The sequence below is a fragment of the Marmota flaviventris genome, chromosome X (assembly GCF_047511675.1).
Source record: "Marmota flaviventris isolate mMarFla1 chromosome X, mMarFla1.hap1, whole genome shotgun sequence".
Lineage (NCBI taxonomy): Eukaryota > Metazoa > Chordata > Mammalia > Rodentia > Sciuridae > Marmota > Marmota flaviventris.
In genome coordinates, this window is record NC_092518.1 from 87683738 (window position 1) to 87827916 (window position 144179).

The 144179-nt window shown below is 32.8% G+C and overlaps 1 protein-coding gene across 2 annotated transcripts; it reads right to left on the reverse strand.

Annotated features, from left to right (window-relative positions):
- Positions 1-12775: 12775 nt before the first annotated feature.
- Positions 12776-104339, reverse strand: Klhl4 (kelch like family member 4). 2 transcript variants are annotated; one of them, XM_027934628.2, is made up of 11 exons: positions 103715-104339; positions 48219-48386; positions 47694-47830; positions 45214-45410; positions 40880-41092; positions 38548-38734; positions 27700-27924; positions 26095-26257; positions 23857-24069; positions 15912-16083; positions 12776-14235 (listed from the first exon to the last, which is right to left on the reverse strand). In XM_027934628.2, the coding sequence occupies exons 1-11, from the start codon at positions 104134-104136 to the stop codon at positions 14176-14178; spliced, it is 2157 nt and encodes a 718-aa protein (XP_027790429.2). In that variant the 5' UTR covers positions 104137-104339; the 3' UTR covers positions 12776-14175. The 2 variants fall into 2 exon arrangements, with proteins under 2 accessions (XP_027790429.2, XP_071462483.1); XM_071606382.1 differs by lacking the exon at positions 103715-104339 and adding an exon at positions 78421-78475.
- Between the last annotated feature and the right edge of the window lie 39840 nt (positions 104340-144179).

The window sequence follows — 144179 nt, forward strand, 5'->3', positions numbered from 1 at the left end:
ATCCATTCATCCACTGAAGAGCATCTAGGTTGCCTCCACAGTTTAGCTATTGTGAATTGTGCTGCTATAAACATTGATGTGGCTGTGTCCCTGTAGTATTGGAAAGTTTTAGGGATGTCTACATATAAGATAACCTTTTTTTCACACAAAGACAATTTTACTTCTTTCATTACAATTTGGGTAGCTTTTATTTTATTTATTTATTATTTTTGTTTTGCATAATTATTCTGGTTAGGACTTTTAGTGCTACGTTTTTGTTCATTTGATTTGTTTTTTCTCTGATGGAGTTTAAACTCTGGGCCTTGCACATATAGGGAAACACTTCCCCACTGAATTGTAGTCCAGTTTTCCAGTATATATTTTGAATAGAATCATGCATTTGTATCTTGGTTTTGAACTCAGACCATAGAAAGCTTTTAGTATTTCACTATTGAGTATAATATTTTATGTGGGTTATTCACATATGGCCATCTATTTCTATCTTATTGATTTTTTTAGCCTCTCAACTATCATTTCCAGATAATAAATCTCTAAGGTACTTAATATCATTTTCATGTTCTTAAGAGCCAAACAGGGCTCTGATGCTTAGTAGTTCTCTAGTCATTTAATATCCAAATTTCAGTTATCTCATCTGTAAGATGTGACTAAAATCAATCTCTCTAGTGATGTAATGGGATTAAAATGAAGTAATGCATGGAGATTATTTAATGTAATATCTAGAAAATAGTATGCATTTACTACAATTTAGCTGTCAGCTCAGTGTAGAAGACGATATCCTGTACCACTTTCTGTACCCAGTGTATTTGATGATTTTGACCTTGGTCCCTACTCTGCCTTATTCTAACATAATGATAGAAAAATCGCTATTCTAAGAAGCATCTGATGCAGATGAATCCATCCAAAGTCTATTTTGTATGGAAGGCAGCTCAAATGAAAGATAGACACCATACTTAGAAAAAAAAAAGTTCAACGAAGGATCCAAGAACTGGTAATGGTAGGTAATCTGAAGTATCCCTAAACGTGAAAGATAAGAGGAAGAAATAGTTACTGAAATTCAAATAAATACACAGTTATGAGAAAGGGATGCTTATCAAAAGCTTTAGTTTTCTATAAAACACTCCAATGCCAAAATGTATCATGGCAGGAAGAGAGCCATGAAAATAAATATCCCAACTTTGTATCTATTGATTTACTTTAAAAAAAAAAAACGAACATGCCTTCTGACTTTATGAATGCAAAGTCATAACTATAACACATATGTAATTACTTATTTCAGATCTTGCAACTCATAACAAAACATATTATTTGATTCCTGCAAAAATTAAAGGGTTAGCCCCACTCCTCTTTCTGAATGAAACACTACAAGATATTGAATTCTGATATCAGCATAATTCTGATAATTTTGCCATACTTATTCCAGACCTTTGTGTGTGGTTGGAGGAGTGTGTGTGTGTGTGTATGAATCAGCCATTATTATGAGGTTCATGTATATCCTTGCAGTTCATTGTTTTGTATTTTCACATATACATATAATGATTTTTTAAAGTTTACAGAAATGAATCATATGATCTCAATCATTTTGAGAAACTCTCTGTCCATCTGGGCTTCTCTGTGTTACTATTCTGTCATATGTACATAAATATAAAGTCCTCTTTTTCTAATTGTCATTTTTTGTTGTTCCATTCCATATACTCTGTATCAGGAAAACTATTGTTCCAGCTACAAGACCACCCTGCAGGTCTATAGATATATTTACATCTATTTAGGGGGCCAGGTAAATTCCTGGACTTTCCTCTACCCCACTTATTATCACAAGAAAATAAGAGGTGATTTTCAGTCCTTTTTCACCTATACATGCTACACAATTATTTTTATTTTACATCTACTTCTACATAGTGCTAAAGCTTGCTGTCACCCTAGTTTTGATCTTAAAAAATAAGGCTTGCTGTCACCCTAGTTTTGATGTTAGAAAATTTCTGGGAAATTTACCAGGAGATTTATTTGCATCTAGCACTTAGTCAACGATGATGGGGATATGACAAGTTCTTCCTATGCCCCACATACATTCTTGTCTATCTTGCTTTGTCATCAATCTTCTTCCCAAGGCACATTCCCTCCAAGCCCATGGTATCTTTATGTATTTTTAGTAGGGAAGCATAAATACCTGCTTTTAACTTAATATACATTTTCATTAAAATATTTTATTGAAACTTTTTTATGCTTACAACCTTCAAAATTTTTAAGATTTTAGTTTTAGAACTTTTGAATGGAACTATAATGGCCTAAAGTGGAAATGGTTACAGGATAAGAGTAAACCAAAAGTAAGGAAAACCAGAGATCCAACATGGCAGCGGGCGCGGAGAGATCAAGTCTCTGACCTTTTCAGCTGTGTGGGCATAGGGAGTCTTAAACCGTCTAAATGCTGTTGCTCAGAATCACTAGGCAATGCTGAGCTGACGTGAATCTGGGGCGAACAGTCTGGCCCTCTCCAAACACACACCGAGCCCAGATCAGCTGAATTCAAGCTCCCGTTCGCCTGTGTCTCACAGACAGACCGCTATGACTCAGCACTAAACGATCCCGCTGAAACAACTGGTCAGCCCTTCTGAACCTGCGGAAGTTAATACCAACCTAGCCTTCATAGGCAGTGGCCACAGGATTGAGACGGGGCTTGGGAGAGACAGTCAGGACCCACCCGTTGCATTGGACACCCGGCAAAGGGAACAAATTGTCGCCATTTGCATGGGATACCACCATGGCAGAGAACTGATATCACCAGAATGCAGCAGAGGAGATAACTTCTTTGAAACCGGCGGCGACAGGTGTGTAAACCCCTAGCCCTCCCTCTCCACACAACGGGGAAACCTTAAGGGCCCCTCCCAGCTCTCCCATGAGCGCGATAGTCAGACAGAGGGAATCAGGAGTGGTGCAGGACCCGCAGTGCGGAACCCCCGGCTACCACTCCCACCAGTGCTGACAACTGAGGTCTCTTGCACCAGCTACTGGGGGCGTGGCTACCGGAGGGCAAGCAAAATACACTGAGGGTTCTCAGCCCCAAGCTCCACAAACTTAGGGTCTGAGGGAATGGCAAACAGGGAGAGTGTGCCCAGTCGTTCAAGAAAACAGGGCTCCAGGGTGCAGCAAACCTGGCGTGTAGCCAGCATTGTAGTGAGCATCACAGGTGAGCGGGGCCTGGCTGGAGGAAAAGTGGGGAAGTGACTAGACACAAGAAAAGGCCCTAGGCACTCAGGATTGGAGACCCTCCCAGTCTGGGAGGAGGAGCTACTGCACAGTGATTGGTTCCCGCGTATTGAGAGGAGAAGCATGGCCCGGTGGGCACAGCTCCACCTACTGGAAGAGAAGTTAATCAAACTCTAAGACTGCATTTATTAATTTTTTATTATTATTTGGGTTTTTTTATTTTCATTTTTTTAAATATTTTTTATTTTTATTTTTTTGATTATTTTTTAAATTTTTTTCTTTTTTTATTTTCTATTTTTTTTCTTTTGTCTTTTCATTTCTTTACAATTTCCTTATTCCCCCTTCCTTGAATTCTACCTGCTTACTCTCATTCTCTTTAGTGACTTCTTCCCTTCTATGACCTTTCCTCCCAAGTATCAAATAAATTTATAGGAGTAAACAGTAACTCAGCAGTCAAACAGAACAAGAAGTAACATGAGCAGCATGAAGAAGCAAGGAAGAAAAGGAATACAAACAATGCAGGACAGCCTAAATATTCAGGAGGACCTAGAGGCATCAGAAAAATGGTCAAATAAAGAACTCAAGGAATACCTTAGACAGATGGAATGGAATCTTAAAGAGGATATGAGACAGCAAATTCAAACAATGAAAGAACACATTGAAAATGAATTACATAAACAGATAAAAGAAGCAAATAAGAATCTTTATCAGGAAATAGAGATTATAAAATAAATCAAACAATAATTCTAGAAATGAAGGAAAATATAAACCAAATTAAAAACTCAAATGAGAGTATCACTAACACAGTGGAACAAGTAGAAGCCAGAACGTCAGATAATGAAGACAAAATATATCATCTTGAAAAGAGTCTAGCCAACTCAGAAAGGCTGGTAAAAAATCACGAGAAAAACATCCAAGAGATATGGGATAACATAAAAAAACCAAACATAAGAGTCATCGGGATAGAGGAAGGTATACAGGTTCAAACCAAGGGAATGAGCAACCTGCTGAATGAAATAATTATAGAAAACTTTCCAGAAATAAAAAACGAAACGGATGTACAAATTGTAGATGCATACAGAACACTGAGCATACAAAATCACAGTAGACCAACGCCAAGACACATTGTCATGAAGATATCCAATATAGAGAACAAAGAGAAAATATTAAAAGCTACAAGAGAAAGGAGGCAGATTACATTCAGGGGTAAACCAATAAGGTTAACAACAGATTTTTCATCACAGATGCTGAAAGCGAGAAGATCCTGGAACAACATATTTCAAACACTGAAAGACAATGGATGCCAACCAAGAATTTCGTATCCATCAAAATTAAGCTTCAGGTATGACAACGAAATAAAAATATTTCACGGTAAACAAAAGTTAAAAGAATTTGCAGCCAGAAAACCAGTATTGCAAAGCATCTTGAACAAAACACTACACGAGGAAGAAATGAAAAACAATAACCAAAACCAACAGTAGGAAGTTCCTCAGTAAAGACAGACGGCGGGGGGAAAGCTAATCATGGAGAAACAAACCAAATTTAAAAAAAAAGATAAATAATCAAACATGGCTGGAAGTACAAACCATATATCAATAGTAACTCTAAACGTTAATGGCTTAAACTCTCCAATAAAGCGACATAGGCTGGCAACATGGATTAAAAAAAACAAATCCAACAATATGCTGCCTCCAGGAGACACATGTGATTGGAAAAGACATACACAGGCTGAAGGTGAAAGGTTGGGAAAAAATATACCACGCACACGGTCCTCATAAGCAAGCAGGGGTGGCCATCCTCATATCAAATAAAATCGACTTCAAGACTAAATTAATCAAAAGGGATAAGGAAGGACATTATATACTGTTAAAAGGAACCATTCACCAACAAGACATAACAATTATCAATATTATGCACCAAATAAGGGTGCTGCGACTTTCATAAAACAAACTCTCCTCAAGTTCAAGAATCAAATAGACCACAACACAATAATTATGGGTGACTTTAACACACCTCTCTCACCATTGGATAGATACTCCAAACAAAAGTTGAATAAAGAAACTATAGAACTCAATATCACAATCAATAACCTAGACTTAACTGACATATATAGAATATATCAACCATCATCAAGAGGATATACTTTTTTCTCAGTAGCACATGGATCCTTCTCAAAAATAGACCATATATTATGCCATAGGGCAACCCTCAGTAAATATAAAGGGGTGGAGATAATACCATGCAACTTATCTGGTCATAATGGAATGAAACTGGAAATCAATGATAAAAGGAGGAAGGAAAAATCCTACATCACATGGAAAATGAACAATATGTTACTGAATGATCATTGGGTTACAGAAGACATAAAGGAGGAAATCAAAAAATTCTTAGAGATAAATGAAAATACAGACACAACATATCGGAATCTATGGGACACAGTGAAAGCAGTTTTAAGAGGGAAATTCATCACCTGGAGGTCATTCCTCAAAAAAAGAAAAAAACCAACAAATAAATGAGCTCAAACTTCATCTCAAAGCCCTAGAAAAGGAAGAGCAAAACAACAGCAAATGTAGCAGAAGGCAAGAAATAATTAAAATCAGAGCGGAAATCAACGAAATTGAAACAAAAGAAACTATTGAAAAAATTGACAAAACTAAAAGTTGGTTCTTTGAAAAAATATTTAAGATCGATAGACCCTTAGCCATGCAAACGAAGAGAAGAAGAGAGAGAACTCAAATTACTAACATACGGGATGAAAAAGGAAATATCACAACAGATGCTACAGAAATACAGAAGACAATTAGAAATTATTTTGAAAACCTATATTCCAATAAAATAGAAGATAGTGAAGACATCGATAAATTTCTTAAGTCATATGATTTGCCCAGACTGAGTCAGGAGGATACACATAATTTGAACAGACCAATATCAATGGATGAAATAGAAGAAGCAATCAAAAGACTACCAACCAAGAAAAGCCCAGGACCGAATGGGTATACAGTGGAGTTTTACAAAACCTTAAAAGAAGAATTAATACCAATACTTTTCAAGTTATTTCAGGAAATAGAAAAAGAGGGAGCTCTTCCAGATTCATTCTATGAGGCCAACATCACCCTGATTCCGAAACCAGACAAAGACACTTCAAAGAAAGAAAACTACAGACCAATATCTCTAATGAACCTAGATGCAAAAATCCTCAATAAAATTCTGGCGAATCGGATACAAAATCACATCAAAAAAATTGTGCACCATGATCAAGTAGGATTCATCCCTGGGATGCAAGGATGGTTCAATATACGGAAATCAATAAATGTTATTCACCACATCAATAGACTTAAAGGTAAGAACCATATGATTATCTCAATAGATGCAGAAAAAGCATTTGAGAAAGTACAGCATCCCTTTATGTTCAAAACATTAGAAAAACTAGGGATAACAGGAACTTACCTCAACATTGTAAAACCTATCTATGCTAAGCCTCAGGCTAGCATCATTCTGAATGGAGAAAAATTGAAGGCATTCCCTCTAAAATCTGGAACAACACAGGGATGCCCTCTATCACCACTTCTATTCAATATAGTTCTCGAAACACTGGCCAGAGCAATTAGACAGACAAAAGAAATTAAAGGCATAAAAATAGGAAAAGAAGAACTTAAATTATCACTATTTGCAGATGACATGATTCTATACCTAGAAGACCCAAAAGGGTCTACAAAGAAACTACTAGAACTAATAAATGAATTCAGCAAAGTGGCAGGATATAAAATGAACATGCATAAATCAAAGGCATTTCTGTATATCAGCGACAAAACTTCTGAAACGGAAATGAGGAAAAACACCCCATTCACAATATCCTCAAAAAAAATAAAATACTTGGAAATCAACCTAACAAAAGAGGTGAAAGATTTATACAATGAAAACTACAGAACCCTAAAGAGAGAAATAGAAGACGATCTTAGAAGATGGAAATTATACCCTGTTCATGGATAGGCAGAACTAACATCATCAAAATGGCGATATTACCCAAAGTTCTCTATAGGTTTAATGCAATGCCAATCAAAATCCCAATGGCATTTCTTGTAGAAATAGATAAAGCAATCATGAAATTCATTTGGAAAAATAAAAGACCCAGAATAGCAAAAGCAACTCTAAGCAGGAACTGTGAATCAGGCGGCATAGCGATACCAGATTTCAAACTATACTACAGAGCAATAGTAACAAAAGCAGCATGGTACTGGTACCAAAACAGGCGGGTGGACCAATGGTACAGAATAGAGGACACAGAGATTAATCCACAAAGTTACAACTATCTCATATTTGATAAAGGGGCTAAAAGCATGCAATAAAGGAAGGATAGCATCTTCAACAAATGGTGCTGGGAAAACTGGAAATCCATATGCAACAAAATGAAACTGAATCCCCTTCTCTCACCATGCACAAAAGTTAACTCAAAATAGATCAAGGAGCTTGATATCAAATCAGAGTCTCTGCATCTGATAGAAGAAAAAGTTGGCTCTGATCTACATACTGTGGGGTCGGGCTCCAAATTCCTTAATAGGACACCCATAGCATAAGAGTTAATAACAAGAATCAACAAATGGGACTTACGTAAACTAAAAAGTTTTTTCTCAGCAAGAGAAACAATAAGAGAGGTAAATAGGGAGCCTACATCATGGGAACAAATTTTTACTCCTCACACTTCAGATAGAGCCCTCATTTCCAGAGTATACAAAGAACTCAAAAAATTAAACAATAAGATAACAAATAACCCAATCAACAAATGGGCCAAGGACCTGAACAGACACTTCTCAGAGGAGGACATACAATCAATCAACAAGTACATGAAAAAATGCTCACCATCTCTAGCAGTCAGAGAAATGCAAATCAAAACCACCCTAAGATACCATCTCACTCCAGTAAGATTGGGAGCCATTATGAAGTCAAACAACAACAAGTGCTGGCGAGGATGTGGGGAAAAGTGTACACTTGTACATTGCTGGTGGGACTGCAAATTGGTGCGGCCAATTTGGAAAGCAGTATGGAGATTCCTGGGAAAGCTGGGAATGGAACCACCATTTGACCCAGCTATTGCCCTTCTCAGACTATTCCCTGAAGACCTTAGAAGAGTGTACTATAGGGATACTGCTACATCAATATTCATAGCAGCACAATTCACAATAGCTAGACTGTGGAACCAACCCAGATGCCCTTCAATAGATGAATGGATAAAAAAAAAATGTGGCATTTATACACAATGGAGTATTACTCTGCACTAAAAAATCACAAAATCATGGAATTTGCAGGGAAATGGATGGCACTAGAGCAGATTATGCTAAGTGAAGCTAGCCAATCCCTAAAAAACAAATGCCAAATGTCATCTTTGATATAAGGAGAGCAACTAAGAACAGAATAGGGAGGAAGAGCATGAGAAGAAGATCACCATTAAACAGGGTCAAGAGGGGGGAGGGAAAAGAGAGAGAAGGGAAATTGCATGGTAAAGGAAGGATACCCTCATTGTTATACAAAATTACATATAAGAGGAAGTGAGGGGAAAGGGGAAAAAACAAGAGAGAGAAATGAATTACAGTAGATGGGGTAGAGAGAGAAGATGGGAGGGGAGGGGAGGGGGATAGTAGAGGATAGGAAAGGCAGCCAAATACAACATACACTAGTATGGCAGTATCTAAAAAAGTGGATGTGGAATTGATGTGAATCTGCAATATGTATACAGGGTAAAAATGGGAGTTCATAATCTGCTTGAATCAAATGTATGAAATATGATATGTCAAGAGCTTTGTAATGTTTTTAACAACTAATAATAAAAAAGAATCAAAAAATAAATAAAAGAAGGAAAACCCCAGCTCAAATGTCAGTTCATTACACTGGCACACAAGTAGCAGTAAAGGTGTTTCCCTTCTAACAAAATTAGTGAGTGGAATAGATTTCTGAGTTAACAAGTCAGGTTAGTGAGAAAGGGCATCAGCATTTAGGGATTTTGGCTAATATTTCCAAAACAATAAGAAAGAGAACATTTCTAGGTTTTTCAATGTAAGCATTGTACAGGTTTTACTTTTTTACATTCTTATTTTGGTATCAATTCATATACCACAATATTAATTAGTGATAACAGAAAATCTAGTCATCAGAGCACACTTCACATTATTTTAAAACAGGCCTGGAGGGATAAAATCAGACAGAGCTCTTTGAAATATATACCTTCATAAATTCACTTAGACTTATGTCAGTTTTGTCAAATCTGAAAGAGGCTAAAAAAAGAGTCAATTAGGCTTGGAAATCCATCTGAGTTCATATGAGAGTCCTGGCCAGTGCAAAGCCAATTAACTTTCCCTAGTGAGAGAAGGTGTGATTCAGTAGACACACATAATTTTCTTCATTTTAAGTATAATCTTTCCAGTTGTTGGTGGTGGCACATGCCTGAAATCTGTTGAGAGGCTTAGTGTCTCCAGCAACGGGGATATGATGTAAAGAAAATTGGTAACCAAGAGGAAAATTAATTAGAAAACCTGTCCCTTTCACCTCAGATGAATGTGGCAAGAAAAAGTGGACAAATAATGGTGACTGCTGAGAAAACATGTTTCATAGTCTTTTTCTTTCCCTGGAATAAGACCATAGGGTCCAAATCTTATTTGAGAACTCAAGAAATGTTATGGTTTGGACGTGGGGTGTTCCTCAAAAGCTCACGTGTGATACAATGCAAGAAGGTTCAGAGGAGAAATGATTGGTTGTAAGAGTCTTAGCCAGTGCATTAATCAGTGCATTAATCCCCCTGATAGGGATTAACTGGTAACTGAAGTGGGAAGACTAAATTGGAGGACGTGGGAATTGAGGCATGGCTTTGGATACATATTTGTATCTGGCAAATGGAGTCTCTCTCTGCTTTCTGATCATGATGTCAGCCACTTCACTTCTCTCTGTTGCTTCCCTCTGCTGTGATGTTCTGCCTCACCTTGGGCTCTGAGGAATGGAGGCTGCTGTCTATGGATTGAGACCTCTGAAACTGTGAGCCCTCAAATAAACTTTTCCTCTTATGTAATTGTTCTGATTGGGTCCTCTTAGTCATAGCACAGAAAAAAGAAATGACTAAAACAAGAGCAAATCTAAAATCCATGGGTTTTTGTTCTATATCACTCTGTGGATATAGAAAGAAAAAAAAACTTAGTTTCTCCCCACTGTACTCTCACAACACAAAATGCTGTTGCTATCAAATGTGGAGGGTTTCCCCCCAAAGAAACCAAGCAAGTGATCAGATCTGCAGTGGACACACCAACTCTGTGTCCTCTAATTCAATTCAACTTTGACAGCATCTCACAGTTGACAGCATCAACTCTCACAGTTGGAGGTCTATGTTCTCAGTACTCTGACCCCACTTTTAGAAATCAATTACAAGCCCTAAGTTGTTTCACTCACGTTTCTGAGCCACTGGATATAAATTAGTCATGTGACCAGCATTTTCTTGATTGGTTGAGGCCCTGTTGGTCACTTCCAGTGGTCTGGCCACTTTCAAGTGGCTATAGATGGTGGCTCCAATCTTGAGAGTAGTAAAAATGCAGACAAATGTGTCTTCATGTGTGGGCGTGCCTTCCTACATCCCCAGGGATCGAGTTACCTTACCTATCCTTGTAACCCTGCCCCTCTTGACCTTTTCTGGATGGAAATTTCTAAGAACCAGAGTCCCCCCAATAAAAGACCACTCCAAAACGTGCTAGCTCTCTCTCACCAGCCTCTTGTGACATTCCTCGCTCTCCCATTTGGGGAGCTTGAGGCCGAGTGCAGAGAAGCCATCCTGGGGCTTGATTTTAAAGGTAAATTGTGTGTCTGTGTTTTATTTGATACCTTAGGAAATTCACTGGAATGACCTCTAGTTTAGCTGCCTGCGCTGGCTGCGGGCAGTAAATTAGAATTCCTATTAGAGTCTCCTCAAGTTCCATTAATTTTCTATATGACTCTCGGAACTCAGGGAAATTGTTACTTACATTCACTAGGTTATTATAAAAGATATGACAAAGGATACTGATGAATAACAGATGAAGAGATAGGTAGGGTAAGATATGGAAGAAGTATGGAACTCCTAGGCCCTCTCTGAGCAAGCACCATCCAGGAACCTCCATGTGATCAGAAGTCAACAAGTATCCTCAAACCCGTCTTGGGTGGTGTGTGTGTGTGTGTGTGTGTGTGTGTGTGTATAATTGATTAAATCATTGACCATTAGTGATAAACTTTAGACCCTCCACTACTTGTTGGAGATGGGGCTGAAAATTCTCAACCTTCTGATGCTTTGGTCTTTGTGAGAGGATCCATCCCGAAGTTTCCTAGAGGCTTCCAGCCATCAGTTACCTTATTATCACACACACAAAAAAAAACAGTCATCCATCATCACTGTGGAGATTCAAAGGATTTTAGGATTGGTATGTAAGGAAATGGAGACAAACACAACATATATTTTACAATATTACAACTGCATTTGTGACTTCAGAAGAAATTGTCTTTTAGTGTTCCCTCCACATCAAAACGAGGAAGCAGCCACATTTGAGCCACATCTATCCACTTGATGGATGGCATAGTTATGCAAGGTATGACTAGAGTTTAGTGCCACAGCTGTATGGTATATAAGGTATTTAGAAGTTCCTGTATACTCTGTAGAAATAGAGATATTAATTATGGTGTTGATCAGATGATGCCCAGGGGATTCTGAACATGGTCATAGTGATTAAATCAATAAACAGCATTTTCTAATCATAGTTTCTAAATGTGTCAACCCCTATACTTGTTGAAAAATATATAAATTAATAACTCCATTTCCTATATTTGTGTGATTAAACTATCAACTAAGGCATGGCAGCAAGTGCCTTGTCCCTATTCCTCCTTTTACCACTTAACCTTGACTAACACAAGTACAGTTATGCTTTGGTGCCCTGGGCCTCTGCAGCTCTCCATTCCTTTTGCTCAAAAATCTCAGATTTTGGAATCTCACTGTAGACCTCAGTAGCCTGAATGTGACTTTCAAATGCAGCTGTTTAGTGGTAGCCCTGGGTAACATATGTTTGTCTCCTACAAGTCAATATGCTTAAACTGAAGCAAGCCCATCTGGACCATCAAGAAGATGATATTCAATCTCAGTTTGCTTAACCAGGCATGGCACAGTATGCATATTGGTGCCACATAACTGTTTCTGGACGTATTACAACCAGGCTGTAATAGGTCTTTTGTTCTGTCCCTTACTTACTGAACTCATTTAACTTGATAGGCCAACTAGTGTGCTATGTATAAATGTTTAACTTTACTTTAGCATTGGTTTGGATAAAATGTTAATTCAGAAGATCCAATGGGCTGCATGTGTGCTTTAAGGCTTCTTTATGTCTCCATCTTCCCCTCTAGAACTGGAAAAGTCTACAATCCTGTATTTAGATTAGAGACAACGGTAATTGTGAGAAGCAAAGGAAGGGGATTTTATTTTTGTATTTAAATATTTCAGCTACTGTGGCAATATAACTTCAAAGGAATATTTAGGACACATTGACATATTCTAAAGGCACACTCTTTATAACCAGAGGAAATTTGTTTTATTTAAATTCAACTTGTCAAAGTACAAATATCTTTGTACAACTTATGTTGTTGTTTTTAAAAATTTAATAGGTAGTAGTACATTTTATAAGTATTTCTCTGGATTTTTATTTTCTGCTTTCATAATCTACAATACAAAGCCATTTTAAAAGAACATATTGTAGAAATTCTAAAATTGAACATTTACCTGAAAAGTTGCTTTCATAAAGAGTTTTTCCAAAATTTCCCTTAATAGCTTTATATTTAAATGGAATAATTGGAAATAAAAATTTAGATCTAAAATACTATTCAAATAGCTATTTTTGTTACTCTATATTAATTTGAAAAAAAGTGTTTTACTACAATTATCCTTTTTTCAGTTGGATAAATATAATGTTAACAGAAAAGCATGTGTTGGTGCATAAAAGATAGCTACAAAATGGACCATGGACTATGCATATAAAACATTTTGATGTTTCCATGTGTGAATATTGTGTAACATTTTCTCAATTTTAATGCACTTAAAATTGTTGGTTTTGAAACCCATTTAACTTAATGGTATGTGTTTACTGAGTTTACATAAATATTTGAGGAGAATAATACTTTTCTTGTAAGGGAGGACCTGATATACTGAAGCTGAAGTCACAATTGGTATCAATATGATAAACATTCACTGTTTTATGATGTCAATTATATATGTAACATCACAATAATATTTTACTGGTAACTAAATTAATATCACAGTATGGTAAGAACTATCAAATCTGAATGCATTTTCTGGTAAATAGTTACTGAAAAGAGTAATGAAGCTTGTGAAAATTTTGACATACTGTGATCAGCATAACAAATTATAACAGTGCACCATTTTTTAGACTTGACACAGGAAATATTTTCATCTTGAGAAATGTAAGATATAATATCATTATTTCAGTGTGGTTTGAATAAGACTAGTGTCTTGATGAAAATCATATTCTGTATTTTAAGCTTCAGGCATTATTTTATATTGTTATATTTTGGATAATAGAGTACCTTTTTAAAAAATAAAGTGTTTTTCACTTGTCAGGCTCTTAATTTGAAAATTCTTAATGCTTATATTATCTTCACACTTTGATCACTAACAATTTTCATTAAGTATTTTACCATTTTATACTAATGAAGTTAAACCTAGCCTATTGGATTTCTCTATATTATTAACTATGACAAAATATGCACTTAATATTTGTCTACAATTCATATTTAAAACTTATGTCGGCTTCAAAAATGAGAGCAATTCTAAGTATATATTAGAATGACAAAACAAATTTCGAGTTTGCTTATTAATTTTAGAAAAAAAAACATATTACTTCTTTCTCCCTTTTTTTCTACTATGCTTCTTGCAGTTATCCAGTTTCATTCTATTTGATAAAGGTAGCTTTAGGGCAGCTTCACCACCACAACACATGCACCAGCTCTTCCAATATTAACAGGCACCTCCTAAAACAAAAACATGAAAAGAAATAAGGTTTGAATTCTGTCTATAGCATAACATAGAATGTTGGGACTGAGAAAAGCGATTATTTTGATCTAACTTTCACCTTACAGAAAGATAAGAGAAACTATAGACCAGATAACAGTGTAGCGTAGGGAAAATAAAATAGATTTTAGAATGGCATAAACCTGAGTTTGTGGATTAAGTTATCTTGGGTAAGTTTCACCTCTCTGATAATTTTCATACTTGAAAACTTGCTGAGAATAACACTAACACTTCAATATTTTTGAAGGGTTAATAAAATTATTAATGAAAATAATGTATCATATATATTTGTAAATCTACTCCCTGGTATTTATTTCCCTATTTTCATTATCACACAATATAACAGTGACAACCAGAAACAGAATGGGGTTCTCTTAGCAACTGGTCTATTATCTTCAGGAAATTCAATTCCATAAGTTTAGTCAAACATTGTGATTATTGTATTTGAACTAAAACCTTATTTGCTACTTTTTTTCCATCTCTGATTGGTACCAAGCTTTGCTAAAATAAGAAGTTACCTACATGGTAGGGTGTGAGACTCTTCAAATTTTTGGAGGAAGGAGAAGAAAACCCATTATCACTTGTCATTATATCAACAAATATTTATTTAAAGCACAACAAAATGCAATGTGGCATGAAGTCAGTTTCATGCAAGGTAAAGTTGAGTTCTAAATAGGAGATTTGCCAGTTTGCATTGATGGTAAAGAGTTAATCCTATATAATTTTTATCAACCCACAATTTACTTGGCAGAATATAAAAATATATTTTGGGATCAATTTAGGGCTAGTCACTGGCAAAATGGTCAAAAGAGTCACATTTTTCTTTACAATCTCCAAGATGTACTTTCAGTTTTCTTTTTTTGCATCCGTGGAATTTGTTCTATTAGATCCTCAGCTCTTTTGAGGAGTTTAATTCTGGTCTCTTGCTGTGTACTAAATTCCTTGAATGACTGAAGTTAGGAGTATTGCCATTTACACAGTCTCTATGAGGAGAAGATTGAAAGCTTTTCTTCTAGTCACCAACTGTCTTATTAGGGCAGGCATTGTGGAATAAGATATTGATCATTGTTTCTCAACTTAAAATACAAACATAATATGTTAACCAGAGTGAAGCTCTTGAATTATTCAATCTGATTCACTGCCTTATTTTCTTTTTTCCCCCAGTACCAGGGACTGAAGCCAGGGATGCTTAGCCACTGAGCCACATCCCTAGTCCTTTTTCATATCTTATTTAGAGACAGAGTCGAAGTTGCTTAGGGCCTTGCTAAATTGCTGATGCTGTCTTTGAACTTGTGATCCTCTTGTCTCAGCCTCCAGAGCCACTGGAATTACAGGCATGTACCACCATGCCCAGCTGATTCACTTCCTATCTGTGAGAGTAATGCTTCCGTTGAGTCAAGCCTTTTCTCTTTCATATAAGTGTGCTGTATCCTAGTAATGATCTGCTAAAGCAACTAGCAATTCTCTAAATCAACTATAAGTTCTCTAAGACATAGATAAAACACATACTATCAATCTCAACAAAAGGCCAGGTTAGGTCTTAGAAAGGAAAAGAATGAAATTAATTCCAAAAACAAATTTTAAATTAATTTACTAAAATTGAAACATACTAATTTGAATATTTTTATGAGAGTACCTCTGTCCATTCATTTTTCTGAGCATCATATGACTCAACAGTGTTCAAATAAGTGTGTCCATCATATCCTCCAACCACATACAGTTTGTCTCCAAGGGGACAGACAGCAACAGCATCTCGAGGAACACTCAGAGGTGCCACTGTAGACCATGAATCATGTTTTGGATCATATCTTAAGAGATTTAGGAAGACAATTCAGAGAGAAAATGCAATATTGTTAAAATATAAAATAATGGGCATTAATAAAATGCACATTTATCTAAAACACAAAATTAAAAACACATTATAAATATCAAGTGTTAGTTTGCTATTAGTGTTAAGGATACATACATAACAGAATTCTCAGCAGCCACCAGAGGTCTCTCAAAGCATATCAGAGAAGTGTTTCCTAAATACCATGAATTTCTTTATTCTGTACTCAGATTATCTTTGAAGAAAATTCACATGTTGGAACCATAGCATATACAAAAATTGCCCACTCTCTCATTTAGTGTTTTGGTTGGGGAGATATTTAATTTCATATTCTTTGTTCATGAAAATTATTCTTGAGAAGCTAATCCTGATTACATGAAAGCTCACATTTCAAAGTAAACCTAAAGACAATTGTTGTTTTTTAAAAATTTTACTTTTGCTGAATAAAATGTAGTATCTTGCTTTTAATATTATTTACACTTAGAATGAGTATAATTTTAATCCTGTTTTTTTTTTTTTTTTTCTTCTGAGGGTACTTAGTCAACTATACAGGATTCTAGGAGCTTTTTTGTTTGTTTGTTTGCTTCCATTTTAGTCTAACCCCTATATCAAGACATTTTCAGTATGCAAACGAGAATTCAGTAAGTAATATTAATTAAAATACTTTCTAGGAATTGTTTCTTAAACTTTAAAGCCTGTTTAAAACACACATAACACTAAGACTTAAAAGGGATAAAAATTAAGAAAATTCACAAAACTATACTTGGGAATTCTCTAATTTTATGTTGACCTAGTTATAAAGGCCCAGTGAAAGATTTATTTATGGTTTATTTTATAAACTAAACTTTCATTTATCATCTATTAATGTATTTATATATTCATATTGTCTCCTCTTTTAATATTGTATATATATATATACAGAGAGAGAGAGAGAGAGAGAGAGAGAGAGAGAGAGAGATACCATGCCCTTTTTATTTATATTTTTATGTTTGTTTTAATTTTTATTTGTTATTTTTAGTTATACATGACAGAATGCATTTTGACAGATTGTACATATACAGTTTATAATTTATTCTATTTAGGATCAGACTCTTGTGGTTGCACATGATGTGGAGTTACCCTGGTCATGTATTCAAATACAAGGCTAGGAAAGTATGACCTATTAATTCAGTGTTTCCTAATCCCCTTTCCCACCCTTATATACATTTTCTTTTGTCTAATCCAATGTTTTACTCTTATCCTTCTCCCCAACCTCCCCTGTTTGGGGTTAGTATCCACAAATTAGAGAACATTTGGCCTTTGTTTAGAATTAGAATATTTCACTTAGCATGATAGTTTCCAGTTCCATCCTTTCACTGGCAAATACCATAATTTCATTCTTCTTTATGGCTGAGCAATATTACATTGTGGACATATACCACATTTTCTTCATCCATTCATCCATTGATGTTTGTTGTTTCCATTGCTTGGTTATTGTGAGTTGAGCTGTTATAAACATTGATGTGGCTGAATCACTGTAGTATTCTGTTTTTAAGTCCTTTGGGTATAGAAGGAGGAGTTGGATAACTGGGTCAAATCGTGTTCCATTCCAAGTTTTCTAAGGAATCTCTATACTGCTTTCCAGATTGGTTGCACCAATTTGCAGTCCCACCAGCAATATATGAGTGAACCTTTTTCCCCCACATCCTCACCAATATTTATTGTTACTTGTATTCTTAATAATTGCCATTCTGAGAGGATTGCTGAGCTATATCCATAGCTATTTTTATTTATTTTATTTTATTTTTTATGTTTTGAGACAGGGTTTCACTAAGTTGTCTAGGGCCTCACTAATTTACTGAGTCTAGCTTTGAACTTAAATCCCCCTGCCTAGTCTCTGGAGTCACTGGGATGTGCACTACCATGCCCTGCACCTTTAATTATATTCTTTTTTTAAGAGAGAGAGAGAGAGAGAGAGAGAGAGAGAGAGAGAGAGAGAGAATTTTAATATTTATTTTTTTAGTTTTTCGGCAGACACAACATCTTTGTTTGTATGTGGTGCTGAGGATCGAACCCGGGCCGCACGCATGCCAGGCGAGCGCGCTACCGCTTGAGCCACATCCCCAGCCCTTTAATTATATTCTAAATCATCTGATATCAGCTTCTATCTGAAGTTGACCTCATATCCAAGAATATAATTAATACCATTAGAAAACAGTAAGTAACTAAGACAATTTCAATGCCCATTAAAATTTATTGTTATGTAGTATATCAACTTGATTTCTGATATAATATGACCCACAACCAGAATATCCATAGTTATTTGCTTTAGCTACGTGGATCTTCGAAACACCAGCTATTATTAACTGAGGCTGCATTCAGTAACACTCAATTTAAAAACATGTAGGAATGGTGAACCAGAACTCACCAAAGGAATTCCTTACAGATTTGCATCCAACAGCCTAAGACTTTTCTGCATGTTTATAACTAATAACCCAAATCTTGCTCATGTTATTATTACCTGGATATTGCTAATAAACATTTCACCATAGTTTTTAAGCACTAATAAAATTTTAAAATAACAATCATTTTCCATGGATTCGTTTGTACTTTGGATCAATGTTTTCCCTAATATTATATTAATATTATGATTATATTATAGATGTTTTAGTGTTGTCTACAATGTCATAAAAAGACTATAGAGGGCTAGAGTTGTGCCTCAGTGATAGAGTGCTTGCCTAGCACATGTGAGGCACTGGATTTAGATTCTCAGCACCACATAAAAATAAATAAATAAAATATAGGTATTGTATCCATCTACAACTAAAAACTACTTTAAAAATTTGCAGACACGTGGTTCTTAGGTACAGAATCATAAATATTTTACATAAAAATATAATCCAATTCCTCAGTACAGCTAAAATAAAAAACTAGAGATATATATTTTATGACAAGTTTGTATATGTATTTTTCATATATACATATATTACATATATGTATATGTAAATTTTCTGACAGGCAGAAATTATGAATTGTAGATGTATTTAACTTTTTGAGGTTTACAAAACGAATCCATAAATTATCCAGGTAATTTAAAATTTCTACACTTATTTTAATTTATTTCAATATTCCTTTAACAACTGTATCTACTACATATTTTGGGTCTTTCTAAAAGGAGACCATGATTCCTTCTAGCCACACACACACACAATGCATACACACAATTCCTAAAATTTGATAATTTTATCATGAAATTCTGTATGAATAAAAGAAGAAATTATTGACTTGAATTCTGTCAAATGTCCTAATGCAATATAACAAATTTGATTTTACACCAAAATGGAAAGTCAAATATGATTAGTTTCATACATTTACAAACTCCACATGTATGAAAAATCCTTCTGCTACTGTTTCTTATTTAACAAGAGAAGGCCTCAGCTTCTACATCTATAAAGTGATAGGGATACACTAGATCTTAAAGGTCTTTTCCACTTTAAACTATAATAATTCCAGTGTTGTTGCTGATGGATTTAAACAATGAACACAGACATAAGCCTCATCCTTAAATATAAAGAAAATTCAATGTGACATTTTTGTAATTTTTTATCTTGATATGTATTATCATTAAAAATTGATGTCAGTAATTTGGTAGGAAATCTATCTATCTATCATCTATGTACCACTCCAGCCAACAATAGCAGGACATGTAAGTGACTATGGAATATCATACAGAACAGAGTATGTTTTAGGAGACGAAGTAGATATTAATAAGTCGAAAACATTAAAAATTTCCAAGATATTCTTTTCTGGTCACAAAGAAAATAAACTGCAAATTAAAAAATAAAACTGAAAAATCCATGAACCTGTGGAACAAATGAGTCAAACCAAAAGTCACAAAGAGCCAGGTGTGGTGGTGCACACCTGTAATACCTGTGGTTTGGGAGATTGAGGCAGGAAGATCACAAGTTCAAAGCCAGCTCAGCTTCAGCAATTTAGCAAGGCCCTAAGCAACCATGTCTCAAAATAAACAACAAAAAGTATGGGAAATGTTACTCAGTGATAAAGCACCACTGGATTCAATCCCCAGTGCCATAAACCAAAGTAATCACAAGAAGAACTATAAAATACTTTAATAGAAATAAAAAGGAAAACATGATATACAAATCCTATGTGATACAATGAAAACAGTGCTATGTGGAAAATTTATAACTAAAAATGCTGTATTTAAACCAAAGTTTGCAAATCAACAAACTTTACATTTAAAAACTAGAAAAAAAGTAAGCAAACTAAACCCAAAGCACAGAAGTAAGGAAATAATATAGAGCAGAAATAAATAATATAGCCAACAGAAAAACTAAAGAATATTAATAATGAATGAAACAAAAAGTTGTTTCTTTTTTTATTATTTTTCCTTTTGGCACTAAGGATCCAACTTAGGGGTGTGTTATCACTGGTCTCCATCCGCAGTCCTTTTTATTTTGAGTCAGGGTCTCACTAAGTTGCTAAATCTGGCCTCAAACTTGAAATCCTCCTGCCTCTGCCTCCTGAGTAAGTGGGATTACAGATGTATGCTACCATGCTTGGCAAGTGTTGGTTCATTGAAATGATAAAAATGTTAATCAATTTTAATTCTTTTATAATAAGCAAATAGAGAAAATATTCACTAGAATCAGTGAAATAAGTGACATCAATACTAATTTTACAGAAAAATGAAATAATAAAAAATTACTAGGAGGGGCTGGGGTTATGGCTCAGTAATAGAGTGCTTGCTTAGCATGTGTGAGGCACTGCGTTCTATTCTCAGCACCACATATAAATAAATAAAATAAAGGTCCATTGATAAATACAAAAATACATTAATAAATGAAATTAGTATGAATGATTTTACTCCAATAATTTGGATAAATTAGATGAAATGGGAAAATTCCTAGAAATATACAACCCACTGAAATTGCATCATGCAGAAGTAGAAAATATGAATAGATTAACAACAAAATGAGACTCAGCAAATAATCAAAAATTTTTCAACAAAGAAATCTCTAGGATTATATTGCTTTCTGAAAATTTAAAGGAATTTAACATTAATCCTCAAATGCCCAAAAAACTGAATAAAAAGTAATAATTCTAATATCTATCAGTTCTACATAAGTTTTATGAAATCAAAAATACCCTACAAGGAAAGAAAACTACAGAACAATATCTCTAATAAATATTGATGTAAAATTTTCAACATGATACTAGGAAACCAACTTATACAACCTATTGAATAACTGTAACCAAGTGAAATTTATTTCTGGACTTCAAGATGTTTTAATATACAAAAAACTCCCAGTATAACAAAAATGAAGGAAAATATATACATGATCATCTCAATTGATGTAGAAAAAAGTATGGGTCAAAATTAATCACATTTTCATGATAACATACTCATAAAACCAGAAGAAATACACCACAATATAATAAAGACTATATATGGAAAACCCAGAGCTAATATTGTATTTAATTATAAAATGAATTTCTTATATGGTCAGGAACAAGAAAAGGTGCTCATTTTCAACAGTTCTGCTCACTGCATTTCTGGAAATTCTAGCCAGAGCATGAGAAGGAGAAGAAGAAGGAGAAGGAGGAGGAGGAGGGGGAGGGGAGGGGGAGGGGGAGGAGAAGGAGAAAAGGCATCCAAACTGGAAAATAAGAAATTACAAATGAATAAAAAGATACCTCATGCTTCTGGATTGGAGGAGTTAATATTGTTTATGACGCCAAAGTACACAGTTTGAACAACAGATCAATTACAATCCCTTACAAATCATGAATCACATTTTTTTGCAGAAATATAATAATGCATTATAACTCCACATGATATAACAAGGGATGATTCATAATACTGAAAAACAAAGTTGGAAATCTCACACATTATGATTTCAAAATTCTCTGTAAAGTTACACTAATGCAGTCAGTGTGGTGTTGCTATAAATACATAAAAGACCAGTGGAACAGAATGGAGATCTCAGAAAACAATCCCCACATTCATAGTCAAATAATTTTGGGCAATAGAGTCAAGACCATCTAATGAGGAAGGGGAGATTTTTCAGCAAATTCTGATGGGAAAACAGGATATAAGAATGCAAAAATAAAGTTGGATTTCTATTCTGCACATGAAAATTAGCTTAAATGGATCAAAGAGCCAAAAACTATAAAATTCTAAGAGGAAAACATAGATGAAAAGCTTACTGACATTGTATTTGGCAAGCAATTCTTAGATATGGCACCAAAAATATAGTTTAAAAGAATACAAATAGATAAATAGGATTCCATCAAAATTTAAAATGTTTTGCATCACAAACATTATCAATATGGTGAAAAGGAAATACAATGGAGAAATTATTTGAAAATCACATATCAGACACGCAATTAATTTCAACAATATGTAAAGAATTCTTTTACCTGAATAACAAAAATAAACATCCTTATTTTTAAAATTGCAAAGCACTTCAACAGACATTACTCTAAAAAAAAATACCCCAAAGTCTAATAGCATCTGATAAGATGCTCAAAATCAATAATCCTTAGGAAAATAGAAATTACAACCACAATGAGACGATACTTCACAACCATTGGGATGGCTATTGTTTAATAAATAATATGTAAGTAAGAAACTATTAGATATAATTACTTATTATGATTCAATATTAATGCTTCCCACAAGTAAAATATTAGTTTTCTTCCTTAAGTCTTTTCTTACTACAGTTTATGCTTCAATACCATAGTTGGATAAATTTCATCCAAACTGCTTTCTTTATGATATTTCAATTCCCTCATATTTAAATATTCCTTTGTCTACAAGATCAAGTCCCAAAATGTCTACTTTGTTATTTTAGGTCATATGACAATCTGCTATTCACAAATTGCCTTTTCAAATTATATTTCAACCCAAACTTTTTGCTCTCATTTACAAAACTTTCTCCTTTTACCTCCTTGGCCTTTTCCTAGACCAGAAATTCCCACCTACTTTGGTAGAACTACAAAGTACAGGTTATTTTCAGCAACATACCACACTATTCACCCAATGAATGTCTCCCATTCAAAGAACTTACCTATGGGAAAGGAAATACTTATTGCAATAGAATCAACATTCTGAAAACTATTAACACCTTTCTATTGGAGTTTTCCCTGTATATTTTGAGGAAGTAAAGTCTTTATACTTTTGATGACTGATCTGATTTTAGAAATTATAAACTTAATTTCATTTGATTCTGGTAAATGAATTGACTGATGTAGCTTAGGATACAATTTCCTTATTCTTTCATCACTTTTGTCTCTATTTGTGTGATTATCACACAGTAAGATATCATACTTTTAAGTTTTTATGCTGACTACAAAATGCATGAGGAGGATTTTTTCCAAAATATTTTGAGTGTAAGAGCAAGTAGAAGCCAGCCAGAGTGGCACATGCCTGTAATCCCAGTGTCTCGGGACACTGAGTCAGAAGGATGGTGAGTTTAAAGCTAGCCTCAGCAATTTAGCAAGACCCTAGTAACACAGTGAGACCCTGTCTCTAAATAAAATATAAAAAAAGGGCTGGGGATGTGTCTTAGTAGTTAAGTGCCCCTGGGTTCAATCCCCAGTGCTGAAAAAGGACTAATCCACTGGGAAAAAAAAAAAAAGATTAACAATTATTTGGAAGATTACTTTCTTATAGTTTAAAAATCTTTTTATTTCTGAAACAATGAAATAACCAAATGATCCCACACAAAAATAAATAGAAACAATTTACCTTTCCACACAGTCAGAAAGCCTGGAGCAATGGTTAGAAGCAGGGGCATCATGACCCCCTACAACATATAAGAATCCATTGTATGTTGCAACTCCCACACCTCCTCGTCTTTTGGACATTGGAGAACACAGACTCCACTTGTTAGTATGTGGGTCAAAATATTCCATTGATTTGAGGCAGGAACTTCCATCACGTCCACCAATAGCATATAACCTAGAAAAAATATAATTGTACATACGTGTGTGTGTATAAACAAAGCGCATGCATAGAAATGAAAGCAAAATAACCTCATATAAAGTAATTCGATTTTCTGACATTTCTGCTTTCATATTCTAAAGTCCCTAAATATTTTGTAACAGAATTTGTGAATGGATAGTTATCTGGAGGCAACTATAAAGGTCTATCCTACCCTAATCCTCTCTCCTTCACCATTTTCATCAAAATAACTTTAACAAATAGATAAAAGAACCCATGGGAAATTAACAGAAAAGGGAGGGAGATACCAAAAGTTTTGGGAAAATGGTTCCAAAGACCAAACTTAGTAAACTTGCAATTTTAGTTAGGTCCAATTGCTCAGTATCAGAATCCCTGTCATGAAGCATTTTATTTATTATGAAAATATCTATCACTAAGAAGCTATTAACTTAATAAATAATTAAAAGGATAGGAGAGAACACATAAGCTGGATTTTTCTAGCTTGGAAAATAACTACTGTATTTCTCCCATTAACTTTAAAATGTCAATTCTTTTGATGAACAGTATTTTTAATCTAATGTATTCTTGTAACAATAAAGATGATAAACATTTATAGAACCATATGCGTATAAATACCCTTCATAATGAGTTTTAAATAACAACAACTAATCAAAACAAAATTAAATGAATCAAAGTTGATAATTTCAACCTGTTCTCTATAGAAGATTGTATTACTGAATCACCTGACATCATTTGGGTCATGCCAGAGATAGATTTAAATGTAATTTAAGCTCTAAAACATTGTAAATATGGATCTCCTTTAACATATAAAACTTTCCTGTATCTTTTTGTGCAATATTTTAAAATCCATTTGTGTTGAAATTTCATTGAAATCATTTATATGTTGAGGTATTGGCTTTATGAATAATTAGTGCAGAGAGACAAGGCTGTCTCCTGCCACTGATCCACCCTATTGTTTGAAATTCTTTTTTTTATTTTAATATTTTCAATTTCTTTTTTTTTAATTTAATTGATTTCATTTTTAAAAATACACAACAGCGGAATGATTATAATTCTTATTATACATATAGAACACAATTTTTCATATCTTTGTATATAAAGTATGTTCACGCCAATTCATGTCTTTATACATGTACTTTTTTTTGCATTACAATTCTTATTACACATTATCATGCAAACCCTTTCTATATGCTTATCATTTGTCTCCAAAGGTTCCATCTCAAAAAGCCTGTAACTATCTGGTAACAATTCAATCACTTGAAAACCTTTAACATTATCAGTTTTAAGTATATTGGCTTGCTCTCTTGGGGAAGTGATCAAGAAAAGGCAAATATTGAGGAAGAGTGAAACTAGGTGGGCTTCCATTGTTGGAAATGCTGAACACTCAGGAAAGCAACTGTAGAACCAAAAAACCCCCAAAGAAACAAAACAACTACAAAAATACTTTTGTACAAACAGAGGCAGACAAAATTTTGATAAATCAAGATTAAATATTAGGGCTGGAATTGTAGCCCATTGGTAGAGCTCTTGCCTAGCACATCTGAGGAACTGGATTTGATTCTCTGCACCACATAAAAAAAGGTATTGGTTGTGTCCATCTACAAATAAAAATATTTTTAAAAGAGTAAATATTAATATAAAACTGTTAGCTTCTTAAGAGTAAAAATAGACCTGATTGCTGCAAAAGTGTCAGATATATGTTCCTATACCTCTACTGAGGATCTGGGTTACATATAGATTCTGACGCAAAGATTCAGCACTACTGAATGGACCTCAAGAAATGCTGATGTTGCCTGTCCTAGGACCACACTCTGAATATCAAGGGTCTACAGAATATTTTATCACATATCTATTTTAAACAAATACTTTCATTTTAATGACTGGAAAGTTACAACAAAATGTTTTTATGATAGATAACAAACATGTTCTGAACACTTAAAAGGCTTATTTATTGATGGATCATGTTTATGAAGTTCTGTATTACATGACTTGGGAACAAAGAATATGTATGTCTGGACTTACTTATTGTTTAATGCAACAACACCAACTGTGCTTCTAGGAGTAGACATACTGGCCACATAATTCCACTGGCGTCCCTCAGGATCCCATCTTTCTACAGTATTTAGATAACTCCACCCATCATGACCACCTACAGCATACATTGGTCCTTCAAGTGTGGCTACACCTATAAGATAAATATAGTGTTAGAATTCAACTAAGTGTCATTCACAATATGCACTGTTTCATTTCACAAGCAACCTACTACTCAAAAATTGCTATACTTCTCAAATGGTTTTGCCTTCATAGAAATAATTTACTCAATTTGATCCCAGGCTAAATATAGTCTTCTAAACCTAGAAAACTTTTAGTTATAGCTACTTTACCATAGAAAGGTATCGTTGCTACTGAAGTCAAATAAGACACAGAATGCACCATTTCTAGGTATTCAATAAAAAAATGGGAAACTGTTTTCTTTCTGGCATAAAGTCAATGTGTTATTTTAATGCAAGAGGTAGATAAAATATTCAATCTTAGAAAAACCTGGAATTCTAGACTGAATGTACCATATCGTTTTAACTCTTGTTATTTAATATATAGATAAAAAAGAGTACTGTGAGATAATTAACCAGACATTGAGTTTTAAGATTTAATTAGTAGTTTGTTCTCTGCTTCCTATCTGTTCTGAGAAATCATATAATTGAGTTTTTCTACACTTTATTCATCATCTCAATCCCCCTTTCAGTGATGTATCTTCATCTTCTTTCCTACCTCTTTAATAACATTAATTATATTGAAAACAAACTTGCTCTGATTTTTTTTTCTACAGGACATGATTTCTTATCTGTAAGAACTATACTGACATAACCAATCTTAATAATCACATAGTGCATATGTGACAGAAACAATTTATCTGGATAATTGGTAGAGGTGATACCAGTCCTGGATCTGCCATACTTCAGCTATAAAAAGTTCATTATTAAAAAAGCCAATTCTCATGGTGTTTTTTAATCAACACTATGACATCTCAAACATATGGAATCTAGTATGAAGAAAGATGTATCCTGACAGATATTCAGGAGAATAAATATGTCCCACTATTCCATAAGTCCTTACTTCATTTATCTTAAACTTCTTGGAAACTGCTGGGCAATGTATAAGTTAAAATTGTTTTCAACCAAAGTGTTTCTCTGAAACAACTTTACCTTGGACCTGCATCCTAAGAGTTTTGAAGAAATATAGATTTGATTCTTGTGGGAAGATACATAATTCATCTAACTAGAAACATAATATCTCTCTATCATCAAATGGTCTCCTCTCTATAGTGACCTTAGGAGAAAACTTCCTGTTGTAATTTTAGGTTCCTCAATAATATAACCTACCTAAAGTTGCTATCTTTGTTAAAATATAATCCTCTTTTAAAAATGGTATAAAGGAAGCAGGATTAACAAGTATGTAATCTATTACATTTAAAGAGTTTCATGGGTTTTTAATATTTGCTTAAGCTTTTCAGCATTTAGAATCATTTTGACCTAGAGTTTGACTAAAGTCCAAAAATGTAAAACTATGGTTCATTTAAAAAAATATTTACTATACATTCTTAATGAATTATATAGCATTAATTCTTACCTAAGCCATGCCTGTGTGTTGACATGGGAGGCATGACAATCCAGATTTTGGCAACAGGATTAAAACATTCGACAGTATTCAAAGTTTTTAGACCATCTCTTCCTCCCACAACATAAAGCTTATTATCAATAACTGCAACACCAAACTGAAGCCTACGGCCACTCATGGTGCCAATATGCAGCCAATTGTTGGTTCTGAGGTCATATTTTTCAATTGTAGTGGTACCTGTTAAAGGGATATTTGACAATGGTAAAAATCATTTATATTAAAAATTTTAAGTTGACATAATTCACATTATATTTTTATATCCACAACTTACAGTAAATTATCAAGGATTGCAGCTCATACTGCACTAAGTAGCCCAGATGACACTACAACATGACAGATAAAGCAAAGGGTAAAATATTTACTTACCACTTTTGGGTCAAAATGGAAAAGTCAGAATAAAATAATACATATGGCATATATATTATATATTTATACCTCATTTGGCAATATTGTGCTATTGGTAGTACTAATACATGTGTGAAATATTATATTTTATAAAACATACCTTGGATTCTGTTATTCAATATTTACACGTCTTTTACAATTTTAGTTACGTATGAGCATTGGGTATGTTGATTTCTGCTCCACTGTTCAGGTTGTAAGGTGTGTGCATGTGTGTTTTAAAAGACAAATGACTAAAGAACAAGGAACTGATACACACAATGTTTCATGGTAGTATCACAAATCATGGTTAAGACTATAGAAATCTGAGGTATTACTTTAGATTTTAATAAAATTTCATTTTCTACCCTATTACTAAAAAATTTTTATGGCCATGGGAAATTATCACTACCATCATTATAAGTAATAATAAATTGTAACTTCTGCAGACAATTCTTGATTATCATTCAGTCATAATTGCTGCTGATACAGTAAAAGAAGATTTTGCACAAAATAGAGCCTTCTTTCAGTACTAACTATGATGGAAAATGCTAAAATTATTATTCAAACCAATAGTGTTCCTAATATACTATGTGGAAAGTTTAGGAATCTTCATACCAATTGCACAAAGCCAAGAACAGAGATATGAAAATTACATTTTCTAATTGTCCCTTTACTGAGAGATTTGTGGAGAAAAAAATCCATCAGTTATTATGGAAAAAAATTAATATCTGAAGTTTATTCTATGGCAGTTATAAGGCTATGGTATGGGGTAACATCAAGTCAAAGTTTGATCATAGTACATTTTAGATATTTTGTTAAATCTGAATATTTTTGTTGGGTTACATTTTTTATTAGATTATCATTTCTGCACTAAACATATTCAGATGACACTGTTCAAACTTGAATATCTACAAACACATCTAGTTTCACTCCTGTTTCTTTCAACTAGTTTTCTCTGAATGTTTTCATATTTCCTTATTCCAATTTTCCAAAATCTTTCTCCATATATGTATATGTACATATATGCATACATATACATACATACATATACATGAATACATTTGTATATGTTAACTTCTTCTAACTCTTTCCATTAGTGGACTTTACAAGCTAGCCAATTTAGATTAGGACACAAAAGCTAGGCTGTATTAATTATTGATATCATGGTGATATTCATGTTGAAGTAATTAGGTAGGAAACTGTACAAAGCTACATTAATTAACTGTATACAGAAGGTTTACACTGAAAGTTGCAGACATTTGCCTTATGCCAGGTTAATATTTCCAGGAATTATATTAACTGTTAAATAAGTTTATTTCTCACTTCTCTGTTACCATCATGAATGTTTATGAACCAGTAGTTTGGTATCTTGAATTCAGGAGAATTCCCTATCCCATTTGCCCATACCCACTAATGTGCCAACTAATTAAGATGTAAATTCTCTAGCTAGTTTATTATGATAGCTCCACATTTCATGGAAAAAATCATAAATTATATTTTGGCTTTTTTGTATTTTTTCTGTGGAGATCACTCTTTTGCTGAGAATGTTACAAATACTGTTTCTCAAGGCATTTTGAAGCTCAATTTGTTAATTATAATCTTAGCAAGAATGAACAAATCCCATTAAACTTTGTAATACTGCTGGGAACACAATATTTCCTGCAGTTGTGAATATATATGAATTAATGATTTCCTTTATTTATTTTTAAAATGAACTAAAAGGGACTATAATCACATTTCCTTTATCATATGTGGTATTGTCTCTCAGAATTCATTGCTTTTAATGAATAAATCATTACTAAATAGTTTATATGTACAAAGTTTATCATTGGACTATTGTAAAATTTCAACCTTGTTCACACATAGAACTTTTCTGATTATTCTTTCAGATACATTCTAAAAGTTATTATTAATTTGTGTGGTATCTATATTTAGCAATTAATTCTGAGTTTATTGCATGAGTCAGAGAGGAAATTAAAAACAGAGGAAGTACTATATTTAATAGACATCAAAAGGTGAAAGCTGAAAATATTATATCTTTTAAAAATAACTGAAATAACACACAATAAGAGCTCTAATTATAGACAATATTTTTATAGTTTTATGAAAGAATGGTAATTGACATTTTTTCAATATAATATTGGTTTATATAAATATATGTTACATTTTAATGTTCTTTGTTATATTTCTTTCTTTATCCCACTTTTTATTTTTCAAGAGATTCTAAGGCATATAAGAAAGAGAGTGTTTTGCTATTGTTCTTCCTTTTAGAATAGTGGTAGTATAAAAAGACACACACAGAATTTGAGTCAGAATTCAATTTCTAGACTTTCTCCATGTTTGTCCTTGGGTTGGCTAACTAATATTAATATGTGCAAATTAGAAGTAATAAAACTTCTTTTGCAGTATGGTTGTAAGGATTAGAAATGATGTTTGAAAATGACAATCAAGGATTGGGTACTCAAAAATTGGAACTTTAAGTATTCTTCTAGCAATCTGCAACATCCCATAGAGACATTTATAGTGTCTCCACCTAGTAGGAACTCAAAGGGTCTCAAAATAATGGTCTCTACTTTCCATAACAAACTGTGGTAACAGAGACTAGGGATTATAGGCTCCCATTTTACTCATTTTATGAAATTGAGTTGATAATTAAAATGATAAATGAACTAAAAAATAATCTAAGGAATGAACTAAGAAAATACAGAAAGGGAAAAAACACTGCAATAAACAGATGGAGGTTATGGAGAAGAACTAAGTAGAAATACTGAAAATGAAATATTCAATAAATCAAATTAAAAATTTTGTTTGAAACTATAGCCAAGAGATTAGACTATGTATAACACAGATTTTCAGGCATCAAATGAAGAATATAATCTTGAAACCCAGTAAACAAAAACGAAAACATGATAAGTGACTATGGCCAGAGTGTTCAAGAAAAATAAGATAGTATTAAGAAACCAAATCTTAGAATATTAGCTTGGAAAAAGATATTGAGATACAAACTAAGGGAATTTACCATACTTTCAGTGAAATAATATCAAAATATTTTTCAAAGCTTGGGAACGAAAGGGAAATCCAAATATGTGAACCCTTTAGAATCCCAAATAAATAAGATCAGAAATGATTCTCTTCATGACAAATTAAAATACCTATTACACAGAAAAAGGACAACATTTTAAAATCCACAAGAGAAAAATAGCAGGTCATATTTAGAGGCAAATACAAAATACTCCTCATCTTCAGTTCAATCTCTAAAAGCCAGGAGGAATTAGAACAGTACATACCAAGTCCTGAGAGGTAATGCTTGACAACCAGGATATCTATATCAAGCAAAGCTATCCTTCAGAATTCAAAATGAGAAAAAAACCCTCTAATATAGGCAGAAACTAAAAGAATTTTGACTACAAATTAAGTACTATTCAAAATATTCAATAAAATATTACATGTAGATATAATGAAAAACAAATGTTAGAGCCAGCAAATGGATGAATATTACAAGTATAGCCAAATAAAAGAATTAGATATTAGAAGTAAATTAAAATAGCATAATATGGTAATCATCTCTCTATAATAACACTGAATGAAAACTGGTCTCAAATCTCAAATTACAAGATATAGACTGGCAGAATGAACTAGAAAACAAGATGTACCCATGTATTGTTTACAGAAGACTCACCTTACAGGCAAAGAGAGCCATAGACTAAAGATGAAAGGATAATAAAAGATATATAATGCAAACATAGTACAAAGACAAACCAGGGTAGCTATTCTCATAACTGACAAAGCTGACTTAGAGTAAAAATTAATAATAAAAGACAGATAATTCATTATTTTAATAAATAAAACATTAATGAGTAGCTTGTATGTACAAGATAAACAAAGTTTATCATTTTACCATTTTTAAATTTCAACCTTGATCCTGCTTAGAACATTCTATTCATTGTCATCATTCTTTTATATACATTATAAAAAGTCTTTACAATATTATACTGGTGAAGGAACTATTCAGCAAGAATAATGATTGTGAATATTTCTGCCTCAAATATTAGCACACTTACTAACATAAAGCAAACCCTACTCAATATATGATGACTTAGTTATCCCCAAATACAATACTACTGGGTTGTTTCAACAGACTTCTTTCACCAATAGATAGCTCATCCACATAAAAAAATCAAGTTTCTTCAGACCTACAAAATAATATTAAATAAACAGACCTATCAGTCATTTATATAATATTTCATTCATCTCCAACAGAGGTCACCTTCTTTTCAGATACATATGGAATCTCCTCCAAAATATACCATATTTTAGGACACAAAGCAAGACTTAACATATAAAAAACAGAGATAATTTTTCATATTGTGAGAAAATAATGAAATAAAATTAGAAATCAATTACAAAATAAAAAGAAATAATTTTAATATATGGAATTTGAATATTGTACTTTTGAAGGAGAAATGGTTCATAGTAGAAATCAGGAGGGAAACCAAACCAATTATTAGAAACAAGAATAGAGATAAAACATAATCTCCAGGACATTATGAAGCAGTTTTAAGAGGAAAGTTTATAATACTGAGTGTCTACATAAAAAAGAGAAAGACCTCAAAGCCCTAGAAAAGCAAGAACAAACTAATTCTGAGACCAACAGAAGACAGGATATAATTAAGAGTCAAAAGTAATGAAATTGAGAATAAAAAATACAAAGGATCAATGAAAGAAAGTATTGGTTCTTTGAAAAGATGAACAAAATTGATAAATACTTAGCCAAACTAGCCAAAAGAAAAAGAGAGAACCCAATCAATAAATGTAGAAATGTAAAAGAAGATATCACAAACATTTGTGAAATCAAGAGGATTATTAGGGACAATTTTGAAAATTTATACTCCAATAAAGACTGGAAAATCTAGAGGGTATTGCTAGCTACATATGTCTTACCCAGACTGAACCAGGAGGATATAGAAAACCTAAGCACACCAATATCAAGAAATGAGATTGACTCAATAATTAGAAGCCTTCCAGTTAAGAAAACTCCATAACCAGGTGGATTCTCAGCTGAGTTCTAGCAGATCTGTAAAGAAGAACTAATACCAATAACCCTCAAATTATTCCATGCAATAGAAAGGGAAGGGACACTCCCAAATTTATTCTAAGAAGTGTGTAACACACTTGATACCAAAACCATATTAAGAAATGTAAAGAAAAAAAAAACTACAGACAAATATCCCTGATGAACTTAGATATAAAAATTCTTAATAAAATATTAGCATTCCACATTAAAAAACATATTAATGGGGCTGGGGATGTGGCTCAAGCGGTAGTGTGCTTGCCTGGCATGCGCGGGGCACTGGGTTTGATCCTCAGCACCACATAAAAGTAAAATAAAGATGCTGTGTCCACCGAAAACTAAAAAATAAATATTAAAAAAATTCTCTCTCTCTCTCTCTCTCTCTCTCTCTTAAAAAACATATTAATGATTGTACATAATAATGAGGCTCATTTCACTGAAGAGATGCATAGTTGGTCAAACATATACAAATCAATAAATGTGATTCACCACATAAATAGAATTAGACAAAAAACACATGGTCTTATCAATAGATGCAGAAAACATTCTTGCTAAAAACACTGAAGAAACTAGGAATACAAAGGGAAGGGACAATCCCAAATTTATTCTAAGAAGTGTATAACACACTTGATACCAAATCTAACCAAGGATGTGAAGTACCTCTACAATAAGAACTATGGAACAACAGGAAAAAGAAATTGTAGGTCTCAGAAGATGGAAATACCTCCCATATTTTTGTATAGGCAGAATTAATATTGTTACAGTGGCAATATTACCAAAAGTGATCTATGGATTCAATGTGATTGCCATAAAAATACCAATGACATTTAGCACAGAACTAGAAGAAACAATTCTAAAATTCATTTGGAAAAATAAAAGACCCAGAATAATCAAAGCAATACTAAGCCATAAGAGTGATGCTGGAGGCATGACAATATCAAATCTCAAATTTTACTACAGAGATAAAATAACAAAAGAGCACGGTATTGGCATAAAAACAGGCATGGAGATCAGTGGAATTGAATGAAAGACATAGAAAAACTCACATATTAACAGTCATCTTAACCTTGACAAAGGTGCCAAAAACATACATTGGAGAAAAGGTAGACTTTTTAACAAATACTGCTGGAAAAATTGGCTATCTATATGTAGAATGATGAAACTAGATATTTAGACCTCACCCTGCACAAAAATCAATACAAAGTAGACCTAAGACCTAGGAATTAGACAAGAAAAAAGCAACTGCTAAAAGAAAACATAGGTCAACACTCCAACATACTGGCACAGGGACCAACTTCCTAAAGACTAAGAATCCTGGAAATTCAAGAAATAAGACCTAGAATCAATAAGTGGAATGGCATCAAATTAAAAAGCTTCTGCACAATAAAGGAAATAAATGTGTGAAGACAGAGCCTACAGAATGGAAGAAAATCTTTGGCAGATACTATTTCATTGGGGAATTAATAACCTGGATATATAGAAATTCAAAAACTTAAAGCAAAAAAAATAACCGAATCAATAAATGTGCAAATGAACTAAATAGACACTTCTCAAAAAATAAATAAATGCATGTGATCTACAAATATTTGAAAACATTTTGACATCCATGAGGGAAATACAACTAAAAATAACACTAAAATTTTACCTCACTACAGTTAGAACAGCAATCATCAAGAATAAAATAATTGCTGGTGAAGATATGGGGGAAAAAGTACACTCATGCATTTTTGGTGGGACTGCAAATTAGTACAACCACTTTGGAAAGCAATATGGAGAGTCTTCAAAACACTAGGAATATCATTACCAAATGATCCAAGTATTGCACTCCTTGGTATTTATCCACAATAACTAGAATAAGCATTTATAATGATACATGCATAGCAATATTAATAGCAGTGTAATTCAGAATAGCCAAGTCATGGAACCAGAATAGGTACCCATAAATAGATAAATGTATAAAGTGATTGTGATATATACATACAATCAATGGAGTTTTACTCAGCAATAAAGAAAAATAAATTATGTCATTTGCTGATAAAATGGGTGAATCTGGAGAGGATCATGCTAAGTGAAATAAGCCAGACTTAGAATGTCAAGAATTTAATGTTTTCTCTCATCTGCTGAAGCTAGATAGACATAAGGAAAAAAATGAGGAAGGTCATGAAAATAGAAGGGAGAACAGTGGGGTAGAGGAAAGAGATTGAAGAGGAAGGAGGACAAATGTGAAAAGGGAGTAACTATGGTGTTAAAGTGAATACATGTTATGTGCATGTATGAATACATTATAATGAATGAATTCCACTTTATGTATAACTATAATGCACCAAGTATAAAAACAACAAATAAATGGAAAAATAGTAGGGCAAGTGAATCAGTAGGAGGGAAGAGAGGTAGGAAAGGGGAAGTACTGGGGATTAAATTGGTGCAAGTTATGTTCTATGCGTTTATGAGTAGGTCAAAATACCCACAATATTATTCATGACTATAATGAACTAATTTTAAAAAGAAGCTGCTGGGCACTGGGGTGCACAACTGTAATCCCAGCGGCAGAGGAGCCTGAGAGAGAATGATCGTGAGTTCAAAGCCAGTCTCAGCAAAAGTGAGGTGCTAAGCAACTCAGTGAGACCCTGTCTCTAAATAAAATACAAAATAGGACTGAGGATGTGACTCAGTGGTCAAGTGCTCATGAGTTCAATCCCTGCCATCCTTCAAAAAAAAAAAAAACTAAGCCCAGCTGAAATGCTTATTGAGGAGAAAGAAAACAAAGAATGGGTAGTAGAAGAAGATCATTAAAAACACCAGCTACAAACACAAGATGAGTTACATAAATGAGCACTGTAATTTTCTTTTTTCTTCTATTATCCCTTTTTCCTGTTATAGGATTAATTGATTTTATATCACAATATTATAACATTGTTTACTTTACATTTTATATTTAAGTCATCAATTAGACATCAAAGGATATCAAGAAAAAGAGTAAATACCACCCAATGATTCCATATTATCTTCTAGTGCATTGTCTGCAGCACATAGTTGTATCATGTTAGGTGGAAGTATGACCTTGGTAATTTGGAAATTAAACATGGTTTTAGGAGATGTGTATGGGTGCCAAACTGACAGGGCCTGAAGTTGTGATGTCTATTTTATGTTTCAAATTGGCTAATCCAAAGCAACCAGATGTTTGATCAAACATTCATTCTTCCAGATACTTTTGTGAAGGTATTTTAAAAAATGAGATTAACAGAACAGTAGACTCAGTAAATATGATTACCCTAAATAATATATGGAGGCCTCGTTCAATTAGTTGAAGACATCAATGGAAATAAAAGTTCGATCTCCCCAAGAAGAAAGAGTTTTGCCTGCATGCTGCCCTTGGACTCAAACTAACTGAAACTCTTCCTGCTAGCCTGTTTGACATACTTTGGATGTGCCAAACATCCACAATACATAACTCAATTCCACATGAACCAAATCCATTTGGTTTTGTTTCTCTGGGGAATCCTGATGATTACAGAAAGTTCCCCATATTTTTGTGTGATAAAAATTCTTAGGCTCATTCTACCCAAACCACAATTAATGAAGTTATTTTACTACCCTTATTCCTTAATCTGATATATCAGACAACTATTTTATTAGGCTTCCCAAAATGTTGTATTTCTTTAATTGTATAAGTGTACTGATTTTTAATTTGTGCTCTATTTCATTAAATTTTCCTTATATAAAGTAGAGAAACTGAAAAGGAGTTATAGATACTTATAACTATTATCTAAAAACATTCATTTATATAAGAATAATGTAAGAAGAACCTGAAAAATAAGAAAAACAAACAAAAATAAACATAAAAGTTTCCATTCTCATATTAAATATGACTCCATTAATAATATCAGAAACTAAAGATAACCACATTTGAATTTTGTATTTATTACCTTTCAATTTAAATAACAAAAAAACTTCTAACATGCTAATAAATTCATTCTATTCAACAAAATGCAAGAAAATACACAGTTGCCAGGCTTAAAACTTATGATAGGATCCCATTGTAATTTGGTAAATTCTGAAGCACAAACACCTGTAAAATAATCATTTAACATTGAAAATAATTGTGTTTTCAGCCTCCTGTTTTTAAATAGATTCTGAGATTTTAACATATTCTCTGAAATATATTTGTTGAGAAATTAGTCCCCAGGGTGGTAATATTGAGAGGTAGTTGGACATCAAAAAGGAGTCAGGGCCATGAGTCACTTTCTTATGAATAGATTAATGCTGTTCTTACTTGACTGGCATAGTTACCATGATAGCACTTCATTACAAAGTTTCTATTGTGTTTTTCTCTTCTACATGTACATGTTTTACCCTTTTACCTTTCTAACAGGTTGGGCTTCCAGTCTCCAACTAAATAAACTTTGTTTTTTAAAAATTACCTAACTTATTCCCATACATAAAACAGGAAACTAAACAACAAGGTTACAATTAATCAGAATATTTCCTGTGTACTGTTCCAATTTCCAGTTACACTTATCAGAGGAAAAAAATATGTTTCCAGTAGTATAAAACTTTTAGTTTTGTATTATTTTCTACAACGTAGCCATTCTATGTATGATTTACTAATAAATTTTATCTTTAAGTAGATTGATGGTTTTATTTTATATGCAACCAACTCAATTAAAAATATTTTTTCTATTATAGTAATATGGATTGAAAGACTGAGAAATCAAGTGTAAAGAGGCAGAACTATAGAAAACAAGTTCTACAAAGGGTTTTGGTAGATATAATGGCTTCAGGAACTGTCCCCTATAACATTTGATGAAATTCTTATAAAAAATCATTATTTTCAGTTTTGAATTCCAGCATTTCATGATTATTTATAACTAGTCTTTGAGTATCTATCTAAGAAGAATTTTAGAACAGGATCTAGAAACTACTCTTTCTCTCAAAAAGTAAATCTGAAGGTCCTTGTCCTTTTCCTTTATGACCAACATCAAATAAGTGGTCCTTGAAAACATTTCATATAGCAATATGAATATTCAAATTGAAAATTCGTTGCATACATTGAAAGTGTCTATTAGGAGTTTAGTCAACATCAATGAAAGCATTATATCTCATATGAAAAGGAAAAAAATAGGTCACAGAATTACATTAAATAACTTATTTATGAAAATTTATATATATATATATATATATATATATATATATATATATATATATATACACACACACACACACACACACACACATAAATACATACACTCATTTAACATGGCTTTAGTACCACCTTCCTGATTTGGAGAATGTTTACTATATCTTTTCTTTCTGGAATGAAGGCACTTTCTATTTCTCTCTTTTACCTTTCATAGCATCCATGCCTCCCACAGCATAAAGAGACCCCACAGTTGATTTTCTAGGCTTTGTTCTAGGGCTTTGCATCATGGGTCTTCTTTCAGGTAAGAGATGATACTTCATAGCTTCCATGAGTAACTTCTGACACTCAAGATCACCAGCAAACATGGAACTATTTTCTAGATCTGCCAGTAACTGAAAAGAAATGATGCATGGCATATAAGTGAAGAGTCCACCATTACAAAGAAAATATTTAAGTTTATATAAATTTGAAGATAACTGAAGCTAATTCAAGTGTATAATTTTTGTTATTTTTAGTTTAAGTTTCTTATTAGTAAGATATTTTTATTTTCACTTATCATGTAATTGACTAGAAGTTTCATAGTAGTATCAATGATCTATTGCAACTTTGTTCCATTTGAATTTGTACATATATCATCTGAAGGAATATAAAAAAGGACTTATAAAATTATTATTGTTACTATTATTATTTAAATAATCCATATTATAGGTACAGAACACACTCAGAGATAAGAGTACAAAAGACTACTGGTTGTATGTTTGAGCTGGAAATTTCCCTTCATGCCAATAAAATAACTTCAAACAAAATTACTTTGCTAAAAAAGTCAAACAGACTTAAAGGAATGTAAAATTAAAGACTTCTGATATATTATACCCACCAGTGCATCTTAAAATTCCATGTCTAAAATTCATCTGGTGAGATTTTAAAAATATGAATTTCTCAACATGACCCCCAAATATTGCTTAAATGGGCCTGAGAAATTGTTTCTAATAAGCACCAAGGTAATGCCATATTGCTAGGACAGGAACATATTTTTCTTCCATATTTTTATTAGTATAAAATAGATGTAAATAATCCTAGGCTTCATTGTTATATATTGGTACATGCACATAATATAACAATATAATTTGGCCAGTATCATTCCCAGTATTTCTCCTTTCACTTCCCTCCTCCCTCCTCTGGGACAATAACATTTTAAATGGTGCCGTTTAAGAGAACCTAATAAATCACTTGAGAATAACACACATAAGCATACATATATTCACATAAACATAACATTTCTATAGTTTATGAAGTTAATCTATCAATTCTAGATTTATAACTGTGGGTCTAAAATTACATATATATGTTAATGTTTCTTTTTTAGGTGTTACCATTGCCTTGCCCTTTGGATAAATTTGCTATAGTTAGAAGGGTGATCAATGTTATTGTATTGCACATGTATGGAGTCTTAAAAGCAAGTATGTAGTTTCATGGGATTTAATTAACAGCTAAAAGTAATATATGGAGAAACTATCAGTGGATTAACAATCTTTATCAATATTAACATTCAGTTAACAATTTTGTTAAAAAGTGGATTAATTTTAATATTTATGAAACTATCACAAGCTATCTAAGTCTAGACAAGACTCCTCTTTCTGATGTGGATGCTGTTTGAGGACTTTAACAGAACCAATAAATATGAAATGCATATGGGTAATATACTTTTATATATAGTATAAATAATATCTATTTTGATAAATTTTTAAAGAAAAAAATTGTGCTTACCATCAATGATGGAATTATGCAGTGGCACTGCACTGCAGTCTCACTAAAATGCAAATATTAAGATTCAGTAAGAGATAAGTCAACCTTGGGCCTAAATCAATGTTGTTTGCTTAGAAGCATCCTTGCTATATTCCTTCAGTTTGGCAAGCATGATGAGGATGCCATTATAATGATGCTCTAGTGCATCTGAAAATATGCTTTCAATCATAGCAGATAATTACTCATGGTGGTAGATATTATCCAGAATCAGATTCTTTTCTAGACCTTCCTGTGGGAGGCTCTTATACTTATTATAAACACCTTGCCTAGAAGGTGAGCAGTAAAAGAAAAAGTGTCAGACTAGTTATTTTCTCTGCTTGGTACAAGTGCTATTTAGCAAGAGAGGAAACTGAAACTAATTAATATAATGATGTGTAGGGATTATCTGTATTTTTATCCATGTTTCCTCTCTTTCCATATTAATATTTCTAATTAAAGGTTGAATATGACTTTCTGTGAAATAAATACTGAGTGCACTAAATTGAATATTCCCTGAATAAATAGACAATCAAAGAATGGATTGGTGGCCTGGGATTGTGGCTAAATGGTAGAGTGCTCACCTAGCATGGGTGAGGCACTGGGTTCAATCCTCAGCACCACATAAAAATAAATAAATAAATAAAGGCAATATGTCACATACAACTAAAAAAACTAATTTAAAAAAGAATGGATTGGTGCCTAGAGGTAGTTTAGAACTCTAATATACATTATACCTGGGGAAATTTCCATACCTGTGCTGGAAGTAATGGCAGTCGGATGTAAGAAAGCAGGGTTGCCAGGTCTTGTTGCCTAGTCTGAACATCATGACCTACCCACTGCATTAGAGCATGGAAAATGGTTTCTTCATCAGGCACATTAATATCATCACTGCACAGAAGTTTTGAAATTTCATTAGCTGGAAGCAGGAGGAATTCTTGGTTTTTTATTACCTCAATGAAGTGTTCCTAGAAAAGAAAGGTCATCTACTGAAATTTTGTATTTTAGAATTTTCTTAAGGAAACAAGCATATCAAAGGATTTCACTTTTTAATCTTTAAAAATGTCAGATAGATATATATCCATTTATAGCAATAGGTGCTATTGCTATCTGACAGGAGTATTGGAGCCTTCTGAAACTTAGGGTCCAAGTGCTTCCACTAGGAATTATTTAATGAACACAAGGAAAGTCTTTTACTTCACAGATCACATGGGAAGAATGAAGAATATCAGAGCTGATAATACTGCTTTTTCTTCCAGCTGTTTACATGACAAAAAGAGTTTTTGACTCCAGAACTGACTGCCTAGTTGATCTTTAGTAAAAAGACCCAAAGAAAGGCTGAAAAGTTTTGAGGTGGAAGCAATCCTGAAGGTCTGGGAGAGTTAACTCTAGCTATGTATTTGAGGCAGCAACTGATTGTACTTTTTTGAGATGATAAAAGGAGATAAATGAAAAAGTCTTTCCTCTTATGGAAGAGAATGATCTACTATTGACCAAGGGAAATGTATCCTTCTCTAATGCATCACAGTCAACAGATTCGACAATCTGAAACGGGTTAGGAAATGTTCCTTCAGACAAGAGTAGGGCTATATTTCAATTTCTGTTATATCTCCAATGTCCCTTCTATAAATGTTTTCTCATGTATTTTAGCAAGTATCAAATTTTAAACAGCTGTTTCCATTTTTTAATCAAAATACCACCATATTTTCTAGTTTATAAACATTACATATTTTTGAAATATTTTAATCTACAATATTTTTCACAATGAAGATATGAAGTTTTGAATGCTATAAAATATGCTTCTGAAATGGACATAAACATGTGCACCTGGTAATTTATGTTACACAGCAAACAGATATTCTGAGAGTAGAGTAAGACAGACTCTGAATAACTGGGGACTCTGGATGAATCAAATCAATCCCTCAAATCTACTCGTACATTAGTCATTATAGAACTGAGTTAGCCTAATAACAAAATTATCCATACAGCATTCTCAAGGCTGATAGACCCCTAAGGAAGCTCTGATGTCATAAAGTTTCAAATTAACTCATCTATTAAAAAGAAACATTGAAAATCCTCTCACTCATAGAAAATGATGACAATAGTGTTACTAATATATCTCATTCATACAGCATTTCACACTTTAATAAAATATTTCACAAGCATTAAACCATCCAAAATATGTTCTTACGAGGAAGTGAAATTACTCTGATGAGAAAGCCAGCAATACATATTATTTGATCTATTAAGCTGCAAAATCTGGACTTAGATGTAACCCTCTAACATAACGTCTATTGCATTTTTTAAATGCTAAAACTTTTTGGTAAGTGATAAAATATTTTTATTAAAGACTTAATAAAACATAAAACACTGTAAAACTTAAGGGTACCAATAGCCAACATTTACATAAGCTCTGAAACTATGGTAAATAATGGAAAACACTGTTTCATTCTCCTTTGTGTCTATTTTACAATGACACAAAAGGAACAAAGAAAGGAAAGAGATGCCTACTCAATGGAAAAGGTCTATTAAATTTGATTATACATTTGAGGGAGTAAAGAAAGTAGTAGAAATGGTTTACTTGGTGTTCATACTACATACAATTAGAAATTTGATTTTCTGATAGAATTTTGTATGACTTCGAGTTGCTGTCTTATAAGACTATTGAAAATTGCTGGGCAATCTGGATAAGTCTAAATAACAAATATATGTATTATTTTAAATTATCAACATATGACCCTGAAGTATTCAGTACATGTAGACAAATAATTAGTAATGCATAAAGTCTGATTTTTAAAAAATATTTTTTAGTGTTGATGGACCTTTATTTTATTCATTTATTTATATGTGGTGCTGAGAATTGAACCCAGTGACTCACACATATAAGGCAAGCACTCTACCACTGAGCCACAACCCCAGCCCTAAAGTCTGATTTTAAATTTTTGATTTTGAAATTATTTTGCTCCTTGTTTAAGGTAAATAATTTTTTCTTCTATGTACCTTCCCAAGAATCTTCTTTTGTGTCTTGTATTCACTATGAAACTCTTTTCCACATCTACATTTAAATTGCTATAAAATTTAACAAAAGAATATAGCATGCTTGCTGAATGATTCATTGGTACAGACAACTATTTACATGATTGAAATGGTTAATTTTATGTGTGAAACTTGTTTATGTCACAGAGTGCCCAGACATTTGACCAAATATTTTTCTGGGTGTCACCCTAAGGGTATTTCTGGATGAAGCCCACCCACATTATAGAGGACAATCTGCTTATTCAATCTAGCAGTTCACCTGATTGTAATTGTATCTCTAAATTGTTTAACATTATTCTTAGATATCAAAAGCATTTGGGTTGGGGCTGGGGCTCAGTAGCAGTGCACTTGCCTGTCATGTGTGAGGCACTTATTTTGATCCTCAGCACCGCATATAAATAAATAAAAAAATAAAGGTACATCAAGTAAAAACAAATATTAAAAAAAATTATTTGCATTATTATATGGTCTAAAATTATTTGCAGTATTACAAAAGCACTATTATAGCAAGCCCTTTACCTATTTTATTGTACTCACAATAGATACTAACATAATACTAAAGGAGGATTAAGGGAGACAACACCATTGTATTTTTATACACATCCTGCTTTAACACTCAGTTTGGGACACATAATAGGAAAAGGAAGACAAGTTCATTTTGTGTAACAAAAATAATTCATGCTGTTTATCAGAACTTATTTTGTCTGCAAGAGTAAGATACCAGGCAGGAAACTGTTAATACTTAGTTCAAGAATTTAAGTAATTTAACAGGAAGTTTTCATGTTTGGCTTTTGTGGGTAAGATTAACCTTTGAACTACATAACTGCTGTTCCTTTAGATTCTGTGGCATGTGTATTTAGGACACATGAATACAAATAGCATAATTAAATGACACATTTTAAAATGCAAATCCATTATAATGTGATTACCACACAATGGTACTGTTTAAGGAATATATTTGCAATTTCAAATGTTTAGGAATGATATGGAGTGGGAAGAAGGAAGAAGAAAAATTTACAAGAAATTTTAAGAGAATGCAAATTTTAGAAATTTGAAAATTTTATGATTGGTGTAAAACTGTAGAAAATATATATATGGTCTTTACACTAAAATAATGTTACATTTACTAATCAATTTTACATGCTATTCTCTTTTTTCACTTGTAAGCACATGCCTTTCATTTTTTTAAAACTTAAATAACTGGAATCATTTCTTGTTTAAAATATTCTTTATTAGGTTTCATAGAAAGATCCATCTCTTATGTCAGTCAGTACTCTCAGAGGTTAAAAAAGTTCATTTTCTTCTTTGCATCAGGATAGTATTAACATTAATGCTAAGGCTTATTTTATATTCTCTGTCCAGTTTTCCTTGCCTCTTTACAACTCATATTTCATGTGATTGTCACCTGACTAAATAAAGATCATTTCATTCTATGGAAATTTTAAATAATTACCACAAACTGACAGGGCTGGGGACAGAGCTCAGTGATAGAGCACTTGTTTAGCATTCTGACACTTTCATTTAATTCAATATAATTAATAGTAGAATTGTAGAGGGTTTTGGTTTGCTTTTCTGTGGTGCTGAGTATAAACCCAGTGCCTAGCACATTTTAAGTAAGAGCTCTAAAAAATTGTCTGAGTTATTAATTTTGGTAATGATTAAGCTCTTTCAATTAATCTATTAATATTAGCATTTTCTTATTGAGTGATATTTATCTTTCATTATAAATCATAACATGTCAATGTTAGAAATTAAATAATTAGGCAAAAGCATCAGCGAATTAATATTTTTTCTTAATAATATAGATCTGATTTGCAATATATGCGTGCACAATTCAATTTTGGCATTATTTTCATTTCTTCAAGTTTTGAGATTTAATAAAACTTTTTGGTTCCAAAGATTAACAAAATTTAACTGAGTATTGCTCAACTAGACAAATATTTTTATCTATTATGTGCAAGTCACCTGTAAATTATGTTTATATATTGCTTTTAATTTTATTCCAGTATTTACATAGTACTTGTACAAGTTATTTTGAAACAATTGGCTTTACCATGGTGTACTTATGTGCCACGTTGAGGAGCTCTGTACAGCCCTGGACATCTCCAAATGATCGAATTCCTAAGCAATTTGAAGGATGGAGCTGCTTTATGAGGAAACTGGAGCAGACTTCAACGACCTGCGTCAGTTGCAGGAGACAAGCTGCAGCCAGCAGACTTTCAATGGTATCTTCTTTTAATAGAAGGACACCTAAATTGTTTGAAAAAGTAAACAATGATTATGTTTCCTATAAAGAATGGCAAAAAATGTGCTAGTTAGTTGAATTTTCCATTTCCCTCCAAATTAAGGCTATGTTTTTTTTTCCTATACTGTAGTTATACTCTAGGAATATGTTTTGAGCCTGATATACATAAGGGAGACTGAGTGTAAACACTAATAGGACTGAAGGGAGCCAAAGTATAATATCAAAAGGACTATGGTGAATGAACAGTGAATATTAACATTACAAAAACAACAAATTGTTTTTTCTTAAGTCTGAATTTAAATCTTATCTCAGTCATTTATTATTAATGTATTCATAAGAACATCACCCTAAATATATTATTTTTAATTGTCAATCATACCTAAATAAAGCTGGAAAAACTGTCTACATTATGAGTTAAGGCACATTATGTCATTTTGTACAGAGATTATACCACTGACCATACACAATAACTGTCATTTGTGAGAAGCTAAAGATCTTGGTAAATGAGAAGAGCCCTTTATATCCAAATTTTTGTATATGCATCTATTATTTGGTAAAGATATCTTTGCCCAAATATTATTCATGGACTTGAGTACTACAAGTGACTCAAAAGGAAGAGAATGTTGCACAGGGTCTACATATAAATAACTGCTTATATAAGTATTTGCTTTTATAAAAAATAGACTTTGTTTAAAAATATCTGTAATGATTTTTAAAAATGGGATCAGAAGTAATTTATATCATTTCCTTTATCATGATATATCTACAATTTTTAGAGCAAGCATTATTGATAATTTATTGCAAACATTGTTATTTTTAAGATATACCCCCACTTTTAATGTTTTAGCCAAAGTGACTATTTCTTTAAGTTTTTCTTTCTAAACATAACTTAATATGTATCCAATATGACTGCACAACCATAAGAATTTTGTGACATGTTCTATATTTAATTCAGTCTGTGAAATATGTTGTAAAGTAATCTGGTCCATTTGTACATTTTCTTATGTTATTTCTTTTCTTGAAGTTTGAAAAGAAAACCCAGACAATATCTCATGAAATGCAAAAAAGTATTAACTATATCTGCAAATGGTCACTCCCAATTTTGCCTATACTCTGGCAAACACTATGCATTTTCTCTATGACTTTCCCTATTCTGGACACCTAAGACAGATGGAATAATACAATAAGTGGTCTTTTGTGTGGTATGATGTTTTCAAAGTTACATTCTTGTTGTACCATCTATCAGAACATCATTCCTTTTGTATTGCCTATTAATATACATGTTATGCATTTACAAAGTTTGATGTACAAATTCAGATTTTATAAACAGTTTGGTTGTTTCTACTTTTTCATTATTGTGAATAATGCTGTTATAAACATTTGTGTGCACATTTTGGGGTGCATATATTTTCATTTCTCTTGGACATATATTTAAAAGTGAAATCTCTGAGTTGTAAGTAAAATATGTTTAATTTTTGAGAAATTTCCCTACACATATACTTTCAAATGAATGGTTACTGGTACTAAATTGATAAAGTGTGGAGATATCACCAGATACATTTAATATGCAAGTGTAATAGTTACTTTTGAAAAATATCAATATTTACAACATATTATGAATGTTGCACCTTACAACTATTTAAAATTACATAAACTTTTAGTCATTAATGAAAAATTTAAGGGTATTTTTTTTGTTTTGTTTTTCAAATTTATTTTAGGCACAATGTAAACAAAATTGTTTGAAAACAATTCTCCTGGAGAAAGCCAAGATGCACACTTGTAGCCTTTAGAAGAGTCTATGAATATATAATTACATAAAGGTAATTAAATAGTAGGAGATCCTAAAGATGAAAAAATCATTATGGAGAAAAGATCAAAATACTTTGTTGGCCCACAGAGTCATGTTTTAGAATTTGAGTAAATATGAATTTATAATCCCAAAGGAAGAGACTAATTCTCTACTATAAAATTAGAACATAATTTTATAGTAGAGAATTAGTCAAAATTTACTTCCACTTTTCTTTTGAAAACAAGAATTTGTTAACTTTATTCAAGAGGGACATCTTCTTATATTGGGGGCTAAAATAATTCTCTACTATCATGGTAAAATACTTTACTGCATGTTATTTACCTTTCGTTGTTTTCTGTTATGATTCAATACTCATAGGCTCCCTTCTTACTACCTTAGAAAGGTTACTTAACTCATCTATCCTCAGTAGATTGAAAATAATAATAATACAGTTTATATAATGCAGAATTATAATGAGTTAATTCATGTCAGAACTTACCTGTATAAGCGTATTGCACCAAGGAGTTAAGTGCGTTTGGATCTACTCCTTCCATTCTGACCTCTTCTTGTTTGGCTTCAAGCACGTCATTAGTGAACATGGCAGCAAAATAATCAGACACTGCACTGAGAACCAACCTATAAATAGTAATGTTTCATAAGAACTGAAATCAAATTGATAATCTCACCAAAAAGATGAAATTCATTCTTCAATAAGTTTGTAAATCTGGTCAGTTTGGAATTTGCATAGATCTTTCATAATTCTATAAAATGTAATGAAGTTAGAAAGGTCAGATAAGTAAACTGGTCTTCTTTCAGAGAGTTTGTGTTGTTTCCTTCAATAATCTCTCTGAACTTTGGTTCTTCTAAACATTGCATGAAGAAATGGATCATATAATGTTTTTTTTTTCAATGTGGGAAAATAAATCTATTTGTCCAGTGTTCCAATTTATGAGCAATTTGCTTATTCTCCCTCATTCATGTTGGCCCTACTGACCATATGTTCTGTCTGCATAAGTATACTTACCGATGTGCTGGAATTCTGAGGTGTCCAGCAATGAGTAGTACATCACACAGTTGTTTCTCTTTCAAGTAGTTCTCCATTTTACAGAGAGTTTGCTCCGCATGGTTTTTAGCGTGGTATTGCTCCTCAGACCTGGAGGTATTCATTTCTTCAGTATACTGTGAATACAGTCTGAAAGGTAAGAAAGAATGAAAATATAGTTTATCATAACATTTTATAAGAATTGCATTTTTTTTCTCCTAGAGAGATTCACATATCTAGTGTGGTAAGGGCTCTCTCAGAACAAAGAGAAAGCATCTTGACACACTCAGTAGCTATGTGCATATACTCCAAAAACAAAGAGAAAGCAACATGGTATATTCAATGTACATGTGCAACTCTGCTCTAACTCTATGGTAACACTGCCACAACTCTGTTGCAACTCTGTTATGGGGTGACACTGTCCAATTCTGTTCTAACTCTATAGTATAGAATACTTAATCAGAATGTGCGTTGCCATATAGGGAAGAAAAAGCAGCTAACATGTAATGGGAGTATGTAAGGCAATCCCTGGCTGTGCATAGTGTTCAGCCTCTGGATATGAATCCACTGTGCCAGTGCTGGGACTAATAAACCAGTTTCCTATCTCTCTGTGGAGAATCCTGCAACACTAGTAGAAATTTAGGCATGTAATCTTCAGAAAACAATATTTTGGATTAAAGTAAAATTAAAATTAGCTCTATAATCTTAAATATGTTCATATGATTACTGTCTCACTCTCCATTAAAGTGAAGAGTTATGGTTAGTATTTATATTTGGAATGTAATCATAATCATGAATGCTTTACCCTAGTAAAAACTATTATATGCACAAATATAATCATGAAAATACCACTGTTCTTTGAATCTAAATGGGTATCAAATTTATGTCACAGGACACATAACCTTTAGACATTATTCAAAATAATTAAATTTTTTTCATTCCACTTTTGTCTATGAGCTACTCATTAACCTTCAGAAACATTTCTTGAAGATTTTTTATCCCTGAAAGTCCTTGTAACTTTCTTTACAATATGTCAATCTTATGAGAAAACTTGATGTATTTCCACTATTTATTGCTTAATATTTAGGAAAATGTGATCATTGTGGTATTTATAATAATGTAAGCTGTACTAGTGTATTTTGAATTTCACACAGTGGAGGAATCTAAATGCCTATAGAAACACACACAGTCTTATAATTGGTAGAGTTTTACAAATTTGATTGTTGAATGAACAGAATTAAATATATTGCTCATTACCTTTCTTGTTTCCAGGCATCATATTCCAACCAACAATTAGGATTAGCTTTAAATTTCCCAACTCTAACACAGCCTATGTTGTTTTACAGAAAACTGATCCACGGTGATATTACTCTCTCTATATATAACTCAAATAAATGATTCCTCTCTGAATCTTCTGGACTTTAAAGAATTTTTAAGTTACTATAATGTATTAACAACCAGGGTACCATGTGTTAAATTAAGATTGGATTAAACCGATCTCCATACTTTGATGATAAATTTTGTCCCAACAGTGGCCTCCATTCATAGAGAACTGAACCATAGCTTGCTATGCAAATAAATAGTAACCTTGAAATCAAGTGACTGAGACCTATCCAAATATATCAGGATGGACCTTCAGGCAATCTCAGGAAAAAAAGGCAGGAAAATTATGATCAAATGAGGAATGGGCTGAACTACACCAATCAGATAACATCTCTATGCTCTTTCCTGGTTTTCTGCCTATAAATATAGCTTACCACATTGGAGGTAAGACATTCTAAATCATCTTCATATAGAATTTAATCTGTTCTACAACCTTTTTTTTCTCAAATAAACATTGCTAAATTTAACTCTTTTTCTTTAACGTATGATATGGATAGCCTAATAATTTCCTATATTTTCCCATTAGAGGCAATCTTCTTTACTAATTCTAGAAAGGAAAATCCCTTGGAACCACTGAAAGGAAAACATTCAGGTTATATTTAACTCACATTATTTTAATATTTCCTCTGCAACTGTAATGGTTAAATTCACATTAATTTTTTCAATCAAGCATTCAGTGTTTTGTTATCTTAGTTACCATCATGTATACAGCAATTATGTGAAACTTTCTAAAGAAGAGGTATGTTTGGCAAGTTTTGGTGACGGAACAATTTTATTTTCTTATTTTTCTTTAATCAGCCTAACTTGGACAAGGATTAAAGCTAGTTTAGGATGCTCTTATTTGGACACAATGAAATTATTCTATATCTGAAATTTATTTCATAATCAAAATGCAGGTTTTTAAGAATCTAAAAATCCAATAAATATGAACCACAAATAAGTTCCTTATGCTTCAAAATACAGACACAACTCTTTTGTCAAATCAAGAAATAAGAAATCAAGGCTAAGAATGTAGCTCAGTGGTAGAGCACTTGCTTAGCATTTGTGAAAAACTGGGTTCAATCCTCAGCAACTACATAAAAATAAATAAAGGAAATAAAGGTACTGTGTCCATCTACAATTAAAAATATTTTAAAAATAAGAAATCAGTGCTCAGAGATATGAGTAAATCAAAATACTAGCATTCAAAATACAGCAAATATATTAATCTAAAGATACAAAATAAAGCAAAAAATTATAATATACTCTTGGTTATTATATAAGGAGAATGTAATGATCACCACCAGGAAAGCTAGTACATTGATACTTGCCTACCTAATCATAGTAATTACCTAGAGCTCATAAAGTATGATTCTCATGTCTCCAGTTTAGATACCATAATGTCAAATCAGAGGTTATAATGGAAACCACTGCATTAGAGAATATTTGTCCCATTGTCTTATTGTATAGTAACTACAGGATATAACATGGGAGGCAGATGATGGAATGAAAAGATCCTATGATCTGGAGGCGGAATACTTAAATTTAAATTTAAGTCCAGTATTTGCTATATACTTGATGAGTGATCTTAGCCAAGTCACATTATCTTTGTTAATTATTAACTTTATCCTACAAAATGGGGATGAAAATAATATTAAGACTACCAGCAATTATGTTTATGGTACAAGACTCTTCTAAGAACCAAATGAAATAATGGAAATGAAAGATTTCTGTACAAAGTTAAGTCTTAAGTTAACTGACAAGATTTACTTACATAAATATATAATGTTTTAAAAATTCTTACATTGAATTTTTATAAGTTAATATACATTTTTCTCTGGAAGAGTAATAAAATTACATAATATAAACATATTTATGTACATATATATAAATGTATGATGTATTTATATAAATATCAGCTTATGGACTTTTCCTGTATAATTTGGTTTAAAAACTAATACTGCTTCATTCATTCTGTTGCTTAAATCATTCAAGGTTTAAACATTAGCAGCTCTTACAACTGGCTCATCTGTCCCTTTGACATATTTTATTATCACAGAATTATTGTTAGATTTCCCTTACTGCCTGACACTAGAAGTTGCCATAATCTTACTTTTTTAAAGTATAATCAGACATTTCAGCAAGGATCCTAAGTTCTTTTCATTGGTTAATTATATTAGAAATCAACATCTGGGTACTAGGTGTGCTTAATTTATTAGGTATGACTGCTTCTAGGGTCTCATCAGAGTAAGAGAATACATGTATATACACTAACCTAATAACTTGAGTTTTAATATTAAAATTCAATTATTACTTTAGTGCACTAGGTATTTATAATGTTTGTTCTTAGGCAGCACTTAACAAGATCATCACCAACTTAAATAAAAACTATTTTCCCCTTGGAGTCTAAACTCAGGATGGTACTATAAGTGAACTGCAATGAGATTTTTAAAACAAGTAAAAATTGAAATATGGCAAAAATTGATGGCCAAAATACAATTATTCTATAGTGTTCTTGGCATAGATGTCAATGAAAAATAAAATAACATATCCTTAAAAAATTCACAGTGTACCGGAGGTTGTGGTGCATGCCTGTAATCAGAGCAATTAGGAAAATTGAGGCAGGAGGATCACAAATTCAAAGCCAGCCTCAGCAACTTAGTGAGGCCCTAAACAACTTATTGAGACCTCCTCTAAAGATAAAAAGTAAAAATGGATGTGTCTCCATGGTTAAGAGGCTCTAGATTCAATTCCCAGTACCAAACAAAAAATGTGTTGTAAAATTTAAAAACCACATTCCTCTAAGGAAATGCTCTGTATTTAAATGGGCTTGTGAGAGACTGAGAGTCCAAAGATCATTGCTAGAAATATTGCTTTAAGCACTTTCAGATACAATTAAAAGCTTACTATAAACATGTTTATGTAATAGTCCCACACATTAAAATTAAGGCTAATGAAAATCTTTGGAAAAATGTTAAAACCATATATCTGAGTGAGTACATGTTGAAATCCCAGTTAAAATTCTATATGAAAATGTGTATTAGAGTCCCTCTTCCTGTAATCAGATCCCATTGTCTTAATATTATTTTCAATGCCCTCTTATTTGAATCTGTCTCCTCTCTGGTTTCTATGACATGCATATATTATATATATATATATATATATATATATATATATATATATATATATATATATATATATATATGTATATATTCTACCAGCCTCTCTTTCTCTCCCAATTTCCAAAATGTCCAGATCCTGAAGATTGTATTTTTAGCTCTCTCTTTCCTCTTTGAATTTAATCCACTGTCATGACCAACTATTAATCAAATGCCTATGAATTCTAATCTTTATAAAAATCCTCTCTGTTAAGCTAAAGACATTTCCAATGGCCAGTCTGACACTTCTACCAGAAGATTTAACTTAGTATGTCAAACTTAGTATGTCAAAGAGTAGCTCCATCTTTTCCTTCCAAAGTTAAGAGTTATATGATACACCTCATTCTCCTATTTGACCCATAATATATTATTCAAATCTTTCTATACTGTGGTTCATGAAGTATGGTATGGTGAAAAGATTATGCATTTTATAACAAAATATTAGGCTTGTACATACCTCTGCTACTACTAGGTCTGTGAGTTTAAGCAAATTAATTAATCCTGTGGAATCTTTCTTTCTTTCTTTCTTTCTTTTTTTATGGTGCTGGGGATTGAACCCAGGGCTTTGTGCATGTGAACAAAGCACTCTACCAACTTCTACCAACTGAGCCATATCCCCAGCCACCAAATATTTTTCTTTATACAACTAACAATAATTAATTTACTTTCCAGATTTGTTCTAAATATTTATGAAAGTATATAAAAGTAAATGACAACCAAAAATTTTAGTTTACTTTCTCTAATTTCTTTTTTCTATGAATTGTTGTAAGCCTGATGTAAGCTCTGATTCCTTTCTACAGCTTTTCAATTAATATTCATACTTATGACTTTCTGTTCTCTAAATGATCTGTAAGATATTGCTGGATTACTGTTAGTAAAACATACCTCCATGAATCCATTTGATTTTCAAAACAATTAAACAGTTCACAATTATTAACCAGGTTAAATACAAACTTCTTACCTTACAACTGCAACATAGCCTCAATTTATACTCCCTATCACATCTTCCTTTACATAGTGTATGCTATTTTCTACTAATTATTTGACTATCCCTTGTACTTTATCTCATTACATTGCTGATTCAATTTTTGTCTCTGTGCAATTTCTCACTCCATATTTATTTACTGAGGCAGTTTCTTCTGCCTTAAATCGTTCAAATATGTAATATTCCCCTTCATTTGAAAATTTATAATGATTTGTATTACTCTTTTTACATTTACCTTCTATAGAAATAACTAAAAGATTCAAAGTTGGGCTGGGGATGTGGCTCAAGCAGTAGCGCGCTTGCCTGGCATGCGTGCGGCCCGGGTTCGATCCTCAGCACCACATACAAACAAAGATGTTGTGTCCGCTGAAAACTAAAAAATAAATATTAAAATTCTCTCTCTCTCTCTCTCTCTCTCTCTCTCTCTCTCTCTCTCTCTCTCTAAAAAAAAAAAGAGTCAAAGTATCTGTCCTCAATCAACTAACACTAAAATTTAGGAACATAAAGAAATATACAAGTGAATAGTAATATAAAAGTTAATTTGCGGGGCTGAGGTCATGGCTCAGTGGTAGAGTGCTCGCCTAGCACATGCGAGACACTGGGTTCAATCCTAAGCACTACATAAAAATAAGTAAATAAAATAAAGGTATTGTGTCCAACTACAACTAAAAAAATAATTTAAAAAGGTAATTTGGATTTATCCATGCATTTATCCAAGAAACATACTAAATAACAATGAAATATCAGATTCTATAAAATTAATGTGGAAAACTTTTGTGCTTTATTCACTGTCACAGCCCAGAATGCTGTGACAGTGAATAAAGCCAGTTATTTGGTTTCTTCTTTAATAATCTCAGAATGCAGGTAAGAATCTTCAAACTCCTAACCATTTTAAAAACACAATCAGTTCAGTTTCCTGACATAGATTGTAAGTATTACTTGAGAATGGATTTGTATTATGTTATTCCTGATTTTTTAAATGTGTAGCAAAATGTACATAACCTAATATTTACCATATTCACCATTGTAAGTATATGGTTCAGTGGCATTAATTACATTCATATTGTTTTGCAACCAATACTAACGTCCATGTCCATAATATATATTTTTTTATTATTCAAAACTCTGTACTCATTTAATAATAACTCACCATTCCCTTCTCCCCCCAGCTTCTGGCAACCTCCATTCTATTTTCTGTCTCTATGAATGTGACCACTATAGGTATCTCATTTAAGTGTACAATATAATATTTACCAATTTGTGATGGTTTTAGTTCATAAAACATATATTTTTAAATTTCATTCATGGTCTTCCTTTTTATGGCCAAGTAAGAGTTATTTGTGTGAATATACCAAAATTTGTTTACCCATGAATATGTCAATGGTCATTTTGGTTCTTTCTACATGTAGATTTTTTAACTAACAATGTTACAAATTTCGATGCACAATTATCTGTTCAGATTTTGGCTTTTAATTATTTTTAAATATACCTAAAACTTGATCTCTTGATCTGCAGGCTAATAGAGTAGTTCTATGTTTAGTCTTTTTGTTGTTGTTGTTTATTTAGCTTAAAATAACTCAAACTTGTTATAGTTCTTGGAAGACAAAAGTCTGAAAATGCATTTCACTGATTTAAACCAAAGGTGTTGGCAGAGCTACATTACTTTCAGAAGGATCTAGAGCTAGATGCTTATGTTCCCCTCCTGTATTCAAACCTAGCAATTTTGTGAGACTTTCATATCATATTACTCTGACACCTAGTCTTCTTCAACTTAAAAAATTGTAAAATACTTATAAAACATTTTAATTATTTTGAGTGAACAGTCAGTGGTATTATGTACACATTACTTTGCAACAAATCTCTAGAGATTTTTTCTTCTTGTGAAACTGAAACTCTATAATCATTAAACAGCCAACTCTCATTTTCCATTCCTCTAGCAAACACAATTCTACTTTCTGCCTCTGTGAATTTGAATACTCTAAGTGCCTCATATAAGTGAAATCATTCAGTATTTGTGTTTGTGATTGGATACTTTTCCTACCATAATGGCTACATGGTCAATCCTCATTGTAGCATGTGTCAAAATTCCTTCTTTTTAAGACTGAATATCAGATTTTTTTTATCCATTCATCAATTGTTGGACCCTTCAGATGTTTCCATATTTTGGCTATTATGAATAATGCCACTATGACCATGCATTTTCAAGTATCTGTTCACATCCTTGCTTTCAATTCTATAAATATACCTGGAATTGAAATTGCTGGATCATAGAGTAAATGTACTGTTCTATTTTTTAAGACTTGCCATATTGTTTTCCACTGTGGCTACACAATTTTTTATTCCCACCAACTTAAAAAAATTACATTTCTAGACCTGCTCAATAAAAATGTTATTTTTTAGGCTTTTTCCCTTTTGTTAATAATAGCCATCCTAGTGTATGCAAACTGCTACATTAGTTTTTTGGATTTGCATTTCCTAAATGGTTTTAAATAGACTTCTGTTTAAGTTTGTTAGTAAATATATCTTTCTTCTTCTTCAATTAGATGAAACATGTTTGATTATTTATTGGTCTAACTACTATGGAAAGACTTCCAGGAAAATTTTTAAAAAGAACAGGAGTGTTATGTTTTAGATTTAGGTGTCCCCGAAAAGCTCATGTGTGAGACAATTAAATAAAATTTAGAGATGAAATGATTGGGTTATGAGAAGCTGAACCTTATTAGTGCATTAATCAATCACCTGATACGGGTTAAGTAGGTGGTAACTATATAGGCAGATGGTATGGCTAAAGGAGGTGGGTCCCTGGGGAATTGCCTCTGGAGTATACATTTTGTGCTTGTTGATTGGATCTCTCTCTCTCTCTCTCTCTCTCTCTCTCTCTCTCTCTCTATCTCTCTCTCTTCCCCCCCCCCCCCTTTTTGGTGTGATGTCCTGTGTTGCTTTCCTCTGTCATGCCCTTCTTCCATGATGTTCTACATCCTCTCAGGCACAGATCAATGGAGCCAGCCATCTATGAACTAGGACTTCTGAAACTGTGAGGCCCCAAATAAACTTGTCCTCCTCTAAAATGTGTCTTGTCAGGTCTTATAGTTACAGTAGCAAAAAAGCTTACTAGGACAGAAATTGGTACCAAGAAGTGGGGTCATTGCTGTGACTAACCTAACCATGTGATTCAAAAGCTTTTTGATCTTTTTGGAATCTGTGGGAGGAATTTTGGAAAATTTAGAAATACAAGCTACAAAAGCTTTAGAATGTCATAGGTTGACCTGAGTGGATGATTCTCATGAGAGTTCATAATAGCAGAATGCTGATATGACTCTAGGTCGTAAAAAGTGGGCTCATGGGGTTTCAACAGAGAAGGAAGACTCTATTGCAATTGAAATTAGAATAAACACTACTCATGTTATGGTTTGGCAAAATTGTCCACATTTTGCTCATGTCCTGAGACTTTCTGTAAGCCTGAATTTAAACTTGACAGACTTCTTAAACTTGTAGAAGAAATTTCAAGACAGCAGAGCCTTCAGGGGTGGCATGAGTATTGCTGGCAGTTTGTAGCCAAGATTATTGTGATAATCAGGAGCAGAAAGCAAAGAAAATAGATTTGAAAAACTTGAAATTTTCCCAGTAAATTGTGAGTAAAACTGGAACTAAGGAAGTTGTTGTAATTAAAGATAAAACAACCGCTAAAGATATGCTGCTAGTACTTTACACAGAAACAATAGGAAAGATGGCTGTGGGCATCTCTGAAATTGGCAAGGACACACATATCTCAGGCTCAAGGGTGCCAAAAATTTTTTTTTGAGAAGAAAGGAGTAGAACATGCTATGTGGGCAGGGGGTGCTAGGAAGTTGTTTCACCATACTCAGCCACCCAGGCACTCATAGGATGCTTCAGTCACCATCTATAGAGGCTTAGCTAGTGCTCAAAGTGGTGGCAGACCTTAGCACCAACTATGTAGTACCAGTACTGCATGTAGAAATGAAGGATGCTGGAGTTACGTGGTCATGGAGGTGTCTCCTGAGATTTCAAAGGAAGGCCTGGGAGGTCAGGCAAAGGACAGTAAGGTTCTATTTCCTGTGGGCAGCCCCTGAGCAGGCCATTAAGCACAAAGATGTGAGAAGGAAACAGAAACTGCAGTGGAGATTCCCTGAAATCAAAAATTCCAATACCATGAAATTTCTGCTGAGTAAAGCTGCAAGAATTGAGCAGGGACAAGCCAAGAGAGGAGTCATGTGGGCTGCAATCAGGAAAACCATAAGTGTGGAGATACAAGCCCTTTGGAGAGACTGTCATGATGGTATGTGCCCTGGAACCTGGACCCAGAACTACAGTATTTGCTTGCCCAGCTAGGTTTTAGTCTTACATTGGTCCCACCCCTTCTTTCTATGCCCTTATTCCTCCATTTTGGAATGGAAATGTTACTATGTGCTTTTATATACTGGATACATGAACCTTGCTTTTGAGTTTTACAAAGGCTCACACTGAGATTTTGCCTTCAGTCTCAGAGGAGACTTTGAACTTGGACTTTTGAGCAATGCTTGGACTTTTGATAATATGGGAACTCTTGAAAACAGACTAAATAAATGTATTTTGCATTGTGAGATAAGCATGAGCTTTTTGGAGGCCAGGATTGAATGCTATGATTTAGATATTACGTGTCCCCAAAATGTTCATGTTTGAGATAATAAGAGAAATTTTAAAGGTGAAATGATTAGTTTATGAGAAGCTGAACCTTATTAGTACATTAATCTCTTGTTGGGAATTAAGTGGTGGTAACTATATAGGCAGATAATGTGGCTAGAGGAGGAGGGTCCCTTGGGAATTGGCTCTGGAGTATACATTTTGTGCTTGTTGAGTGGAGCGCGCGCTCTCTCTCTCTCCTTTCTGGTGTGATGTCCTGTGTTGCTTTCCTCTGTCATGTCCATCTTCCATGATGTTCTGCATCACCTCAGGCCCAGAGTAATGGAGCCGGCCGTCTACAAATTAAGACTGCTGAAACCATGAGTCCCCAAATAAACTTATTCTCCTCTAAAATTGTTTTTGTTGGGTCTTTTAGTCATAGTAGCCAAAAAGCTGACTAAAATATGGTGAAAGTAGGCATCCTTGTCTTGTTCCTAATAGCATAAGAAAAACCTTCAATATGATGTTAGTTGAGATATTTTCATATAGTCCCTCATTATGCTGGCAAAGTTTCAGGGTATATGGTTCTGTATTTATCTTTTAGGTCCACTAGATTATAATATTGTCTAAGGCTGTAATTAAATTATTGATCTTATAACTGATTTTCCTGTAGATTATGTGTATTGGGATATTTAAATCTTCTGAAAGTAGAGTAAAGCCATCTAAGTCTCCTTAAATTCTGTCAATAATTGTTTACTTTCTTTAGGAGCTGTGGTGTTGTGCATATTTCTTTCATAATTGTTTTATTTGTGAAATGACCCTTTAATCAGTATATCCCTCCCTGTCTCTTGTGGGTGTCTTTTCATTAAAATGTATCTTGTCCCATTGGTTTGGGAGGCTGAGGCAGGAAGATCACAAGTTCAAGGCAACTTAGTAAGACTTTGTATTAAAATAAAAAAAAATGGTCTGGGGATGTGGTTCAGTGGTTAAGTGCTCCTGGGTTCAATCCTTGGTACAAAAAAACAAACAAACAAAAAAATATCTTGTTTGATTAAAGTATAGGAGTATATTAACCCAGGTCACTATGTCACTATTTGTTAATATATGCCATGTATTTACATAGAAATTATACTGAATAGACTTTATTTTAGCAAAGATATATTTGGATTTTTTTTCCCTAAAGAACCTGGCCAATGCATGTCTTTGGGATTGAAGAGATTAACTCATTTATACTTACACTTATTAGTATTTGTCATTTTCATTGTATTATTTCCTGAATGTCATATATATATATATATATATATATATATATATATATATATATATATATATATGGATAGATAGATAGATTTGTCTTTCATTTACTTCATCAGTCTTCTTTTTTCAAATCTTTATTAGGCAGTATATAGAATCTCATCTCATTTTCATTTGTGAGTACTATGTATATATTTTCTTTTTTATATTTTTAGGTATAGATAGACACAATACTTTTATTTGTTTATTTAGTTTTCTATGTGGTGCTGGGTATTGAACCCAGTGCCTTACACATGCTAGGCAAGCACTCTACCACTGAGCCACAATATATATTTTCTTGGTAGTTACTAAGAAATTCCTTATAACATCATGACATTATAAAAATTCATTGTACTCTAATACTGATTTAACGTTTATTTATATGCAAAATTATACTCATTTTATAGCTATGCCCCTCCCATAATGTTAGGGACATAACATTTCCTTTTTATATATTGTATACTCATTACCATATTCTTTTATGTAATAGGGATTGAAACAAGGGGTGCACGATCACTTAGCTACATCTCCAATTGTTTTATTATTACTTTTTTAAATTTTGGTAAAAAGGATCAAACACAGGGATGCTTAACCACTGAGCCACATTCCAAGCCCTTTTTATTTTATTTTTTTTATTTTGAGACAATGTCTTGCTAAGTTGTTTGGGGCCTTACTAAGCTGCTGAGGCTGGCTTTGAACTTGCAAGCCTCCAGTCTCAGCCTCCTCAGCTACTGGGAATACAGATGTGCACCTCCACACATGGCTACTGTTCTGTTTTCAAAAGATCCTTCAATTTAGAATGACAATGTTCTTTCACAGAGAATTCATGGTTGATTAAAAATTTTTCAGCACTTTAAATATATCATCTCACTGCTTTCTATTCTGCTAAGTTTCTTCTGAAAAATACACAATAATTTTATTGAGGATTCTTTTTACATTATGGTTCATATTGCTGCTTTTAGGATGATCTCTTTATCATACCAGACTTTCAACAACTTAACTATGATGGGGTTGTAACTGAATCATTTTGCTTTATCTAACTTGGAGTTCTATTAATTCATTGTATTTGTCAATATATGTCTTATCCAAATTTGAGAAACTCTCTACCATTTACTTTAAAGAAGCTCTGTGACCCTTTCTCATTTCTCCTTTGGAGATTCCAGTTGCATGAACACTGGTCTGCTTAATATGCATACTCTTAAGATCACAGACTTTCTTGCACTACTTAAAACTTTATTGTTGAACCCTGTAGTGTATTTTTCATTTAGGTTATTGTATTTTTACACCCCAGAAGTTCTGATTTATTCTTTTTGTAATTGTCATCTCCTCTTTGATATTTCAATTTTGTTCATATATTGCTTCTCTGATTTCCTTTAATGTTTTCTGTTTTCCATTAGCTCTTTGAGCATATTTGTGAAAGATTTCTAAACAAATTCTTTGTCTAGTAAATCTGAAACTTGTGCTTCTTTAGGGTCTATTTGTGGATATTTATTTTGCCCCTTTTAATAAAACATGTTTCACTGTTCTATTTTGTTTTTATTATATGTTTCATTGAAAATTTTGTACTTAGGGGGAAAAAAAACTCATCTTCCAGCCTTGGGACAATGGCTATATGTGGGAAAAGTATTTTTCTTATCTTGCTAACAAGAAGGCTTTATGTGATTTCAGGACTTTTCGGTTTACGCAACTTCTGTGAACCTATGTGTAGGCTTTTATGCAATATACAGGTTTTTATACAATATACAGGTTTCTTTCAAATGTATCAATTTTCCTAAATCTCAATTCTGTTTCTACTAGGTGCCTGAGATAGTCCATTGTATTGTTTTACATATAATCTCTAGCCCTAATTTGCCAAGAGTCAGCAGTTCCCCAGCAGTTTTCACTTAAGTTACACTCCCATTACTTCCTACTGTGATTTTCAATCAGAGATTTAAATTATGCTGCTGTTTTCTTCTGAACTGTAAGTCAGGCAATATTGAAACCAGTCCTTTAAGTAGCTCATGACAGACCAGGAGTTTGGCAATATATTTCATTCTTTTCCTTGTGTCTTGAGAGGGGAAACTTTCATATATATATTTTTTTCAAGGTAAATTTTCCCATTAGCTTATAAATACTTACTGAAAGTAAATATATGTACTTAATAAAAATATACTGTAACATCACAAGAGATGTAAAAAAAATATTAAATGTTACCTTAATTGTATTGTAAAATAAAAATAAAATTCAAGAGGAGGCAGTATGGTATATTTGTTGTGAGCTTAGGTTTGGATTCACATAATTAATTTAGTTCCAACATGTAAATTAAGTGACTAAGAAGTTCATTTCCCTTATTATCAACTCCTTCCATCTCTAAAAAAGTGTGAAGGGGGATTTTTAAAGTTTTATTTTATATTTAGTTGAGAAATAATTTTTTTATGTATTATGGGGTACAGTGTAATGTTTGGTGCAAGTATACATTATGGAATAAACAAATCAGGCTAATTATCATATTCATAACCTCAAATTCTTTTTTTCTTTGCGGTAAGAACATTTAAAGACCATTCTTTTTAAAAAAAATTTCTTAGTTATAGTTGGACACAATACTTTTACTTTATTTATTTATTTTTATGTGGTGCTGAGGATCAAACCTAGTGCCTTGCAAGAACTAGGTGAGTGCTCTACCACTGAGCCACAACCCCAGCCTCTTAAAGACCATTCTTTTAGCTCTTTAAAAATATAAAATGCATCATTATTAACTATAAACACTATGCTATATAATCACTGGAATATGATCACTGGAATCTATTTCTTCTGAAATGAAACTGAACTTTGACCACCATCACCCCTTTCCCTTCCATGACCCCTGATCCTTTGTCCTTAGCCTCTGGTAATCACCATTCTAACTCTCTGTTTCCATGACTTTGGCATTTTTAGTTTCCACATATGAATTTCTTTAATGAAACAAAAAGCACTCCTTAAAAATGAGATATCATCATCACCAGAGCTGGCATTAATTGTGAAAGCAAAGATAAACTACCAAGTATCCTTAGAAGGATGGAGAAAAAAACAGATAAGTTTAGTCTTAAAGAACATGCATAGCCTGCATTAATAGTACAGTGTGAGAAAAATATGTAAGGAATGAAGAACAGGGTGAACGAATGTGTACCTATTATAAATGGTGTTGGTATTTGTCCCAGCTAGGCTACTTATAGATGACACAAGAAAATTGGAAGTAGCAGTCAAAAGTAGATTATTAACAAAGCTAAACACAGGAAAATCATAGGCCACTTAGCAAACATTTATGGACAAGTGACAACAGAAAAAAAAAAAGAAAGAAAAAACCATAAAATCTGGGATAAGGAATTGAACCAACAAGAATGGATGCTCAGAATTAGTTATTCTAAGGGGTCTTTGAAATTAAAACTGACAGGAATTTGACCATGAAAGAAAGAGAGTGAAAGTAGTTTGCACTTGCCTTCAGTGGGCTGAAGGTCATCCCTGAGTAAAATTAGACAATTATGAACCAGATGCCTGGAAGAAAAAAATGTGCACAGTATGTTTAGCACCAGCATTTTATCAATTTTATATACTTTTATGTGTCACAAAAATGAGAGCAACAAATAATAATCAAGTACTGGATTTAATGAGAAAGAAGATGTCAAATTTGCAATTTAAACAGATGAAGGGTCAATAGAAATCATGCAACCACTTTTTGTTTGTTGTTGTTAATTTGGGAGAATTTTAACTGCAGGGAACCTCATGAATTTTTGATTACACTTTGTTGGGACAAAAGTATCTGAAACAAGGTTACTGAATCTAAAAGATCAAATTTCACACAATCTATACATAAATAACAGCCCATTAAATATGAAGATGGATTCATTAACCTGGCTGAGGTTTCTGAAAGTCTACTGTAGCAATTTGTAAAGCTTTGGGTCTTACAAAGGTAGAAGTAAAAGGAAGCTGCAATTCTCCAACCAGATTTAAAGTACTATTAAAATGTTTTCTTACTTATTGTTTAATGTGACAACATTTTAAATACAACACACTTACTGCTTTTCTAAACACTGCTGAGAATGTTTTAATGCTATCATTTTTCATCTATTTTATAAAATTCAAGAAATTTGTGACTGTTTTTCCTTTAAAACAGATGCCAATTTTCTACATTAAAACTAGGATTTCTGGGCTGAGGATTTAACTTGGTGGTGAGATACATGACTAACATGCAAGAGAGTCTGGGTTTGATCCCCAGCAACACACACACAAAAAAAAAAAAAAGAAAAAAAAAAACAGAAAGAAAGAAAGAAAAAGAAAAACAAGCGGGACATGGTGGCACATGCCTGTAATCCCAGAAGATCTGGGACAGTAGGATCACAAGTTCAAAGCCAGCCTTAGCAAAAGTGAGGTGCTAAGCAACTCATTGAGACCTTGTCTCTAAATAAAATACAAAAATAGGACTGAGGATGTGGCTCTAGTTGAGTGCCCTTGAGTTCAATGCCTGGTAAACCATCCCCCAGCATAAAAAAAAAAAAAGAAAAACAAAATTCCTTCAATAGGACTTTTTAAAAGACCTAACAGTTTATTTTGACTGACCAAATCTTAATACATCAATTTTGTTTACAGAAATTACATCTATACTTCTACCCAAGATTACAGTAATGTTTTAGTAAGCTGTTTTCCTACTGTGACTAAATGAACAGATTAGAACAATTTTATGGGAAGAAAAGTTTATTTGAGGGCTCAGAGTTTCAGAGGTCTTAGTCCATAGAAGGCCAGATCCATTCCATGGGATGCAAGGTGAGGCAGGACATCATGGTGAAAGAGTGTGGCAGAGGAAAGCAGCTCACATTGCAATCAGGAAGCAGAGAGAAAGAGTCCACTATCCAGATATCCAAATATATACCCCAAAGATCCAATTCCCACCTCCTCCAGCCACACCCTACCACTTTAATTACCTCTCAGTTAATCCCTACAGGGGAATTAATTCTTTGTTTGGGTTAAGGCTCTTATAACCCAATAATTTCTCCACTGAACCTTCTTTCATTATCTCACACAAGAGCTTTTGGGGGACACCTCACATCCAAACCATTACAATTATATATGAGTATATTTCTACCCAAAATTACAATTTTAAATTACTGACAAAATAACAATTAAGTAGTACTGATTAATAATTTATAAAATTTAATATAATAATTTATGTTATAAGAAAAAATCACTAAATATCACTACATGAATGTACAAAATTCATTTTGGATACATTCTTATAATTGAAGCATATTTTCCACAGTTCCTGTAATATAGTAGATCTATAAAGTCTATAAAGTATTCAATGTCATATTAACCACAAAAATTTTTAGAACTGAAAATAGAACATATTAAAGTCTTTCAAATTTGAAGAAATATTCTTGTTTCAAATATGTTTATGAATCTCCCATGTGTGCATGTAATTATTTTCTTTGTGGCTATCCTAAGATGCAGGTTATTTTTCATATCCATTATGTAAAAGGATTCATTAACATCTCTTTTCCCATACTTTTTTAAGTATAAACTTAATGTTACATTATGAAAATGATTTGACCTTTGTGTTGATGTGTATACAGATGCATACATCACAGTTCTATTTATATTAAGTTAAAACATAATACCAATTATTAGCAATCTACATCTAGATTAAGTCAAAGATTAGATGGAAAATGCAATAAAGCCATATTTGGGGTAAACAATACTAAGGCCTCACAAATCATCAAATAAAGACAAAAATATAATATTTTTAAAAATTTCTAAGGAGAATGTGGAAACATAAGTACTATCACCTAATCAAAGTAAATCCTCAATTTGGCTTGTTTTCTAAATACGACTTGCTTTATGCTATTGTCTTTGTTAGCTCTGAAATAATACTTAATCTAAGAGAAAAATTCAGGACAAGTAAGGAAAGCTATTGATAGTGCATTTTAATAATAAAATACTATAAAAAATGTTGGTTCTTAAAGTCTTGTTTTTCATCTTGCACTTGTGACCCCTCTATTTTCATTTTGGGACACAGTTGAAGATTTTTGATTCATTTTATATGCCTAAATGGATTATGGGTAAATTAAAAGTTATGTTTATAAAAAGAACTTTGGCCATTATAATCAAATAAATACCCCATCATAAGGCTGGATTGGGGGCTGATATAACTCACATTTTCCTTACGGCATATCTCTCTCATGGCTTCATATTTTTCAGAGTTGCTATGATTTAGGAGATATAATTTAATAGCAGTCTATATAAATCCATTCTATAATTAACTGTATACATTATAACTTACTTCAGTTATCAAAAACATTCTGGGGCTGGGGTTGTGGCTCAGCGGTAGAGCGCTCACCTAGCACGTGTGAGGCCCTGGGTTCGATCCTCAGCACCACATAAAAATAAAAAAAATAAAATAAATGTATTGTGTCCAGCTACAACTAAAAAATAAATATTAAAAAAAAATTCTAATAAAAATATAATACAATCTTTTACTTTTGTTTGCAGTTGCCAAGAAAGACAGACTTACTCATCCTTCTATATTACTAATTTAATAATAATAGGCTATTGAATTTTACTTAGAAGCCAGGCAATATGCATAATTTCTTAGGTATTAATGCATTTAATCTTCAGTCTTTGAGTTAAATTTTATCACCACTTCTCATGTATGGAAACTCAGGCTCAGAAAGATATAAACCTGCCCAATATTAGAGAGCTGGTAAATACATTGGGTTTTGAATCAAGGTCTGTCTAATCCTAAGGCTGTGGACTTTGCATTATTTCACACTACCATTTAAATACTTACATTAAGTTGCTCATTTAATTAATAGTATTTTTGAATCTTTGTACTGTCTTCTAAACAGATCTAAGTTATGCTGTTACTGATAAATGCATACTTACTTAAAAGAAAACCTTAGAAAAACTTTAATTAGAAAAACTTTAATTAAAAAACTTTAATTAGAATGAACTTATGAAAGCTGCTTAAATTGTTTATTACAATGACAAAATATAAGCATGATAAGTTAGTGACCTGGAAATCATATTTTTACCTCAATCTAATTGAAGGTAGGAAGACAAGGGATTTAAGGATCACTTGGCTTAGAAGTCATTTGAGAAATATACTAGTTTCCTTTACTGACCTACTAATTTTAGCATTTTACATGTAAAAGTTGGTTTAGGAAGGGGGATCTCTTTATTTTCTAAAAAAAATCATAATTTTGAATAGTTTTACTTTCACCTATATATCTTAACACTACTTATCTTTGTAATTAGCAAAAATGTACGTATTTATGGGTTACAATGTGTAATTTGATACATATATATATTGATAAGATTGTGAAATGATCAAACAAGTTTAATCAGTGTATCAATAGCTTCAAATATCATTTCTTTGTGGTGAGAACTTTGAAATTCCTCTCTTTTTAATTGTTTTGAAACATACAATATATTATCATTAACTATACTCACTATTCTGTGCATCACATCACCAGAACCTATTCCTTCTATCTAACTGAAATATTGTATCCTTTTTAATTGCTTTTATTATTTTTTTAAATACACAACAACAGTGGAATGCATTACAACCCTTATTAAACATATAGAGTACAATTTTTCATATCTCTGTATATAAAGTATGTTCATATCAATTTATGCCATTATACATGTACTTTTTTGCATTATAATTCTTAATACACATATATACCATAGTTATTATATATCTCTGTTTGTATATAAGGTGTGTTGACACCCAATTCAAGTCTTCATACATGTACTTTGTATAATGATGACCATCACTTTCCACCATCCTTGCTAATCCCCTTCCTCCTCCCTTTCCCTCTCAGCCCTCTTTCTTATCTAGAATTAATCTAATCCTTTCTATTGATATTTTAAAGAAAAATAATGTATTCTTCACTATCAGATTTTAGAAGAGACACATGAAAAGAAGAAATAGTGTTTTTCATTGAAATAATATTTTCATATTAATGATGAGGATTTTTAATTTTCATTTCTATTTTTAGACTCCTGTGTTAAGCCTTGGATTTGTAGTTTACTTGTAAAGTAGGAATAATAAGAAGAAACAAAAGCAAAATAATGGGCCAACTCATATTCTAAGAGGGATAGATTTATTACATCTCCACATATGGTTTATTTGGGCACTTGAACCACATACACTTGCATCAATTCTTTTTTCAAGTGGTAGGGCAATTGCCAAATCCAAAGTAGAGCCTCTAATGGGGAAGTAACAGAAGTAGAAAAGCTGAGCTAAAATAATCACATTTTCTCAGTGACATGAAAATGTTCTATTAAAAGCAGCACAAGTCTGTGGTTGGCAATCTCTTAAGAATCACATCATTATTTTGTTTGCTACTTATGCTTCTCAGATTTACAAACCATTTACAGAATCAAGTGTGTCTGATAATATGTTTACTTCAGATGTTAAAAATACTCAGGATCTATAACTGTAGTAAAGAAACACAAATAGTATTTTTTCAGAAATATTTTCTGAATAGAATAAAAGGTAAATGTAATTCATACATGGTACATATGTTTTTGCAAAATCATAATAATGCATTATTTATGTTCTCAGTGGTGGATTGAATATGAATCTAGTAAAGCAAAATACATTAGTAGGCTGTATTTTGATTTGAGTATTCCTTGAATATTTTTCCTTTCATAGTATTTCTGAATTTGGCACTTCAATATCTAGGTAAGGCAATACAGCACAATCTAGTTAGGCAGTAGGAACCCCAGGAGAACATGTTAAATGTAAATCTCAGAAATAATAGGGTCAGCTATCCAGAAAGATAGATAAGAATAAAGCAGACATAACTTTATGGAAAGACAAGGCAAAGAGTGATTTTCTAATTTCCTAGTTTCAAATGCAAAAAAAAATTAAAATTAAATTAAACTATCAGAATATATTAATTTAATACATTTTTTTTAATTCAACATCATTGTGAGGATTTAAATTTAGGGTCTCATTTTTTGTTTCAGTCAAAAGCTAATCTGAGAGTTTCAACAGTTCTCAAAATAATCTATTTTGTGGATTGGGGATATAGCTTGGTGGTAGTGTGCTTGTCTACTATGTACAACCCCTGGGTTCAATCTTCATCACTACCAAAAATAATAATAATACATTTTTTCTTATCAATGCGCTTTGCTGGTTTTGAACTTGTGATCCTCCTGTCTCAGACTCCCAAACTGCTGAGATTACAGGTTTGCACCACCATGCCTGGCATTACTTAGTGATTTACCTATCTTCTATTTCTTCCATAGACTGGTATATAATCCTCTTTCAAACTCTTTATCAAAAATTAATTTATGTATATAAATAAGAAAATTTTATTATCTCATTTCCATTAGAATGTTAAATTGTTCTACTTTATTTATGTTGGCACTAAAAACAGTGTATCACCATTTGCTTTTACTAAAACAGACTGTCAAAAATATCTGTACATTCTATAGTCTGATTATATAAGCACATTAACTATTATTATTATCCTGTTAAAATTCATTAATTTGATGTACACTAATTCAGATTTTGTAATACTTGAAATAGGTGGTATATTGTTAATGTTGAAAAGAGTTTCCTAAAGAAATTAAGTAAGGGAAAGGAAAACTCCAAATAAAGAGAAAACAATGCTTAAATGGACATTAGGAATGTTAATTTACATTAACAAAAATGTAATACTTGTATCAGCAGACAATAGTTTAGGTTTCGATATACTAATTAAAAAAGAAACCTAGACTAGATGTTAAATTAATATTCCTAGTAGAAAACATGCATTTAATGTAATTTCCTTTCTTTTCAAAAGAAATTATAATTCCTTTACTACATTGTTTTACCATCTAAGGCCAATTAGTGAAAAGAATCAAACCTGAACAGACTTTTTCTATTCTTGAAAAACATTATAAAGTGTATGGGGATGATACCTCTGCACAAAATAACAATTTGTAGAAAGATGTTACTTTATAAATACTAGTAGAAAATAAGAGCTAAAACACTGTTCTACTCAATTCAGCAAATATTCAATAGCCAGTATACACAAAACACTGCACTGACACACAATGTACCATGATATATGTGAACAGTCCATCACTTTCTGTAGTCAGATTCCTAAGAAATAATATTATCTTCAGTTTATGCATATACTAAAACAAATATAAATCAAAGGGAATACTGATATCTTGAAGTAAGTACTGTATTGTGCCCATTTCTATAATTTATAAGCCTTAAACTCACCAAAATTTATTTTCCTCACTGAACATCCATTAAAACATTTTTTAATATTAGTAACAAAAACAAGATTAACAAAGTTAGATAAAGTTAAAGCCTAGAATTGAAATGCCACATTTAAAGAAGTTTTATAGCAGAAAATTCTGTGTTAATACTTGGGCCAACTGGAAATATAAGCAGAGACTTCTGGACAAACCTAGATGATATTTTTTTTCCTAAAGAAAGTAAGGTGAGGTACAGAAATGAGAATGTCAATTCCTTGTGTTAAGACAATGTATTAGTCCATTTTCCATTCCTTTTTTTAAAACAAAACAAAACAAAACAAACTCAATGCTGGACACTTTATGAAAAAAAGAAGTTGATTTAGTTCACATTTTGGAAGACTGAAAATCCAAACAGCATGGCACCAACTCCGGTGAGGGCCTCTTTGACATCATGGCAGAGGGTGTCACTGTGGAAGCACATGTGAGAGGAAGAAAGAGACCTATGTTGCTAGAGAATCACAGAAAGACTCTGGTCCCATGAGGGCTACATTAATCCCTTCCAATGATATGCTATCAATGACCTAATGACCTCCTCTATATCCCACTTCTTTTTTTTTTTTTTTTTTTTTTTTTTTTGGTACTGGGAAATGAACTCAGGGGCACTTGACCACTGAGCCACATCCCCAGCCCTATATTGTATTTTATTTAGAGAAAGGATCTCACTGAGTTCCTTAGTGCCTCGCCATTGCTGAGGCTGGCTTTGAACTTGCAATCCTCCTGCCTCAGCCTCCCAAGCCATAGGGATTACAGGCATATACCACCATGCTGGCTAAGTCCCACTTCTTAAAGATCCCACAACTCCTTAATATCACCATACTGAGGAAGGACTAAGCTACCAACACATGAATGTTTGGGGATGCAATCTATATTCAAACCATACCAAGCAATGTTTCTGTTCTGGAATGAACTATAGTGTGTGAATATCAATAATAATTGTCATTTCAACAGTTCAATCGATTGCTGTATGACAGGTACTTTTCAGAATAGTTGATATAAAGTACCTCATTCAACCCTCTCAACAACTAACTACTTCATCATACTAATTTTATTGATGCAGAAATAAGCTATGCAGAGTAAATATGTAACTTGCTGGAAGGTGGAAAAGCCACTCAAAGTCACAATTGGGATTTGAATTTAGGTAGTCTCTCTAGAGGGCCAGAGTCTTAATAACTAAAAAAAAAGAAGATAAATAACACTTATCTTTCTAGAATTTCTTCTCTAATTTGCCTTTTTCTTGGTGGTTTTGGAGATTAAATGCAAATCAATAATGACTAAAAATATTTCAAATTTTGCCAGGATCTAAATAAATGTAATAGCTAGCACATGCAAGAGTCTTTCAGCTACCTCAGAACTTTTTAGGTTGCCCAAGAGACTCTTACAGAGAGATTAAAAATTATAATTTCAACAATACACAAAAAGTCAAATTTTAAAAGTCCTACCAGTTGTATCTTGCCTTCCTGTAGCCAAATTTTAAGTCAATTGCAAAGGAAGTGATAATGAATCCATACCATACTGTATTTGAAAATAAACTAGGCTCTAACTTAGAATTATTTTCTAAACCAAATGTAGAAATGTATTCATGCCTTTAACAAATATTTATTGAATATACACAAAAAATGAAGAAATATATATAAGGTCTTCCTCCATCCATGGTTTTATGTGACAAAATATTGTGCCATATAAAATTAAGTGACACAAAAATTCATGTTTTTGTGAATAACCCGTGAATAATTTCAGAATATAATTTACATATATGTACATTTTTAAAATAAAATATTATGTACATTAAAGTTTACATATATGTATTTAGTTTTATTAGTTTGCAATAGATTAAACTTTCTCCACAGAAATCTAATTGGGTAGTATTCTGGATGTATTTTTATAATTTCTGATACTGTAAACATGGAAACAAGTACACAGAATGTGCTGGACAGGATCTGATGAAAAATGAAGGATTTCTGTCTTCCAGAAAAAGGAGGTGGAGAAAGTGTGACTATATTTATGGGTATGATGCATCACAGATAAAATAATGTATGACACTACTAAGAATTCAGACTAGGATAGAATTTATCCTTGCACTAACAATTTTAAATTAAGTATGTATAGGCTGAAATTTGGGGCTTATTTAAACTCTGCTCCATAATCACAAAGACTATACACACATATTACTGTATAGGGGTAGAGTGTTTCAGAAGGTATAAGTAGAAATGCCTAAGTGAATCTCTCCAAATAAACACGTTTGAAGAATGTTTGCAACCCTCTTAAGCTAAGTTGAGAATTTAGCACTAAAGATCACCTAAAGAGAGGCTGAAAGAAAGGAGAGGTGGAGATAAAATGTATGATAACATTTTACTGGACACTGGAACATAGCTTACTCTCATAATATGACATTGTGAAATATACAGGTTTTCACTCCTTGTTCTGAATAAAATATTTAAAAGCCCAGAGGTTCCTAGAAATCATGTGGAAATTTTTTAAGCATAAACCAAGAAAATTTCTTCTGGTGGTGTAGCAATTCTGATCATGGAAATATATAGGGAAGCATTCCCCTTGGGAGTAAACTCTTGAGGGGGGGTGGAGTAACAGGTGCTCTGTCCCCCACCCTTAGAATGCCCTGCAATCTCTCCTAGGCTCTAGTAAAATAACTAAATATATGTGCAACTTCTAGTTGGTATGCAATGACCTGCTTGAGAAGCCATTGTGCTGGAGCCTCATCAGCCTCAACCTTGATTACAGGCACATAGTTCCTGGTTGTAAAGGAACTTGCTTGCTACATAACTACAATGTTCCATCAAGCTCCCATGTTCCCAGATCTGCCCACCTAACAGTAACTTCAGACAATGGACTTTCTTGATAACTGCACAAAGCTCCTAACATTGCATATTGTAACTGCAGAATGTAACTGAAGAATAAGCAACATTACTGATACTATAAGCAATAATGTAGTTGTGGCACTAATGTCCTAATGTAAACTATTGGTATAAACAAATGTGGCCACTTGGATTAGCAGCCATTTTCCTACATCTGCACCTTGTCTCTGTGTCTCCGTTTATTTTACTTACAGGTGGGACAAGAGAACTAGGTCCCACCAGAAGAGATTTTTCTGGTGGTTTTGAAATCTAATAAGAAAAAATAATAATGGAATAGCCTGGATAGAATCAACACCAATTGATTCTAATGGATTTTTACTGCAACAACAACATGTAGTCTTTGATAGAAGGGAGTAGGATTGCAGATCACACAAACTTGTTTGTGACATCCCACAATGAAGGTGGTAAAATAAAGGGATGGACCTTTTTACTTGACTGTGTTGAAAGAGATTAGTCTCATGTAGTCTCTTGGAAATAATCATAGTAAGAAGGACATAGGAAGAAATGAATGAGTAGAAATGAAATGAAAGGCTCCATAAAATACTGTTGAATTCACAAGAGGAAAAAATAAAACAATGCCAGCCTGATTTGGAAGTTGCTTCACTGGATCATTCACAGGTGCATTGAGACTAGGTAATAATTTTATTATAAATTCAACTTCATGCAGTGGCCTTTGAAAGTGAATATATAGTAATAAGATCATCATTAAATTTTCCTACTAATATTTCCTTTATAAACACTCTATAAAATAGCATGCAAAAATCTGCATCTCCTTTTATGTGAAGATGTAATGTAAATAATTCAAACTGGAAAAGTTTGCTTAACTACTTGAACAAATGCATTCTGTTCACAAGTATCCAGAATGATGTAGATCACATAAAGGTGTCATAATCTTTTTTAGTCAGCTTTTCATCATTGTGATCAGAAAATCCAACAAGAACAATAAAAAGGAGGAAATATTTATTTTGATTCACAGTTTCAGAGGTTCAGCCCATGATTGGCCGAGAACTCCTTAGCTGTGGGCCTAAGGTAAGGCAGAATATCAGGGCCAAAGGACATGGGGAAGAAAAGCAGATCCGAATATGACAAACAAGAAGCTGGGACTTCTGCTCACCAGGAAAAACATATAAACCTAAAGGCACACTTCATCTGACCTACTTCTACCAGTGCCACTCTACCTGCCTATAGTTACTGCCCAGGTAATCACTTTTAATCTATTGAACAGGCTACACTACTTATAGTCTAATCATTGGAAATCTGAAAATTCTTGCACTATCTCACATGAGATTTTATGAAATACTTTATACTGAAACAATAACAATTCCTTCAGCTACACAGAGAGATTAAATATACCATTTATATTCTACCACTCTCTCATTTTCAGAGAAATAAAATATTTATTTACATATATATATATATATTTTTTGGTTCACCTTCATTTTTTTATTAGTTGCTCAAAACAATACAAAGATCTTGACATATCATACATTTGATTCAAATAGGGTATGAATTCTCATTTTTCCACGTGTACAGATTGCAGGATCTCATTGGTTATATAACCAATAAAATATTTATTTTAATGGATATTTTATTTTTATAATTATTAAACAGGTAAAATATATATTTTAAAAACCAAGTGTTTCTAATATTTAAGTGAATGAATGCATTGTCCATAAGCTTTGAGATATAATTTTATGAAACATAGACAATTGGCATTATTTCAAAACAGCTTCTAACTCTCTCCCAAGATGATGGATATGAAGATGATAGCACACATTCTTGGTGGGAAGTGCTGGTAACACAAAGGACAGTATGGACATTGATCTCTGAGAATTGTGGTTGTAGATATGGACCTCTCTGATGGCTCCTTATAGCATGGGCTCAGGGGCTTATCTTTGTTATGCCTATCTCAATGGGATTTTAGGAATGGGTCAGTCACTTGGTTATTGATTATTTAAGTCATTTAAAGGGAAAATACACTAGCAGTATTTTCCTATGGCAAAGGATAAGAGGACAAGCAGCATAAAATTCAAACAGTGTTAAGAATGAAGAGGCAAGAAGACACATAAAAAGGACTTTGTACATACACTTAGAAATATAGCACACATCTCACAAAGTCTGGGCTGAATACCTACTCAGAAAAGGTGTCAGAAAACCTTAAGCTTTCAACTGTGGGTGACACAGGGGCTCTGTAAAAGCAGGCAATGTAGGATAAAACAAAGTTGTAAATGGACTTGCTAACTGGTGAAAGAGGATATCAACCCAAAGCTAATCTGCAAAGAGCAATGGAATAGAATTCATTTTTTTCCCAGGAGTTTAAGGATCTCTGTTAAATTACTAATTAACCACAAAGCAAACAGAATACAGACTTCAGTAACCATGCATGAACTATAAGTTAAAATTGAGTTAAGAAATTCACTAAGAAAAAATACAACACACAAAAAACAGCAAAAAAGAAACACTGGAGAGGGGTGATTTGATTTTCAGAGTTGTCACATTTTAAAACTTAAAGTGACATTTTCTAACAAAATATTATGAGGCAAACAAGGAAATAAGAAAGTATGATCCACTTATGTTGTTGGTAGATTATCAATACAAATTGTCTAAGGAAGCCCAGACATTGGGATTAAGACTAGACATTGAACAAAGACTTTAAATCAACAGCTTTAAATATATTCAAAGAATTAAAGGAAGCTAGAGGAAATAGTCTACCAAATACAAAACATGAATATAGTGATAGAGCTTGTAAAATGGACTCAAATAAATTCTAATGAGATTCCAGTGAAATTTTGTAGCTGAAAGAATAACAAAAATGAAAAATTTACTACATTGGATTAATGGTAATAGCAAGCAGGAGAAAAAAATGAATCTGAATTGAGATGATCTATTCTGAGAGCAGAAAGTTAAAATAATTAAGAAATATGAATATTCTAAGAGTATCCCTAAGCATACTAAAAATGCATAATTTAAATCCAAAAAAGGCTTATGTGGTTACACAGACAAGATATTAGTAAAAATATTCATTAAAACAATTTCAAAAGTTGATTAGAGATCTAAATCTACACATATAAGGAACTCAACAAATTCCCAATAGGAAACAAATAGAGAATCTTGGAAGCATTGAGAGAGACTTAACTCATAACATACAAATATTCCTAAAAATGATTACTAGCAAACTTCTCTTTAGAAAAGGCTGGAGACAAATGACAGTGGAATGATATACTTAAAATGCTGAAAGAAAAATAATTGAACAAGAATTCTCTACTTTTGAAATCATTCTTTAATAACAAGGAGGAAATTAAGACATTTCCAGAAAAATAAAAGTGAATAGAATTAGTCACTAGTAATCCTGATGTACAACAATTCCAAAAGGAAATTATTCAGTCTGAATTGTAAGAACCCTAGATAATAACCTGAAGACATACAAAGGAATAAAAACCCTGGTAAAGGTAATTATCAATATTAAATGGATATGGTTTTATTGTATTCTTAGTTTGTAATTCTTATTTATATCTATATAATTTAAAAGTCAAGTTCATGAAATAATTTTAAACCTATATTAGTGAAAGCACTACACATAAAGATGATTTGTGATGATAATATTATAAAGAGGGACATGTATACAAATAGTGTTTTTTATACTACTGAAGGTAAAATGCTATTAAAATTAGATTGTTATGTATTTTCAGATGTCAAATATAATCACCAGAGAAACCTGTAATAAAATGAGAAAAGAATACATGAAAAGAAATGAGAAGGAAATCTAAATGGCATACTTGAGAAAATCAAACACAAATGAAAAATGTAATTGAGAAATTGAAAATAAAATGATATAATGCATATAGGAAATTAGCAAAATGGGAACATTACTTTAAATGTGAATGGAATAATATCTCCTATTAAATGGCAGAGATTATAGCATGGATTCTTTTAAAAGCTATATACATTTTTTTTTTCTAAAAAAGGCACAATTTAGTGTAAGGAAATAATAATAAAGAGGAGACAGAGACAAGGTGCAGAGGCAGGGTAGGTGGCAGAGTGGCTCCTTGTCCAAATGGCCAAGTTTATTTATACCATAGGTTACATTAGGTCATTAGTACCATAACCACATTATTGTTTAGAGTATCAGTAAAGTTGCTTATTCTGCAGTTACATTTCATAGTTACAATATGCAATATTAGGAGCTTTGTGCAATTCTCAAGAAAGTCCATTGTCTGAAGTTACTGATAGGTGGGCAGCTCCAGGAGCACCAGAACTTGGTGAAACATTGTAGTTATCTACCAAACAAGTTCTTCTATTCCCAGGAGCTATGTGCCTGGAATCAAGGTCGAGGCTTGATGAGGCTCTAACACAGAGGTATCTCTGGGCACTGCCATACCAGCTAGATATTGCACATATATTAGCTATATTATTAGATCCTAAGAGAGACTACAAACTCCTGTCTGTTACCCCCAAGGAGTTTGCTCACCAGGGGAATGCTTCCCTGTACATTTCCATGGTCAGAATCCTTACAGTTTAGATGCAAAGATACAACCAGTTTAAAAGTGATTAGAAAAAAAAATTCAACTAAAATCAAACCCCCAAAGAACGGGCATGATTATAGTAATAAATACCTCCTTATCCATGGGGGATACATTCCAATACACATAATGGGTAGCAGAAATAGCAGGCAATAGAGAATCATTTATATATATATATATATATATATATATATATATATATATATGTGTGTGTGTGTGTGTGTGTGTGTGTACATAACATGTTTTCCTATATATACACATGCATATGATGAAGTTTAACTTAAGAATTAGGCACATTAGAGATAAATAATAACTAATAATGAAATTGAACAAATATAACAATATAGTGTAATAAATTATGCAAATGAAGTCTTCCTCTCCCCTTATCAATATATCTTTCTGTAGTCCACACATTCTTCTTTTGCTCATGATTATATGAGATGATATAATGCTTATATGATGAGAATAAGAATGATATAGGCATCACAATATAACATAATACTACTATGTAAAACAAGCACTGCAAAAATCACAATATCTGATCTGGTAACTGACTAATGGAAGGGCAGGGTATACAGACTGGATGTGCTGGAAAAAGGATGATTCACTTTCCAGCTGGGGCAGAGTAGGGCAGTCCAAATTTTATCATAGTACTCTGAATGAAACACAATTTAAAAATTATAAATTGCTTCTGGAATTTTCAATCCAATGTTTTGGTACAATATTTACCATGGGTTCCATGTAAAGAGAAACAACAAATATGAAGGGACTAGTATATCAAACAAATATACCTAAGTAAAAACATTGCTACAAGGACAAAGGACATTACATATTGGAAAAAAGGGATAATCTATCAAGAAGACATAACATTATAAATATATACATACCTATCAACATAACAACAAATCATAAGAAGCAAAAACTAACAGAATTGAACAGATACAGACAATTTAATATTAATAGCTTGAGATTTCACCATCAACTTTCAATGAGAGAACAATAAGACAAAACAAATCTAAGTAACATGAAAAACACTATAAACTGACAATATCTAACATAACTACACAGAATTCTCTACCCATAAATTGGAAAATACTCACTCACCTCAAATGCACATAGAACATTCTCCAGAAAATATCATATCTTATGCCGAAAAAGAAGACCTGATGAATTTAAATGACAATACAGTAAACTTGTTCTCAGAATACAATGAAATAAATTAGAAATAAATAATAAAATTAAAAGAGTCAGATCCACCAATATGTAGAAATTAAAGAATACACACTTAACCAATGAATAAAAGTAATTAAATAGAAATTAGAAAATGCTTTTAGATGAATTTAAAAAAGATGATATACTTAAATTTATGTGATGCAGGGAGAGCAGTGACTAGGTGAGATTATATAGTCATAAACACATACATTATAAAAGAAAAACTTTACACCTTAAATAGAAAAGAAAAAGCAATGACAATACAAATCCAGTAAGAGCAGGAAACACAATAAATAATGGTAAACAATAGAACAAAGAGTTGGTTCTTTGGAAAGATCAATAAAATTTACAAACATTTGGCTAGACAGACTGAAGAAGGAAATCAAACTTCATTAAATTCAGAAATTAAACATGGTATTACCATTTATCATATAAAATATAAGTGATTATTAGACTATGAACAATTGTATGCCAACAAATTTGATTCCCTAGATAAAAAGTACAAATCTGTAGAAATACCAAATTTTCAAGCAGACCCAATAGGAAATTTTTAAAAATCTGGACAGCCCTGTTACAAAAAGTTGAATATTAATATTTCCCCACAAAGAAAAATCCAGGATTCATAGTGGAGTAGGGAGGGGGAGCATGGGAGGAATAGATGAATTCTAGATAGGGAAGAGGGGTAGGAGGGAAAGGGAGGGGGCAGGGGATTAGCAAGGATGGTGGAATGTGATGGACTTCATTATCCAAATTACGTGTATGAAGACACAAATTGGGTGTCAACTTACTTTATATACAGAGATATGAAAAACTGTGGAATACATATGTAATAAGAATTGTAATATAACAAAAAAGTACATGTATAAGACATGAATTGGTATGAACATACTTTATATACAAAGATATGAAAAATTGTGCTCTGTATGTGTAATGAGAATTGTAATGCATTCCGCTGTCATGTATTTAAAAAAATAAAAACAATTAAAAAGAAAAAGAAAAAGCCAGGATCACATGGCTTAACTGGCAAAATCTACCAAAACATTAAAAATTTATATTAATCCTTCTCAGTTTTATCTAAAAAATAGGGGACAACACTTCACAATTATTATATGGGGTTATACCACTATGTTGACAAAAAAAATTTAAAAAGAAAAAAATTTAAAAGTTCATCATGAATATAAAAATCATCAACAAAACACTACAAATCCAAATCCAGTAACATATTAAAAGATTACACAAAAAGACCAAGTGATATTTATCTTGGAAAAATTGATTCAATATTTAAAATACAGCCACTGTGGCAAACTATATTAATGTAATAAGGAGGAAGAACACATATGACAATCTTGATGCAGAAAAGAATTTGCTAAAATAATGATTAAAATAAACCAGGAGTACAAACTTGATAAAGGGGATTTGTGAGAAACAACAGGCAACATTATACTTAAATACAAATGAAAACACAATGAGATATCACTTTGTGCCCATTAACAGTGGTTATTACAACAGAAGAAAACTCAAGAAAATAAGCAAAAAAGAAATAATAAGTGTTGGTAGGGATGTGGAGATATTAGAACTCCTGTGAATTACTGGTAAATAGGTAAAACAATTCCTTTGTGGAAAACACTATGGCAGCTCCTCAAATAATTTACAAAGAATTTCTGTATGTTTTAGTAATTATAATTCTGGGTATATACCCAAACAAGTGAAAGTAATGTTTTGATATTTGTACAAAAATAATCTCAGAAGAATTAGTCACAATAAACAAAAAGTAGAAAAACACATCCATCAACTGATGAACTGTATAAAGAATAGTTAATTTAAACATAAAATGGAATGTTATGAAGCCTTAAAACTGCCTGTAATTCTGAAAACTCTTACAACATAGATGAATCTTGAAGACATTACATTAATTAAAATAATCCAGACAAAAGGGACCTCATTCTATTATTCCATTTATATAAGACAAATGTCTTTTAGAAAAGACAAAATTATAGCAATGGAGAGTATAAAGGGACTAAGAGGAGAAGGAAATTGTGCTTTATTTTTTAGTTTATAAAGGTATTTTTTTGGTACTGATAAGAGGAGGAAATGGGGCTTTTTTATTGAGTATAGATTTCATTTGGGGATCATTGAAAAATTCTAGTTTAGGACAGTAGTGAGGGTCTAAGTATACTACGTGCCACAGAACTATTTTTTAATGGGAGTGTTCTGGGCTGGCCTAGATGGTTGTTATAGCAAGCTCTGCAGCTCATGCCCCCCAGATTCAGGTCCTGAGTATAGATTTTATTGAGGACTTGTGCTTTATATACAGGAATTTGATGTGGCCGACAAAGAGACAAGCCCTGTACAGACAGTCTTGTGATTATTCAAAGCAGGCCCATTTGCTGTATTGCAGGGGCTGCACTAGATCAGAGCCTGATATCTTATCAAGCTACATCAGATACAACCAAAATCTGTTGATTGCAGTGTCTGAACCTGTCAGAATAGTTTAGCTCTGACAAACTGAAGAAAGAGTTGGTGACATTGGCAGCTCAGAACCAGCAATTGGAGCCCAGGTCATCTCCCCCTCAGCTGGCATTAAGGCTTGGACATAGATTGTCCCACAAAACTCATGTGCTATAAACATGATCCCCAATGTGGCAAGGTTCAGAAATGGAGCATTTAGGCCATGATTAGACCATGAGGGATCTGACCTCATTAATAGCTTAGTCCATCTGATGGAATAACACATTTTTTATCAGAGTATTTATAGTTATATAAAATTAACTTTTTCATTTTCACAAAATCATACATTCATGGAGTTTGATTTATACCACATCAGATCTGGTTCCTCCCCTTACTCTGTCTACCAAAAAGTAATTCATAAAATTAAGGTTTGGATATTTTCTCTCATATGTGGGAACTGGAAAAAAGGTAAAAATGGGGGTTGGATATAATAAAGATGTAGGGAATACCAGTAGAGTAGAAGTAGGTATATTTCTCTTTCCATGGCACCCACGGTAAATATGGTACAAAAACATTGGATTGAGAAAGAACAGATATGAAGGGACTAGTATATCCCTGAAATCACATCCACTTGGTTATGGAGTATTACCTTCTTGATGTGTATTTGAATGCAGTTTGCTAATATGTCAGTAAGGCATTTGGCACATATGTTCACTGGGGACATTTGTCTATAGTTTTTCTTTTTTATTTCTTTGTCTCATTTTGGTATCAGATCACACTGGCTAAATTCATAAAATGAATTTAGGAGTGTTCCTTCCCCTTAAGTTTCATGAAATAATTTGAGGAAAACTTGTGCTAGTTCTTTAAATGTTTGGTAGGGCTCATCTGGTAATATATCTGGTCCTGGTCTTTTCTTTGTTGTAAGGCTTTCAATTGCTTTTTAAATTTCATTGCATGATATTAATCTGTTTAGGTTTTCTATATTTGCCTAATTCAATGTGGGCAGGTCATGTGTATCTAGAAATCTGTTAATATCTTCTAGAATTTCCAGTTTTTCAGAATATAAATTTTCAAAATGATTTCTAATGATACTCTGAATTTTGGAAGTGTCTCTGATGATATTTCATTTTTCACCTCTAATTTTGTTGATTTGCATCTTCTCTCTCTTGTGATTACTTTCACTAAGGGATTATCAAACTTATTTATCTTTTAGAAGTACCAACTCTTTGCTGCATTGATCCTTTGTTTTTTAATTCTATATTTCATTAATTTGGCCTTCCGGTTTTGATTATTTCCTGTTTTCTACTGATTTGGGAATTAATACACTCTTCCTTTTTTAAGGCCTTGAGGTGAGGCATAAGCTTATTTACTTGAGATCTGTTTTTTTTAAATGTAGGTACTGAATGCTGTACGGTTTTTTCTTAGAACTGGTTTCACAGTGTATCAAAGATTTTGATATGTTGTACCTCTGTTCACATTTGTTTCTAAGAATTTCTTGATTTCTTCTCTCATTTCTTCTATGATGGCATTCTTCATATAAAAGAGTATTTTTCAAGCTGGGAATTGTGGCACATACCTATAATCTAAGTAACTTGTGAGGATAAGATAAAAGTATCACAGATTCAAGGCTACCTTCAGCAACTAGGCAAGACAGTATCACAAAAAAAGAAAGAAAAAAAGAAAGGGGATGGGTATGTAACTCAGTAGTAAAGCACCCCAGGGCTTACTTCCCAGCACCAAAATACACACACACACACACACACACACACATATGTGTGTAATATATATATATATATATATATACATTTCAATCTCCTTATGTTTGATTTATAAGTATCAAAGTCTATTATATATAAATATATATATATATATATATATATATATATATATATATATTCCTTTTAAAATTTTTTTTAGTTGTAGATGGACACAATACCTTTATTTTATATGTTTTTGTGTTTATATGGTGCCAGGGATTGAATCCAGTGCCTCATGTATGCATGCTAGGCAAGCGCTATACCACTGAGCCACAACTCCAGCCCTTATTGCTATTACTTTTACTGATGTAAGTTTTCAGTTTTGTTCCATTATGATCTGTTAGAATGCACAGGATTATATCTATTTTTTGTATATACTAACACATACATTGGGACCTAGAATACTGTCTATATTGGAAAAGGTTAACTGAGCTGCTAAGAAGAAAGTAAATTCTAGTATTTGAGGATGAAAAAATTCTGTATCCGTATATTTGGTCCATTTGATTTATAGTATTACTTACATGTGAAATATATTTTTTGACTTTACATTTGGATTACTTGTCTATTCAGAACAAGGATGTGCTAAAATCATCCAGTATGTCATACTGGGGTCCATCTGGGATTTAATGTCAAAAACTATTTTTAATGCAATTAGAAGCACTGCTGTTTAGTACATATATATTTACTATCATTATAACCTCTTTTTGGATTGTTCCCTTTACCAATATGTAGTGGCCTTCTTTGATTTTTATGTATAAGTTTTGCTTGAAATATGTTTTTTTCAGGGATGAGAATAGTATTTGGAATCCACTTGCATGGAATATCTCTCTTCATTCTTTTACTTTCAGCTTATAGAAAACTTTGCCTATAAGTCTTTTGAAAATATCATTTATTTGGATCTTGCTTTTTAATACGTTCTGCTAATCTGTGTCTTTCTGTTTTAAAAATTTTTTTAGTTGTTGATAGATGCTCATTTCATTTATTTATATGCAGTGCTGAGAATCAAACTCAGTGCCTCACACATGCCAGGCAAGTGTGCTACCACTAAGCCCCAGCCCTAGCCCCTAATCTGTGTCTTTCAATTGGGGAGTTGAGAAAAATTATATTCACTATTATTATTGAGAGATGTTTGTTTTTTCCTACAATTCTGGTTGATTTGCTATATTTATTTCTGTCCTGACTCTCATTTAGGTGGTTGAGTTTGTGAGCTTCACCTATTTGAGAGATTTCAGGTTTGTTTTGGAATTCCTCTGAATATTATTCAGCTATTCCATCACTGAGATTAAAAATCCTGGCTACAATAATTTCAGAGGAAGAAAATTTTCTTTTTTCCCCTGATTCCTGAGGTCTCAGTCCATAGATGGCCAGATCCATTCTTCTGGGTCTAAGGTGAGGTAGAACATTATTGAAAGAAAGTATGATGGAGGAAAGCAGCTCAGGACATGGCCATTGGAAAGCAGAGATAGAGAGGTCTTACTTACCAGAGACAAAATATAAACCCTAAAGTCATGCTCCCAGTAACCTTCCTTATTCAGCCATACCCTACCTGGTGACATTTACTGATGAGTGTGACTGTCTTAAATACTCTTGAATTTTACACTATTAAGTGGTTAAAATTGTCAATCATATGTTGTTGTTTTTTTGAGTTAATCTAATATGAATAAGAAATTTTCACTATTCTCACTTGTTATGCTTAATTATCCTGCTAAATACATTGCAAAGGAGAACAGGCTGAGACATTGTCACTTTCCTAAAGAAATTTATTTAAACTTAAGGTAAGTTAAAAAAATATTAAAAATGTACAAACAAAACAGATAGGTTTCAGAGGAAGAAGATATCATGTACAAATTAGAATTACTGGGAAATTCTTCAATAAGGAGGTAAAGCCCAGTGGCTCAGGAGGCTAAGGCAGGAGGATTGTGAGTTCAAAGCCAGCCTCAGCAACTTAGTGAGGTCCTAAACAACTCAGGGAGACCCTGTCTCTAAATAAAATATAAATAAATGGCTAGAGATGTATCTTTGTGTTTAAGTGCCCCTATGTTCAATACTTGGCACAAAAGGAAAAAAAAGGAGGTAACAGTTATATGACCCTCAAAAATGTACTAATCAATTTGTAGGCATATATCAGGTATATGTGTGATCAATCAGTCAATAAATATGTGTAGACCGCTTCCTGTTGTAAAAAAAAAGGTAGGATGCTACCTTCTAATAATACATTAGTAAGTACAAGAGACATCTCTCTAGCTGACATTCTGTCTTGGAAGTCTAATGATGTTAATTAAACATTAACAAATATGACATACTATGAAAAATAATATAGTTGGCCCTCTTAATATAGGAGAGTGACTTCATCTATTCCTGAAGCTTAGTGGGGATGATGGGAACAAACATTCTGGAAACAAAGAGTCATAAGGCCCTAATTGAACACAGTAGGCTCATGGAACTTAGAGAAATGAAATATGGTTAACTATATCATTTATTTTCCAAACATGCAACATGTTTTAGATTAAAAGGGAGATGTACAAAATGAAATCCTCAGCACTAGGTGTGGTACCATCTAGTGTAATTCCAGTGATTCAGGAAGCTGAGGCAGGAGGATCACAAGCTTGGGCCTAGCTTCTGCAACTTATATTCACTATTATTATTGAGAGAAGTTTGTTTATTCCTACAAATTTAATTCTGAGATAGGGATACGCTTTTCAATGTCATCTTATTTAGAGTTAGAGTTTAATGGCTAAGTATACTATACTGCATCAGATTTCAAAATATAGGTAGGCATATGTGAAAAATGCTAAAACATCCATGTTAGGCTACATTATTGAACATACTTAAAATTATCTTGTTAAAACAGTATAATAAATAACTCCAGCTGTTTTCAAATAATAGAATTATGCTTTACCTCATTTTACAACTGCCTTTCTTCTCCTAGCTTAAATATCTTAAAAGTTTCTTCTTGCATTACTTTTTTAAAAGAAAAATAAGGCTGTGTTTTCAACAAGTGAACACTATAATAGCACTTACATTACACAATCAATGGTCTTAATCAAGAACTCAACAGACCTTTATAATATGATTATAAAAGTTATATTTGAAATATCCCATAAAATGGTAATATTTATGTCTGTCATTTGATTGCCAATGCAGTGAAACCTAATGATAATTTTGATAGAGTACCTATGCACAGTATCTGTATTTCAATTACATCACAATTTTACATGCTTTTAATATAATGTTTTAATATTCAAAATGTAATGGTAAGGGCTGGGGCTGTAGCTCAGCAGCAGAGGGCTTGTCTAGCATGGGTGAGGCACTGGGTTCAATCTTCATAAAAATAAACAAATAAAATAAAGGCATTCTGTCCATTTATAACTATAAATAAATTTTTTTTTAATGTAATGGTAATTTCTGGAATTTAATCTTTTTGACAATGTTTCTTTCCTGTTTTTTTTTTTTTTTCTGTTTGAATTGTATTTCCAGCATATCCCTATCTCAGAATTAAATACAAATATCCTTACTTCATTTACAGAGGGGTTTTTTGGAATGGTAATATTTTAAACATCTCAAGATTAGTCAAAATGGAAACATTACAAACCAAAACATAGGGGATGCATCTAAAGCAATATCAAGAAGGAAGTTTATAGCTATTAGCAGGTACATTACAGAAGAAAAATCTCAAATAAACAACCTAACTTTATACTTCAAAGAATTAAAAAAAAAAACCTGGGATTTTAATTCAGTGGTAGAGGGACTGTCTAGCATGGTGGCCCTGGGTTTAATACTCAGTACAAACAAAAACAAAAACAAAACACGTAGTTAGCATAAGAAAGGAAACAATAAAATTAGAGCAGAAATGAATATAATTGAGTGTAGAAAACAATGAGAAATCAATAAAATTAATAAACTCTTAATTAAACTAAGAAAAAAGAGAAGATTCAAATAAATAAAATCTAAAATGAAAAATGAGATATTTTTTTCTTATATCATGGATGTACAAAAAGTTCATCAAACACTACCACAAACAAGTGAATGCAAACAAATTGAATGGCCTACAAAAACTAGTAATAAATCCTGGCAAGATTTAATTCTGGAGAAATAGATAATCTGAGCAGAATAATAATTAAAAAGAAGTTTTATTCAGCAATCAAAACCTATCTAACTAAAAAATAATAATCTCATGACCAGATAGCTTTAATGGTTCATTATCCCAAACATTCAAGAATGATTAACATGAATCTTCTTAAAACTTTGCAAAGAATTGATGAAGAGGGAACATTTACAAACTCACTTTCTGAGGTATTACACTAATATGAAAAGTCAAATAAACGCATCATAAATAAAGAAAACTAAAGACCAACATTCCTATTAGTAGATGAAAAAATCTTCAGCAAAACACCAGAGGAACCAAATTTAACATCACATTAAAATATCAAATACGAATGGTATTTATCATTGAGTTGCAAGGATGTTCTGTGATGTGCAATTACTGTGATACAACAAATTTAAAAATAAAGAATAAGATCATATTATTATATGCCAAATAGTACTTAAAAAATTCAACATTCCTCTATGATAATAATTCTTACTAAACTAAGCAGAGAAGGAATTCGCCTCAGCATCATTAAGGACATATATGAAAGTCCATAAGTAACATAATACCCAAGGGTTAAAAATCAAAGATTTTCCCTATTTTATTTGACATCACACTGGAACCCTAAATTGGAGAAATTGGCAAGAAAAATAAATAAACATCATTTAATTCAGGAAAAAAAGATGCAAAACCATTTCTATTTGCAGATAGCATGATATTACATGTTGAAAACTCTAATAAAGCCACAAAAACTGATAGAATGAACATATTCAATAATGTTACAAGATATATAATCAGCATGCAACTAACAATGAACTACCCAGAAATGAAATAAATCTTTTTTCTGAATAGCATAAGTAGGAATCAAATATTTGGGAATTAACTAAAGCGAGGAGATGAAACGCTTGTATATTCAAAGCCACATAATATAGATGAAAGAAATTCAAGAAAACACAAAGCAATGGAAAGAAACCTGTACTTATGGATTTCAAGTCTTAATATTTTGAAAGGTCAATAATATCCAAAGCCATATGTAGATTAACTTCCAATTCCATTGAAATCTCAGTGGCACTGTTACAATCATAGAAAAAAATCAAAATTCATATAGATTTAAAAAATACTCAAGATTATATCCAAGAAATCTTAATGGGGAAAAAAAAGGTGACACTGGCATGTTTCTTGGTTTTAAAATAAAGTGATAGTAATTAAAACAGCATGTTGGGGCTGGGGTTGTGGCTCAATGGAGGAGTGCTTGCCTAGCACATGTGAGGCACTGGGTTCAATCCTTAGCACCACATTAAAAAAATACATAAATAACAATATAGTTTAAGAAGTGGTATGTTGCTAGCATAAAACCATATACATAGACCTCGGAACAGAAAAGGCAGATCAGAAATAAACCCATACATATGGGATCTACTGATCTTCCACAGGGAGCCAAGAATACACAATAACAAAGGATAGTCCCTTCGATAAATGTATTGAGAAAAGTGGATACCCACATGCAAAAAAATGAAACTGAATATCTTACACATAGCACAAAATTTAATTCAAATCAATCAATTATTTAAATATAACACTTGAGTTCCCTAGGAGGCAATAAAGAAAAAATAAAGGACAAAATTTTTGTGCCCAGGATCCAGCAAATGTTTTCTTAGATATGACACCAAAAGCAAGTAGACAAGTGGTAATATATTAAACTATAAGTTTTCTTCCCACAAAGGAAACAATCAATAGAATACTAGGATAGCCTGTAAAATGAGAGAAAAAAAAATGCAAGCCTTATATCTAAAAGAGAGTTATTATACCAATATATATTAAAATAATTAAAATAGGTAAATGACTTGAATAGACTTTTCTTTTTTAAAGTTATACAAATGCCTAATAGATATATATAAAAAAAGCTCACCAGCTCTCATTATTTTGGAGTAAACACCTAAATCACCAAGTACAGTTGAATGGATAAAGAAAGTGTGGTACATACATACAATTAAATACTATTTAGTCTTAGAAAACAAACAAACTGTATATGCAGGAACATGAATGAACCTGAAAGACATTATTCTAGGTGTAATTGTTAAGAAGGCAGGTCTCTCTTTAAACATTCTTGCCACACTAAAATTAAAAATAAACCAAGTTTATGTGGAAAATTTTATTAGAGGCCTGAAAATGAACGTGTCCCTATTCAAAGCAATAGCAGAGAAGCCATGGCTATTTATGGTTAAACAAAGGACAATGGCAGCCTTGAAAAAGAGGATGTAATCTCCAAAAATAAATGTGGAAATTGGCAAAACGTATAAGAAAAACATATATGGACCATGAGGTGTTTATTTTTTCTAGTATTCCTTCAATTTCATTCTGCCTACTTAAGGGATACACCTTAAGGAGTCTTAAAGCAAGAGTGAAATATCATTGTTAAAGGGCTTTACAAATAAATTCTATCTCCCTTTAGGTATCTGGACCTTACCTTAAAATAAATATCTCCCCTGTATGTACAGAGAAAGAGCTAGCTATATATGAACCTATTAGTTACCCAGTTATTGCCCAAAGGAACAAGTAAATCTCCCACATATAAACACACTATATATCAGTAGTTAATATATTGAAATAAAGGGAAAGGTTTGTGTAAGGGTCTTTTTCTAATTCACTTTAAAATTACATTATTTATGGATTATTGGCTATACTACTATTATATTACTTGTTACATTCTATACTGCATTACAGTTGTTAGTATAAATATTCTATATTCTCTTATATATTATAAGCAATTGAAAGCAGTTATTTGATACATCTTTCTCTGTTTCAAAGTGCTTTGCATTTATTATATATTCTAAATGTCAACTAAACTTAAAACTGGAAGTATAGTTTGGGGAAAATTTTTACTTTCATAGGATTTTTGTTTTCTAGATATGAGAGAAATTTATATTAATTCTCTTGTTTCTTATTTTGTTTTGTATCAGTATAAAAAACTTGCAGTCAGATTTACTTTAGCTTCTTTAAAAGTTGTGTTAGCATCGTGACATATAAAACTGAGTCTAAATAGAGTGCAAAATCAAAACACTTCTGAAAAATAAGCAAGAATCAGTCAGTGACAAGGTTCAAAGCTATAAGTTTCTCAACTAAGGCTGGTCAAAATGAAAACACTCTCATGGTTTTTGTTTGTAGAAAGCATTCATTTCATATCTTACAGAGTGCTTCTATAAAAGAGATTGACAAACTATAGCATGTGGGCCAAATCTTGTCATCCATCAATTTTGTATGCCTTTGAATTAGGACTACATTTTACTTTTTTAACGGTTAAAATAAAAAGAGGAATTGAAAATTATAAACTCAAAATTCAATGTCCATAAATTTGGTTTTATTAGAACACTGTCACACTCATTTATGTACATATTATGGTGGCTTTCAAGCTAATGTCAAAGTTAAGTAGTTGTAATAGAGAACATATAGACTACACAATCTTAATATTTACTCTGAGTCCCTTTATTGAAAATGTTCACCTACCCTTATTCTAAAACAGTCATCACATTCATGCCTCACAATATGCTTCTAGAATATCCAGCAAAGACTTAAAAAAGTTTTTATCATCCTATTTCCTACATTTTGTTATACTGATTTACACAATCCAAACAAAGCAATGATGTATTAGGTGGATTTTAAATATTTTTGTAAATTTCTCTTATTCCATCCATCATTTCAACTATGAGAAAGCGTTAGCTTTTGAACATTACCACTCCATAAATTCAATTTAGCAAATGAAGAAAGAGCATTTGTAACTGACTGTATAAAGTTTCATTAAGTAATCATAAAGTAATATTTTTTAGATTACACTGAGCCAAAGTATGAGAATCATTTCCTTAACTGTACTGGTAAACTTCAAGAACATGAATGCAGGGGCTGGGGTTTTAGCTCAGTGGTAGAGGCATGTGTGAGGCACTGGGTTCAATCTATATCTATCTATATCTATATATATATATATATATATATATATATATATATATATATATATATAATTTTTTTAAAGAACATGAATGTATTTACTTACATTTTTCTGTTTTTTTTTTCTAGTCTCTTCTCTAAAAACACTGGTCAAGTTTAGCTTGAATTACCAGCCAACTCATAGTTACTACTCATATCAAGGAAACCAAAGTTGAGTGTTTAGCAATAAGAAAATGTCTCTTGAATGATTGAAATATGGGTGGAGATTACAAGAATTTTAGTAGATTTGCAATGCTGTATGTGAGGAAGTTTACAGCAATTAACAACTTATATAGAACACTCTGTCACAATGTGAATTTTCTATGTGAAAAAAAGTTGCATGCATAAAATAATAATCTCAAACTGCAAAAAATGGAAAAATAAACATAAAAATAAGTTGTTTAGTATTGTTGAAGCCCAGGAAAAAAATTAAGCCTAAAAGTCCACTATGTTAAGCTGAAAAATGATAAAGAAATTATGAAGAACATGATCTTTTAGTAGAAGAGATGAACTTAACTTTCCAGATATTGAGGACATATTAAAAGAATTGGATTCTCCAAGAAAAAAAAAAACTGGACTACCTTTTGCATTTAAAAAATGACAGGAAGATTGAATGGAGAAAAATTAGTTTTATGTCCTCCTTACTGCAGTCCATGAAATGCAGCAGATACTACATGATAATGAGAAGTCTCTGAACTGGACAATTCCACAGACACTAGCACGGTAACAGCCTAAACTCAAAATGACTCAAAATCCTTATTACCATACATATTTACATATCTAATATTAATTTTTTTCTATTTATAATATAGATAATACAATTTCTATATTCTTGAGTATTTAAAATTGCTAATCTCATGAAAATTACAAATTATTGCACCTCATGTGTAACTTTCTTTCCAAATGCTAATGACTATTGCAGCTATAAAGATTCATAAAATACGAAAATGAAGTTATTCTCATGTGGTTTGCTTTATGTCATATTTAAATGGTCTATACTCTTAAATAAAATACAAAAAAGTCAAAAGGTTTTGGCAAAAATGTCCAGTGAGCAAAATAACTCGAATACAAGATTAGGTGTAACATGAGGTCCATGGTGTTCTCTGTCCTTTCCAAGTTTTCTCACAGTAAATACTTAAAATTTAAGTGAAGAAGGGCAAAGGAATTGAGGTAAAAGTTACAGAGCTAGGTGAAGCTAATGCTTCAAATTTCATGAATGATATACAATAGCAGAATTTGGGAATTTTCCTTATGTTTCACCGTGGTATTACACTAGCTACATCAAAATAAAGCTCTTCCTTAAAAAAAAACTAACAAAGTGGGGCTGAGGTTGTAGCAGAGTAGTTGAGCGCTTGCCTTGCATGCATGAGGTTCGATCCTCAACACCACATAAAAACAAATAAATAAATAAATAAGAAAGATAGATTGTGTCATGTGCAACTTAAAAATAGAAAATAAAAAATAAATAACAAAGTGACCTAGTTGAGATTTCCCAGTATGATTCTGAGTGGAATTTATTAAACAGAAACTTCAAAAGAACATTTTTGCATATATTAGATGTTCTAACTATAGTAATATATTTCTAAAATGTTTGTCATCTTAGGCTTGGGTTGTAGCTCAGTGGTAAAACACTTGCCTAGCATGTGTGAAGCACTGGGTTTGATTATCAGCACCACATAAAAATAAATAAATAAAACGAAGGTATTTTTAAAAAGCTTGTCATCTTTTCAAGGCCAATTAACTCACTTTAAATTATGATTTTCCTCTGCTAATAAAATTAACCCAACTAGCAAAAATTATTAGTATAAATTTGGTAGCTTCTAAAAGGAAATATTAATAATCTTAATCATCCTCATACTATACACTCAGCTACATAGAAATGATCATTAGAACACAGTTTCTAATGCAATCTTGAATTTATGACACAGTCAACACTAACACATATGGAGCACAGATTAACACTCTTCTTTATCATTTTCATGTCAATAATGTTGACTTCTGCATCATAAAGTCACTCTTTTGGACAAAAACTATAGCTGAGATGTTCCTCCATAAATCAATTCTTATTTCTGTGTATCCACTCTTTGGAAAGGAATTAAATAATAGAAAAGAACAGAGAGTTAAGAAAAAGATGAAGATAAAAATGAAGGGAAATTAAAAAGAAAATAATGGGAACTTAAACACAATTTTTACCTGGCATAAAATGGAATCTGAAGCGAGATTATCATCCTTTTAATCCCTATATTATTATTTGATGTTAAGTACAGGACTATGACTTAACATCATAGTCATATGATGTGAAAAAAGTTGCATGCATAAAATAATAATCTCAAACTGCAAAAAATGGAAAAATAAACATAAAAACAAGTTGTTTAGTATTGCTGAAGCCCAGACTCATCTTCAGTTAATGTGTGCCCTCATAAACATTTCTTAATGAAATACCAAATAAATGGTTTGAAGTTGTCTTCTAGTCAGTTTTAGAATAGCTGACATTAAATATAAGGACCAAATCAATATATTGTTTAACATGCCCCCCCCTCTTCTAACTACACGTTTTTACTTTTTATTAAATGGGAACAAGAATATAGCTACTGGCATAAATAATTTAAAAAACAAGAAAGTAGGAAACAACTGAAATAAAATTTAAAAATTAAGATGCCTTGATATTTAATCTAGTTAAGGTTTATTTAAGCATTTCTTCTGGAAAACAAAACATATTTAGTTAGTTACACTTTAGAAACAAGACACGGGTTTTGAAAGTTTGACCTTTTATAGGAAAAATGTATATATGTGTGTATATCTATATTTATATGTCTATAAAATTGGTTGTATGGTATCATGGAGCTTGAGATAAAATCATAGTGTCATTTTGTATTTCAGTTAAAGTTGAAAAACTACAAAATCATATAACATTGAAACACTAATATAAAGACAAATATATAGAGAAAACATTCTTTAGAATTCATATAAGTGTTCTAAAATAAAAATCATCTGTGTTTTACCATATCTTGATGCAGTCAAATACATATGTTTTTAAAGGATAATTTACTCCAAATCAACAATTTCTTGGTTCTCACATGTTAACTGAAGGAAAAATACCAGGGAAATATTGAGATATATTTAGTTTACTCTTTTACTTTTAAATGTACTTTATTTTTTTCAAGCATGGTATATGCAAACTTAAACATAGCCAGTTTGTTACTTATGTAAGTACTATTATTGTAAATCTCAGAACTATCTTCTTTTCAGAATGATAGAGGTAAGAAGGAGGAGACAGATTACTGGATATGATAAATTCTCTGTGTTTTATTTCTTTGATCACACACAAGTATCAAAGTAAACCTTCTGGGGGAAAAACACACTAACATCACTAGCAAGAATAAGTAACTAAGATGTTTCAATATAAAGATGTTTTATTAACTAAATAAATTTTAAAAGAAGCTTGAATTAATTAATTATAGTATGTTTTGATTTTACAGTTTATTTGCTGATACAATTTGGAGGCAAAAATAATAAAGGATCCCACATCTGTATCAAGATGCTACCTGTTCCTCAAAGTTTATTTCAAATAATATCTCTTCTGTGAAGTGTTCCAAGGTTTCTCTGGCCAGAAGGTTTTTTTGTTTTTGTTTTTGTTTTGTTTTGTTTGTTTGTTTGCCTTTTAATGTGTAAGGCTTATTTCTTGAATGGAAGAAAAAAAATAAGATAATAAATAATGCCAACATCTCAGTTAAGCAACTGGCTTGTTCAGTGCTGCAGCAGACTTCAGACTAATATGAATAGTTGTGTTGCTTAAATTTTTATGTAAAACTCTGTTATCCATACAGTTGTTTATTAGGTCTTTTAACAAGTACTGTAAATAACATTACCCAGAAAAGTACACCTAAGTCTAATTGTGCTCTCAGCAGGGAAAAACTAGGAAAGAGATTTAGCAGACAGCTTCCATTTAGTAACTTAGCAGTAGCATGATTAAGTACAAATAACTTAGGTTAAAGAACTGTTGGAAAACATTGTAGGATGTTTAGTATAGGTACTGAGGAAGCAACAGGAGTAGACAGGGAGTAAAGAGGATAAGAGGTACATTCCGTACAATACATTTGAAAGTATGTAAGTGATAAATCCCTGTAAGTAATAGAGAAATATGAGAAAATTTACCAGGATTAATAAAAACTTATAGATTCACTTGTTACCTGCAATAAACATTACCATCCACATTGCATTTTCAAATGGAAATTATAGTATAAGTATTATATTTATGTATTTAGTTAAGAAATACATGTTTAACAGTGTTTCCAAAGTAAACCATCCATAATTCTTTTTATTAAAAAGTACCTGTTCCATCGTAAGTCTTCATATGACTCAAAACAATTTGTTTTGCATTTTCTCACTTCTAGTTACCTTTTCTTAGGTAGTTTTTAGTCTACTTAGAAAATATTCTTGCTATATCACTAGGCGGGCATGAAAAAGATTCACAAGAAATGAAATATACTTAATGGATATATGTATCATTTTGCATAAGAAAATAAACATTTTTATATAAGAAAGTCTGTCTTATATGTTCCACTGTTTTCTTCCTCAAAGATAAAACAGAAATGGAATTGCAACTAATTATTTTTTTAAAAGTGGCAGGCCACTTTTATTTGAAATAAATATATGTCACTTCATTGGTATCCATGATATTATCAGTGAGTAAAAATAATTTTTGTTTTAGATGGCATCAAAAGGAGTTACTTTACTGTGACCTTATTAGTCATTAGGCCCTTAAAGTTAGTACACCAACTGACAGCCACAGATAATGTCATCTGGATAAGACTTAATATTGCAGGTATCCTTTTAATCAGTTGCCAAAAAGCACAAGAAAAACAAAAAAGAAAACACCAAGTTTTCACAATTGGATGGTCCTCTAGTGTTTATTTAGGAAATTTCTTTGCTAAGATACCACTTGCTAAAATAGTGAAATTATAGCTTAGTTATTGTACAGAGTGTCCCCATATACCTCCACCCAGTTTCCTATTTCTTATATTAGTATAATAAAAATTTTATAGTTAAGCAACCAATGTTGATATTTTATTAATAAATAAAGTCCATCTTCATTCAGATTTCTAAGTTTTTACCAAAGGTTCCTTTTTTGTTTCTCATTATACATATTCAGAATATCTTCTTTTCCTTTGTATTTTATTTTATGCCTTCTAATTATACATGACAATATAATATATTTTGACATATACATATAAACATGAATTATGTCTTATTCTAGTTAGGATCCAGTCTTGTGGATGTACATGATAGGATGATTCACTGTGGTGTATCCATATATGTACATTGGAAAATACAGAGAGACAAACCCACATAAATAAGGTTATCTCATACTAGACAAAGATGGCATAAACATACACTGAAGAAACGATAGCCTCTTCATCAAATGGTACTGGAAAAACTGAAAATTCATACATAGCCGAAAGAAATTTATATCCTATCTCTCACTCTGTACAAATTCAACTCAAAATGGATCAAGGATCTAGATATTAATTAGACCAGAGACCCTGGACCTACTAAAAGAAATAGTAGGCCCATAATGTCACTTTAGGAACAAAATTCCTCAATGAGTCTCTTAAAGCACAACAAGTATAATCAAGAATTAATAAATAGGATGCTATCAAAAAATCTTCTTCACAACAAAGGAAATGAGCATGCAGAAAGAACCCACAGAATAAGAGAAAGTCTTTGCCACCTGAACATCAGATAGAGCATTAATCTCTAGGATATATAAAGAATTCAAAACACTTAACACCAAAAAATCAAATAACCCAATCAATAAATGGACAAAGGAACTGAACAGATGCTTAACAAAAGAAGAAATACAAATGATCAACAAATATATGAAAAAATGTTCAACATTTCTAGCAATTAGAGAAGTGCAAATGAAAACTACACTGAGATTTCATCTCACTCCAGTCAGAGTGACAACAATCAAGAATACAAGCAAGTCAGGTGTGGTGGTGCATGCCTTAATCCTTGCAGCTCAGGAGGCTAAGACGGGAGAATGGTGGGTTCAAAGCCAGTCTCAGCAAAAGTAAGGTGCTAAGCAATTCAGTGAGACCCTATCTCTAAATAAAATACAAAACAGTGCTAGGGATGTGGCTCAGTGATCAAGTGCCCCTGTGTTCAATCCCCAATACATCCCCCCAACCAAAAAAATAAAAGCAACAGTAAATGTTGGCAAGAATGTTGGGAAAAAAGTACACTCATACATTGCTAGTGGGACTGCAGATTGGTTTAACCACTCTGGAAACCAGTATAGAGATTCCTCAAAAAACTAGAAATAGAATTGCCATTTCTTCTTAAGCTCCTCTTGGTCATGAGTGTATTTCAGGCTTTTTTTTTCCTCTTGATTACAAGACAACAGGATAAATAAGTGGGTATTTTGTAGAATGTCCTCCTATTTGGATTTGTCTGATTTTTTTTTCATAATTAAATTGGGGTGATAGGTTTTGAGGAGGAGGAAGACAGATAAAATATCATTCTCATCACTACATACATTTTGTGTATATTTGATGTAATTGAACAGTTTTGATATTAACCCTGATTATACAATTAATGTAATGTTTGTTATTTTTCTCCATTGACAATTTTTAAATAGATATTGCTTAATTGTAGATGAACACAATGTCTATATTTTATTCATTTATGTGGTGCTGAGGATGGAACCTAGTGCCTCACACATGCTAAGCAAGTGCTCTACCATTAACAATTTAAATGTATTTTTTCCTGTCCTTTTTCAACTCAGTAATCACTCTTTGAAATGAAGTCAATATGTGCAACTCACCCTTAAAGCTAAGTATTCTGCCTCACCTCCTTGGGAGCAGAGTTTCTAAGTAAATTATTTGGAATTACACTTCAAGAGACCTATCTTTATCTCTCTAATTATTCAACCATTTATTTATATCCATGTGGACTCATGAATGTTTGTTTTATACTTCGGTTCATAAACTAATGCTACTCTATTTTGCTTTTCATATTGTTCCAGTTTTATCTATTGGGGGAGGCTCTTTAAGTCATTCCTGTGTTCATTTGACACATATCCACTATTATATTTCAGTACTTCTTATTTTCTGAAACTGCAAGGTATTCCAGGTTCATCCTGCAGTATATTATGTTTTGAATTAAGTATATTTATTGAGGATGCAGCGCTCTCTAATCCTCCCCCTTGATTTCAGTTTACATTTTCTTTAGATAAAATAATGTGACACTGATAAAGATGTACATTAATATATATACACATGTGTATATGCATATATATACATACACACACAACATGCGACTATTTTTGCTTAGAATATCAAAAGAAATAAATCAACAAAATTAGCATTAAGAGCCAGGCATGGTGGACTCTTGTAATCCTAGCAGCTCAGGAGGCTGATTCAGGAGGATAGCAAATTCAAAGCCAGCCTCAGCAAATTAGTCAGGCCCTAAGCCACTCAGTGAGGCCCTGTCTCTGAACAAAATACAAAATGTGCTGGGTATGTGGCTCAATGGTTAAGTGTTCCTGGGTTCAATCCCTGGTATAAAAAAAAATTAGCATCAAGGGGCAGACATTTTAGAGGAGTCATAAAGAAGACATGAAAGTTTAAGAAATAAACTTCAAACTAAAGTACTATGATAACTAAATACTTCTGCAATTTTCAACAGGACAATGTGATATATTGCTCTTGAATCACATATTAAATAGTATAAAATATTTTGTATAATTTATTCTTATTTGCAAATGCAGAAATGAAAAACTTATTTCAAATATCAGAAATAATGACTACAGGTGTTTAATCATAATATTTAAAGAAACATGGCCACAAAATATTATCAGGTTCTTAAATGGAAGGGAGTCCTAAATTTTTCAAATATTAAATATATGTTATGAAATCCTAACTTAAATTGTGTGCCCCAAATGAGAGAGGAGGGCCAGAGTATTTCACTCCAAAGACACAAGCTACAATTAATGAGAATTTAAGATCAACCAAATGAAGCTCCATTCCTAAACAAACATTAGAAACCACTGCATTAAATTCAAACTATTTGTTGAAATGTTACAAATTTAGTAAAATAATTTAACTACTTATATAACTTTGTACAACATGTTCTAATGCACAGGCAAGAAAATTTAACCTCAATCTTTCTATAAACAATAAAATTGTAGTTTGTTCCTTATCTATTTTTCTGAAACAGTCTCTATGAAATAATTCAGTATAAAGTAGGCCTAAATCTGAAAAAAAAATCACATTATTTTTGCCTTGTATGAAGACTAGCAACAACAACAAAATAATTCCAAGAGATTTATTCTGACATTGTCATGTGATAAATCATAGATGTGATCACCATCTTCACCTTCAAAATTTTTTCTTAAAAGCATGAGAAAAGACATGTAAAGTACTTTGTGCCTGGCACATAGTAAATGTTGATAAATGATACCTTTAATTTTTGTAGTTCCATTATTATTGCTTTATTATTGTTATCTTTCCAAAATCACTTTCTTCCATTCTTTCTATTGAACCCTCTATTCCATATGCACTGACTTTCTTGCATTTGAACATAACATGCACAGTCCCATATCAAGGTAGTGGAAATTGCTGTTCATTTTTCCTGGAAACTCTTCCTTCAAGTAGCAACAAAGCTCATTTTTATTTTATGAGAAAAGAATATTATAGTAAGTTTCACTATTTTCAATTCAGGATTTCCCTCATGCATAAACATTTCCCAGATTCCATGTCACAGATGGGTTTCTGTGAAGGATGAAGATCCACAATGGATTTGTCTCTATCTGAAAAGTTTTCATAAAAAAGGAAGTAAACTACCATGTGGCAATGTCTCACAAAGGGCATAAGCCTCTGTAAATGAAACATATGATCTGTTGGTTGAATACAAAGATGCCCACAGAAAAAATGGCAGCATTATTAAAGGATGACTGAAAAGTTACCTCTGAGGCCAGGGGCCATGTACATGATCCTAAAATCACTAATGAACAAAAGGACAGGGCATATTTTATTCTTGTTTGCAAATGCAGAAATGAAAAACTTTTATTAAGTAAATTAAGGTATATTTTAGGCATTAATTAATAGATTGTGTGGGGGGCAATTGGCAAAGATTTGTATAAAACAAGATGTATGGTAGTTACGAACTTTTTTGCAGAATAGATGCACTAACCTCTCATTTGCTTCAAATTCTTGAGTCAGCCATCTTGGCTTCTTCCATCATTTCATATAATTCTGCTCATATATCTCCTCATCAGAAAAGCCTTCCCTATCCAAAGGAGCATATCCCATTCACTCTCTTCCCTCTAGTTAATTTTTCTTCATACTAATTATTACAACTTAAATATTATATTTTTGGTTATGTTAATGCCCCTCTCAATTAAAATGTTTATTCCATGAAAACAACTGATTTAATCTGATTTTATTCCTGGAAACTAGAAGAGTACCTGACACAATGGGTGCTCAATAGATGTGGAATGAATTACTAATGAATTCTATATCTTGCCACCTTCCTTTGGGATATCAACATAAACAGTGATACTTGCTCTTTTTTCCTAGGAAATTTTCACTTGAAAATTCAAAAGAGCTCAAGTGGAGAGGGAATTTGGAGTCTTTTCTGACAGTGCAGCACTGGCAAAGATATACAAACTAATATATCAATAAAGTTGGCAGGGTATCCAAAAGCCTGAATCCTTAACGGATAGAATGAGATCATGATCCCCATTTCTGCCAATTCTTTTCAAATAAGCAGTTTTGAGAACCTCAAATTTTGTACTAAGACATATTCTTGGACCATAAATAGGTCAGTTGCATTTTAGTCAATATCATCAAACATTTGACTTAGCCAATTCAGTTTTGAAAAATGTTGCCTAGTGTTAACATTGTGGCATCTACCTGAGTACTTATGCAATTGTTTATTTATTAACAACTGCAAAAAATGAAAAAAAAATAAAATAAATATATAAATATATGGATTCATAACCATGTATTGTGTCACAGAAAGTATAATCATAATGTACTACTAAAATGTTTTGTTGGAAGTTATAGTTAAACTAAAAAAAGAACACTTGAGCAAGGTAGTTACAGAGAAGAAAAGATGCAGAGTCTGTAGATAACTAGGACAAAAAGAAAATGATAATTGAACCTAGGTCTCTAATAGTAAAGCATATTGGTATGTGCATACTTAACAATGTTGAATCAGGATGTAGAGCTTTTCTCAGATATACTACATATTTATAATACAATGCTACAGAAATGTACCTGAATTTTTAAATTTCAAAAACAATATATAATTTTAATATGTTAGATTTAATACCTCTTGAGATACTAACTGTGGTATTTCATATTTTATATTGTGTATTTCAAACTTATCCCATTCTTTATTCATTCCCTGTAATATTTATAGAATATAGAATAGTTAAAGATCCTTACTTTGCATAAGTGTCAGAGCTCATCTCAAACTAATGTGATAATTCTACATACTTGAGGCGTTATATTTTGGGGATACAGGCTACTCCCACAATCCTTTTATCCTGCTCCCCAAACTTGCTGAAGAAGAAAGGCATTATTAGAGAGTCAAGACATCAGACAACTGCTTCTTAGTCTTTCCTGGGGCAAGACAGAGAGATTCAAATTGGGTAATGAGAGAGTAATAAAGCATCATATTTCATTTAACTTAGTCCTTCCCTTCTGCCTAAGATATACTTAGCATATTTACAAAACCACTTCCTCTTTTAAGAAAATATTTGTTTTCCTCTGAAACCACTGGATAATTAACAGAATAATGTTTTTAATTTTTTTTTTAGTTACACATGGACATATCTTTATTTTGTTTATTTATTTTTATGTGGTGCTAAGGATTGAACTCAGTAACCCACGTGCATGAGGCAAGCACTCTGCCACTGAGCCACAATCCCAGCCCCAACAGAATAATTTTTAAAAGATAAAAAAATATCATCAGTCAGAAAAATCAAAAGAGAGACTATTTTTTTAAATATATCACATGGTGATACTTTGCATTCAACACCTTAGCCAGCATTTTCTTATAGAATCTAATTTTTTGTAAACATTTCCATGAGGTAAAATCAATTCATGAGTACTCAGAGAATTTTGTCAGGGGAGCACAGCGAACAATTTCAGTTTGTCTACTGTGTGTTAAATGCTTTCATTAATCTCCAAATTCAACATTTTTTAAAATGTTGTTCACAGTAAGGAGACATAATTTGAGAAACTGCTGAGTCTAATAATATAGGCTTTATATTATTGTGAAAGTCCTGTTAGGTGTACCAAATGCAACTTTCAATCTCAGTATTTACATAGCATTTCCTCGGGTAAACACAAAATATATTAGAAAATACACACGTGCATGCTTCATTTCTTAAGAAGCCTATATCACAGTAAACTAAAGTCATTTCAAAAAATCTTCTATGTGTTTACATTTCAACAAAACTTAGTTCTTATAAAGGTGTCAGTTGGCACATTTGACTTGTCTTTTGTCATAATGTTACGTTATTTTTAGAGTTTCTCTTTTCAATTTATGGAAGCAAGACAGTGTTCTTAAAACACATTTGGGACAACTTTTATCAAGGAGTAACTCTGCATCCTCCACAGAGACACAGTATGCCAAGTTTCCAGATTTCAAAATAAAATTGCATAGCTTTTTGTTAAATTGTTATTTTTTTTAATATTTTATGAGTTGTTGGTGGACCTTTATTTATTTTTATGTGGTGCTGAGAATTTAACCCAGTGCCTCAAACATGCTAGGTAAGCATTCTACCATTGAGTCACAACCCCAGTCCTGAACTGGTATTTTAAGCAGATCAAAATATGTCTTGCTCTATAGCATTTTCAAAACTTAATTACATTGCAAGGGTCTTCATCTGTGTCTAAAATATATTAATATAAAAATTTCTGATAATGAATAAGAGAAGAAATAGAAACATAAAAATTCACTATATTAAATTATATTTGACAATATTAGAGGGCACAATATATATTTTTTCAACTCAAATAGGCCCAATGGACACAAAAGTAAACATAAAATCAATTTGTTTCTGGACTATACCCAAACACAATATATTATTTCTTCTTTCATTTTAATGTCCTAAATAGCTGACATATTCCATTTCCTACTTTAAGATCTCATTGTTGTAAGCAACATCTTGTTTTTTAATTTTTTTTTTAGTTGTAGGTTTAGACACACTATCTTTATTTATTTTTTATGTGGTGCTGAGGATCAAACCCAGTACCTCGTAAGTGTGAGGGAGACACTCTGCCTCTGAGCTACAGCCTCAGCCCTGTAAGCAACATCTTGTTACTTGCTTTACGCGAATATTTTCATGATTGCAAACTAGTTGTGAAAGTAGCATAACTTGAATGTCAATGCCAAAGAAAGTTTTCATATCCTCATATACAATAACATAATTTTGTAAGTCCTTATTATAACTGTGTATTAAGCAATAGATAAGGATATGCTGAGCAGCCAGAGCCTTTATTTTGTCAAAGCTAGTCTAACTCACAAAATCAGGAAGAATTCTCGTAATTTATCACACTTGCTCAAAGAATCACAACTATTTCAACATCTGAACCACAGAGATATTTTTTTAAAAATTAAAAATTATAAAAATATCTCTTAGAACTGGAACAATTCTTATTGGAGTGGGGATGGAACAGGAGAAATAAACTCACTACCCTAAAATTAATTTCATTAATTATCAAAATAGATGCGTTATTACAGTTTTCCTTTATAAACTTAGAGGAGGGAGTTTTTTAGAGACCTTGACTGGCTACATAAAAACTCAGAGATTATTATAACACCTTCTATTTAAACCTGAAAGTTTTAGAGAATAAGTTAAAATAGTCTGACTTTCACTTATATAACCCCAAACTCCTACCTTGCTTTAGAATCTTCTTTGTGGTTATCAGGCTTCATCTTCAAATTTTGTGAATGTTTATCACAATCTTCTTTGATCAAATTCTCCTCTGATCCTCCTTTAGGACTATTTTTATTTGATTGAAGGTGTTCTATTAGGTTTTGCTGGTGCCAATTCTGAAGGGCTGTTTGATGAGCAGCGGCCGGTCCCGACACTGGTGTCAGTATATTGTAGTGGACAGGACTGTTGCCTTTCTTCAGTCCGTTTCTGTCCCGAGAGTGGTTCTTCAACCTGCCCTGAACCGGGGTCCCTCTATGCTCATATCCTTCCTGCTGAAGGCAGCTTCCAGTGTTAGGCGAACCTTGAGAAGGGTGACTGAACCACCTCCAGCGCAGCCTTAAGATTTGTTTCACATCAAATTCTTTCTTGCCGGACACAGACATTGTTGCAAAAGGAAAGACAAAGCCTTCTCTAACAGAAAGGAAACCGAGCCTTTGTTATCTCTTGTTTCTCTGCCTCTTCTGCAAAACTAACAAAAGCACAAGAGAGCAGTCTTTCTTGCTTTCTCTCCCCTCCCCCTCTGCCTGTGATACACTGTGAATACTTCTAGCCTTCTAGCTGAAGCAGAAAGCTGTTGCTAACAGTGTAGGTGGGAACCCATACTGACAGGATGATGAGGTCAGACCTTAAACAAGTAAATCAGCTTAGCACAGGAAAGCAGCTACCACAACACACCCCAGCTGCTAGATTTTCAAGCTCACAAGCCCTCTGTCTGGACTTGCAAATGTCTAGCCCAGCTTCTTTCCTACCAAAGCCCAATAGCTGCAGCCTAAACCTAAGCAAGTGAATTACAGAAAAGTATTTAAAACACACTTCCTTCTGTATTTCCTCACCCATCCCCCTGCCAGATTAATTTTTGGGTAGCCCACTTCTGAAAATATGTCACTTTATCCTAGGAGAATATGTGACAGGGGAATTAATTATAATCTATTTTGGATTCCTCTTGTGAAAATTTTGAAAGTAGTTCATTAAGGAAAAGCATCATGTCACAAATCCCCTCAGGCAGATCTGTAGTTATATCCAAAGTTCATCGAAAAATGTGAATGTTTCTATATAAACATTTACTTGAAATTTTGAACAATTATAGAAACCTAAGAAAGTGTCAATTACCCATTACTACACACACAAAAACAAATAAACACCTATACACTCATACACACCCCACTATGGGATGTAGGAATTTTAAGCTTACATGTGCTTTTCTAAATGGGTTATATTAAAGAGATGTTTTCTTTCAGTGACCAAAGGTTGAAAATGAATAGTCCATTCTGGTTTCATCCTATGTAAACACCTCCTTATCATATCCTTTACTTTTACAGGCAACCCTAATGTTTAATTTTCTTTGTTCAGAAGCCTGTATGAACGGATGTAATAGGGTATGTTTTGCATTAATTCAATATCACCACACTGCTCTATAGTGTGCCAAAGTGCATTGAAATCTGAATCAGAATCACTAATCTGTGCAGTGTTAATTATTTCCACTAGCACCAACATACAATAGATTTTAAAAGAACTTAGAGAATGAGAAATGAACTCTTCTTTTTGGCTGGCATTTTTCCTTGAGTTTTTCATAAATCCAACTATATCTTTCCCTTTTTTCCCCTCTTGTTTTTTAGGTGTGATGGTTAACTTATGTGTCAATTTGTGTGGGTTATATGAGGTGCCCAGGTAGTTGATTAAACATTAATTTAATTATTTCTGTAAGGATGTTTTTGAATGAGTTAAGCATTTAAATTGACAGACTGAGAAAAGTAGAATGTTCTCTCTAATTTGGTGGGATTCATCTGATTATGTGACTCATCTGATCTGAAGGCCTAAATAGAAGAAATCACTGACTCTCCACTGAGTAAAACTATTCCTTCTTTTGCTGGACTGCCTTTAAACTGGAACATGGATTCTATTTTCCCATATTCTAACTTGAATTGAAACATTGGCTTTTTGTGTGTCTAAAGTTTGATGGCATTTAGGTTGGCACTATATACCATTGGCTCATCTGGGTCTGTAGCTTGCCAACAGCAGATTTTGAAGTTTGCCAACCTTTGTAATCCTGTAAATTAATTTCTTGTAATAAATCTTTCCTCTTTTCTCTCTCTTCCCTTTTCTTCTTTCCTCTTCCTCCTCCTCCTCCTCCTCCTCCTCCTCCTCCTCCTCCTCCTCCTCCTCCAACTCCCCCTTTTTCTTCTTCTTCCTCTTCTTCCTCCACCTCCTTCTTCTTCTTCTTCTTCCTCCACCTCCTTCTTCCTCTTCTTCCTCCTCCTCTTCCTCCTCCTCTCTCCCCCCTCCTTCTCTTTCTCCCTCCCCCTCCCCCCTAACCCTTCCTCCTTCTCTCTTTTCCTTTCTGGCTTTCTCTCTCTCCACAAACACACAGCCATCCTCTTGGTTCTGTACAGTTGTTCTTTTTTTTTCTCATACTTGAAAGTTATTAAATAGACACTGATAAGATACATACTTCAGTTTAACGTGAATTATCAACAAGTTATTTTCATTTCTACCTTTCTGATCTATTTTCCAACCAATTTCTTAACTCCAGTGTTAGTATCATTATCTCTCTTTGGTTTATTACAAGCATTCAGCATTTAAATAATTGTAGAAAATATCAAATAGTTCTTTTGATAAACTCAAGGCATATCAGTACTGGCAAGTAAACATGAATTATCTTCTTGCTATCTAGCAGGTAGCATTCTAAGTAAAGATCCTCAGAGTTAGGATCTGTGCAGTGATTTAGTACAGGGATATTCAGGGAGCAAAAATACCTGTCTAAATAATTACTGATTATAGAGGTGAAGAAATAAGACTGCAAGTCAGTTGATTATTCTGGGCAGCTTAACCATGAGCTGTCTTGCTGTAGTACTCTGAGAACAAACCTATTCAGGAAATTAGCCCCCAAGACACCAGAATAATTAACATTAATCAAATGTACTTGGGAATACTGGATTTCTTTCCCATAATTAACTGATTACACAACTTAAATAAAAATAACATAGTCACAGACTTCCAGGAAATAAAAGCTGCATGTCAACAACCTATTATGGTCCCAATATGGAACTATTCACTTGCTATGAGATATAATAGGCTGCACTAAAATGATCAAAATATGTGTGGTGTCTGATTTCAAGTTTGTATGCTAATACACATCTTTGAAAGATCACCACTTGATTTTAGTCCCTCCTTCCCTCTATCTATTTAGCTAATTAAAGGCAACCTACAGAAGCATTTTATACATCCTCTGCATATATTCCCCCCTTAATCCCCATACATGTAACTGCCATCACTCACCCTTTATACAAATTCAAATGCAACTGTTCTCAAACTTCCCTGAGACAAGAATTTACATCTGTTACTTATTACAAATGCATTTTCTAATTCATCAGTTTGGAGACAAACAGGAGTTTGTCATTTAAATCTGCCTTTAAATGACAACTGTAGGCAGGCAAGAGACAATTTAAGAAACAGTGTTTTTAAGTAACTAATGATGTGTTTCTTGGTGTTAAATATAACTTTCTTTTGACAAGTTTTTCATTAATTTATATGACAAAAACACTGAGTACCTACTATGTGCAGGCTATGAGGATGCAAAATTGCATTGCTTTGCCCACAAACATCATATCTTTTATAAACCCTTAACCATCCCATTCTTTTTTGAAGTCTCCTCTTTATCTAATATAATCTGCCATCTCTCTCTTCCTGTCTATGCCTTTATATCCATCACTCTCACCTTTCCAGCCAGGCATTTACATATGAGCAGGCACCAGGTTTCAGTCTTGTTTCACTACATTTGTTCATTTACATTAGCTCTCATATAAACTTTATTTGCTCCTAGGATTGAGCAGTGATGTCTACATCAGTGATTTCTAAATCTTTCTCCTACAAAATTCTCTCAAGTCTACTTCAGTTCCAGATCTCTAGCTGCCTATAAAATCTTACTATATAAAGAAGTGTTTATCTCTGTCATTATGCAGTGTATAAGAGAAAAAAAGTGTTGGTTATTTTACAAGCTGATTACCCTGAGTTAAATTTTTTTCTATCTTTCAATTGAACAAAACTGGGTTTAGTGTTTTGAGGATCAAGATATTACCCCTAAAAAAAGTGTTTTTAAAAATTATTTTGTTTTTAGCAGAGTGATCCTGACTGAAACTAATCTTTAATTATATGAAATTAAGACATGTTAATGTTCACCAACATAAATATTTACAATATCATAAAAATCTGTATATGTGCTCATACATTGTTCTAAAATTTAGTAAAATTAATCCTTTATTTCTAACCTTTCTAAATGCCTAAATATTAAATAGACAAAAATCATTCTTACTTGGTTTTAAAGAACTGAAGTGTGAAAATTTTGATTTGCTGAGATAAAAATTCATATTAAGTTATTTAAATTCATTTTCAAGATCAAATGACATTATAAACCAATATGGAGGAAAGAATATCAAAATTATGCAAAATTAGTTATCATCATGAATGAATTCATTAAAAATTTAACTGTACAAACTATATTCAATGATATGTAATTAAACCTTGGCAACTGTTAACATTTTAAGCTGAAGTCTATCTCCTCACTTCACAATGATAAACTTAAAAAAAGAGAATACAGTAGCAGAAGTGTCTTGGTGTGTGTGTGTGTGGTCATATGGTATTTTCAACAGAACACTTTCCCTTAGAGACTGGTCTTTCCCCATTTAGAAGTTCAATTACAAATATCAGATACTTCATTAATGGTGAAGAAATAAGATGTAATCTAACAGAAGCAGGCAAGGGCTAGACTGAATTAACAATAACATGTATGTGTATAGGTACCAATATAAAAATTTAATTTCCATGAGGATTTTTAATTAAATTTAATTTCTAAAATTTTAGTAAAAAATACCTAGAAAAAACAGTTCAGAAATTTCAACATAAAAACAAAATACAATTTTGAGTATAGGATAGTATAGTGTTTCATAAACATGAATTGTACAATGCAGATTGTGTTTGTAAAACTGCAGAGATTCAGATATATATATATATATATATATATATATATATATATATATATATGTCAATTTGAACTTTCGACTTGATTGGATTAAGAGATGCCTAAAATGTTTTTGGTTTTCCTTACATTCTAGGGAAAGAACTATTGTGTTTTCAGTTGTACAAAGGATAGTTACGTGAGGTTGAATTATGACCTTGTTACTGTGTTTATTTGGATATTAAGTATGATGTAAGGAGTCATGTTTGGATATCAAGTTGACAAGAGGTAGACATGTAATGGTTAATTTCAACTGTCAATCTGATTGAATTAAGATATGCTGAAGTTTAAGAGGCTTCTGTGTGTGTCAATTAGGGCATGTCAATGAAGGTGTGTCTAGGAATGACTGGCATGTGGGATAATAAACTAGAGACCCTCCCTAAGCATGGATGGCACCATCCAGTAGGTTAGAGGCTTGGATGGAATAAAAATTGGAAAAGCAAGGAAGCAGCAGCAGATGACATCTTGATTCTTCTTGAACAGGTTCTTGATTGCTGCTATGATCAACTTAGTTTCTCAGACTCGTGTCTTCACTCTTTCACTGTGGACTCAGCCAGTGATTCTCCAGGGAGTTTCCAGAAGCTTTTGGTCTTGGACTGGGATAGCATCATTTATCCTTCTTGTCTTGAGGCTTCAGCATCTTGGACTGCACAGTTATTGTTTTCCTCCAGCTCTCTATCCTGCAGACGGCCATTGTGGACTATCTACTTTCTGGTTGTGAGCCCCAATCTAATAAATCCCATTTTTATAATAACAACTTTGTTGGTTATGTTCCTCTAGAGAACCCTAATACACACACACACACACACACACACCATGAACTAAGTCATGTCTCACAGAATTAAAAACTTCAAGCAGTAAGATAGTTTGTCCATTTCCCATCAATACAATAGTACTCAGATAAGCACATGGAACCTGGCAGAGGTACACAGGCACATTCCTATGCTGATGGTCATGCATATATTCTCAGATACACACAGTGATTTCACATTGTTAGAAGTCTCACAAAGTAAAGAACTCACTACAATTTCTATTAAATCAATCTCAACTGTATGAACACGAAAATTAGACTATAAAATTGCACTTATCTGATGAGCAACATACTTTGGTTTTTGGCTCAGAAATTTATTCAAAAGAATGTTTATATACATATGCACATGCACTACATTCTTATAAGAATACACATAGAAGCAACTTAATATGCCACTTGTCTCTGGTAGGTAATCAGTTTTTTGCAAGTACTTCCTCAAAATATATGCTGGCTATAATGACTTGATTTAGATTTTCTAGTTGTATTAAGAATAAATGTTTACCAAAAACAACTTCAGAAAAAGTTTTCAATATAAATCTATTCACTATGTAAATATTTCCATTCCATGAATTTTCAGAAGTTACTACATATAGAATTGCAAAGACCATTCAAGAGAGGAAATATTACCTACCTACTATGAACAAAGTATTGCTACATAATGGCAGACATTTATACTTCATTTACTTCAAAAGGTTTATGATCTGTATGCAAAAACATACATGAACAATAGCTGTAATAGAAGGCAAGATGAAATAAGAACTATAGTAAAACTTTGAATAAAATTTTAGAAAGGCTTGAATTTGAATTTTAGCAGGATATATATAGCAATTATGTAGAGGATGAATTACAGAGAAAAGAGAGGAAAACTGAAAATCAGGAGGTTGCTGCAATAATGTAGATAAGAGATGATGGGGCCTGGGACAGATTGATGGAAATAGAAGTTGGAGAAAAACATGAAGGAATTCATGAGATAGCATGGACAAAATCTGATGACTAATTAAACATGAATGCTGACACAAAGACATGAATCACAAATAAATATGTGACCTCTGAACTTAACTGAAAGGTTGGTGAGGAAGTGGGAAACAGAAAAATAGGAACAAATTTTCAGGTTAAATGGAAGAGTAGAGGTGTAATGATTATTTCAATTTGAAATAGGTTTTGTTTTGATATCATAATGAAATACTGGCACAGATAAGTTGAGCTTGTTTTTACAAATTTATATCTAAATCTCAATACTGAGATCAAGTTTAGAGATGAAGACTTGGGAATTTTCAATGTAGCATTGTAATCAGATATATGAGAAAAGGTTCAACATTTCCAATCTTCAGAGAAATGAAATTAAAACCACAATGTGATATCACTTCAAACCTGTTATTTATAAAAATGATAAAAGATAGCAAGTGTTGATTAGGATATGGAGAAAAAAGATCCTTTAAACACTGTTGTTAGGAATATACTGGTATATCCATTACAGAAACCAGTAGGAAGATTCCTCAAAAATTAAAATTGAACTCAGCATCACATGTATCTAGCACTCCTACTACTGGCAATATACACAAAAGAATTGAAATCAGAGTGTTGAAAGGACCTCTGCACTCCCATGTTCATTGTAGCATTATTCACAATAGCCAGGATATGTAAATAACCTATAAATTTATCAGTAGATAATTGAATTTAAAATGTGGAATATATTTTCAATGGAATACTATTCAGTCATCAAAAATGTAAAAAAAAACAAGAATTCTGCCATTTGTGACAACATGTATGAATCTACATGGTGTTATGTTAAGTGGAACTGGTCAGGCAAGAGAGACAAATACAGTATTGGCTCATATGTGAAATCAATAAATGTTGAACTAATAGAGGTACAGAATAAAGTGACTAACAGGGGCTCAAAATAGTGGGTCAACTGGGAAAGGGGAGATGGGTCATTGGGTACAAAAATTCAGTTAGATAAGAGGGATAAATGTTGGTGTTCTATTGCATGGTATGGTGGCTATAAATAATGCATTGTATATTTCAAAATAGTTAAAAAAGAAGATTGTAAATGTTCTCCTCAGAAATAAATGATAAATGGTTGAAGTTATGGATATGCTAATTAGCCTAATTTGCTCATTCTACAATGTAAACATGTATCACAGCACAACATTGTAATATATATATATATATATATATATATATATATATATATATATATATATGGTATATATATATATATATATATATATATATATATATATATATATATATATATAAACTGTCAGTTGAAAGCAAAATAAAAGTTTGTAAAAAACTTTATGAGTTGATCATTGATCAGCTCAAATAGACTTGGCTGTAACAGGGCAAAGAGAAAATTGAGGTACAGAGAGGTACAAGTTAAGGAAAGGCTTTTAGGTTATATTCTTAAATGAAAACAAAATTAAGAACACAACAAAATAAAGTTGTTACACCAAAACTTAGATGAACTAAATATAATTAAACTCCAAATAATTTTAGCATAATTTAAAATTATAATGCTATATAGGACAGAACTGAGCTCATGGTTATCAGTCAGAGGCTTTAAAGACCATTCTGTTCAGTATCTGCTTAGATATCACATTGTTTCATCTAAATAGTTACAGGTAGAGCATATCTCAAATCATTTTATACTAATTACTTATTAATGCAGAGTGCAAGATGAAGAAATTTAAAAGATAAGCATTAGTCAGCATTTCTAGATGTCCTGGAGATATGAATTGTGACAACAGGTGAAACTGCTCACAAAATACATATGCTTAACTGACACTTTCCACAGGTTAACTTGAAATCTCAATTAATGGCAAGATTGAGTGAACAAGTATATATTGAAGTAATTTAAGAGCTAAATTTACAATTTTATTTCTTTCAAATCTGATTAGTACCCCCTTGGTCATGTAGCAATGATGAGTCCCATGAAAGGCTTACAGATTCTACTTGAGATATTTGGAATAAAATTATATTTGAAAAGAACAGCCTAGGTTCATGAGGGCACCTGGTTGCTGGATCAATTCTAGAATTAGAATAATCCTAGACTTCTGCTAGTTTTTCACTGCTGTGACCAAAAGACCCAACAAGAACAATTAGAGTGGGGAAAGTGTATTTTGGGGCTGGCTTAGGGTTTCAGAGGTCTCAGTCCATAGATAGTTGACACTGTTGCTCTTAGCTAGAGGGGGAGGCAGAATATCAAGATAAAACGGTGTGGCAGAGGAACACAGCTGGGAACATGGCACCAGGAAGCAGAAAGAAGGCTCAGTCCAACAAGGAAAACATACATTCCCTGAAGGCATGCCCCAGGGACCCAGGGGCTCACAAGTACAGAGGTCTCAGTCCATAAATGGGGCCTGATATAAGGCAGAACATCATGGCAGAAGTGTGTGGACAAGGAAAGCAGCAAGAGGTGATGATCAAGAAGCAGACAGACAACTCCACTCAACAAGGAATCAACAAGGACAAAATATATACTTCCAAGGGATACCCCCAGGGACCTACCTCCTCCAGTCATATTCCACTGGCCTACAGTTACCACCCAGTTAATCCCTATCTGGGAAGGAATGCACTGATTAGGTCAAAACTATCCTAATCCAATCTTCTCACCTCTAAACTTTCTTGCATTGTTTCATATGAATTTGGCGGGGTGCGGGGGTGGGGGGGGCAATGCATATCTAAGCCAAAATGATATCTAAAGGGAAATCTTTGAACTGATCTTATTATCTCTGTTCCCTTACTGATTTCGTGTATGAAAAATGTCATAAAAGCTGTTTTGTGCCTCAGATTTCCCTTTTATAAAGGTAAATAAATGCCTATTAATTAGTTTATGAGATAGGAAGAAAGACAATTTAATCTACAGGGTTTTTATAGCCAGTTAGAAATAGACAATGTAGAAGTAAATTTTCTCATTGCAAAAATATTACTTCAGAGCTTTTTTGTTGTTAGAAAGATTTCTTTTGATGCATCCTTGTTTCATGTATTGTGATGACAAACCAAGAAAAACCACAGGCTACTATGTTAACAAAATTACTATATTATGGGATGAACAGAAATATTGGGATGATTGGAAGGATTGTTAAGAATTGTAATAGTTAAAAATTGTTGCACTTCTACAAAAAATATGATAAATATTCTTCCTAGAGTTAAGAGTTCAGGGAAATAAGGTCATTTATCTATTCTAACTAATCCCATAAGCACGGTTGCCAGTTTAGAGTGATCAAAGCAAGTAACAAAAAATGTAGAGAAGTGCAGTATTTCTGCTGTGAAAAAAAAATGCTAGTTTTTCATAGTCATAAACATGAAAGGATAGCATTTTATTTCTGATACTTGGAACTATAATTGATACTTAGAATTTTTCTGTTAGAAAAAAAATATTTGTTTTATCAAAACCTTCACTAAACTTCGTTTTAATGTTAACTTTAGTCTCATAAATCTGCTCTCTCTCTTAACTCCCCATACAAAAATACACAGTTTTTTTTTTCTATTTTGGTAATCTACACTATTTACAATTGCTTTGCAAAATATAGATTAAAGAACCATTTGAAACGTGGGTAATGTATGTGAAGAGATAATCCACAGAAGATAAAAACTGAATGTCCAATATAAAATGAAAAAAAAAAAAAACGTGAGTGATCAAAAATGAAAATAAAAATAATAGCTAAATATAATTTCATGTCCATTAAACTGAAACACATTAAATTGCTTTAAAATGTGGAACAGTGGCTAGAATATGGCTTTTTATACATGGGAGTAACAGGAAGTTACTCCCATTTATACTAGGGGTATACATTAAGAAAATTTGGGCAAAAGGGAATAAAATTGAAATTGCACATACCCAATGACTAGGTATTTCACTGACAAATAATATGACCATGAGAAATTTTCACACTTACATATGAAAATACACACACAAAAATATTTACTGCAGAATTATTTTTAATTGAATGAAACTAGAAAAAAAATACTTTTAGAATGGGAATACAAAAATATGTCTTAACATAATTATAAAATAAAATTATAGCTATAAATAAAATTTAGAAATTAACTAGAAATAAACTAATCACCATGGTGATAAATCTAAAAAGCAAAATGCTGAAGTGTATAGTACTCTCCTATTTGCATATATGATTACAATTACACTACCAGTGTAATTCTACATAATGTACAACCAGAGGAATGAAAAGTTATATTCCATATATGTATAATATGTAAAAATACATTCTACTATCATATATAACTAATTAGAACAAATAAAAAATTAAAAAAAGAAAAACTGTTGAATAAAGTATTTGTTCAGTCACAAGATAGTATGTACAAAAAGAATACTATGGAAGGATATGGAAGGAATTTTCCTTTATGATATCGCACTTTCAGTTAGAAGAAAAAGAGCACAAAGGAGAGTAAAAAAGCTGCATAGTAAAATAGTAAGTTAAAATCTTAAGACTGCATAGTTTAAGCAAGGAAAATTGAAATAAATATGTGTGTATACACATATATTTAGTACATATGTGAATAAAATTTAAATTTCACATACCCAATGTATATACAAGTGTATATATGTATACTTGGGATATATATTATATAATTGATACATGTGTTTAATTAGGAAATATGTTTATGTATACATATATTTTGGATATACACATGCACTAATGCTACATAGTTTAATTGAAATCATTATAAACTCCAACAAAAATTTTTGTAGTTATAGACAAACTGTTTTATAAATTCTGTAGGAAAGACTCAGGCCAAAGAATAGATAAAAGAGGGCTGGGGTTGTGGCTCAGTGGCAGAGCACTTGCCTCTCACATGTGAGGCACTGGGTTTGATCCTCAGCACCACATAAAAATAAATAAACAAAATATATTGTTTCCATGGATAACTAAAAAAAATATTTTAAAAAATGAATGAAAAGAAACATTGAAAATAAGAACACAGTGGGAGAAATCATGCTACTTGATATCTAACAGTAAGGCTTCCTATATAGCTACAGTATTCAAGTAATCCTGGTAACCAGGATTACAAATGTATAAATGAAAAAAAAAATACATATATAGGGAACCTAGAAATTGACCTACACAAGCATGTTCAACTAATTTTTGGAAATAGGGCAGGGGTTGTAGCTCAGTGGTAGAGCACTTAGCTAGCAGGTGTGAGGAATTGGATTTGACCCTCAGAACCACATAAAAATAAATAATATTGTGTTCACCTAATAAAATAAAAAAAATTTAAATAATTTTAAGGGCTGGGGATATAGCTCAGATAGTAGAGTCCTTGCTTTGCATGTACAAGGCCCTGGGTTCAATCCACAGCAACACACGCACACACACAAATTAAAAAGCATTCTAATGGAGAAAGGACAATCCTTTAAAAAAATAAAACCACAACAACTAGATATCCATTGGGAGGGGGAGGGACCTGACCAAACTGTAACATAGTTACTCAAGGCCAGAAACTCACTCTGATTCAGTGTATAGACTCAAACATTAACTTGTGAGCATGCATCCCTCCCATATGTAACCTGTTAGCAATGTGATTTTTTTGAACTGTATATAAAAATGGCCTATGAAGGGACTGAAGCTGTAGCTCAGTGGTTGAGTGCTTGCCTTGTACATGTGAGGCACTGGATTCGATCCTCAGCACCACATAAAAAGTAAATAATAAAGTTATAAAATATATATTTTTTTAAAAAAAAGGGCCTATAAAAAAGACTCAGGGGTTGGCTAATGGCTATGGCCACCTCTGAATAAAATATGACCAATATTCCCACTGTGCCTCACATCTCCTTTCAACTGCTGGATCCTCAAGCCTTGTTTCCTGGGTCAGAGCACCCACATTACAGTTGGTGTAGTTGGCAGGATATTCCACAGGTGAGAGATGCCTTAACCTTAGTGAATGGGAGGGACCTGTGACCACCAAGCAGCATGTAGCACTCATTTGCCAAGCTCCTATTAGCATGAATGCCTGTGTAGAGTTGGAATATGATGGATGGGTGCCCTGTGAGCATAGAGAAGATCTCTGATTTCCCTGTGGTGAACATGGACCCGCCAGAGCAGATTGTTAACTTAGCAGGGAAGCCCATGCACCACCATGGAGCCAACGACCAAGATGGCAACAGGGTTGCTAATGAGACAGAGAAATGGACTGAGAAGCTGCACACATAGCTGCTGGGGACATGGAATGAGTGTTTCTTAGAGCTCTGAGAGTAAAAGTTGATGCAGCTTTACCAGAGACTGCCAAGATGAGGGAGTTACAAGGAAGAGGCCTTGAGAGCCAGAGTACAGTCACTGGAGGAGGATCTCTGTACCTTTGCCTCCCTGATAGTGCAGATGGAGTCCCAGGAGGAGGAGGAAGATTAATGCCTGCAAGCCCAGCCAGTAGTAACACAGAAAATGAAACAGTAGCAGCTGCTGATTCCAATGGGCAGCTGCCAGAAGGGCCCACCCAGGTAACAAAGATCACCATGTTCTGCCTGTCAAGGAGAGTTGGAGGACTTGATAAAATAATTTGAACAGAGGCCAAGAGACCTCTGGCTGCTTTTCTGTTGTGCCTGTGAGATTTAGGGGTACTGTTAACTGACAGAAGCAAGACCCTCTATATGCTCTGTTATTGATCCTGCATAACCTTGTGACTTACATGTGCTGGAGGCCAGTAGGTGCCAAGAGAGTCCAGTACACTAGAAGCTGGCAAGTACCAGAAAGTCCAGATGTGCCAGGAGCTAGTAGGGGCCAACAGAACTCAAGTATGCTAGGAGCCAGCAAGGGACAAGAGAGAGCCCAAGTGTGCTGAGATCCACAAGGGGCCAAGAGAGCCCAGATGTGATGGAGGCCAGGAGGGACCAGGAAAGCCTAGTGTATAGAAGCTGGCGAGGGCCAAGAGGGCTCAGATATGCTAGAGTCTGGTTGAGGCCAGGAGAAAGCCCAAGTGTATTAAGACCCAGCAGGGGCCAAAAAAGAGAGAAGTGCTAGGGCCTATTACCTATGTAGGTAAACAAGAAATAAGCCCACACCTTGGAGAAAAGGCACCTATACTGTTCAGTGTTTGGTGCACTGATGACTCCAGTCATGGACAGCTGCCTGTGTGGATGGCAGTGGCTGTGGAGTCAGAAACAGACATTATCTGGTTTGATACATGTATAAGACAAGGAAGCTAGCAAACTGAGCTGAATGTTGATAGCAAATGAAGCATTCCCCATAGTGATATCTACTGACAATTGTGCTATGTAATAGGAGAGGCTTTGTGGCAAGAGCTTTGGGAGCTAAGCCACCAGGAACAGGTTAATATAGGGAATGTTACTGGCCATGCACTGCTGACTAGCCCAGGGAATGATGAAGCAGATGCTTTGGCTAGGATGTGGTGGTTAGAGAAGGTGCCCCCCGCCCCCAACCAACTTGGCAGCTTGGTAGCACTGCCAGCTACAATATGCAGGTGTGAAGACTGTAGAATGCAGTGAAACAGTGGGGTCTGTCTTTAATTTGGGATGTCCTGGTAGAGGCTTGCCAGGCATTTTTGGTCTGCATTCAAGAATATCCACACCCCCAAAACCTTGGAGCCACAGATGGCCAGGTAATGCAGGAATGCATCCCTTTGACAAGATGGCAGGTTTACTACACTGGCCCTTTACTGAAGTCAGAAGGGATCACGTTTGCCTTGATAGCACTTGATATGGCTACAGACTTGTTATTTGCCTCGCCTAGTGGTCAAGCGAATCAGCGTGTTATATGATTCATGCCCTGACCATGTTGATGGCCTTGTACAGCCGTTTCACAGATACCCATTTCACAGATCAGGATATGCAGCTATGGACAAATCAGTTACAGAGTCAATGGAAGCTTCATGTTCCATATCACCCACAGGCTGCAGGCATTATACAGGGATAGGATGGCCTGCTTAAGCAAGGGCTTAGGAGTGCAGTCAACCCATCTTCTATGAAGGGGTGGGCACAGAGCCTATGGGCAGTTGTGAGAGCTCTAAATGAATGTACCTGGTAAGGGGTACCAACTCCTGTGAGAGATTTGCTGCATGGCACAGTAGCACCAATACAGTTCCAGATGACAACAAGGTGTCATACTTAAGCCTGGGTCTGGGAAGCAAGGGAATATTATTTTGCTGCTCCCACTAGATTAAATAAGGGGTGAATTTTGGATTAGACATGGCCCTGGACAATAAAGGTCCCCTACCTTCATTGGGTAGCCCCGTTAACCCATGGGGAAGAGGCTTGGAGTGTGATCTCCCTATAATGCCATGGGTAACTAGTGAATGCCCTCCTGAGTACATGTGACTGGGTCAGATCCCTCAAGTGGGACACAGATTTTAAAGGGCACATTTGTTATTTCCTTTTGCCCAATTATGAGTTCCCTGGTTCTGGTGCACACTGAGCCCATAGTTCAGGAACAACCTGTATGAATGTGGTATCACCACCCAGGAAAGCCACTACAGGTTGTCATTGTGCTTTCTAGAGATTCAAAGCTGTGATGCATTATCTCAGACAGACATGATTTACCTGTGCTAGTGTCAGCAACTATCTTGTCCTTTTGTCCTTAGATGTTTTCCCTCCAATACCATCGTGGACTGGGCACACACCTACATCAGAATAGCAAACACTTCTACCTGCTGGGTATGCACTGTAGTGCCTGTGAGTTCTTCTGCTAGACTGCCCTGGAAAATTCAGACTATGTCACTAGACAAATGGACATGGCTGGAAAAGACTTTTACTAATGCTCCAATGTTGGATGAAACTAAGGCAACCATATGACAGCAGTCTGGACACAACTTAATGCTTCCCTCCCATGGTTGGGGTACCGCATTTGGGATGGAATAGCCTGGCTCCCTGCTGAAAATGTAGAATTAAGGAGCCTGGTACCCTGATGTTTGGAGAAAATGAAAGGTACAGAATCTTCTAGGGATTGGATCCCTAGAGGCTTTTATCAGGCTATCCAATCTGATGTCATAGAACAGGTATGATTGTTATTCCAGTGCCCCATGGCACCTTGTAGGTTTGTGGCACTCATGGATGGCCATACTTCCCACTGAATTATGGCACTGCACATCCATACCCCGCAGCATCCATACACCAAACATTGCCTCAGAGATATACTAAATGGGAGACTATAAGAACAAGTTACAGATTGTTCTGGATGCTATAGTGGTATTATCCTTTGGCTTTTTTCTTCCCACAAGGGGTATCTTTGGGGGCTGAGATGCAGATAACTGCCTTGGCTGAGCACACAGCCTGAGATATAAATCATAATACAGTCTCTGTCTCTGTTTAAAAAAAAATGTATCAAATATGTAAAGTTGTGCTGCAAAATCATATGACACTTGATTTGTTAACAGCATCTCAGGGAGGGGTATGTGCCATGCTTAGTACTGAATGCTGTTTATACCTTCCAAATCACTGCAGAAATATTAGAAAGGCTTTAGCATATATGACTTCTGAAGTAGAAGCCATACAGGAGCTAACTAGTGATCCTTTGCAGGAATGGTAAGCTAGTTTAAGCACCACGTGGAGGGGGCTCCTGGTAATATTAGGTGGTAGTGCTTTCTTCCTGGTTGTAGGATGTTGCAGCTTATATCGTTCCGGTCTTTGGATACAGGACTTGCCCTCCTCGCTAAGGGAACATTGTGGAAAGTTTCAGATGCCTAGATTGTATGGTGAGGAGTCCTAAAATAGGTGGATTGTTGGGGCAGGCTCCAAAATGGCTGTAGTTAGGCTCCCTCACCAAGACTTCCAGTGGGCTGTTATGTGTTTAGTGTGCAGACAAGGCTGGTAACTAGCTACGTTATGGTTAGTCAAGGCAAGAAACACTCTGATTCAGTGTATAGACTCAAGGTCATAAACATTAACTTGTGAGTATGCACTCTCCTCTTAGGTAAACTGTTGGCAATGTGATTTCTTTGGATTATATACAAAAAGGACCTGTGAAAACAGCTCAGGGGGCTGGCTAATGGCTGTGGCCACCTCCAAATAAAGGATGACCAGTATTCCCACCATGCTTCACATTTTCTTTTGACTGCAGGATCTTCAAGCCTTGTTTCCTGGGTCAGAGACCCCACATGACGGCATGGCAGGAATAGCAGTGTCTCCAAAGTAGATCAAACAGCTAAATACCAAATCATGACAGGAAACCTGAGCTGGGGGATCCACAGCCATTTTGTGGAGCTCTCTCCCAACCAGTCACCTCTTAATTCAACATAGCATGTTCCCACATCCAGAGAGCTGCAAATTAAACCAGTGGGAAGTCCCTTAAATTGGAACCTCTTAAGAATCCAGCTAGAAAAAACCTTCTAGAGGGTGCGATACTTGCCAAAAATTTCTGAAAACCTCCCCCCATCTCACCACAAGCACAGGGATTGCAGTAGAGTGGATCTGTCAGGAATGTGCACCTAACCTGGCACTTTGCTCAGCCTGTTGTGTGTAAGAGTTCAGGATACAGACTCTGTAATATCCCTTACAAAGGCAGAAAGCAACAGACAGCTTAAACAAGACAAATAGTCATAGAACAGTAAAGCAGCTTTGACTCCAAACAGGAGAAAGTGGATCCATCAGGACTGTGCCAGATCTGACCACTGACACTGGAGGGAGGCACCTTGGGAAGCTCAGGGACTGTCCCCTCAATCATAGAGCTATACTGGAAGGAAGTTCTCTGAATACGCAGTGACATAGACATCCAGTTCCTGGATGGTAGCAGCTGCTGGCAGAAGTCTGCTAAGTGAAATTCCCTGAAGACACCCAGGAAACTGAAGCAGAAGGCACCCACAAACATAGCCAGAATGTGATCAGTTAAGGCAGAAAATTGCTTGATCCAAGGCAATAGGAAGTGACTGCTCCCAGCCTTACCTTGTAGTCACAACTGGCAAGTGAAAGGGCATTGTTTGGACAATAGCTGGACCTTGTATCAGTCATAATCAACAGAGGGAATCAATGCCTGCCATTCACAACGTGGGGCAGTGGAAACTAGAACCCAGGTAAATTACCTGAATTCCTCTGCTACAGTACTCCAGAGTGCAGTTATCAATTCTGCAAAACAAAACACCTTCAGAAAACCCACAGCTAGAGATCCTGTACTCACAGACAACCACCAGGATCTACATTACCATTAAAAGGATCCTGTAGAGAGGAACAAGTACACAGTGACCACAGCAAGTATGAGACACTCCAGAGCCTGCATTCTGAACTTCTGCACACAATAGAAACAACAAAGCCACAACCCTGTATCCTCAAAGCAGTGAGTTGCAAGCCTCTGTGCTGACAAACCAGAACTGGCCAGTGGTAGGTCAATGGCAACTAGTGAAGTGGCTCTTATGCCCCAGCAACTCTGAAGGGATCCTCAGCAGAAGAATGACGGATATCTGATAAATGTCCCAAACCCTAATGAAATCCAAACCAAAATTCAACAAGAATTTTCTTCCCCTGGGCATGATTTACTATAAATAATTCTAATGTCAGTTTTATCATATAAATCACTCTTTAACTTGATAGACATTTGTTACACTAATAGCCAAAATTGCGCCTTCAATCCTTTTGAATATATTGCATCTAATGGTTTAAAGCATTAATCGGAATCAATCTTCCTATCTTTGTTTTCCTCTAGTTTATACCTGCTCCTCTTACTGCCTACTCATCCTCTTGCACTATCTGCTATTACCTCAAATACTTCCCATCCATTTCTCCTTTCTACCTTGGTGTCAATCAATCCATCAGTCTTTCTTTCTCGCTTGCTTGCTTGCTTTTCTTTTCTTTTTTCTTTCTCCCTCTCCTTTTTGCCCAATATTTCTTCTTTTCCCCTTTTATTCCTTATTTAAGGTTATAGCAATTTTACTAAATTTAATAACTACTTTTTACCTATTCCAGAACTTCTCTACAAGTTTATGTCTTTATTTGAAGATCTCTGGAGAACAATATCAAAAAGCTTATTGTTTCTCATAAGGTTGAATAGGATGTGGCTTGGCTCTGAAGTGATTATAGTAAATAGGGTTCAGTGGAATCTCTCAAAGTGGTGCTGATACTGAGAACATCAGAGATCACATATTGACTTAAAATATCAATATCTGAATAGTCACCCAACCCAGTGTTCTTAAGCTCATGAAGTAGTCCTTTGCATAAAAGAAGTGATGACTATCCCAAAAGATAGATTTACATACAAACAATATGAAAATGCAAGGGAACAAATCACCTCAAAGAGCCCATAGTACTTAAATTGCTGGATCCATCAACACCACAGTAAAGCAAATGTAAGAGAAAGAATCTAGAATGTTCATAGTTAAAATGTTCAATGACCTAAAAGAAGATGTAAGAAGTCAAATAAGAGAGAAAATACAGGGAGTGAAAGATCACTTTAATAAAGAGGTAGAGATTATGAAATAGAACCAAACAGAAATCCTGGAAATGACTCAATAAACAAAATTATAAATTCAACAGAAAGCATCACTGATAGATTAGACCACTTTGAAGACAGATTTTCAGGCTTTTAAGACAAGTATATAATCTTAAAAATAAGGTTGGCCATAAAGAAAAGTTGTTAAGAAAACATGAAGAGCATATTCCATAAATTTGGATATAACATCAAGAAGCCAAATTTAAGAATGACTGTAATAGATATAGGCTTTGAAATACAAGAAAAAAGTATGCACAATCTTTTCAATGAAATAATATGAGAAAAATTTTCAAAACTGAAGATTGAAATTCAAAAACAAGAGACATATGATATTCTAAATATACAAAATGATAATAGATCCACTCTAAGAAACATTATAATGGAAATGCCTAAAATACCGAATGAGGATAAAGTTTTAAATGCTATAAGAGAAAAATGGATTATCAAATTTAGAGGTAAATCAACCTGGATTTCCACTGACTCGTCAACCCAGATCCTAAAAGCTGGGACTTGGAATAATATATACCAAGCTCTGAAAGAAAACGGGTACTAACAAAGAATACTGTACACAGCAAAATTATGCTTCAGGATTGAAAATGAAATAAAAGCCTTCCATGATAAACAGAAGATAAAAGAATTCATAACTAGAAAGCCTACATTATAAAACATACTCAATATTTCATGAAGAAGAAATGAAAACAACAGCTTGGAAAGGAATTACATTAGAAGAATAGTGAATTAAAGGAGAATGAAGTCCAACTTAAACATTAGAAACAAATCAAAAATGGCAGAAAATAAAATTACCTCCATAAAAACATTGAATGTAAATGGTTTATTCTCTACAACCCAATGATACAGATTGGCAAATTGGATTAAAAAGCAAGACAATAATATTCTCTGTGCAAGAGAGTCACCTCATAGACAAGTACATTCACTGACTGAAGGTGAAAATATGGGAAAAGACATACCATGCAAACTGGACTTGTAAACAAGCAGGGGTTACTATTCTCATACAAGAAAAAGTTGACTTCAAGCCAATATTAATCAGAAGAGACAACAAGGTCACTTTTTATTGCTTAAGGAAATCATATATCAACAAGATATAATGATTGTAAATATTTGTGCCTCAAACAATGATGCATCAGCACACATAAAAACACCCTTTACAAATTTAAGAATCTAATAAACCACAATATAATAATACTGGGTGAATTGATCACCACTAGTTAAATCATGCAGGTATCAACAAAGTAAAGATTCTACAGAACTAAAAAATATAATTAATAATATGGACCTAACAACATCTATAGAATATTTCATCCATCAACAACTGAATTCTCTTTCTTTTCAGAAGCACATGGAATATTTCCTAAAATAGACCATGTTTTAGGCCACAGAACAAATCTTAGCAAAAAAAAAAAAAAAAAAAAATAGAGATTACACCTTGCATTCTACCAGATCATGATGGGATGAAATTAGAAATCAATGATAAGATAAAAAACAGAAACCACTCTAACACATGGAGATTAAATAATATAGATTTTAGTAATGAGTGCACAATAGACAAGAAGGACAGAATTTTAAAAATCTTACAAGTAAATGAAAATATTGATACAACATCAAAATCCCTAGGATTCTATGAAGGATGTTCTAAGAGGAAAGTTTATACCATTGAATTCATACTTCAAAAGAATAGAAAGATAACAAATAAATAATCTAACATTAAATATGAAGGCCCTATAAAAAAGGAACAAACCAACACCAAAATTAGAAGAAGACAGGAAACTATTAGAATTAGAGCTGAAATCAATGAAATTAAAAATTTTAAAAATACAAAATATCAATGAGACAAACAGTTTTTTTAATGGATAAAATCTACTGGTTATCTACAACTTGTATATAAGTCTTATTGCCTTAAAGAAGTTGAGAATAGGGTATATATTAACTTCATAATACGGCCAGAAGTAGAGAAAAATCCCAATAAGGCAGACATAAAGAATGGTCTATTATTCTAAATATAAATTTTATCCTACTCAAAGATTTTGCTTAACTATACATGTGTGGTGTTGAATCTAGCAGCCCAGTTAAGACTAAAGAAACTGGACAAAGATTTAACCTCTTTACTCTTGGAAATGAGAAAAAGTTTGATTTCAGCCTACAAAAAAAAAAAAAAACATGAAAAAATCAATACTTTTGAAATAATATAAAAATTCATAATATATATATATATATATATATATATATATATATATATATATATAATCACAATGTGCAAGATAAAAATTCAATTTACTGGACATATGGAAAACAAAAACATGACACATATTTAACAGAAAAGATATTCTGTGGAATATCAATGCAGACATGAACCAGATGTTTGAATTATCAGATCAGAATTTAAAGCAGGTATTGTAACTATTTTCAAGGATGTAAATAAATGTGGGAAATCTTAGAAGAAAAACAACCGTAAAATGGAACTAAATGGAAAGTCTCTGGGAATGGTAATGTATGCCTGTAATCTCAGGAGATTGAGGCAGGAGAATTGCAAGTTTGAGGCCAGCCTGGGATACTTAGTGAGACCCTGTCTCAAAATACAAATGTCATGGAATATATCTCAGTGATAGAGCACCCTTGGGTTCAAACAAACAACAACAAACTAAGGAATTCTAGAGTTGGAAAGAATACAGTATCTAAAATAAAAGTTCCCTGGATGGGATTATCAATGAAAAGGGATAAGAGAAGAAAGAGGTAATTTCAAAAGAGAAACATAGAAAATATTCAATATGAAGAACAGTGAGAAAGAAAAACTTTGAAAACTACACTGGGCTGTGTATGTGTATCTGTGTGATGATATGAAATTGTCTAATATATGCATAATTAGAATTACAAAGGTATAGAAGAAGGGAGTAGGCCAACAAAAATATTTGAAGAATCAATACACAAACATTTTCTAAATTTGACTAGAGACATAAAGTTACAAATTCAAGAAGCTCAGAAATGCCAAGCAGAATAAATACAAATACAACCATTCCCAGGCCTATCAAACTTAAGTTGCCAAAACAAGAGAAAGCGTGAAAGAAGGAAACACAGAGAATCTTGATCACTAAGCTCTCATTAGAAAAACAATGAAGGACCAAAGACAGTGGGAAAACATCTTTGAAATGCTGACTAAGAAAGAAAAATTAATACAGAATATATATCCAGAGAAAATATTCTAAAAAAATGAATAGTAAATAATACATTATGAAAAATTAAACTCTCTCAAAGTTACAATATGTAATATTTAAAGAGAAATAATTGGGTTCCCCATTAATTTGGAAACTTCACGCTATATATGTTAAATGATCTAAGAAAAGTGTCCCAATAATATAAATGCCGTTTTAAAGGCAAGAATAAATTCTACCCACCTTCTTAGTTAATACATATCAATGTTTCAGTTCTCTCCTTCAATATAACTTCCTCAGGGAAGCAATCTATAGCATCAGAGAAAAGGGGAGGTAGTTTTAAAATATTTCTCCACATGGTACTTCCTTCATAGCACTTAGTGGGAATCATTGCTACATAATATTATAATTATTTAATGTTGTATCATCCACTTTACGTGAACAGTGACCCTGTTTATTTGTTCATCACTATAGCCAAAAAAATTCACTAAAATGCCTCCTGGATCAAAAGCAATACATAAATGTATGTTGAATGGTTGATTTAAAATGATAGTTCCAGTTCTAATACAGTGTCACCAGTCATCTTGACCTAGTTTCCCACTTCCTAATGGTCACTCTAATAAATGGTGCTCAACTGGGGTATCTTTGACAACCTAGTAGATTTTGATAGTTTCTGAAGACATATTTTGTAGACAAATGAAAAGAGATTGGTACTGGTAACTACAAGGCAACTATAAGATTGAGATCAGATATTCTGCTAAGCACCATACAAATACACATGACAATCACTACAATAACCCCAGCCCAAGACATCAATAATCTTGAAGATGAGAAAAACTAGATCAAAGAAGAGATTGTTTTTCTTTTTAACTAAGTTCACATTTGGATAGAGAACATAGGCATATATTGTGTTACTGAACTTCACTTTATCACACTTCACGGATACTGCATTTTAACAAACTGAATGTTTGTTGCAATTCTATATCAAGTAATTCTATTGGAGACATATTCCCAGTGGCTGGTGCTCAACTCATATTTCTATGTCTCATTTTAGCAAATTTCATAATATTTCAAATATATGCACACAATCATGTGTGTGTATACACACATATTTAGTATTAGTAAAAAATACTTATGGATTATTATTTTCTCAAAAAAAATCTATTCACACTAAGTGACTATGCTTAAATAGTAGGGATTATGATTGACTAGATAATACTAAATTGAGTTAATTATTTCTCTATTTGGCATAGAAGAGGAGGGGGTGATAAATGTTATCAAACACATTTTTTAAAATATTTCTTTACTTGTAGATGGACACAATATATTTATTTATTTATTTTTATGTGGTGCTAAGGATGGAGCCCAGTGCCTCACGCATGCAAAGCAAGTGCTCTACCACTGAGCGACAGCCCCACTCCTATAAAGCACATTTTGACTAAATAGTAGCATTTATTCTATTTTGGGGTTTTGTTGTAGAATATGCCACAATGTAAGGCACACTTCTATTCTTAGTCTCCTTTCATCATCGCCACCAATTTTTTAAACTATCTTTCACAATTTTCAGTACTCTAACTTATTTAGAGGACATTTTCTACCCTACCTTTCAAGATATAGTTATTCTTGAACAGTGCATTTGGTAATCTGAACCATCTCTATCATTGGCATTTCTTTAATGTTCTTTGTAAAGCTGCTTTCAAAAGCATTAAGTACTGAAGAATTAGACCCTTATGAAGAAAATTATCACATTACAATAATGAAAGTAATAATGTGTGTGAAAATGAAAGTAAAGCTAATGCTCTCTTAAAGATACCCAAGCAAAAAGCATACACATATGCATAATTACTATAATAGCTTTTGCATATCAGTATATGAAATAACTTTTTAGCAGTAAGTTTCTATACTGAACATAAGGTTCAGTACAAACCATTCCCTGTTTACTCTGGTTTATATATTTGGACTAGAAATAGCTTTTAGGTGAAACTTGTTGTGTTTACTACTCTTATACTATAGATTGTACCTTTTAAAAATAAGATATTCTTCTCACTATTGTTTTGTTTTCTTTTTTTAGCATATAAAGCAGGGTTTACTTAAAAGGGGGTAACATAGACTTCTCCCAGGAGGAAGAAGGGGTATCCTGGTATCCCAAGAAGTGAAGCATGCAGCCTTTTTTATAATGTCACAGGCTTCCTTTGTTCTCCTGCTCTCTTCCCCTTATCTTCTCCTTCCTGCCTACTTGACTCTCACTATTGTTTTGATTGAATTATTCTTTATCCTTTTGTTGCACTGTGCTCTCATAAGAATGTTTGTGGAAATTTCTCCCATCATAGAGCATTTTTTAATTTAGAACTTTTTTCTGTCCTGACAAAAATTTTTAAAAATGTGCTTGTTATAGGTGTGTATGTATTTATTTTTGAGACAATGCCAAACTCTGAACAAATATCATTCAGATATACTATAGATTTCAAGAACTTAATTTTATAAACAAAAAAATAAACCTTCTCATTCTGTGAAATAAATAGTGACATAACCTAATTTGTCCTTTTTTGTGTGCTACTGGGGATAGAACAATCCTATGCTTCTGATTTTTTCTCAAGGAATATATTGAAGTTCTCAAAATAAAGTGAATTTGCATTTCCTTCCACCTAAAAATAACACATATATTGTAGAGCACTTCTTAGGAGGAGGCAGTGAGCATTAAGGAATTAAATATAGGACATGATAATTTCAAAAATGTTGGAATTGCTGAATTAATAGTAAATTATAGGTTGCTCAGAAATAAACTTATTATTCAAACACCATAACTATAGATGCTCCTTGACTTACAATAGGGTTACATCCCAATAAACCCATTAAAAGGTGAAAATATTTTAAGTTTAGAATGCATCCAATATCTAATCTACTGAACATTATAGCTTAACTACACAGTATATTGTAGCATATTGGTTGTTTACTCTTGTGATCACATGGCTGACTGGAAGCTGTGGTTCACTGCCATTGCCCCATGTCATAAGAGTATATCATGCATGCATAAAACTCAGATGGTAAAAGTTCAAAATTAAAAATATGTTTTTCATAGAATGGGTATCATTTTTTAAATATTTTTTAGTTTTAGATTAACATAATGCCTTTATTTTATCTATTTATTTTTTGTGGTGCTGAGGATTGAACCCAATGCCTCAATATGCCAGACAAGCACTCTACCACAGAGCCACAAACCCAGCCCTGGGTATTACTTTTGAACAACTGTAAAGTCAAAAAAAAAGTCTCATAAGTCAACCCATCATGATTTGGGTATACATCTGTCTATAGGAACATAAATGATTCACACCGTTGGTAGTAGGCCCCATTGCTTCTCCAGGTCACTGATCCAAATCAAATTTTAGTGTACTATAATATATGTTTCTATATGTATGACAGATGTTGATTATCCATTTTGAAATGAGCTGGTAATATTTCACTATACAATTTATCAACATATGAAACAAAGCAAAGCATGGTGGAAAGCCTTATTTGCCAATATGCTCAAAGTAAAAGTTAAATCTAAAAATTCAGCAGTCTGACTGATGCTATACATGGAGAAAAGGTAAGATGCTAAAAAAACATACCTCCAAGAAAGGGAGTATTAATAAAAGCAAAATTTTTACATACTCTATTTTAGAGCAAAATTGTTGTATTCTATCATCTTATGCTATCTATTAAATGTACATAGAATGAAGTAAAAATTATATTTACTATCTTTGGAAGACGTCATATATATTTTAAATATACTAATATTATTGAATTATACACTTTAAATTCATTAGTTTTATGGTAGCTGAATTATAGCAGTAAACTTTTTTTTAAAGCATGCAACATAAAAAAGCAAAATAAGTCACAGAAGTCATTTCAAATAATGTAAACCTTATAGAAATTCAGTAATTATTTACAGTATTGTCCACCAATACAATGAATAATTGCATAGAGGACTTAGGTCATTTAACTAAATGGACATTATAGTTACTAAGCTGCAGAGAAGAGAACAAATGTTATCATGGACAGCACGATTATTTCAGTCATGGACGTCTTCCATGAAAACTATGTCAGAGACTTGACAAAGGAAGGCCATATGCTCAACATTACTGTTTTAGTCAGCTATTTCACTGCTGTGATTTTTAAATCTTGGGTCTTTAGACCCAACCAGAACAACTGTAGAGTAGGAAAAGTTTGAGGGCTCACAGTTTCACAGGTCCTAGTCCATAGTTGGCTAGCTCCGTTCCTCGGGGCTCCAGGTGAGGCAGGACATTATGGAAAGAGTGTGGCAGAGGGAAGGAGCTCACATTGCAATCAGAAAGCAGAGAAAAAGAGTTCACTCTCCAGATACAAAATATATAATCCATAGCCACACTCCTAATTAACCACTTCCTCCAGCTACATACCACCTACCTCCAGTTACCACTCAGTCAATCCCATTAAGGATTAATTAACTGATATGGTTAAGACTCTCACAACCCAATCATTTCTCCTCTGAAGCTTCTTGCATTGTCTCACATGTGAGCTTTTAAGGAACAACTCATATCCAAATCATAACAGTTACTCTTTTCATTCCTAATTTCAATTGTTATATTTCATGGGATATCTACTATCTACCACAAGCTTTAAGGTAATGAACAGTGTCTTTCATCTTTTTCTAATTTATATATTTTATTTTTTAAAAAATTAATTTCTTGTGGATATACACAATAGTGAGATTCACTGTTATATATTCACATATGTACATAAGGAAAGTTATATAAGATTAATTCTACTGGCTTTCCTTTTCCTATTCCCCCTTCCTTCCCCTTATTTCCCTTTGTCTCCCCCAACCCTTATAGTGGGTTAGCTTCCATGTTTGACAGAAAACATTGGGCCTTTGGTTTTTTGGGACTGGCCAAAATCAAAGGTACAATGTTTTCTCTCATACATGGAAGATAACCCACTATAAGGAATTATATTTTTCTGACTGTATTAAAGATACCAAATAATATATATACATAATTTAATACTCAGTATAGTCTTTCAAAACAAGTATGGTTATCTTCATTCTAATGATTGAGATTATCAATCATCAAAATTAAATTATACAAGGTTCATATATTAAATGGTGGAAATAAGAAGCAAAGCACCAGATCTCTCTAGCCCAAAGTCTGTGTGATTTCTTATATTAGTCTATTGCCAAGTAAGCTTTTGCTGAGGGCTGCTCTACTGCCTCATAACATGATGAAATAGCAGAATAGCAAGGGGACATATATGGAAGAGACCAAAATAAAAAGGACCACCTATCTTTATAAAAACTCACTCTTATGGGACTAATATAGTACCCCAAGAGTGAGAACTTATTCCCATGATAATTGATCTAGTCTTATGAAAGTACTATTAAATCTTCATGAGAGTAAAATCTTTATAACTCAAACACCTCTTAAAATCCCACCATCTCTCAGCACTATTACATTGAGGATTGAATTTGGTGACAGACCATAACAAACCATAGCACTAAGTTAAATTATTTGCTCTGTACTTTAACACTTTGAGGCACCTTGTCTTATCGTGATGAATTTCAACTTCAGTCTCTCAAATGTATGTCAATTTTTTTTTTATCTCTTCAGAAGTTAAAATCTAGTATCTATTTTAAACTATCTAAAAAACAAGCTGTTTTTCCTCAGGTTGAAACACTTCAGAAAAACTTCATCTGTTTTCATCTTCCCATCTACTATATACCCCCTTCTTTTCCCCTCCAGAGTTTACAGTAACACACAATTTTCACCTCTACACTTAATACTGCAAATAAAAACTGATTATGAGTAGCATAAAGACTAGGTAGAGATGGAAAGCTTGTGAGTAAGAGGACAAAAAATTCCATTTACTTACAGCAAGATTTTATACTCTTGTGGACTTTTAAAATATGCTACTTTACTAGCCCAAGGAATGTTGTATTATCAAGAATAATTATTTTAACTTAATAAAATGTTATGCATGCATGCAAAATAAAGTCACACTTTCAACACATTCAGAGAAGTTATTTTGGAAAAATGGCATTTGTTTCACACCAGGAACTGTTATTTTCACTTTATACATTTCATTAAAAGTAAGATCAGAAAAATTGACAATACCTAAGCTTTTTTACTTCTGATATTTCTGTAACAATGTTATAGTGTTTCAGTGCCTTTGTGGGGAAAATCTGTACATTAATGAATACAGTATAAAATATATATAGTACATGTAACACTGTATACATAGTGTTTGTATAGATATATATTAATATACATGTGACAGAGTCAAAAGTGTTGCAGATGAAATCAGAATTTAACCATGGAAAAGATTTAAAAATCAATCATATTTGAGGCACATATATACAGGTGTGTATATATATTTATATATACAAACACAGTTGATTCTTCTCACTAGCAAATTTCACATTTGTCTACTATCCAAAATTTATTTGTAACACCAAGACTGATATTTGTGTTTATGATCATTTGCAACCATGTACAGAATGGAAAAATTAGTTACTTAATGCATATACGCATTCCCAGCTAAATTCAAACAAGTTCATGCTCTGCTTTCTTGTTTGGGCTCTCATGTTTTAAATGAATGCCTTTCTGCAGTCTATTTAATGCTTTATGTATTGCATTTTGGCTCTTTCATTGATAATTTACCTTTTTTTGGTACTGGAGATTGAATTCAGGGGCACATGACCATTGAGCCACATCCCCATCCCTATTTCATATTTTATTTACAGACAGGGTCTCACTGAATTGCTCACGATCCTCCTGCCTCAGCCTCCTGTGCTACTAGGATTACAGGCATGCACCACCATGCCCGCTGAGAATTTACTTTTTTAAATGACCTCAAATAGTATAGTGCTGAAGTACTGTCTAATTTTGATAAATATAAGAACATTGTGATCATCTTACAGGAAAATATGTCTTAAATAAGCTTACTTTGTGTATGAGTTATAGTGTTGTTGTCCATGAATTCACTGTTAATAAATCAACAATAGATATTAAATAAGGCATCTCTAAATATAAACATGCATTTCAAAAGTTTATGTGCATCAAAGAATGAGACAATGAGAATGATACTACAAATGCAAACAACACAAAAAAATAGATGAGAATATCCAAATCAGAAGGTTAAGGAAAAAAAAGATTAACTAATCAGATGTTGTTACTGACATCTTAAGCCAGGGACTATGCCTACAACTTCATTGGCTATATTTGACTGCCCATCACCATAAGAAATAGGCAAACAATAGAAAAAACTAAAAATAAAATTTTATGCAGTTTGTTCAAATTGGGGATATGGAGCTAGATTACTTTTCCCACTAGTCCCTCAGGAGCAGTTACAAATTAAAGAAAAAAAAAAGCCAGGTAATATCACTTATGTAGATTTAGGCAGGCTCTTTGAATCAGAAACTTGTCAGTCTTAGCTTCAGTGGCTTCCCTCATTAGGCTGGGGCAGGTGCAAGGCATGAAGGAAGACACATAGACATCCCTTCAGTTGTTACACTCGGTATGAGAAAGTTGCCCTTAATTTTAATCTGTTTCAATATAACAGGAAATCAGCCAAAAATTCTAAATTATGAAGACTATATTAAGTATGAATTTATGCCAACTATCATTAACAATCAACCTCGCCTTCAGTGTATATTATAACTTAACATATGTGCTAAAAGTGTGGAGTTGTCAGGTAGGGTGACCCACTATATAATCCCAGCAACTTGGGAGGGTGAGGCAGGAGGTTCTCAAGTTCCAGCCAAATTTCAGCAACTTAGCAAGACTCTGGCTCAAAACAAAAAAATAAAATAAAATAAAAAGGGCTGGGATACAAGTTCAAGGGTAAAGCACCCTCCGACTAAATCCCCAGTACAAAAAAATACATGAAATAAAATAAAAGTGTGGAATCATTAAACTGTCAAGACATTCAAAATATTTCTCATTTCATCTTCATCTAGTTCTTACAGATTTAATTATGAATATAACTATGTGTATATGTTTTATGGTTACATGAAAAGAAATACACATATTTTGTGGGTGCATGTTTAAAATTAATTACTGATTGATGATGATCTAAAAGTTTCAAGACCATTCTCTCACCTTACATAGGAGCCATATTTCTGCTTGTGTAATCTGAGTGCATTAGAGATCAATTATACCCAATAGTTTTATAAGATGGTAGATAAATCTTTATATTTTAATTTTTCCTAAATATAAATTCTGTATTATGTGTATTTGTCATCTTTGAAATTTTCTCTTCTTGCTTCCACTTGTTACTATAGGATGCAATTCACTCCAGAAAATAAATGATTTCTTGAAGTTACTTTGCAAGTAGGTTTTTACTTTGTATACAATAGGTTCAATTTTAGACTCTAAAAAGTTGTAAATTTTCACAGTGAAAGTCAGTTCCAGATCATTACAATCTGAATTTTAAAAAAGAATACAATTATCTTTGTGCATATCATCTCAAAAAGCTTGGTTATGAAATTCAAATACAATCAGCAACCCAAATCTTGTTGTTTTGTTGTTGTTGTTGTTCATTGTGGAATATATGAAGTTTGAATCCAAAACAAGTAAATATATAGTAAACCACAATTAAGGGTAAGTATCATGTATTGTCCTGAAACATGATTCTTCCTCCCTTATTTGGTGGAAATGTATTTGTCTGGGCCCCCAAGAAAAGGTGGAAGAGAGTTATGGATATTGTTCTCAAAATGAGTAAATACAGAGATGCTCTTTGTTAGAGATAGATCCAGTGAGAATTTTGATGTAGGCAATTTTTTGTCTTTGGTGCATTCTTTTCATTGGCTTTTTAGTCATCAGTTTATATGTGTTATTCTTTTGTGAGCTAGGTCACCCAGATTGTCTCCAAATAACTCTTCGCACTCTTCTTAAGCACTAATCAGAGTCCACATTTTTTTTTCACTTCTCTCTGTATCAACAGGAAGTTTTATAGCTCATTTTATTACTTTTAAGAATATTTGTTTCTGGATAGAAGATGAAAATTGAAATAAAAATGACAGAATGAAAGCAATAAGTAACAACTATATTGAAAGATTTAATCCCATGTATATGTGTGTGTGTACACTCATATGTACAGAGGACCTTCCAGTCACCTCTGAAATTTTCACACAGATAGAACACACAAGGGTTATTTAAAGAATTTAAAGGCTGAAAAAAATCAATCTAGAATTCAATAATATTAATAGTAATTGGTAATTGTTTCATAACACAAACTCATATAAACAAATTGAATATAACTTAAAGAACTTTATTTATTTTGACATAGCAATGTTACCAGTCACCCCAAAGTCAGGAAAAATTATAGCATTCTTATGTTTTTACCTATAATGTATTCCAAGCCTGGGCTACAGTAAAAGCCTTCCATCTAATCTTCAGCTTCAGTCTTCACTATTTTTAATACATCTTTCATTCTTTATCATATTTATCTTCCCAAAACACAGATTAAAACATGTCCTAGTCTTTCTTCAAAACTTGCAATTACTTCCCATTTCCTTTATCATATAGTCCAGTCTTAATAGTACAAGTTAATTATCTAGTTTTCAACATAATTTTAACAAAATTATGCTTTTAAAAATGTAGTCTAATTGGGTAAACAAGTCATATATATAAACTGCTATAATATGATATTATGATCTCACATAGGTGACAAATGAAATTCAATTTATTTCATCAAATATATATTTGACAACTGGTTCTTGAGATCCTGTAATCTACTATAGATTAAAAAAAGATTTGAAACCAAGTACAATGCAACACAAATTATATTTACTCATATTTTTAATTTTTTTTTAGCTGTAGATGGACACAAAACCTTTATTTTATTTATTTATTTTTATGTGGTGCTGAGGAGAGAACCCAGTGCCTCACAGATGCTAGGCAAGCACTCTACTACTGAGATAAAATCATAGCCCCATCCATACACATTTTTGTAAAGTCTTACAAAATTATACAAAAATAATTTATTGATTCAGTTAAATTGAGATTTGATAAATGAGGACTGTTTTATCTGATAAAGATGGTGGGAAAAGATTAATCATTTTAAGAGATGACATTGTCCTGGACTAGGGTAGTAGCAGTATAAAAAGAAAGGTGAGGAAAATATACCTAACACATTTCTAAGATAATAAGACTTTAACACTTATAATTTATATGTGATGTAAGAGAGGAGATATCCTACTTTGCAGAATACTATTTTATTAATCTTTTATGTTTCACCAACCAAGTTGTAATCACAGGGAAAAAAAAAGGATTTGATGAGGAAATTAGTGGACTTTTGGGTTTGTATAGTATATACTAGTGGTACCCAGTGGGTAAATGGAGATGTAAGGTCTGCAATAGAGATAGGTATTCAGGGAAAACAAGTACACCAATGTATACGGTTTTGACACTGTGTGAGGTGTTTAAAAACCCAGAGCCTGGTTTTATAGAGAAGGAATAAAGGTAGGAGGTATATTGCCACAAGAAGAGTGGAAGTAATTCAAAAGACTAACTCATCAAAATTCTCAGATCCCCTCACTCTGTATGTTTGGGACTGGGGGAAGAGAGAGAATATCTTAAGAAACGGAATCAACCTGCATCAATGTCTGACAATAGTGGAAACAAACTCAGAGTAATTTCTGAGATTATATACCATAGGTTTTCCATCTACCCTACCTCTCAATTAATGTAACAAATTATTATTTAGTTCTATTATAATTACTTGATGCAGTGTAATAGGACCACTATAATTTCCAGGTACTATAGTGATTCAACATGTTTAAATTCTCAATTCTCCCAGAGAACAAACTGTCCATTTGCATGCACACTAAAATGTAATTATCCAATATCAACTGAAAACATAGTAAATTAAAAGGAAAATTCTAACATGAGTAAAAACTATGAGCAATTTTCTGTGCTTCTAAAAGAGTCATTTCTGTGAATGCCAAGTGTATTATTGCATTTATCTTTCACAGTACACTATAAAAGAGTAATGTCTCAGGCCCTGCTTGTAAAAAGTTAGACTTAAGTGGGTGGAAATGTGGGACAAGAAACTTCTTTTGTAATGAAAGTGAAAATAATATCCAGTTGGGATTGTTCTTTCTCCAATTCTTAAAGTTTATGGTACTTGCTTCACTTTTAAAGTGACATTGATCAATGAAAGAAGAGAGTGCCTGTAAATGTTTTGAAGGAAGTATGTGACCAAGCTCTCCATGGTGATGTGAAGATTATTTTGGTCATCTTACTTCCTGGTGTATTAAGCCATCAATGTTCTAAACACAGTAATCCACTTACATTGTTTACAATTTCCCCCAATGAGACCGCTTATTTCTGTGAAATTGTTGAACAGTTCATTATTACGTCTTTACCTTTGCTCACACCATTCTCCATGATTTGAAAAGCCCCATTTCTTTTCTGATTATTCACAGCCTACTTATCTTTCAAGGCTCAACTCAAATCCTACCAAATCCATATTCAGTGATCCCTCCTTTTCTTATATCCAGATTTTTAATCCTTATAAGATTCATGAATGAGTTTCAGGAGGTTATTGGTCTATAGGACATTTCTTTCATTCTTATTAGGAGACAAATTGAACTCAAAATACAGTAAACTAAGAGGTAAATTCTGATATGAGTAAAAGCTGTAAGCAATTTTCTGTGCTTCAGAAAGCTTTGATGACATTTTCAAAGATATAAACTAGGTAAAATGTTCCAGACCCACTGTCTAAAGGGTTCTCTTTAGCACAGTTGTGATCTCTTTCATTGCTAGTGTTCTGTTACAGTGTATTATTCTCATAATTTCAATTAGATCATAAGTATATTATTAGGTTCCTGCACAACACAAAGTCCCTTACCAACAGTACTTGCTTAGGACATAGTTGATTGATCTTTGGACCCACTTGCATTAAATGGTAACACTGCTCTTGTGTGTGTATATCATTGTAAATGCCCATTAAGCCCATTGTAAAGAATATGATCACTAAAATTACACAATATTTTACAATAATGAAAAACCTAAAATAGTGCAAAATTTAGCTTTTGAAATATTTTAGGTCAACTTTTTAGATTTGCTTCAATAATGCAATCATCATCTAAGCTAATAGTAGAACTCTTTAGTGAGTTATATTTTTATTACTTAAGCCTATTATTAACAGAAAATTAATTTTTATGAATCTTTCAAACTGACACCATTCAAACCATTTCCATCTAACACTTCCTCAGGGAATTCCACAAACACATCCCACATATCCCAATAGAATTACATGTCCCAGTATTAAAGGCAGACATCACAATCACAAAATTACTTAGGAAACACAATGAATCTTGAGAAAAGAATAGAATTATTTTTAATTAATATGCAAATTTGACGTAAAGTTAGTTTGGAGAGTCACATTAAGAGACTAATCAATAAGATGCTGCAATTGGCTAAGGTTTTATGTAGGAAAATTAGGCTAATTTTTTCATTTATATTTTAAGGCATATGAATGCTGGAGAATTGGGCAGGAAAGATTGTGTATGAAAAATTACAAAAACAAACAATTTGTATCCAATGAAAAATAAGCACAAAGTAATTTAGGTGGTGGAAATGTTGGGAAAATCAGAAATAAGAAGTCAGGAAGATAGTGGAATATGAAGTTCCCTATTTCACAAAAACACTAACTTAGTTACCATTCCCAGATAAGAATGCCTTTGTGTGAATTCCGGAGCATAGGGATGAGATTGTAGCACCCTGGTAGAGCACAAAAACTGCATTATCAAGGGTAAAAAGAACAGTTTCACTTTGTTCACACTGCCCCTCCGCAATCCAGTAAACTCCTATGTCGGAAAGGGTCCTCACAACCTACAATTTCTCCTTGGGCAAGAAAGAGAGAACAAAATGAATTTTCTCATAATTTCAATTAGATCATAAGTATCTTATTAGGTTCCTGTGTAAATCCCTTATCCAGTGATTTACAGTCATGTCCAAGACACCCAAATTTATTTTGTTTCAAGTGGGATATAGGATGGGATATTGGTACATCTAGAACACTGGGGAGAGATAGAAATAAAAAATGATCCAGCACATAGATCTCAGTAGTATCTCTGCACCCCTACAAGCTACTTCACCAGACCAGCATCCTCATCATTAACCTCACTTAACCTTGGAGGCCCTCCAATTAGTAGTGTTTGACTGTGGAGCCCAGCCAGCATACCCACTAAAACTATAGTTTAGCCAGCAGGCCAGGCTAACAATAAAACCCAGCTAGCTAGCAGCCCCACTCTGACTTTGTAGAGCAGATGTATAGTTAAACAGCAAAAAAAAAACATATGAAAGTGTAAATTTCACTGATAAAAGTAAATGTGTAAAACGACTATAATGGTGGCACATAAATAATTTTAACTTTAGTATAGAAGTCTAAATGACAACATTAAAATAAATATAGCCACCAGGTCTTGTTAATGTATACACAAAGCATAAAAAAAGTAAACTCTTACAATAATGTAAAGTATGTGCAGGAGAGCAGAGGTATAGGACTTTTTTATGTGACTGATGTTATTAGCAGCTTCAAACAGATAAAACTATAAGAGAGTCACTTAAAGTCTCATGGTAACCACACACACACACACACACACACACACACACACACACATATACACATACACACATCAAAAAGAAAAAAACTATACAGTAGCACTTTCTTATCCACAGGGAGTATATCCCAAAACTCCTAGTGGATGATTGAAACTTTGAATAGTAGCTAATCTTATATCAACTATGTTTTTTCCCATACATAGCCAATTCCTTATACATTCCCTATAGATACCAATGACAAACTTTGATTAATAAATTAGGTGTTATACAGTGTAAATACACCAGACAAATAACAATTCATATTCTGGATGGGGTGGAATGGGACAGTGCAAAATTTCATCATGCTGTTCAGAGTGACACGCAATTTGAAATTCATGAATCTTTTACTTTTGGAATATTCAGTTTAATATTTTTGGATCACAGTTGATCATGGGCAACTGAAACTATGGAAAACAAGACCATGGATAAGAAGGATCTATTGGAGTAGAAAAAAGAAACAAGAAAAGAATCAAAGTATATCAATACAAAAAAATCATCAAAGCCCAAAGACATCTTGAGAAGAACAGAGGAATAAAAGAACTACAAAATATTCAGAAAATGATTAGCAAACTAGCAACAGTGGTGACACCTATTAATAATCACTTTAATCAATGTATTAATCTTATCAGTCAAAAGACAAAAAAAGTTACTGAACAAATAAAGAGAAAAACACATTCTGTTCAAAGAGAGTCACCTAAAGTTAAGGATACATATAGGCTGAAAATGAAGGAATGGAAAAATATACTTCATGGAAATGGTAACCAAAAGAGAGAAGCAATACTATTTTTATATCATGATATGAGAGACAAAAAAGTTATCACATAATAATAAAAGTTAAATTCACAAAAGAGGTACCAAAATTATAAATCAATATGTACCCAACATCAAAGCACTGACATATATAAATCAAACATTGTGGATCTCAAGGAAATAAAAGGACACCAATATAATAATAGCAGTAGACTTTAATATACAACTTTCAATAATGCCATCCAGATATAAAAATTAACAAGAAAACAGAAAATTTAAAGAACATTATAGACCAAGTGGACTTAAAAGACATTGGAGAACATTCCTCCATAAAACATAAAACACATTGTTTGCAAGTACACATGGGACATATGCGACATACTCTGCAATAGATTACATGCTAGTTCCAAAGGAATTCTTACAAAATTTAAAAAGACTGAAATCATTCCAAGTATCTCTTCTGACCACAAGGTAATAAAAGAACTCAGTTAGAAAAGGAATTCAGGAATACAATCAAATGCATAAAAATTAACATATCTTGAGGAAGAAATCAAAACAAACTTTTTCTCTGACATCAGGTATAAATAAGGATGCCCACTTTTATTCAGTTCTGTTTGGACCTATCCAAAGAAATTAGGCAAGAGAAAGAAATGCATCCAACTTAAAAAAAATTAAATTGTCTCTTTATAAAGATAATATATTATATTTAAAATACCCAAAACATATCCTTTAAATTATATTAGACTATTAAAAATTTGCTAAAGATGCAGGATACAAAATCAGCAGTGTTTCTATACACTAACAACCAACCATCTGAACAACAAATAAAAAAAAATCTTATTTAAAATATCTATAAAAGATCAAATGCTTAGGAATAAACCTATCCAAGGAAGTGAAAGAATTATGTACCCAAAATTATGCAACACTGATAAAAGAAATTAAAGCAGAGATATATAAATAGAAAGATATTTTGTGTTTTATACTGGAAGAATTAATATGGTTAAAATTTCCATACTGCACAAACTAATTTGCAGATTCAATGCAATAGCAGCAAAATCCTTATTCTTATTGAAATTGAAAAATATCCTAAAATTCGTATGAAACCAGAAAGACTCCAAATAGCCAAAACCATCTTGAGGAAGAAAAAAAGAAAAACTATAAGCATCACACTTCCAAAATTGAGAATATATTACAAAGCCACGGTTACTGAAACCATATGGTATTGCTTAATGACCAACACACAGACCAATGTAACCTAATATACTTAAAGTAAATCTATGGATGTATAGTCAATTAGATTTGAGAATTAATGCCAAGAATACACAATGAAAAATTATAAATGGCATTTTTACACTATTCAATAAATTGTGTCCAATAAATGGTGCTGAGAAAACTGGATATCCACATCCAAAAGAATAATATTGGACTGATATCTTGCAACATACACAATCCCCCAAAAACTCAATATGGATTAACTATCTGAATGCATCTGAAACAGTAAGACTCCCAGAAAAAATATAGAGAAAACATTTTAAGTTGTTCTTGAAAATGATTGGGATAAGACACCAGCAACAGAGACAACAAAATCTCACACACATAAGTGAACTATATCAAACTAAAATGATTCTGCACATCAAAGAAAATATCCAAGAGTGAAAAAACAATCTACTAATTAGAAGAAAGTATTTCCCAAACATAATATATGATAAGGAGTTAACTTCTGAAAGATATAACTAAAACCCAATAGCACAAAACCAAATAACCCAACTTAAAAATGGGAAAAGCTAGAATAGCCATTTGTCTAAAAATGACATATAAAAGGCCCATAGGTATATTAAAAGATACTCAACATCCCAGATCACCAGAGGAATGCATTATCAAAACCATAATGAAATATCACTTCATATCTATTAGTATGTCTCTTGAAAATAATAAAACAAAAATCCTGAAAACAACTGTTGATAAAGTTTTAGACAAATCTGGAGCCTGCATACTTTGTCACTGGCAATGTAAAATGTGGCAGCTGCTACAGAAAACAGTGTGGAAATTTCTAAAACAATTAAAAGAATACCATATAATCCAGTAATCTCATTTTGGTGTATCTATCCTAAAATACTGAAATTTGGATCTAAGCGATGTCTGACCTTCTTTGTTTATGGGAGCATTAGTCACAACAGTCAAAATATAAAATATTGAAAATATCATCAGTAATGAATGGATAAAAAATGTAGTATAAAAATAAAATAGGATATTATTAATACTTAAAAGAGAATATACCATATCCTTTATAAGCATGTGGACGGATCCTGAGAGTTGCTAAGTGAAGTCAGTCAGTCACAGAGAAAAATACTGTATGATTATTTCTATATGTAGCATCTAAATTAGTCAGGTTTACAGAAGAATGCTACAGTGGTGGTTATCAGGGGACAGGGAAAAGAAGATGAGAGTTACTGATCACTGAGAATACAAAGAGAATAAATTCCAGAAATCTTCTATACATTATAGTGCAGTGCCTATAGTTAACAATAAGGTACTGTGTACTTAAAACTTCAAGAGGATAGATCTCATGTTAAGTATTTTTACCACAATATTTTTTTAAAAAAGTAACATAAACTTTTGGCAGTGATTGATATGATTATTATATAGGTCATGCTGACAGAGGCACAAGCATATTCATATATTCCAACTTATTGAACCATATGCATTAATTAGGTACAGTGTTCTGTATATCAACTAAGCCTTAATAACCTAGGGAAAAAATAAATAACATAAAATTTCTATCTTGAGTACAATCATATATGGTCTTTTATAGGAAGTTATAATTTTATACACTATTGATATGCAGTAGCTAAAACAGAGATAAGGGTAAAATCTAAATATGAAAATATTAGTATCCATTTATTGAATGCTAAAGAAAGGAAAAGATATATCATATAATTACTAATCAAAACAAAGTAGTATATCTTCATGAATATAAAACAGAATAAGCTTAAACACAACACACCATTGCTATTTATGAAAAATGTTATTAGATACTAAAAATGCATTACTCGTGCACATGGTAAGAAAAGTAAACATAAAATGATAAATCTATCATATTGAAAGATTTCAATATGTACTTATTAAATATTGATGGGCAAATAGGACAGTCTGTGAAACACATGCAACAAATATCTATACCAGCATATAGAGTTATGCAACCCAGAATTTCTAGATCTCTTTCACATAGTCATGAGATTTTTATAAAAATTGATCATATACTACACCAGAAAGAAAACCTCAACAAATTTCACAGAATAGGTATCAGACATATTATAATCTGACTACAACAAATTAATTTAGATATCAGTGACAAAAGTGTAAAGGTTCAAACACTCCCCACTCTAATAATTAAAAAAGAATATGTTCTGCTAAATAACTTGTAAGTTAGATAAAAATATCACAAGGAAAAAATTATTTAAATGCTTATTAATGAAAGGTAATGAAAATATTATTAATAAAAATCATAGGACATAACAAAATTGGTATTTATAGTAAATTTAGTAGCCTTAAAATATTAGAAAACTATTAATGCCTAAAATTAATGGATCAAATGCTCATCATAAGAAGTGAAAAAAATACTAATACATAATTTAAAGAATGTGGAAAGAGGTAATGAAAACAGTAGTATGCAGGGACCC

What these genes read in the sequence shown, in the direction of transcription:
- Klhl4 (XM_027934628.2), bottom strand. Translation starts at nt 104,136, where the DNA reads ATGTCTGTGTCCGGCAAGAAAGAATTTGATGTGAAACAAATCTTAAGG. An exon ending in TGGCACATAAGTACACCATG is followed by an intron (nt 41,093 to 45,213) that starts GTAAAGCCAATT and finishes TTTCTTTTCTAG; the next exon opens with GAACACTTCATTGAGGTAAT. An exon ending in CTTTCTGACTGTGTGGAAAG is followed by an intron (nt 16,084 to 23,856) that starts GTAAATTGTTTC and finishes AAATCTCTTAAG; the next exon opens with ATATGATCCAAAACATGATT.